The sequence below is a fragment of the Marmota flaviventris genome, chromosome 10, assembly GCF_047511675.1.
Source record: "Marmota flaviventris isolate mMarFla1 chromosome 10, mMarFla1.hap1, whole genome shotgun sequence".
Classification (NCBI taxonomy): domain Eukaryota; kingdom Metazoa; phylum Chordata; class Mammalia; order Rodentia; family Sciuridae; genus Marmota; species Marmota flaviventris.
Window position 1 is genome coordinate 85,365,729 of NC_092507.1, and position 144,179 is coordinate 85,509,907.

At 36.5% G+C, this 144,179-nt stretch overlaps 2 protein-coding genes and 3 pseudogenes across 4 annotated transcripts; 4 read left to right on the forward strand and 1 right to left on the reverse strand.

Moving 5' to 3' along the window:
* Positions 1-12,904: 12,904 nt before the first annotated feature.
* On the forward strand, positions 12,905-80,765 carry Agl (amylo-alpha-1,6-glucosidase and 4-alpha-glucanotransferase). Of its 3 annotated transcripts, XM_071618086.1 has the most exons (34): positions 12,905-13,192; positions 13,767-13,916; positions 24,338-24,548; positions 25,562-25,728; positions 26,599-26,802; positions 29,949-30,130; positions 30,293-30,404; positions 34,068-34,191; positions 34,520-34,622; positions 34,711-34,808; positions 36,172-36,311; positions 37,172-37,359; positions 39,232-39,355; positions 39,960-40,123; positions 40,427-40,528; positions 40,634-40,789; positions 40,904-41,054; positions 42,490-42,614; positions 42,704-42,816; positions 42,930-43,064; positions 46,212-46,342; positions 49,789-49,925; positions 50,184-50,317; positions 51,018-51,193; positions 55,721-55,823; positions 57,432-57,657; positions 59,911-60,022; positions 66,262-66,397; positions 67,368-67,480; positions 68,172-68,383; positions 69,509-69,606; positions 71,274-71,361; positions 71,464-71,597; positions 77,650-80,765. In XM_071618086.1, the coding sequence occupies exons 2-34, from the start codon at positions 13,835-13,837 to the stop codon at positions 77,765-77,767; spliced, it is 4,599 nt and encodes a 1,532-aa protein (XP_071474187.1). In that variant the 5' UTR covers positions 12,905-13,192; positions 13,767-13,834; the 3' UTR covers positions 77,768-80,765. The 3 variants fall into 3 exon arrangements, with proteins under 3 accessions (XP_071474187.1, XP_027790950.3, XP_071474188.1); XM_071618087.1 differs by lacking the exon at positions 12,905-13,192 and having other exon boundaries at positions 13,862-13,916; XM_027935149.3 differs by lacking the exons at positions 67,368-67,480; positions 68,172-68,383; positions 69,509-69,606; ... (1 more) ...; positions 71,464-71,597; positions 77,650-80,765 and having other exon boundaries at positions 66,262-66,401.
* Positions 80,766-90,324: 9,559 nt separating this feature from the next.
* LOC114083612 (calmodulin-regulated spectrin-associated protein 1 pseudogene) lies at positions 90,325-101,700 on the reverse strand (annotated as a pseudogene).
* Positions 101,701-102,140: 440 nt separating this feature from the next.
* Positions 102,141-124,182, forward strand: LOC139707378 (rho GTPase-activating protein 29-like). The gene is given in 12 exon segments (XM_071618616.1): positions 102,141-102,231; positions 103,889-103,953; positions 105,336-105,411; positions 112,931-113,070; positions 113,792-113,980; positions 114,252-114,352; positions 114,354-114,384; positions 117,482-117,714; positions 120,491-120,762; positions 120,765-120,805; positions 120,932-121,040; positions 123,332-124,182. Coding segments are annotated over 12 exon segments (2,199 nt in total).
* A 736-nt stretch (positions 124,183-124,918) lies between these two features.
* LOC139707266 (endoplasmic reticulum chaperone BiP-like) lies at positions 124,919-127,356 on the forward strand (annotated as a pseudogene).
* Positions 127,357-139,022: 11,666 nt separating this feature from the next.
* LOC139707379 (COMM domain-containing protein 2 pseudogene) lies at positions 139,023-139,629 on the forward strand (annotated as a pseudogene).
* The last annotated feature ends 4,550 nt before the right edge of the window (positions 139,630-144,179 follow it).

Below are 144,179 nucleotides of genomic sequence, written 5' to 3' on the forward strand. Positions count from 1 at the left end.
ACACTAAAAATACAAAAAAGCAATTACTACCTTTTAGAAAAATGTAATCAAACAGTAAAATACTAATAAAAGGAAAAGAAATAATAAAATAGGAGGGAAACAGAAATGTGTGTGTGTGTGTGTGTGTGTATGTGTATGTGCATATGTGTATAACAAATCAGCAAATATAACCAGAACCATAGCTTTGTTGACTCAATTTTCTGGTGCTAAACTACTGCTTTAAATCACTCTTGGGGAGCTGCTATTATAATAATGTGGCTTCCTCTCGATCATTTTATTAAATGATTTATTAAATTTTTTATCAAATAATTTATCATTTTATTAAATCATTTATCAGATATAACTAGAACCAGATCTAGTTTTCTTTTCTCAACCTCTTCACTTTCTCCCTGTCTAAGGTCTTCATGTACTACCTTTATTCCACTTTTTCTCCTCTTACTTTTTTGAATGTCCCAACTTTCCTTTTGCCTTTATACCCCAGCTTTTTTTTACTGTTAATGAACTCTATTCTTTCTCATATATATAAAACAAGAAAAAGAAAGATTCTTAACTAAAAATGCTAGGATTTTTTCATTGAGGTGGCAGAAGTTGTGCATATTTTCATCTTATCCCAAACTGTCCTTCTGTCACCTACTTCTTGTGCTAAATGCCCCTTAGAGACAGCAAGGACAGGATGTTATTAAACCCATCCTGCTTTTGTGATTTTCAATACTCTTCATGTTGGAGTGGCATAGAGGTGTAGCTGTCTGAAATTGCTCTCAGCTTCTCTACTCACCAGTACTAGGGGAATGGTACTGAAAGTTTCTTCTGTTGGGGTTTTGTGCAGACATCTTAGATTGCTGCTCTTACTGGTTGGAAGCAGTGGAGAGATCTATTAGGGAAGTTTTGACTGCTCATTTGAGCTCTAAAGGGAACTTTGAACTTTTGTTTGGGGTATCTACTCTGAAGCAATTAAATCTTATACCCTAGGGCTGACTAGATGCCTATCTTGGGGCCATCTGTGTTTCTAGAGTCTTCTCAGAGTTCTACTGATAGGGTGAGGTAACCCACTATTGTGGATGGATGGTGCACAGCAGATTTCCTGTGCCCCCCTGCCACCAAATATGAACTTCCAAGTCTCTGTCCCTGAATATAATCACACCCACCTATTCAATTTCCCTACTCCTTATCATCTAGTCATTTGCACCACAGAGCTCAAAGAGAGAACGGCTTGCATTCTCCTCTGTATCTCTGTCTTGAATCCCTCTGGATTCACTATTCTCTATAACCATTTCGTTACTGTGATTTGCCAGGTGTACTTTAGGTCATTCAGTAAGCACAGGCTGAGAAACTATGGAAGTATTTGCTTAGGACTTTTGGTTTTGAAGGAAGAAGATTCAGCATAAACTCTTAGAGCTAGATCTCCACCTCAGTTCTTCACTTACAAGTTGAGAAACACGGAGCACATTTTGAACGCCAGATTCATGTGCAAGTTCAGAGTAACTTCTACAGGTGGTTATATGCCAAATTTGCCCGCTATGCTTCTCTTTTCCCTTTGTGTTGCCCTCCACCTCCTTGCGGAGACACAGCACCACCGCTGCTCCCCGCTCAGGAGTATTCCTTTCTATTCTCTGTTCACAACACCGGAATGGACTTCTCCAAATCTCTGACACACAAATATTGATATATAATAATTTTATTCAGACATCTTGTTATGAAGCAGTATTTCTGTGATTTCAATTCCAAACATCAAAGCAAGTGGTAAGTGCCTCCTTCCTATACTCCACCATCTTGGAGCCCCAGCCTCAGAGATTTTGAAGATGTAACTATTGTGTTTGAATCTCCACATAAATTCTCTGTAGTAAAACACTTTTAAAAATGAAAACTTATTGATATTTTTCTATGTGACTAAATGAGCAATCATTTGTACAAATAGGACATGTAGGTTATGTTGATGTAATAAACTTTCCAAAGTGCTGGTTAACTTCATCTGGTGCTTTTCTAATTTTCCATTATGTTGCATTCAAGATGTACAAGTCTTTTACCACTGTGTAAGCAGGAAAATGACTCTCACAGTCTCAGTAAATTGAGAAGGAGGCTTTTTTTAAACCTCAGGCAATTAAAATAGATTGGCCTTTGCAGTTATACCATTGACCTTTTCTCTGAGTCTACTCAATTGGCAGTGAAATATTTCTTCCAAGTACTCTGGTTGTGCTGGTCATCAAACTTAAAATATATATAGTAACTATCATTCATAGATTATATATTGTATAATTTTATTTTCACACAATGTACTATATGTTGATATTGTTCTGTATAACTTTGATAGCTTAGTCAAAGTAAATTTATTTTCCAATTCTGGCTGTAGATTGCCGTTTGGCCACCTACCATCTGACAGTCTATTAACTAAACTATTGAGAATTGAATAATACATTAATCTATAATGTTTTGAAAGATAAAGCGATCAGTAATGACATAGTAAAAAAAAAAACAGCACAGTCCTCTCTTAATACAAAATACTAAGTGTTTCAGTTCAATAATCTTAAGTCCGATGCCATAACTGCTTACCTTTGCAGTATTTGCAGAAGTCAAATACTTTCATATTTATACTTTACAGTAAATTAACTCCATGGAAGTTACTGAGTTTGATGTATTCTGTCTTGGGGAAAGAAGCAAGGATAAGGCAAGACATACACTATTGTTATTTGATTCACTCCCAAGATGTTAAGTGATTGCTATATCACAGACCAACTTATGCCTACTGGAGATTCAGGAGAAAAGATGCCTTCTCCTCACAAGGAGCTCACTCTTTGTTAGGGAAGACATGTTGTACTGCTATGGCAGGAAATCTGATGCATTCTTACAAATTCTTCCATTGCAAGAAGCTTGGTCTTGAGAAATTTGCTTGTTTACCATCCTTAATTAGGAAAGGAACCAATAAAAACAGTCTCAAGCAATTTTTTATTCATAGCTGTGAAAATAAAGTTTAAAAACTAACCAACACAGGGCTGGAGCTGGAACTCCGTGGAAAAGTGCTTGCCTAGCATGCTGAGGTACTGGGTTCGATCCTCAGCACCACATAAAAATTAACAAAATAAAGCATTCTGTCCATCTACAACTACAAAAACAAAACAAAACAAACAAACAAAAATACCAAACTAACCAACACAAATGAGAAGAAGGGTGTTCCTTTTGAAAAAACTGGCAAATGCAGCAAAGTGAGCACCATCCTAGACATAAACATACCAGGAGTTTGAAAGAGTGGAAATGAGGAGTTATTTTTAATAAGTATAAAGTTTCAATTAAGATGAAAGAGACTCCTGGGACTGGAAATGTAGTCAGTGATAGGGCATTTTTCTAGCATGTATGAGGCACTGGATTCGATCTCCAGCACCACTAAAGAAAAAGAAAAGTTCTGGAGAGATAGTACAAATAGGTGCACAAAAATATAAATTAAAAATGTGCAACTAATAATGGTTCAGTTGGTAAATTCTATGTTATGTATATTTTTACCATGATTTTTTTTAAATTGGGAAAAAAAGAAATAAGCACAGTGTGTTTGTTCTGGAAGTCTTTTTCCAAGAGATAATAAAAAAACTCTCACTAGAGAGAAAAAAGAAACACGGAAAAATATCCAAAATGTCAAAATAGTTTAAGTAAATTATTCATTAAACTGTAAACAAAAGTATAGATATTCTAGTAAAGTCATTAATAAAACAATTTATAATAGTATGCTATAGAGACCCTGAGATAATGATATGAAGTTTTTTTTCTTTTTCCTTTTTCTTTTGCAGTGCTAGGAATTGAGCATGCAGGCATGTACTCTGCCACTGAGCTACACCCTTAGACCTAAGGTTAATATTTCAACAGCGTTGATGCACCTTTCTTATTTGCCTTTTCAACTTGCCCCATGAAGGCAAGAATTTTTTGTCTTTTTTTATTCATTACTATATCCTTAATGTATAAAACAGTGATCAACACACAGTCGGGACAGTTTATTGGATACATGGAGGTCTTGTGTGTGTGTGTGTGTGTGTGTGCGCTCTTTGTTCTAAATTCTGGGTGTAAAGTGTTATGCTAGGGTGTGTAGGTAGGTCCAAAAAGAGGGGTCTCAGCATAATTAAAAGGGTAAATTAAGGAGGTTAGTTTCAGACAGGATCTGATTTTCATCTCCAGTGCACATTTCATGGATCCACCATAGCAGAGGTGAAGTGATTCCAGCCAAAGTTTATGAAGTGGATGTCTTGGGCCTTGAACCAGGTAAAGAACTGGTCAGATACTCAGAAGGGTCTGCAGTGAAAGTAGGAATTCAAGGAAGTCCAAGAAGCATTGGCAGGGGTGGATTTAGACCCTGATGAAGCCAAGAAGAAATGATTGGGAAATTATCACTATCGGACATGAGTAGCTTAACCAGGAGCAGGATGTACTTCTGGTGGTGCTCACCCCTGAACAATGACCAGTTTATTGGTGTTCAAGTGAGCCGGCTCTGAGTTGCAGGCACCACCTTAGAAGAAGTAAGGAGGGGAAGGGGTATCAAAAGGATAGAACAGTTATTTCAAATGGGGTTAATAAGATTATTTTAACAACATGATCAAAATTAATTTTAAAACAGACTAGACTGAAATTTGTTTTCTATGCCTGCCTAGCAAGTGGGGGAATGATAATGGTGATCAGGGAAGTTTTTAAGAAAAAATATACTTATCTTAGTATATCTAAGCAGTGTAAATAATTTTGTAACTCTGCCATCCAGAGATAGAAAACATAGTTCCTGTCTCAGAGACTCTGCTGGAAAAAGGAGAAAATTAAAAGATAATTCTAATACAATATTATATCACATATCCTACACCAAAGGAGCTTAAAAGAGCACCAAACTCATCAGATAGCAGGCAAGGTAGGCGAAGAGCTCCTGGCAGTGATGTTCTGAGGCATTGAATTTAAGCAGAGCCAGAATGTCCCCAGAAGCAAGGGATATTCACTCTTGACTCAGCCACAAAGAAAGTCAGTGACATTCCAATCCAGTTTACAAGGCCTTTATTGCTACCTGGCCATAGGAATAACATCTGTGCCCCCAGATGTAAAGTTTATGGAACAGAATCACTGAGAATGCAAAGTCACATTCATCCATCCACTTGCTCACTATGTGTCTGTCAACAAGTTACTTGTATCTTGGAACTCAGTTTCCTTCTCTTTAAATTATGGGTAATAATAGTGTTTGTTTGGGGTACTAAGTTCATTCATCTAAAGAGCTTAGAATAGTTCTTTTTTTAAAATTTTTATTGTTGGTTGTTCAAAACATTACATAGTTCTTGACATATCATATTTCACACTTTGATTCAAGTGGGTTATGAACTCCCATTTTTACCCCAAATACAGATGGCAGAATCACATCGGTTACACATCTACTGATTTATATATTGCCATACTAGTGTTTGTTGTATTCTGCTGCCTTTCCTATCCTCTACTATCCCCCCTCCCGTCCCCTCCCCTTCCCTCTTCTCTCTCTACCCCATCTACTGTAATTCACTTCTCCCCCTTGTTTTTTTTCCCTTTCCCCTCACTTCCTCTTGTATGTAATTTTGTATAACCATGAGGGTCTCCTTCCATTTCCATGCAATTTCCCTTCTCTCTCCCTTTCCCTCCCACCTCTCATCCCCGTTTAATGTTAATCTTCTTCTCATGCTCTTTGTCCCTACTCTGTTCTTAGTTACTCTCCTTATATCAAAGAAGACATTTGGCATTTGTTTTTTAGGGATTGGCTAGCTTCACTTAGCATAATCTGCTCTAATGCCATCCATTTCCCTGCAAATTCTATGATTTTGTCATTTTTTAATGCAGAGTAATACTCCATTGTGTATAAATGCCACATTTTTTTTTATCCATTCATCTATTGAAGGGCATCTAGGTTGGTTCCACAGTCTTGCTATTGTGAATTGTGCTGCTATGAACATCGATGCAGCAGTGTCCCTGTAGTATGCTCTTTTTTTTTTTTTATCACAGATTGCTTTTTATTTTTTTTTCCAGTTTATTTTTTATTTTTTATTTTTTTTTAAATTTTTTATTGTTGGCTGTTCAAAACATTACATAGTTCTTGATATATCATATTTCACAATTTGATTCAAGTGGGTTATGAGCTCCCATTTTTACCCCATATACAGATTGCAGAATCACATCAGTTTCACATCCATTGATTTACATATTGCCATACTAGTGTCTGTTGTATTCTGCTGCCTTTCCTATCCTCTACTATCCCCCCTCCCCTCCCCTCCCCTCCCCTCCCCTCCCCTCTTCTCTCTCTGCCCCCTCTACTGACATTCGTTTGTCCCCCTTGTATTATTTTTCCCCTTCCCCTCACTTCCTCTTGTATGTACTTTTGAATAACTCTGAGGGTCTCCTTCCATTTCCATGCATTTTCCCTTCTCTCTCCCTTTCCCTCCCACCTCTCATCCCTGTTTAATGTTAATCTTCTTCTCATGCTCTTCTACCCTACTCTGTTCTTAGTTACTCTCCTTATATCAAAGAAGACATTTGGCATTTGTTTTTTAGGGATTGGCTAGCTTCACTTAGCATAATCTGCTCTAATGCCATCCATTTCCCTGTAAATTCTATGATTTTGTCATTTTTTAATGCAGAGTAATACTCCATTGTGTATAAATGCCACATTTTTTTTTATCCATTCATCCATTGAAGGGCATCTAGGTTGGTTCCACAGTCTAGCTATTGTGAATTGTGCTGCTATGAACATCGATGTCGCAGTGTCCTTGTAGCATGCTCTTTTTAGGTCTTTAGGGAATAGACCGAGAAGGGGAATAGCTGGGTCAAATGGTGGCTCCATTCCCAGCTTTCCAAGAAATCTCCATACTGCTTTCCAAATTGGCTGCACCAATTTGCAGTCCCACCAGCAATGTACAAGTGTACCCTTTTCCCCACATCCTCGCCAGCACTTGTTGTTGTTTGACTTCATAATGGCTGCCAATCTAACTGGAGTGAGATGGTATCTTAGGGTGGTTTTGATTTGCATTTCTCTGACTGCTAGAGATGGTGAGCATTTTTTCATGTACTTGTTGATTGATTGTATGTCCTCCTCTGAGAAGTGTCTGTTCAGGTCCTTGGCCCATTTGTTGATTGGGTTGTTTGTTCTCTTATTGTCTAATTTTTTGAGTTCTTTGTATACTCTGGATATTAGGGCTCTATCTGAAGTGTGAGGAGTAAAGATTTGTTCCCAGGATGTAGGCTCTCTATTTACCTCTCTTATTGTTTCTTTTGCTGAGAAAAAACTTTTTAGTTTGAGTAAGTCCCATTTGTTGATTCTAGTTATTAACTTTTGTGCTATGGGTGTCCTATTGAGGAATTTGGAGCCCGACCCCACAGTATGTAGATCGTAGCCAACTTTTTCTTCTATCAGACGGCGTGTCTCTGATTTGATATCAAGCTCCTTGATCCATTTTGAGTTAACTTTTGTGCATGGCGAGAGAAAGGGATTCAGTTTCATTTTGTTGCATATGGATTTCCAGTTTTCCCAGCACGATTTGTTGAAGATGCTATCCTTCCTCCATTGCATGCTTTTAGCCCCCTTATAAAATATAAGATAGTTGTAATTTTGTGGATTGGTTTCTGTGTCCTCTATTCTGTACCATTGGTCCACCCGCCTGTTTTGGTACCAGTACCATGCTGTTTTTGTTACTATTGCTCTGTAGTATAGTTTGAAGTCTGGTATCGCTATTCTAAGCAGGATTCACACTTCCTGCTTAGAATAGTTCTTGTCACCTCTTCGATGCTCATTCAAAATTAGCTGTTATTCAGTACTTGTAGGGCACATATTGATTTCCAAAACATTTCATACTTTTTTTTCCAATCCTGAGAAGATCAATAATATAGTTTAAGAACTAATGTACAAAAGAAGTTTAAAAGATTTACATGATAACAGAGGAAGATACCTTTCCCTATTTCTTATTTTCTTTGAATGGAGAGATTCCCTAAACCATATCCTGGATTCTCTACTTTTTAACTTCCTCCATTACTGGGGAAGCAGTGTGATTTATCTGGTTGGTAAATTTAGGAAGAAAACTATGTGAGATTGGCTCCCCTCCCTCCTTGTTCTTGGGAGTGAACATTGCAGCAAGCATGATTCCCCCAGTCCTTCTGTGACTGTGAGACAAAGTTGGCCCAGTTCAAGGGTTCAGTTTTAGCAAACACATTTGGCTGACAGATGCAAAGCAGCATTCTACAACAGGACTGTGTGTGTGTGTGTGTGTGTGTGTATTTTGTTTTCTCTGAGTCCAACATTGATTAACCATGAAATTTTCCAACAGAAAACAATATGAGTTGTTTCTAAAACACCTCTGAATGTGGCCACACACATCAAAGAATCAGTTTTCTTTTCTTTTTTTTTCTATTTTTCTTGGAGACATTTCTCACAGAGACTTCCATCCTCCTCCTGCAAATTGTATCACTTTGATGACAATTCAAATTTTAAAATGAAGAAAAATGCATGCAAACTGTGGCAGAGACTATTAGTTGTCTGCCAAAATCCATTTTCTCTTTCCATAACAACAAAACCCAGGCTTCAGCTAGTCTCATTACTGCCTAGATAAAGGCTACACTTGAGTGTACATTGTATGTAAGTTTGGTTAATGAGATACAAGAAGAAATGTTATATAGTATTTCCAGGATTCTCCTTAAAGGAAGGAAGTTCACCCATTTCTCATCCTCCATCCTGCTGCCTGAACATAGCTATGATAGCGGGAGCTCAGGCAGCCATATTATACAATTAAGATGAGGTCCCCACAATGAAAGAGAGAAAAGTATGAGGTATTGCAGGAAGCAATGATTTGAATCACGGTTTCTGACTGTCCCACAGCAGCATATGGACATGCACTGGGAACTTCCTGTGTAAAGGTGCAGATCGAGAATGCCCAGTTGCTATAGTGACTCCCTGCTTAAAAGAGGTTTTGTGAAAGGCACAGGACTATCAGTCTTGACCCTGAGTTCAGACACCAGCTGCCAGGGGTAGAGAATTATTAGCACAAGTAGATAATTATAATTGGCTTTGTCCTTTAGTCTGCCTGCTCTGAAGAAACTTTCTCACAGAAAACCCTTTGATGATAAAACCTATATGATAAATGTAACACAGAGATAAAGTAGCTCTGGACCATTGTTCCTCTATCAGAGGATGATGTCCCACCTGGTCCCAGTTTTCTTTGTGTATGTGTGTCTGTTTGTCTTTTCTAATCCCCCCATCGCCCATTGCTGATTTCTGAGTCAACAGCGGTGCAGGTCACAGCAAGGAAGACCCTACATTCCTGATAGCTTCAAAAGCTGCCTTACCAATTTTGAAACACTTATCTCTGGACTTACATGTGGGATAAAAATAAACATATCTTTTATTTAAGTCATTAACAAATGGTGCTAAGAAAACTGGATATCCATATGTAAAAACCTAAAAAACTGGATATCCATCTGAGAAATGGTTGAACTTCCTTCCTTTAAGGAGAATCCTGGAAATACCATACAACATTTCTTCTTGTACCTCACCTGCACAAAAGTCAACTCATAATGAACCAGAGACCAAGAAATAAGACTAGAAACTTTGCAACTACTAGAAAAGAACATAGGGAAAATGGTCCAATATGTAGGCTTAGGCAGCAACTTCCTCAGTAGGACTCTTATAGTTCAGGAAGTACTACCGAGAATCAAGAAATGGGATGGCATAAAACTAAAAAGCTGTTTTTTTTTTTCCACTGTAAATTTTTGGCATCTTTGTCAAGAATCAGATTACTAGCTGTGTGGGTTTGTTTTAGTGCTTCTCTTTTGTTCCATTATACTATATGTCTATACCAAGTTTTTTTTTTTTAATATTGCTTTGTAGTATAATTTGAATTTGGGTAGTATGATGCCTCCAGCTTTACTATTTTTTGCTCAGAATTGCTTTGGCTATTCTTGGTCTTTTGTTCTTGTATACTTTTTTTTTCTTTTTCTTTCTTTTTTTTTTTTTTTGGTACCAGGGATTGAACCTAGGGGTGCTTAACCACTGAGCAACATCCCCAGTCCTTTTTATTTTTTTAATTTGGAGACAGATTCTGTCTAAGTTGCTTAGAGCCTCACTAAGTTGCTGAGCTGACCTTGAACTTGTGTTCTTCCTGCTCAGCCTCCTGAGTTGCTGGGATTATAGGCATGTACCACCATGCCTGGCTTGGTCTTCCATATACACTTTAGTATTTTTTTTTAGTTCTATGAATAATGTCACTGGTATTTTTAAAATATTGTTTTAGTTGTCAATGAACTTTATTTTGTTTATTTATATTCAGTGCTGAGAATCGAACCCAGTGCCCCACACATGTTAGGCAAGCACCCTACCATGAGCCACAATCCCAGCTCCAATATCACTGGTATTTTGATGGGGATTTTATCATCAAAGGTTTCATTATCAAAGGGTTTTCTGTGAGACAGTTCAGAGCAAAATCTGTATTGCATTGGATCTGTAGTAGGTACTATTTTTATTCCCATTTTACAGTTGAAAAAATCAATTAAAAAGAGATTGAGTACCTTTCAAAGCTTCTCAGTTATTGGCAAAACTGGAAATAAAACCCAGGTACTATTTCACAATAATAAATTACAGTTTTGCACAGCAGGCATTCCAGGGCAGTCACTTTCAAACATTTTTTAACCATGATATCCAGTAGGAATCATAACTCAATACATCAAAATTAAGAAATAGAAAGTGATGTTTTATGAAATAATACTTTTACCAGATGTAATTCATTAATATATTCTTTATTTCATTTTAAAAATTGTTGATTACAGCTAATAAATTGTTTTTACAGGTCTTTAACGAATTTGAAAAACAATAATTTGGAGGCCAGGGATACAAATGTTAAATTGATATCTCTAATAGGATGTTTAATCATGCTCTCAAGTTTACTGTCTACAAACTCCTGATTTCATCAACTACTCCTACCCCTTCCCTTTATTCTTCCTCTCTAAAAAAAATGGCAACTTCTGTACTGTCCGCATGGTAGCAATTAGCCACATGAAGCTATTGAGCCCATGATATGTGGCTGTTGGAACTGAAACATGCTAGAAGTATAAAGTGCAAACACGACTGTGAAGACTTAATATGAAAAAAGAACATAAAACATCTCATCAATAACTTTTTATATTGATTATTTGTTGAAATAATGACTTAGACATAGTGTTAATATATGTTACTAATAGGAAAATTTCACCCATTTTTTAAAGTGACAACTTGAAATTTTTCAATTACACTCAAGATTTCTATTGAACAGTGCTTGTTATGGTTGTTTTCATAGATTAAAAACCTTGGAATCATAGTTGACACCTTTCTCTCGAGTAAATCCTGCCCTCCAAAATAGAAACTAGAATTCAACAACTTCTCATGGCTACACCTTTATCCCAAAACTTGCACATGTGTACACCACTTTCTCTTTCTTGGATAATTGAAATATGTTGTAACTGTTCTCCTTACAGTCCTTCTTTGCTACCCTCTTCAGTTTATTCAGCTGTCCCCCACAAAGTTGCAGAGTGATATTTTTACAAATTGTGTGTGTGCTGCTGGGAGTTGAACCCAGGTCTTGTGCGTGTAATGCAAGCACTCTACCATCTGAGCTATATCCCCAGGCCTCAGAGTGATACTTTTAAAGGGTCACTCCTCTGTTCAAAATCCTTCAGTGTCTCTTTTTCCCAGAGTAAAAGCCTAAGTCCTTAGAATGGCCTGCAAAGCCTTACAAGATTTGATGACCACCCCATCTTCTATGATTTGGTTGAATGTCCACCAAATGCTCATGTGTTGATTGCTGGGCCCCCAGCCTGCAACACTATTAGGTGGGATCTCTAAGAGGCAAGTCTAATTGGAAATCTCCCAGTTATATGGGGGCACATGCTTGAAGGGGATGCACAAGGTCCTGGGTTCAATTCCCATCACCACACACACACACACACACAAAGTTGATTAACAAAAACACCTCAGCATCCTTTTTGGACCTACAAAACTGTAATTTCACAGTAAAATAAGATTCTTATCCATACCTGGTTAACTTAACCCCAACCTTTTGTCCATTTTCTCATGACCATTAGGTGTTCTTGAAAAACTCTGAAAGATGGGTTTTCCTTTTCCCTCAGGCATAAAATCTTCTTAGGCATCTACACAGAGTCCAGAAATTCTGGTGTAAAATATGTGCAGCTTAATCTCAAGATGATCATCTGGTACAACCGGATGTTGTAAATACAAGCAGTATTCATCCTCTCTATTGTAGACTGGCCACACTTCACCCACCTAGTCCAGTGTCTGCATTCAGGAAGATGTTCCCTGCTAGGATATGATTTTTTGTTTGTTGTTTTTGTTGTTGTGGGGTCTTGTTTTGAGCTGGTCTCACTGAGTTGCTGAGGCTGGCCTCAAACTTGCAATTCTCCTGCCTGAGCTTCCTGAATAGATGGGTTACACAGATGCACCACTGAGCCCAGAAAGGATGGAAACCTGTTGGATGGTATGTCAGAGACTGTAGCCAGGTTCCTTATTTCAAACCCAGGGAAATCAAGGCTAGGGGAACTTAGGCAAGTTTTTTTTTGGGGAAAAAACAAGAACCCCCCCCAAACAGGAAACACACAGTGGTAGAAAAGGCACAAGAAGCCACATTGCTTGGCTCTCAGCATTCAGTCCTTCCCACGAAAAGATCCTACTGGGCGGCTCAATCTATTTCGTAGCCTGGAACCACAGAATTTTAAGTTCACAGGCTGTGGCACCCACGCCGCCACACCTCCCCTAAAGCCGGGAGAAATAGCGGTTCCCAGCTTGGGCCCGCTGCAGCCACTTGGGAAGCCGGCTTCCCGCAGCCTGAAACTCCGCAGTGAACACATTCTCGCGAGACTAGCGGTCTGGGCTAGTGGGCCTGGAGGTTCCCGGAAGTGGAAGAGAGGCAGGTCCACTCCCACCTAAGCCAGTGCACGCCTCGCCGGGTCGAATCTGGGCCTCCGGGGGACCCAAGCGAGGCGGAGTCTCGGGGACGCTCCCCGCTGGTCTCCGGGTGCTGGCGCCACCTCCCCTCCCTTTGCCCTTCACCGCGCCCTGCCCTCCCTGGGCTGCGGCGTTTGTCCACGGCTGGGCAGCCGGCCTGTCCCCTTTTGCTTGCCTTCCCGTGCCCTCCCCCGAATAGCGCCAGACCCGGGGTTTCCTAGATGCCGCCTGTATAACTTGCTCACCGTAAGTGCTAGGAATGCTGCTGGCCTCCCGGAGCAATGCATTCTTTCTATCTATAGCTCTCTCTGTCCATCCTATGTCTATTACAGCTATTCCAGGGGCGACAACTGCTTTCCTCTGTTCTCATCTCCCCATTGGTGGCTTCTGACCCGAATTTGGGAATGGGGCGATCTCCCACCTGTTATCTTTGAGCAGACTAATCTCCTGTAAGCAGAAGTGCCATTTGGAGACTTGACAGCCTTTTGGCCTGAGACCGGGGAATTTTTCCCCTTGAACTCCAGGCTTTCTTAAATAGTATCGCTTTTCTCTGAGAATGCTTTAACTTGTTTGGTTTTGTTATATTTTATTTGTAAGAATTGACAATACAGTATATTTGCTTCAGTCTTCCTCATTGTGCTTTAAGGGAAGAGAAAACAATTTGCCATCTCGGATCTTCTTTATAAGATTCCTTCTTTCTCATTGCTCTGCTAGAGTTAAACGACATTTAGAACATGTAAGTGCAGCTAGCTGTCAGCCCTGGAGAGTTTAAGGTAATAGTTATTTTCTTTTTTGTAATTCCTTTTTTTGTGTGTCACAGGGGTAACTCATTTGATTTTGGAGTTCCTTTAATTCTTCTGAAAGATTTCAAAGCCTCCAGAATCCAAAATGGGACATGGTAAACAGATTAGAATTTTACTACTAAACGAAATGGAAAAGCTGGAAAAGACCCTCTTCAGACTTGAACAAGGTAAGTAGCAAGTTGTTTGAATAGCTCCTTTGTGTCTTTTAAATTTTAACTCATTAATGGGCAATTAAAAATTTTATTGGTTCTTCTTAGTTATACAATTTAAAATTTTTAAAACTTTATGTTAGGGACTGGGATGATGTCTAAAGTAGTAGAACTTGAGCTTGACATGAGTAAGGCCTTAGGTTCAATCCCCAGCGCCAAACAATAAAACTTTGAGTTAGATACAGTTTTCTAGGATCTTCATATTCTGCAGATTAAACTAATTATAGTTGATTTTAGTTAAAAGTGTTTTATATCTGTCATGTAAGAACAAGGATAAAATAGGTCAATTTTCCTTCTGTGCAAACTCCCACATTAATGACCACATTATTTCTGATAGCATTTCTTATTAAAACTTAGTGAAAATATTTTATATATAATTTTGCTGAGTATATCTGTAACTTTGGTTTTTTATAGCTCACTCTTTTCCTTTACTGAACCTCTGAATTAGTAGAGTACAGCAAAAATATAATAAACTATTTTTTATATTAATCCAAATGCTCTCAAATGTGGGGAAGATAAAAGCTGAAAATAGTTTCTTGCCAAATAAAAAATAGCCAATGAGATTATGCTGATATAGTTAAGCTGTGATTTAAAAGATCAAATTGTGTTTCTATAAAACAGATTCATAGATGCTGTATTTTCTTAGGTTTTGTAATTTTTCAACATTGAAAAACTTTCCACAGTGATTTTATGTAATATAATTTGTGAAATAGAAATTGAATATATGAAAAATAAATACAGCTCCCCCTTACTGGTGTACCAAATGGACAATGGTAATCATTTTGAAGACATTTTGTTATTTCTATAATATTTGAAGAGTTAAATTTATTTTTCTTTGAATTTCAGCCATCTCATGTGTTACCCCCAATGCCAACCCTCCTCTTCTTCCAACTTGGTGTGGCACTTAAGATCACCAAGTACTTACTCCATTTTTGGCTTTCCTGACTCTGCACTTTTCTGGTTTTGACTATTTTTTCCTCTTTACCCTCTTAATATTCCTGTCAACTTAATTTGTCTCACTGGACTCCCTTCTACATTTTAATTAATTGCAAGTATCTGCTAGGAATCCTTTTTTTTTCTGTTCCCCTAGCCTCAAAGAATTATGTATTCTTACTGCCTCAGCTGTTGTGCCAAGAACTCCTTAAAAGAGGTCCTTGAGCTTTGCTTTCTTCATGGAAGCTTTTGAGTACAGTGTAATGACAAGTGTAAGGAATCAGCATTTTCCTGGCTGTGCTGCTAACAAATTATGTGGCTTTCGTCAAGTTACATTTTTAGCATTAATTTCTCTATTTGTGAAATAAAGATATTCTGCCCTTCCACAGAAGGGCAGTTAATAAATACTTGCTGATCGATCACTACAGCTCTGATTAAATGTACCAAAACTTGGCAAATTCAGCTAACCTGTTTGAAGAGGGAATTGTGAAGGTCTTATGAAATAAGAATGATGTGGTTGACTTTGTAAGTCTAGTTAAGAAACAGTAATTTCGTCCAATTGCTATGAATGGGAATATGTCACTTTTTTTGTAGTGATCATATTATTTTAGAAGATAATTTGTAATGTGAAGGATGAATTAAAGAGAGGGAACACTGGGACAAGAAATCATCCAGAAGGCTCTTTTAAAAAACCTGTCTGGGGGTTGGGGTTGTAGGTCAATGGTAGAGTGCTTGCCTAGCCCATCTGAGGCACTGGGTTTGATACTCAGTACCACATAAAAATAAATGAAAAATAAAGGTATTGTGTCCATCTACAATTAAAAAAAAAAGCTTAAAAATGGTATCTGGTTAAAGATAAGGATTTAACAATATCAGAGTTGCAAAGGGGGACAGAATGAGACATTTTAAAATGCATAGGACTTAGTAACCAATTAGAGTGAAAAAACTGGGAATTTTTAGTTTTTTTCATAGTTAATTGGCAAACAACCAAACCATTCTTCATTTTTCTTTTCTTTTTTCCATAAAAGAATTTATCTTCATTTTCAAGACTGACATCTCTGTAGATTCTTTTAATTCAACAAGTAGAAGACTGAATAATTATTTTCTAGCCAAAGCATGAGTCTTCCCATTTTATTTATCTCACTTAGTAGCAGAATAATGAACATAATAAGTATTCTCCATATTTGGAATTCTTCCATCTTTTATATAGGTTGGTTAAATTTATCATTTTTCCTCTTTAAGAAAATATAAACATTTTATATATAAACATTCTTTGTTTAGGAGTTTCAGTTTCTATAAATCATGTGGAGGGAAAAATTTCCATTTACAATAATACTTTATCACTCATCTTGCTAGCTGTCTCCAGGAGGGATATGTATTGCCTATGTCTGCAAATCTGTAATATGTATTGCAAATCTGAATAAAGTATTCCTAGTTTTAGCATGAGGAATAAGATAGCCACGCTATGTACTGCTATGATCTAAGTCAATTTTAGCATGATGATGATTAATTATGGAATCTGGCATAGGCCAGGTATTCTAGTGTTTCATTTACTGTACATAGAAATTTTAGTTTCTATGACTTGGATTAGAGGTCTAGAGTGTCTTGTATACACTGATCTATGTATTGGGACACAGAAAGACAACATAGACTATTACTTTTTCTTCTTTCTTTCTTGCTTGCGTGCTTGCTTTTCTTTCTGTTTTAATTCTTTAAAAGTAACCCAAGCTGGGTGCCGTGGCACACACCTGTAATCCCAGTGATTTGAGAGGCTGAGGCAGGAGAATTTCAAGTTTGTGGTCAGCATCAGCAACTTAACAAGACCCTCAGCAACTTAGAGAGAACCTGTCTCAAAATAAAAATAAAAATTAAAAGCGCTGGGGATGTGACTTAGTGGTAAAGTACTCCTGGGTCCAATCCCCAGTACCAAAAAAAAAGTGTTTAATTTTGCTAATATATGAACTAATATTAACACTCCCAGTTTCTGTCAGATAAGTTAAAAAACAAACAAACAAACAAAAAACATTATGAGGAAAGAATTGAGGTCATAGGTCTGGGGGCACTTCCAATCAAACCCTTGTTTTTTTTTCAGTATGTTGCCATGGATTACATACATGCTTAAGTCAAGTTAAGTAGATAAACAAGTTATATTATGTTAAATAATAGGGGTTAGAAATGTAATTCAGTGGTAGGGAGCTTGCCTAGCATGTGTGAAGCTCCAGGTTCAATGCCCAACACAACAAACACAAAACAAAACAATCTTTCCAAAACTCTGAAACAAGAGGAAGAATAACCAGAAATGACTCTTTTACTCTACTGAAGTTGGGAAAGATGAGTTACAAACTGTTTAAGTGTTTGAGACTTGCCCTTTGAGATTCTGTGTTTTCAGGAATGACAAGTAGCCTTCTAATATGAAACTTAGAAAATGTCAGAAAAAAATAAAAAGCATTTATCTTTTTCAGATACACAAACGATAAAGTTAATTGCTTTACTGAAGGAAATTGATCCTGTGGAGCAGAGTTTGGCACACTTTTTCCCCATAAACTTTCAGATAGCAAATCTTTTCAGCTTTGTAGGTTACACACCATTGGAGCTAATGAACTATGCCATTGTAACCCAAAAGCAGACATAGGCAATGAATGGGTATCACTGTGTTCAATGAAACTTGATTTATAGAAACAATTTACAGTATGTCCAGTTCAGTATCTAGACATACTTTCCTTTCTGTAGCAAAAGTGTTTGAATATATATTTTAGAAATGCTTCCATCATTGTGTGATTTTTACCCATGTAAACGAACACATGCCCACTTTAAAAAATTGATAACCAATTTTCCTTTGTGTTTAAAATCTTCCACATAAAAGTTTTCAATTGGTTTTCACATCATTAGTTTATTATAGTCATGCTTCAGAATTTTGTGTGATTAGCTTATAAAAACAATTGCTGATGTCAGAAAAAATATAAATTCACTAGCATTTCAGCAAAAGTCTTTATACAGTTGGTGAATGTGATTAAAGATTAATATCATGGGGCCAGGGTTTTGGCTTCTCAGTGCCACATAAATAAATAAAATAATGGTATTGTGTCCATCTACAATTGAGAAAAAAGATTAATATATGGTTTAATGAACACAGTACTAAGATTGTCTTTTATTTGTATTTGGATACCATTGTACAATATTTTTTCCACCTTTGAGGCCATTAAAACCACTTATCAAAATATAGAACTTTGAACTTTGAATCACTTTATAACAGAATATTAAAGACCTTTAAAAATAATGAAATTTATTTAATCAAATTGTTTTCACTGACAGTATCAATATTAATTTTTACTGAGAGTTGAAAGACTTCCACTTACTAATAAATAAAATTAGTTATTAAAAAGTGTTTATTTCATTTATATCTTATTCCTTTAATTTTTCTCTGGTGTTTCACAATTTACATAGTTTATTGAATTTACGTGTACATTATATAAATACTCATTTTGGGAATGCTTGTCTTTTTTTCTGAAGTTAGACTATTTATTCAAATACTGTTTTAAAGATGTTAGATGAGTTTTAACCTTTGTACTGCAAGTTCTCTGAGTCTTTGTGTAATTAGAAAAACAATATTTGTATAAATGTAATGGGTGGCAGTTTGTTTAAATATGTCCAATTGGCTAGTCTCTGATATTTGCACATGCTTAAAATGTCACCATTTTCCCTGATGATAAATGTAAACATTCTTGTAAAGGTATATAGATGATTCTCATAGACACTAAGTATTTTATTTCATGTTTTAATTCTACATGCAACTATTTCTTAATCTATTCTTTTATGTTGTAGCTCTAATGACTTTCACCAATTATAAGAATGTATAAAAAAGACGTTTTGTTTCTGTGCTTTTTGTTTAAAAATATTGAGATCATACTGTTTAAACAATTTTGTAACTGCTTTCCCCCCTACTGCTTATAATGTTATTGAGTGTATATTACCTTCCTTACTACCTTGTTTCAGCCATACTTTTTTCCAGAAAGGATTTCAGATACATAAAATTTAACAAAGTATTAAATGCTGTTTAAATACCTTTTGATACCATGATTTAAAATGGCTTTGTGATATTCCATCTTATAGATATATCATAAATTATTTCATTATTTTCAATTATTAGATATTTAGGTTTTTGTCAGTTTATTTAATCATAGTAAATGAGATTATGATAAATATCCTAATACATGACCTATGTTTGCATCACTATTTCCTCAAAAAGATATATACCTACATTAAATTATTAGGTCAAAACAATAAAAATTCTTGGGGCTGGGGTTGTGGCCTAGCATGGGTGAGGCACTGGGTTCCATCCTCAGCATCACATAAAAATAAAGGCATTGTGTCCACTTACAACTAAAATAAATAAATAATATATATATATATATATATATATATATATATATATATATATATACACACACACACACACATATATTTGTATACACACACATATATAATATATATAAATTCTTAATATATCAGTGCTATATTAATTTGTAGAAAAAATTGTGTATGTAGTTCTGTAGTTCCTTGGGGAAAAAATTCTTGGTTTTATGGTACAATGTGAAAAGTGAGTCTCTGGATGTTTAGTTACTTAATAACACTGTTTGGATAATTTGTTTTTGATTTACTAACACCATTTACTATGAATAAATTTATATCCATATTTTATTTCAATTCAGGAATGTAATTAACAGTTCTTATCACTAACTTTTTTCAGAAATGGTTAGAACTTCTATTTACTCACATTATTCATACTACAGTATGAAAGCAGGCTATATTTCTCTTGGCAGTCATAGAATTTGATTGGATTAGAGTAAATTCGAAGAGTCTGGTATTCTATCGTGTTTTACTGAAATCTTTACAGAAAATATCTTTCCCATTATTTAGTATTGTAGAAAAATTTACCACCCGGTGAACATCAATGTGGGCAATTTACTGCTACAAAAGAATAATTTTAGACTTGAGAGGAACATACCAACATGTTCTTAGTGTCAGGATTTGCCTTGAACCATACTAATTTTCCTTCTTTCCTTCCTTCCTTCCTTTCTTCCTTCCTTTCTTCAGGGCTGGGAATGGAACCCAGGGCTTCCAGCATGGTAGATGAACCGTCTGCCACTGAGCTACATCACCAACCCTATTATTACTATTAACTATTTTTTTTTTCTTTTTTTTTGTGTGTGTGTGTGTGTAGTGCTAGGGATTGAACCCAGGGCTTTGTGCATGCAAGGCAAGCACTTTACCAACTGAGCTATATCCCCAACCCATCAATTTTAAAATTTTGAGACAGGTTTTTACTAGATTGCTTAGGGCCCTACTAGGTTGCTGAGCCTAGCCTCAAACTTGCAATCCTCCTGTCTTAGCCTCCCAAGTTGCTAATCCTCTCATCACACTTGGCCCAAGCTGACTGTAAACAGCAATTTATACTGTTACCTCTGAATCATATCAATATAATATTCACTATAAATTTCCCCCCTTGTTTATTTGTAACAACCCTCTCTGACAGTGAAAAACCTGATTCTCATAATCTTTGTTTTTGAAAGATATTTTTACCAGGTATAGAATTCTAAGCTAACAATAGAGGCATACCTCAGAGATATTGCAGGCTCCATTCCAGACCAAGACAATAAAGCAAGTCATATGGTATTTTTGTTTCCCAGTGTGTATATAAGTTATGTGTACCTTATACTGTAGTCTACTGAGTATAAAATAGCATTCTGTCTTAAAAAACAATATACATACCTTCATTAAGAAATAATTTATTAGGGCTACAGGTATAGCTCAGTGATGCAGTCCTTGCCTCACTTGTGTAGGACCCTGGATTTGATCTCTAGCATTGGGAAAAGAAAGGAAGGGAGGGAAAGGAAAGAAATATTTTATCACTAAAATATGCTTATGATCATCTGAGCCTTAATGACAATTCTCAATGTTGATTCCTACTGACTGATCAGCACAATGGTTGCTGGAGGTTGGAGTGGCTATAGCTATTTCTTAAAATAAGGTCACATTGAATTTTGCCATCTCAATCGACTTTCACAAAAATTTTCTATAGCATGGGACACTCCTAGCATTTTACCTACAATAGACCTTCTTTCAAAACTGAAGTGAGTCTTCTCAAACCCTGCCATTGCTTTATCAACCAAATTTATGAATATTCTAAATCCTTTGTGTCATTTCAACAGTGTACACAGCATCTACCAATAGTTTCCATTTCAAGAAACTACTGTCTTTGCTCATCATACAAAACAACTATTCATTCATTAAAGTTTTAAATAAATTACAGCAATTCTGCCATATCTTCAGCTCCACTTATAATTCTAGTTATCTTGCTGTTTTCATCACATCTACAATCACTTACATCACTGAAGTCTTAAGTCCTCAGAGTCATCCATGAGGATTGAACTACATTTTTTTCAAATGCCTTTTAAACTTGATATTTTGACCTCTTTCCATGAATCGTGAATGTTCTTAGAAGCACCTAGAATGGCAAATCCTTTTGAGAAGTTTTCAGTTTACTTTACCCAGATCCATCACTATTGATGCCAACTTTAGTCTTACAAAATGTATTTCTTAAATAATAAAGACTTACCAGGGCACAATGATACACGTCTTTAATTCCAGAAACTCATCTGGCTGAAGCAAGAGGTAGATCACAAGTTCGAGGCTAGCTTGAGCAACTTAGTGAGATCCTGCCTCAAAACAAAACAGAAATTTAAAAGCAAGGGCTGGGGATATCACTAAGAGAACTTCCCTGGGTTCAATCCCTAGTACCACTCAATACATACATATATTTGTACTTAACAGTCAGAATTATTCCTTGATCCATGGGCTACAGAATGAATACTTTTTTAAACAGGCATGCAGACATTAATCTCATTGTACATCTGCATCAGAACTCTGATATGACCAGGTGCATTGTCAATGAGCAGTAATATTTTGAAAAGAAACTTTTTTTTTTTTTTTTTTCTGAGCAGTAGGTCTCAACAGTGGGTTTAAAAATATTCGGTAAACCATGTTGCAAACAGATGTGCTATCATCCAGGCTTTGCTGTTCTACTTATAGAATACAGTCAAAGTAGATATAGTGTAATTCCTAGGGTCCCTAGGATTCTCAGAATGGTGAGTACTGACTTCGACATAAATTCACCGGTTGCATAAGCTCCAACGAGTGTCAGCCTGCCTCTGAAGCCATGCATTGACTTCTCTGTTGCTATGAAAAACTCCTAGATGGCACTATAAGACTGTTTCATCTACATGTAAAATCTGTTTAATGTAGCCACCTTCATCTTCATCAATAATCTTAGTTAGATCTTCATACTGCAGCTGCCACCGTGGAATCTGCTTTGATTTTTATATTAGGAAGATATCTTCTTTCCTTAAACCTCATGAGCCAACCTGTGCTAACTTCAACCTTTTCTTACATCCCTTAGCTTTCATAGAATTGAAAAGAGTTAGGGTCTTGCTCTGGACTAGGCTTTTGCTGAAGGGAATATTGTGGCTCATTTAATCTTCTATTCAGACCATTAAATCTTTTTCCATATTCAGCATTAAGGCTATTTTCCTCCTTTATTCACATATTCATGGGAGCAACACTAATAATTTCCTTCAAGAACTTTTTCTTTGTGTTCTCATTCTGATAAGAGAAGCCAAAATACTTACAGTGGCCTAGAAGGTCTGTATGATCTAATTACCTGTTTCTTTTCTTTTTCCTTTCCCTTACCTTATTCCAACCCAGCTATACTAAGCTGCTTGTCATTTCTGAAACCAGCACATACTTAAATACTAGTTTTATTGTCCTGTTTTCTTCGCATAGTCAGTGCTTTCCTTAGATGGCCATAATAGAGATGTGACCAATTACCTTACTTCTCTCAAACCCTTTAGCTTCTCAGTTACCATTCTATTTAAAATTTCTGCCACCACATTAACATCTTTCCTCTCCTCCATTGTCCTTAAAATGCTTATTTCCCCTTTTTTTCTCAATATATGTCCCCTCTTTTACTTATTTATTTGTGAAGTTCATTGTTTAATATGCTCTTTCCTCTCTAGAACTCCAGCACTGCAAGGGTGGAATAATTTTCTATTTTGTTCCCTATGGGTGCTCAGTCTTTAATGTTTTATTATTTTATTGGCTATTTAATAAATCAGTCATTATAACTATTAGTATTTCCTATCTTCTCAAAAATATTCCTTAAGTATTAAAAATTATACTTAACTAAATTTCCTGCTGCCTTCAGTTTTTTTGCCTATCATTAATTGAGATACATCATATTTAGAAGCTTTATATTCCTAACAGACTGGAGTGTAGTCAAAACTTTCACATTCTAACAATTGTAACAAAAGTTCAAAGCCTTCCTTAAACCAACCAAAACTCTTCAACAGTAAAGTTTTAACTATAATGGGGTTTTGTTTTTGTTGCCTCTAATGATAAGTACTTGTAATACAAGTCTCAGGTATAGTTTAATAGAAATAGTATGACTTGGGAAAGAATGGGAATATCTTGGGTGTCAGGATTCCAACAAAGATTTTAATAACTAAATCATGATGAGTAGGGATAGCAGTTCATGTGGAGGTTCATGTACTCACTCAGAAGAACCAATGTGTACTTCCCTTCTGATTCCACATTCAATGATGTGGCTTCAATAGCTTTAGATTATCCATGGTGGAATTGTTCTTATCAAGAAGTCAACAAGTGGGGCTGGGGATGTGGCTCAAGTGGTAGCGCGCTCGCCTGGCATGTGTGCGGCCCGGGTTCGATCCTCAGCACCACATACAAACAAAGATGTTGTGTCCGCCGAAAACTAACTAAATAAATAAATAATAAAAAAAAGAAGTCAACAAGTACTACAAGTTAGTGTTTCCCACCACCCCAGCCAGTTGGTACATCTTTGTTAGCATACGACTGTATTTCAGCAGATATCAATATGGGGCTCACATGCCTTCAGAATTGTGAAAAGTTCAAACTCTGCCTCTTTTGAGTTTGACTTTTTTCACTGAAGACTTGTTTTCTTTGTAGAGTAGGATAGTTGTCCCAGTATACCTCCCAAGTTTTATATACAATCCCATACTCTTGACACCATAGAGAAACTCACTTTCTCTGCTGCAGTTTGAAAAATATTGGAGAACATCTTCACTCAGATGCCCACCTCTGCACAAGTCAATTTAGGGGTGAGGGTAGGGTGCTGTGAGGGATTGAGGAGATCAATATAAATAAGGATGTAAGAATTTTCACATCTTAAAGTAACTATGTGAATAGGAATCAGTTTACAGGGAAAGAAACAGGACATTGTGAAGCAGATGGTTCCACAGTGTTTACTATACTTGGTAAAACAAAATGCAGCTAAATCAGAATCTTAGTTTTTATAATTCTTTAAATAAAACAGTATTTTTAACATAATTTTTTAAAATATGGTTTTTATTTAGGGTTCGAACTACAGTTCCGATTAGGCCCAACTTTGCAGGGTAAAGCAGTTACTGTGTATACAAACTACCCATTTCCTGGAGAAACATTTAATAGAGAAAAATTCCGTTCCTTGGATTGGGAAAATCCGACAGAAAGAGAAGATGATTCTGATAAATATTGTAAACTTAATCTTCAACAATCGGGATCATTTCAGTATTACTTCCTTCAAGGGTAAGTGAAGTTAGGTGTTCTGTATATGGGGAAAAAAAGTTAATTCATTGTAAAACTTTTTTTTCTTTTTCTTTTTTTTTTTTAATTAATTTTTTATTGTTGGTTGTTCAAAACATTACAAATTTCTTGATATATCATATTCCACACTTTGATTCAAGTGGGTTATGAACTCCCACCTTCACCCCATACACAGATTGCAGAATCACATCAGTTACACATCCATTGATTTACATATCTGTTGTGCTCCGCTGCCTTTCCCATCCTCCACCCTCCCCCCTGCCCACCTCTCCCCTCCCCTCCCCTCCTCTCTCTCTACACCCTCCACTGTATAACCCTGAGGGTCTCCTTCCATTTCCATGCAATTTCCCTTCTCTTTCCCTTTCCCTCCCACCTCTCATCCCTGTTAAATGTTAATCTTCTTCTCCTGCTCTTAGTCCCTACTCTGATCTTAGTTACTCTCCTTATATCAAAGAAGACATTTGGCATTTGTTTTTTAGGGATTGGCTAGCTTCACTTAGCATAATCTGCTCTAATGCCATCTCATTGTAAAACTTGAAGTTATGTAATTTATAAAAAGTTATCAACCATGGCAGTATAATTTTTACATTGCTTTTTGAGATACAAATAGAATATGGCTCTTCAATTTCTATGAGATTATCTAGTCTTTTCCTACAACCTGATTATAGGATGATATTTATTTAAGTGTGCTGGCTATTTCTGATAAATTCTAGTACATTTGTTTTTCATTAAAACAACATTATTAGATATTATGTATATTGTATGTGGTATAATTATATAGTAATTGTGCAATGTAGTATTAACTGTGTAATAATGCAGAATGGGTAAAAAATTGCTTTCCATTAAGTTTTGTTGCAACTTTGTAAATTATTGTATGTGTTAGAAATAATATAATTTTAAATAGTATAGTTCCTTCCAGTTATTCAGATACTAGAAAAATCTCACTTTTTCCCTCTCATTGAATGGAAAGTTTTAATTTTGCTTTTTTTCCTTAGAAATGAGAAAAGTGGTGGAGGTTACATAGTTGTGGACCCTGTTTTACGTGTTGGCAGTGATGATCACGTGTTACCCTTGGACTGTGTTACTCTCCAGACATTCTTAGCCAAGGGTTTAGGACCTTTGGATGAATGGGAAGACAGACTGAGGGTTGCAAAAGAGTCAGGTGATGTCAGCTTGGTTTCTTTTCCTTTTCTTTTTAAAAATAAATGTAATTATCCTCTGAAATACAGATTTCAGACGTTTTGCTCCTACTTCTAATTTTACCTCTTAATATATTTAGTAATTATATGAACCATATGAAAATAGAACCATACGAAAATTTTTAAAGTTGACCCTTTTTAATCCATAAAAATGTCAAGTTATGTGGTTCAACTTAAGGACATCTATGATAAAATGTGATCATTGTTATTTCTGAGATTTTTGCTTTGACATATAAAACCAGTAGCAAACTATTAAAATGTAGAGGAAATATATTATTATATAATTTTAATTAATAAATATTGACTTTCCACATGGAAGGCATGAGCTGCCAACAATACTTACAATAAGATAAAGCTTATTTTACTCTTATATAAAATAGGAGTAACATTAATTTTCTATTTTCAAGTTAAATGTAGGATTAAGAAAGGAATGAAAAGTTCACTGGCATAACTATGTACTATAAGTACTGTGAAACATTAAAATTAGGAGATGAGTATATACTGATATTTTTGTATATAAATATGTCTATTCAACAAATAGAAATTGAATCCCTAATAATAACTAAGCACTGTTTTGTGATTTTTTTTCTAGTACACTATTTTATTACCCTGGTCTTGTAGATGAGGACACTGATATTCTGAAAGATATAAGTGGACTTGCTTAAAGTCTCTTTTGGTACAGCTAGAATTTGAACCTAAGTCGTTGACTCCTTTTCCAATAGCATGGTAGCCTTTCTATTTTACTTAAGAAAGTTTACATTGATATTTTTCTTAGTTTTAGGTTGGTTTTGTTTGTTTTTTCTTACAGTGGTCTTTGTTGTCTTGCTTTTCAGGTTACAACATGATTCATTTCACCCCACTGCAGACACTTGGACTATCTAGGTCGTGCTACTCCCTTGCTGATCAGTTAGAATTAAATCCTGATTTCTCAAGACCTAATAAAAAGTATACATGGCATGATGTTGGACAGGTCGTGGAAAAACTGAAAAAAGAATGGAATATTCTTTGTATTACAGATGTTGTCTACAATCATACTGGTATGAACTTCATTAATTTTGATGAGAATATTAAATTCTGATTATTTCATTCCTCGATATTTTATATAACAGTTTGTTTCAGTGATGGGAACTGAACTCAGGGCTTCAAAACTGTTAGGCAAGCATTTCACTATCAAGCCACATCCTCATTCCTTATGTAATGTAAATTTTATAGACATACATGATGATAATGTCTTTCAACTTCAAATATCACTGTATATAGTACCACTTTTTTTGTTCCAAGAAAACAGTGCTAGTTGAGGATATAGTCAATACAGAATTTGTATGTGATGTTTATAAAAAGAGTCATGATAGAAAGGACCTAATAATCATATCTCAACATAGAGTATTAATACTTTCCAGACAAACAAACATATTCTGTATAGCAAAACATCTGGTACTATAGCATGTATGAAAAGAACTACATGATTTCTACTACTGGGGAGAAAATTATCAGTAAACTCTCAGAAGTTATATCCTTCACATATTAAAAGAGCTTTAGATCATCTCCAGCACCAAAAAAAAACTATTTTTGTTCCCAAGATACCTTAGCTATATAGAGTTCTATAAAATGTACCAAATTTTCTCAACTGATGATCTTCAAGGAGATAGTTATTCCTCTTACCTGTCATAGCAACTGAGTCTGGACTGATGATGCCTCTGGGCATGTATTCAGTTTAACCCATCATACCTTACAAAATATTGTGTGGGCCACAATGTTGAAGAGTGTGGAAACCACTAATTTGCATATGTATAGAACAGGAATTCTGGGTGGTTCAAAAATTCAAGAAATTTCATGAGGTATTTTCCAAGTAAACATAGGAATTATGAAGATACTTAAAAAATTTATTGATCTATTTCATCAATATAGATGATAATCTCCAACAATAGCAGCAAAATTAGGTTGAAAAAATAGATATATTCTAACATTCGGTGTTTCTTTGTGTGCCTGGAAACCAGGTTTCAAAGTCTACAGTGAAGCCATTGTAATCTAACAACTAAGTATTCATTACTTATAAAATTGACAGTATTGGTAATTACTTAGGCATCTATAATATTATTTATGTCAAATTCATCAAATCATGTGATGGCATTGTATTAGTTACAAATGGTAAAAGTTAGAATATGGCTTAGGTAGCTGTAACAGAGAGACTGAAAAAGTGACTTAACATTGAGATTGTATGTAGATTTTACAAAAGATTAGGTAGGCATTTCAGGACTAGAGTACTAGCTCAATGGTGCAGGGAAAGGAACTTGTTTCTCTTGTAGCTCTGCTGTCTCCATTGCTTTGCTTACAGCTTTTAATCAAACATGGCTGCTCCAATTCCTGTGTCATATCCCACCCAGAGAAGATGGTAAAGGGAAGCTATGCCTTCTAAGTGCATGGTTTAGTATATGTGTTACTATTGATCATATTGCGAGACTGCTGTTCTTACATTAGATAAATGCTCTCCATATGCTAAATGTTCACAGGATAATTTTCAGAGACTTTAGACGATTGTATTTTATAATTCTCACCAATTGTTTTGCTGGGGATAGTACTTGCTGAGTTCTATACTACTGCACTCCAGAAGTCTATAGAGTGGATTTCTCTTTCATGTAAAATTAGAAAAATACTTACACTACCTAATGTTTAGAATTCTTTCACTTACCACTTGATTTTGTATCAAAATATTGAGAAAAGAAATAGAGTTTTAAGATTTTACCCTTAAAAACAATTGGGTAGAGTCAGACATGAAGATGGCCAGCCTGTTAGGAATCTGAGGCAGAAAGATTATTTGAGCCTACTAATTCAAGACCAGTTAGGGCAACATATCAAAAGAAAAACAATCAGATATCCTTGGCATTTATCCTTAACATACATATCTGTGTGTGTGTGTGTGTGTGTGTGTGTGTGTGCGCGCGCGCGCGCGCCCACGCACACGTGCACAGTCCTCAGAATCAAACCCAGGGCCTTGCTCATGAGACTCTACCACTAGGTTACATCACCAGTAAGTGAAAATCCTAATGGGATACAAATATGACTACATTTTGTCTTTTTAACTTGAATTTCAGTGAATGTGATGATAAATCTACGGGGCAGTATCTTGGTACCAATTTGGAGAACTATCAGTTTAACTTTTTTTTTTTTTTGGCAGTACTTGGGCCATGTGCATTCTAAGTAAGTTATTCTGCCACTGAGCTATATCCCCAGCCCTTTTTATTTTATTTTGAGACAGGGTCTCACTAAGTTGCCCATGCTGGCTTATAACCTCAGCCTCGCACATAGCTAAGATTACAGATGTGCACACCAAGCTGGGCTTTAATTTCACTTTTATTATATGATCTCTGCTCCTTATATATCCTGACTTCACCTAAGTGTTTATTTATTGTGGATATAAATAAATAATAACTAAATTGCTTACTAAATAAAAGACAGAAACTAAAAATGATACTGATTCTAAAATTCTGTAAGAGAGCTCACTGAGTAAATAAGACACAAACATGGTCATCTCATCAGCACAGCAAAGTGGTCACAATTGCAGATTCTGAAGAGAGACTTACATTAATTCCTCTGGCCAAATTACTCAACCCTTGAGCCTTAGTTCCTCCTCTATGAGAGGAACATAACAGTATGTTCTGTATTGTGTGAGAGGAAATGAAGAATAACAAAGTTTATTTAACTGTGTAGAACAATTCTGGGTGTGCAGTAGGTATTACTTTCCATTTTTCTAACCACTTGTATTCCTCAGTATGAATTCAGGGGGCATTAGTCCATTGTAAACATAAAACAAATTGGGTCTAACTTTTGTCTATTTAAAAAATTAAATTAGCAATTTCTCAATCTCATAAAAACAACATATTTTACCCTTTTGGATTAGCTGTGCAAAGATGTTACTTGTGAAAGAACTAATTTTTTTTCCTTCGTATTTTCCTAAGCAATATTTAAGTTAAAAAACAAGTGTATGAGAAGATACCAAAACCAAAGTTTTTTTTTTTTTTCATAAAACAGAATTAGTATAAAATATCGATATCTAAATATAGAAGGAAGTGGGTGGTAGATGTTGATATTTCATCTTTAAACCTAACATAGATACCATTTTCAATTTAATTATAAGATATGAGTTTTGTTTTGTTCAAATTTATTTGTTTTTATTTTTTTTAAGCTGCTAATAGTAAATGGATCCAGGAACATCCAGAATCTGCATATAATCTTGTGAATTCTCCACACTTAAAACCTGCCTGGGTCTTAGACAGAGCACTCTGGCATTTTTCCTGTGATGTTGCAGAAGGAAAATACAAAGAAAAAGGAATACCTGCTTTGATTGAAAATGATCAACACATGAATGTAAGTATTTATACAGTAATACCACACTAAATCAAAATAACAAAATTTCTTAAGTACAAATTAAATATATAGCTGAAAATTATTTATAATCAGTGTTTTAATATGTTAAACAATATTTGGTGAAATATTTAAAAATATGTTTTAACTGTTAAAATTTTTCAGTGTATTCGAAAAATAATTTGGGAGGATATTTTTCCAAAGATCCAACTCTGGGAATTTTTCCAAGTAGATGTTCACAAAGCAGTTGAACAATTTAGAAGACTTCTAACACAAGGTAAATAGATGCAGTAGATTGTTCCTATCAATTTTAAGAAATTTAATATTACTTTTAAAAGGATAACTCCTTTTTTTTCCTTAGTTAATATTCATTAAATCTGTTGTTTTGATACAATATTTTTGGTATTTGAAAACTGATTCTGGAAGCTGAAACACCTAAAGGGCATGCTCTAATAATAAAACCAATTTTAATTTTATTGTTGGCAGAATGCTCAGAATATAGTCAAACTCAGCATATATTTGTTAAAAGCATGAATGGGAATTAGGTAGAGCAGGTTTCTTCAGCTGAGAAAGGCTTGAACAAGGCTTTGAAATCGAGAAATGTGAATCTTCTGCTGTCTAAGGTAAGAATCTTAACTATGCAAGAGGGACTTCCAACCGATGGTGCTCACCACAAACATCCTCCTTACAACTAGTGAGACTGAAGTTAGATATTAGCTAATAATAAAAGGTAAAAAAGTAAATATTCAGTTAAGGATGTAACTAATCTAGTTAATCAGTGTCCCCTTAACAAAATAAGAGGAAAAAACATACTCAAAGAGAACTTGAGGTTTTTAGGAGACAAATTAGAAAGGATTATGAAGAAAGTATCTGCAAGTAGTATGGGACAGCCTAGCAGGGAGGATGTTTGGGGACTCGGAGGGGTTCTTTTAAAATAGGAAATTTTCTTCCTTGTCCAGAGACCAAAACTAGAATAGGACCCAAATATACTGCCTTTGAAGTAGAAATGAGTTTGCCTTTACATTTAAGAACTCAGTTGGATTCAGGCATCAACTTTTACAAGTATGTAACACCTTAATACAGGAACTTTTAGTCCTGATTTTGCTTCATATTTTATTCACCAAAAATTTCTCTCTCCTTTAATATTTATAAGTAGTATCATTTATATGTAATATGTGTGCTCATTATAAAGAGAAAAAGCCCCAAATAGTTCAAAATATAATAAAATACAATGTGCAACTTCCCCTCCTACAAAACATACTTTGAGGGAACTACCAAGTAATAGTTTCTGTGTTTCCTTTCAGATTATTTTTGAAAGAAATTCAGATTTTACATGTGGTTTTACATAATTCTCTCTGTAAACTATATATATACTCGTTTTATATTTGTATATATGTTACATACATTAAACTAAAGCATGGACTATTTAATTTGTTCATTAGCTGACAATATGAATTTATTATAGTTATTTCTCTTAACTCCCAAGTAGCAATACACTGTTTTAACGTACTTTAACTGGTTGGGATTGTGGCTCAGTGGTAGAGTGGTTGCCTAGCACGTGTGAGGCACTGGGTTCCATTCTCAGCACCACATAAAAAATAGATAGATAAATAAACAAACAAACAAACAGACAAACAAATGTTTAAAAATAAAAAGAGTACTTTAACTAGCTTTTTTTCCCCCCAATTTTTTTGTAATTCTTTCATTCAATGCATTTTTATTGATCCACCTACTGTGTGCTGGACACTCTGGCATGAGAATTCTGTGGCAAACATAGCAAGAACCTTGCCCTAGTGGAACTTATATTCTTATAAGCAGTACTATCTAAAATATACCCTGTATATGTATGTTTATTTGCTATATAAGTAGATCTACAGGATAAATTGTTATACGTGAAACAAGTAGGTCAAAGGATATGCAAATTTCAAATACAATAGATATCATCAAATTGCTTTTTTAAAATTATACCTACTCACATGTTTTGAAAAACTCTCACCAACATGTGATACCAATAATCTTTAAAATCTTTTTTCAATCAGGCAAATCATCTTGGTATGTATGGTTAAATATCTTGTCTTAGTTGATATTTCTTTTTATGTTAATGAAGTATCTTTTCACATGTTAATTAGCCACTTACATTTCTTGCATTAATTGTCTGTTAGTATTTCTTCCCATTTTTTATTGGACTGTTTGTCCTTTTCAAATTGATTCATTATTATTGATGGTTCCTTATTATATAGGTGTTAAATATATTCTCTTAGTATGCTGTTGATCTTTTAACTATTGCTTATGGTGCTGTTTATTTTCAATGTAGTCAGTCTTTTCTTTTATGGCTTTTCACATCATGTTTAGAAAAGGCTTTTCATAAACATACTGTTTTTTCTAATAATATTATTCATATTTTCCAATAAAATATTTTATGAAGCTACAATTTATGTGTATCACATGAAAAAGGTATTTAGCTTTATTTTTAAAATGTTGTTAAATTGATAATCCATAATTTTACACTGATTTGAAATACAACCATAATACTTCTTAGTGTATAGCCATATCCTAAATATACTTTAGGCTTTTATCTGTGTTTTCCATTTATCTGCCTTCAATTCTACCAATACTAAAAAGTATTTATTGATACTACTGGTATAGATTTGTTTTTTTCTTTCTCAAGCATTTTTTAGCAGTTTTACTCTTCCAGATGAACCTTAGAACTGGGTTTTAAGAATCTGTTTTATTTTATTGCTTATGTTTTTGTAAGCCATTTCAAGGTCTCTTTAGAATAAAACAAGGACAAATTAATTAATTAATGGAAAATTAAGCCTAGTATATAACAAAGGAAAAAGCCCACAAATGCTTTATTTATAAAGAAACAGGCGAAAGGAATTTATTGTGAGGAAGGGTTCTTCAAAGGAAAACAAGAAGCAGGAGGCTGTGGGGAAGTTGGCCTAATTGGTGACTTACCACTTGCCCAGTAATTCTTCCTCCTAGAGGCAGCTGGCACCTCAAGACTAGTTGGGGCACTGGTATCTCTCTCCGTCTCCCGGGAGTTGTGTTTGAATCTGGGGCTGTTTCACCTAATAAATTCCTCAGTATAACAGAATTCTCTCTGAGTCAGACATCCGCAAAAGCAATGGAATGGTCTCAGATCCTTGAAATTGCACCAAGTGTTCTCCAAAGGGCCTACCTCCGTTTAGAGTTGGCTCAGATGTGCCCACATTTCATTCCCGCCTTCCATCACAAGTACTTCTTTCAGAGAAAGCAAAGAAAGTCAAGTTTTTAATAAGATTTACTTTAGAATTGGAAGCAATCTTTGAGGAAACACAACTCCTGAGGTTAGACTATTTGGTAGCACTTGAGAAGAAAATGCTACTACCAAAGTCCAGATGTCATAAAGTTTAATAAGTAGGGCTGAAGGAGTTGAGTATTTCCTGGCACTCATAAAGCCTTGAATTTGATTCCCAGCAGTGTTAAAAAAGAAGAAGCAATAGTAGTAGTGGACATTGACTGAGAGCAAAAACGTAGGGCTTGAGTTGAACTGATAACAATCCCTATGTTTGTTTGTTTTATAATGATATTTTTGTCTCTGTGTATTACCCCCACCCACTGTGTGTATGTGTATGGTATGTGGTATGGAGATGATAAGCAGGAAGATGGAGGGGTAGGAAGATGGTTATGAAATTAATATTTGTTTTATTTTCTATGAAATAATTGTATATTTAAAATTTGAAATCAGGGGCTGGGGTTGTGGCTCAGTGGTAGAGCATTCACCTAGCACATGCGACGCCCTGGGTTTGATCCTCAGCACCACATAAAAATAGATAAAATAAAGGTATTGTGTACAACTACAACTAAAAAATAAATATTTAAAAAAATTTAAAATCAGTGACAGTTATAATCTCCCTGTGAATATTTGCATTTAAACACTCATCTTTTCTTCTTTCAGGAAATAGGAGAGTAACCAAGTCTGATCCGAAGCAGCATCTGAAGATTATTCAGGATCCTGAATACAGACGTCTTGGCTGCACTGTGGATATGAACATTGCACTAGCGACTTTTATACCGCATGAGTATGTTATTTGTTTTCTTTGTGAAATAAATACTACTACTACTTATAAACCATTATGGCTAGTATAATTTTCAAAGAGCTTATTGAAATCCTTCATATGAAATGAAATAGACACCATAATTCTACTTCAGCACATGATGTATTCATGTTTTTTATATGTGCCAGGTCATATTCCTGTGCATGTATATAACAGTCTTTACTGTTGGAAAAGTTTTTCAGTCATAATAAGATTCTGATGATTAAGATTTCTATGACCCTTGTTAGAAAAATTTTATATGTAAGTTTTGTAAAAAACGTTAAATAGGTTTGTATTGCTTTATCTGCTCTAGCGATGGGCCAGCTGCGATTGAAGAATGCTGTAATTGGTTCCGTAATAGAATTGATGAATTGAATTCAGAGAAGCATCAACTCATGAATTACCATCAGGAACAGGTTTTACCTATATTTATTGCTTTTCTTTGAGTCTTTAAACTATTTTTTTATTGTTGATGATGATGCAATATAATTTAATATTTTCCAGGCAGTTAATTGCCTTTTGGGAAATGTGTTTTATGAACGACTGGCTGGCCATGGTCCTAAACTAGGACCTGTCACTAGAAGATATCCTTTAGTTACCAGGTATTCCATTTTCTTTTCTTTTCGTGAACGATTAAAAACTAAAATTTGTTTTTAACTGTGAATTAACCTAAATGTTTCCTTTAAAGCACAACTTCAGTACATTTCTTAAACTACGAGAGTTTTGATTTGGAATTAGGCTTAATTGTGTTAGGCAAATCTTTAGTTAGAAAAATGATCATCCATATGAACAAATTTATAGTTGTTGTTATTTACATTAATGTTTCTGGAGGTGTGCATACTTAGTGTCTTAGTCTGTTTTCTGTTGTGGTAACAAAATACTTGATGTTGGGTAATTCATAAGAAACAAGGTTTAGGGGCTGGGGTTGTGGCTCAGTGGTAGAGTCTAGCACGTGTGAGGCCCTGGATTCAATCCTTAACACCACATAAAAATAAATAAATAAAATAGTTGTAAGGTGTGTCCAACTACAAGTAAAAAATAAATATTAAAAAAAGAAGCAAGATTTAGTTTTGTTCAAGGTTTTGGAGACTTGAGAAGTCTAAGAGTGTGACACCAGCATTTACTCAGCTTCTGGTAAGGGCCTCCAGCTGCCTCAACTCATGATAGGAAGGGGAAGGGCAAGTGAACACATATGAAAGAGACAAAGCAGGAGGGGCAGACTTACTTTCTAACAACCCACTCTCTTGATAACTAATCCAGTCCCTTGTGTGAGTTCCTCCCACAAGAAAGGCATTAATTCATTCATGAGGGCTCCACTCATATGACCAAGTACTAAAAATAATGCCCATCTTCTAACACTCTCACATTAAGAAATTAAGATTCCAGCACATGAACTTTTGGGAGACACACTCAAACCATAGCAGTTAGTGATAAATATAGTGTTAATCAAATTGAGCAAGCATTTAGATCCTTATTTTCTCCTCCTCCTCTTTTTTTTTTTTTTTTTTTTTTAACTTTTGACAATGCTGGGGATTGGGCCCAGGGGCTCCACAAGCCATCTACCATTGAGCTATACCCCAACTCCATAGTTCTTTACTTTATAGATAAAATGTAACATAAATTGGGCAACTAGAAGATAGTAAAAGCCTTTGAGAAGTAGCATCAATATCTCAATTGTTTTCTTGTGATTTTAAGAGAGGTTTTAAAAATTCCTTAAAATGTTAGCATTATATATGCTGCAATGTTAACTCCATTTGTCAGATCCTATAAGATTTACTGCCATTTGGGGAGGTAAATAATGTTTATTGATTTTTCACCTATATTGAAGTTTTTTTCCTGTAAATGGTGTCACACTAATTTTATTTATTATACTCATGAGGAAAGTTTAATTTTTAATGTTGCTAATTCAGATTCTCTCCAAGCAGTTTCTCTGTGTGGATTTAATATTTAATTTTATCTCTATAGGTATTTTACTTTCCCATTTGAAGAAATGGCCTTATCTGCAGAAGAATCTATGATTCACCTTCCAAATAAAGCTTGTTTTTTCATGGCACATAATGGATGGGTGATGGGAGATGATCCTCTTCGAAACTTTGCTGAACCAGGTACATCACTTTTGACTTCTCAATGGATAGGGAAAAAAATTCATAGAAAGTTCAATATGATCTGTTTTTTTGATTTGTTTCCCCACTAGGCTAGAGGTTTTTAAACTGTTTCACCAGTTTGAGAGAGAAGAAAAGGAGGTAGAACTTTGAAACTAATGCTGTTATAATTACATCTACATAAGAGAGATTTTCAACCACTGGCCAGAGAGGTATTAAGGTATTTGAAAGGCAGTTATACCAGAAACTTAATTTTTTTTTTTAGGTTCCCCTCACTTACTCTAGCATCTTGTTTTCAACAACCATGTTATTGCCAGGAAGCATTTTATAGGAAACATTTTGATATGTATTTTTTTCAACAGTTTAGAATTAGTAGTTTATTATTGTGACCTTAGAATTGATTCAGAAATCTTATATGTTGTTATTTAAGAATATGACCTTGGGCTTAAGTATTTCTGCCCTTTCTTTTCTAACCATTCTAAACGAAAAAAAGAAATTCTTCTATATGCCATGAATTTAATATAAATTCTTGCCAAAATTGAGTAGCAAGTTGGAGACAGAGCCTTAAAATGTTTTGGTAGAACTATAGTTATAAGAGTCTATGATAATACTATCACTATTTTTCCTCAGGAAATAACTTGGAATTTTGAAATTGAGCTCAATCTTTTAGAAGAGACTATAAGGTGTAATTTTTGCCACATATATATAAGATAGAAAACTTTGTCCTATATCATTTTAGATATGATTTTAGCCAATATATCATTATGGTAGAAATAATGCAGTTTTAAAATGGTATAGTTCCTTGAAGTAAATGTTTTTATTCTATTTCTTAAGCCATTGAAATCAAACTTCTTTTTTAACAGGTTCAGATGTTTATTTAAGAAGAGAACTCATTTGTTGGGGAGACAGTGTTAAATTACGCTATGGAAATAAACCAGAGGACTGCCCTTATCTCTGGGCACATATGAAAAAATATACCGAAATAACTGCAACTTATTTCCAGGGAGTGCGTCTTGATAACTGCCACTCAACACCTCTTCATGTAGCTGAGGTATAGAAAAACAATTCATCCACATTAAGCAAAGATATTCAAGATTTCTTCCCAGCTTTCCTCAAGTAGACTATACAGATAGCCGTTTCACTCGGCTAATTGAACACGAGCATTGATTTGGCATTGAATTATATTTTTGTATAATTTGAATAATTCTAACAATCTTTAAATGCAATTGTTAAGGAATCCTGGGTTATAAAATGTTTAGCAAGTTAATTTTTAAATTTTAATTCAGGAAGAATTCAGGAAGAGCGATCATATTTGTCAGTAATTCCATTTTTATCAATTATTTATGAAAACAAAAGTGTAAATATAACTATTGTCTGTTCCTCTTTTGGGTTTTTTAAAGCAACTTTTGAATAATGCCAATATTTATAGTATTATCTTCTACCTAGTACAACTTTGTAAATAAATACTTATAATTTTAATCTTGCTAGTAAGATCCTTGATAGCTTCTTAGCAACAATTTTTTGAAAATACGTGCTTATCTGAAAAATACCTATTTCAATAATTTTCTATAATATATATGTCTCAAGTCCTATGATGAAAAATTGATTTGATTTTTGAGGGATTTAGTAAACATTAATTAAGTAAACATGAAATAAGAACATTGGCTGATAGAACATTATTTACCTCCCCAAATGGCAGCTCTTTGTCTTCATATTGTGCTTTAACAATAGCAAAAAAATATATACATATATGTATACACACACACATATATATACTTATAACATTATGGCACAACTAAATGTTAAAGCTAACTTAATTCACTTAATTTTAAGTTATAAAATCCTCTAGGATTGTGCTTGTTAGGATTCCAGGTATTTTGTTATCTTTTATGTAAGGATATGTTAAAACATTTTTGGAACCAGTCTAATTTTTTTATTATAAGCTAATATTTTCTGATTCTGTGTAGCATCAATGTAGATCATAAATCTCAGAGGTAGAAATTGTAATGAGTTTAATCTATTTTGTCCTATAATCCCAGATATGGAATGCATATAAAAACTTAAATAGAGTATACAACATAGAATACATATTATATAATATGATTAATTATATAATAATATAAATTTGATTAATATATGTAATCATAATCTATATTATGATTTTTTTTTACCTGTTTTAATGTACCTATGTCAATTTCATTGGAATATTTACAGAATTGAAAATGGGACTCAGTGGCTTAAGAGTTTGTTATCTGCAGGCTTCAATTTGGTCAGTCAGACCTAAATTTTACAATAGCTAAATAATTCACCAGGAAGGAATTTATCATTAATTACTTAGGAAACCACCTGGAAATTAACAGTCTGACTAGATATTAAAACAAACAAACAAGGGCTGGGGTTGTGACTCAGCCTTAGAGTACTCACCTAGCAGGTGCAAGGCCCTGGGTTCGATCCTCAGCACCACATAAAAGTAAATAAAATAAAGGTATTGTGTCCAACTACAAACTAAAAATATATATATATATATATATATATATATATATATATATATATATATATATATATATATATATATAACAAGAAGCAGGGAGAAATACTGGCAGAATTGCAGTGATACAGGTTACATTTTTTAAAAGCACTAACATTTTTCTTCTTCTTTTCTCCCTTGTGTCCCTATCTCTGCAAAATTTAAACTTCTTTTTAACTGCTTTACTCTACATATTCTCATATTTCCTATGTTTGTTGGTTCTGTTTGTTGTTTTGTCACATTTGTGCATCAAACTTCATTTGGAATTCTTTCTGAATTTTCATTTTGTCTTACCATATGTATCTTCTTGTATTAAACCCATGCCTAGTCTTGTCTCCTCCCTTCCTACCTGTCTCACTTTTCTCTCTTTTACATGTGTGACTGTGCTTTTTTCAGTACATGTTGGATGCTGCTAGGAAATTACAACCCAATTTATATGTAGTAGCTGAACTGTTCACGGGAAACGAAGAACTGGACAATATCTTTGTTACTAGACTGGGCATTAGTTCCTTAATAAGAGGTAGGCTTGTTGAAGTGTCTTTCCCATTTAAAACTTCAGCTTTTGTTTAAGTGTACTAAAAGACATTTAGTAGTTTTTTAATGTAATTCTTAATAATTTTCAATACAATTAATATTCTTTTGGATAGTCTATGGAGAGTTTCCAATCTAACTCAATCTATTTTTATCAGTAAATATTTCTACTTTGGGGTAAAAGATTTCATTCCAAATCACAAGGTTGGCAGGATGATCTAATGGCTCACAATCAAAACCATTTTTTGTTGTTAAAAATATACAAATCTGTTCTTCATTTTCTACCTAGGTATATGATATAATTTTTAGATTTTTTTCCTATAGATTTTTGTATAGCTAACATCTCAATAAACACCTGAGGTTTCCTTTTTTCTATCTGAGCCATCTCTCCCCCTAAGTTATAAAAGACTTCTTTGGTCATTTAAACTAGTAGACATTTAGTAATTATCATTAATTACTTAGGAAATTGCTTAAAGAAGTTTTATTTTTGATTATACTGATGTGTTCTTTATTTTAAAAATCAATTGTGAAATTTAACCTTTTCTTGGACATAAGTAATAGAGATTGTTAAAATGTTCTGTAATGCTCCGCAGAGGCAATGAGTGCATATAATAGTCATGAAGAGGGCAGGTTAGTTTACCGATATGGAGGCGAACCTGTCGGATCTTTTGTTCAGCCCTGCTTGAGACCCTTAATGCCGGCTATTGCACATGCTCTGTTTATGGATATTACCCATGATAACGAGTGTCCTATTGTGGTAAGCATCATTCCATTTCTTGTATTTACTTATTTTGCTACATATTTTGATATTTGCTTATCTGATATTTTGTGGCATAAATATCCACATACTTCAAAATAGTATCTTAGATTTAAAAGCAATTATAGCTTATGGTTTTAAAGATGTTCTTTTGTTGTAGAAGAAATTAATGTATCTTATAGAATGTATTTGTGTAATTATTTTTTATTTCATTATGATACAGAATTTTACTTATTTATTTTATTATGATACAGTGCTTTTCCTTTGAAAGAAAGTATATTTTGCTTTTTAATTGTTTCCTAGCATAGATCAGCCTATGATGCTCTCCCAAGTACCACAATTGTTTCTATGGCATGTTGTGCTAGTGGAAGTACACGAGGCTATGATGAACTAGTACCTCATCAGGTTTGTTTATGTGTTGTTTTTTAAAATTCATATGATTAGCATTTTTATCAAAAAACTCTCATTGTAATTAAAATGTATACATGGCCAAGTTTTACCGTTCTCCAGATATCAGTGGTTTCTGAAGAACGGTTTTATACTAAGTGGAATCCTGGAGCATCCCCATCAAATACCGGTGATGTCAATTTCCAAAGTGGAATTATTGCAGCCAGGTGTGCTATCAATAAACTTCATCAAGAGCTTGGAGCCAAGGGCTTTATTCAGGCAAGAGACCAAGTTTCCTAAATGTCTTTCTGAAAGTTTACAGGGGAAGACTTATCAGTTTGAGCACTCACTTACAATTTGAGTGCTAATTAAGTGCCTTTTTTCACTTCTCAGGTGTATGTGGATCAGGTTGATGAAGATATAGTGGCCGTAACCAGACATTCACCCAGTATTCATCAGTCTGTTGTGGCTGTATCTAGAACTGCTTTCAGGAATCCCAAAACTTCATTTTACAGCAAGGAAGTGCCTCAAATGTGTATCCCCGGTAATGTAATCTAAAAATTGTTATTGTAATTATATCATTATATTAAATTATACTATAATGCCATATACGTCATCATTATATGTTCTATATAACAAATGCAAGTGTGAATGTAGTTAAAAAGAGGAATTACAAATTTTGGATAACTTACATTTTTATTGCATGGAACAAAATCTGGACAGAAATACACTCAAATATTAACCTTTTTTTGAATTTTAAAATGTTTTGTTTACATCTTAATACATTCTGTTTTCCCTTAATATGTATATAATGAACATGTATTTGTCTTATACTCTGACATAGATAAATATTTCTTTTTATATGTGTGACATACATTTATATGTGTGTATAAGTATGTATTGCATTTGCGCACATACACATATATAAACAAAAATGGAAAATAGTCTAACGTGATACTTAAGATTCCTTGCAATCCATCCTCATCTACTATCCTAGCCCTGCATTACTCTACTGTTTCAGCCAAATAGATGTTTTCACTGTTTCCCAAGAAGTCTTATTTCTATCTGTATATGATTTATCTCCTTCAAGGACTAAAGTTCCACCTCTTTGAAAAACCTATACATACTCAGTGATTTTTCTTTCTAAACATATAATAATCATATTCTATGTCTCTCTTTTGATAATTATAAACTATATCCCTGAGATATGTTATTATTTCTAGACTTTTTTCTAGATAAGTATATTTTATTTTCTTGTTATTACAGATAGTATATTATAGCATAGCTTGATTCTGTGTAAGCAGCAACAGTACGACTTTGGAGAGTCTCATAAAAATAATCACATTCTATAGGTGTTCATTGCTGGTTGCTAAATATGTATAATTCCAATCTTTAAATATTATCAACCTGAATAGTTTTAGTGTTAAATATTCCTTACTTTCCTTAACTGTTAAATTTATATTCAGTAATCTCATTGAATCTTTACTAATATTCATAGATTTTTGTGTTTATTTTCTATTTTTTTTTTAGTTGTCAATGGATATGATGATTTTATTTTATTTATTTATTTTTATGTGGTGCTGAGGATTGAACCCAGTGCCTCACATGTGCTAGGTGAGCACTCTACCTTTGAGCCACAACCTCAGCCCTATTTTCTATTTTTGATGCTGGGGATTGAACCCAGGGCCTCCTGTATGCTTAGCACATGCTCTACTACTGACCTGTGCTCCCAGCCCCATCCCTTCATAGTTACTTTTACAGAACTCCATCACTGTACAGTATTATCTCAGGTTTTGTTTTGATCAGTAATGATTCTTAAAACATTTCCATCTGTTAAGTCTACAAATTGTGATTTTAAGTGTATTTCGTATTTTGTCATTCAGTTTTTAATAAAATTTACTATGGTTGGTAATATTCTTATTTAAATTTTGAATGTACATTAGGAACAATTTTTTGTTAACTTTTTAATATATTTGTAGGCAAAATTGAAGAAGTAGTTCTTGAAGCTAGAACTATTGAGAGAAATACAAAACCTTATAAGAAGGATGAGAATTCAATCAATGGGTTACCAAATATCACAGTAGAAATTAGAGAACATATTCAGGTATTTGGGATTCACCTCTTTCTATTATGTTGAATATTTTAAGGTCATGTGAATTATTTGTTGAATGGATTTTCATAATTTTTTTCAAGCTTAATGAAAGTAAAATTGTTAAACAAGCTGGAGTTGCCACAAAAGGGCCCAATGAATATATTCAAGAAATAGAATTTGAAAACTTGTCTCCAGGAAGTGTTATAATATTCAGGTATGTTAATTAGAGTTCAAATTATTGACTTTACTTATATTTAAAACAGTTTAACTGTAAACTTTGAATAAATCACTCCTAAAAATCAACCATTTTTTATTAACATCATTCAGAGTTAGTCTTGATCCACATGCACAAGTTGCTGTTGGAATTCTTCGAAATCATCTGACACAGTTCAGTCCTCACTTTAAATCTGGGAGCCTTGTTGTTGACAACGCAGATCCTATATTAAAAATCCCCTTTGCTTCGTAAGTATGTCTTATTTTATAGAGATTTAACATTTTAATAACTGGTGAGTTGTTGCTGTCTTGATTTAAACACGTTAAGGGTCCTCTCTGTCCATACTACTCAAAGTGTGGTGCAGGGACCAGCAGTGTCAGCATCAGCTATTGTTATCCTGTTATATTATCATTCATGTGTGTATTCACAGGGGTGCTTTCTCATTCTTGTGCAGTCTTTCTTCAGATATAGATACATACATGTCTACATAAACAGAGACACACACACAATTTTATTGAACTGAGATTAGGTTCTATACATCACACTCCTTACTACATCATTTTTAAATATTTTAACATATTATTCTATTATATGGCTATACCATGATTTATTCAATCATTTTCCATTTTGGACATCTAGAATGCTTCTAATTATTCCCTATTATTTATGTCTTTGTACATTCGTCTTGGAATAAATCTTTAATTATTCACTTTCTATGTGTTCCACTAATACTGAATAATATGGGTTTTGAAGCTTAGATGTAGGTTCAATTATAATTTCATCACCATCAATATGATTTTAGACAAGTTATTAATAACTTTCTTCAGCTCAATCCTCATCTGGGAAAAAGGGCTTATAATAAATAGTATCTACCTCTTAGGTTTTGTAAGGATTAAATAGGGCAAATACAAACCACTTATAATAGAATGACTAGCACATAGAGGGCTTGATGTGTTTGTTCTCATTCTTATTAGGATAAGTTTCCATAAATTAAATTTGGGGTTAGATTGTATTAGAAGATTGTGTCTTTCAGTCTATACTGCCAAGTCTTCTCCAGGAAGATTGTACTAATGAGAATATTCAGCTCAGTGTTAGAGTGTCCATCCTTACCAATACTGAATATATATTATTGTAATGCAGTAGGTTAAAGCTGAGTGTAGACCCAGACTAGGTAAGAATTATTATTTTTTTGATTCTTATTAGCTATAAGAAATAAGAATGAGTGCCTGTTAATGGAGAGTTGTGAGAATTATTCATATAAAACACATCGTGTTTAACACACAGTAAATGATCATAAATGTTAGTTATTACTAATTAAATTGGTAAATATGAAGTATAAAATACTTTAAAATAACATCTCAACATATTAATTAATTTTTTTGTCCATTTGTATTTATCTGGTGAAATGTCATTTTATATATTAGCCCATTTTTCTTTGATGTTAAATTTTTTGTTGTTTTATGAGCACATTTATTATTGAAGAAATTAAGAAATTAAGAATTAAGAAATTAAGAATTAAAGAATTAAGAAATTCAAACCGTTCTTAGCAAAGTAGCTGCTAAAAAAACAATCTGCAATAGATGTATGTTTCTGTAGAATGCTTATAAAAGCACATTCCCCCTTGAACCTACTCTGATTATTTCAGGGCAAGGGCAAGAAATCTGCCTTCTAAACAGCTTTCAAGGTTATTCTTGTGGAAGGAGTCCACTGGCTACATGTTGGAAAGTAATGCCCTAAAGTGAAGTTGGTATTAAGTCTGCAAATGGTCAGTCTTGATTCATGAAATATAGCTGTGAGGAGAGAGGCTGAGATAGAGACAAAGCACAGCTCTAAGCCAAGACAGAACAAAAAGACCAAGAAGGATGTATGTTCAAGAGGACATATGTTCACATAAAATTGCAATTATGTAAAATGAAGTCACCTGAGCAACCAGAAATACAGGAAAATACAACTCAGGTATATTCATCTGCAGTCAGTTTTACAGTCTCAGTGCTAATTGAATGAAGGGAAATTAAGGCCACGACACTTAGACTTTCCTCTGACCATTATCAAGAAGCATCTTTTTTTTCTGAGAAGATGCTGGTTTCTTGAATGATGGAACTGAGGGGCAGTGCAACCTGATACGAAAGATGGTGCCAGGAGAGAAATACAAAGGCAGAGACTGTTGTTTCTTAGGTGGTTAACTTTGACTTTTGATTATCCCTTTATTGATCCTTTGATAGGTATTCCAAGTTTTTAAGATAAACAGCATAAAAAGTTCTTTATGTCGCACTTATCAGGGAAAAAACTAAGTCTAACTGAAAGAACTAAAAAATAGACTTATAAAGTATATAAAAAACCAAAAGATCTTTGTATTCTCCCCACCCCACCCCCAGTACTAGAGATTGAATCCAGGGATGCTTTACCACTGAATCACATCCCCAGGCCTGTTTATTTTTTTATTTGAGACAGGGTCTCACTAAGTTGCTTAGGGCCTTGCTAAATTTCTGAGTCTGTCCTTGAATTTGAGATCCTCTCGTATTGGCTTCCTCAGCCACTGGGATTGTAGGTGTGCGCCACCACAGCTGGCTCCATCATGCCTTTTTTTTTTTTTTTAATTAATTTATTTATTTATTTTACAGAAGAATATACATTTTGACGTATAGTACACAAATGGAGCACAGCGTCTCATTCCTCTGGCTGTACATGGTTCAGAGTCACTCCACTAGTGTAATCATACATATATATAGGATAATAATGTCTGTCTCTTTCTACTGTCCTTCCCTTCCCCACAACCACACCTTTCCCCTGACTCCTTTGACCTCCCTGTACACAAACCAGTGTTCCTTCATTTTTCCCTATCCCCCACCCCACTATGGATCAGCATTCACTTATCAGAAAAAAACATTCAGCTTTTGGTGTTTTGGGATTGGCTTATTTCACTTAGCATGATATTCTCTAGTTCCATCCATTTACCTGCCTATGTCATAATTTCAGTTTTCTTTAAGGCTGAGTAATATTCCATTGTGTGTATGTATCACATTTTCTTCATCCTTTCCTCTGTTGAAGGGCTTCTAGGTTTGTTTCATAGTTTAGCTATTGTGAATTGAGCTGCTATAAACATTGATGTGGTTGCGTCACTGTAGTATGCTGATTTTAAGTCCTCCATCATGCTTTAATCAATAAAATTTGGTACTTTAATCATGTACTTGGTTTTGGAGTAATATTAGTTGTAATTTAATTTCTAGCATCTTAATTACTATTTATAACATATATATGATGTTTATTTTAAAACTGAGTTCCTAAAATGTACGTTACAAAGATACTTTATAATGCAGGTTTTATTCTTTTGCTTTTATTAAAAGCAAGTAAAAGTCAGTATATTTAACCATTTATCTTTGTTTTTCAATTCTTAGTATTGCCTCTAAATTAACTTTGACTGAGCTAAATCAGATACTTTACCGATGTGAATCAGAAGAACAGGAAGATGGTGGAGGTTGCTATGACATACCAAACTGGTCTTCCCTTAAATATGCAGGTCTTCAAGGTAAGCAAGTATAAGAATAGACAAACTTTTCATTTTTCTTTTACAGACATTCAATGTCTTCTTTAAATAAATAGAAGTATGGGCTGAGAGTGCAACTGCCTGGGTTCAAACTGTGACTCTGCTCCATACTCATTGACCTTTGGCAAGTAACATAATCTCTCTGTACCCCAGTTCCTGCCTCAGTAAGATGTGAATAAATTGACTAATTCAGAAGGCTTCATGAGGAGTAAATAAAATCATTCAAGTAAAACACTATAACCAGGGTGTAGCACAAGGCATTCACTCAGTAAATGCTACCTAGAATTACTGGTCCTGTGTCATTCGTTCAAATCATTTAGAATTCTTAAATATACTTTAACCTTAATAAATGTTTTTTGACTTGGTTTATTATGTTCAAAAAGCAGAATATGTTTGTTTAGTCTCCAAAAGAAACTGAGTTATAAATATAACACATTCTTCTTCCTTCTTCATCTAATTGGACTAATTGGATTTTTGTTCTTATTGCATATTTGTTTCCTCCTATAAAGGAACTTACAGGGCTAGGGACATGGCTCAGTGGTAGAGTTCTTGTCTAGCATGCTGAAGGCCCTGGGTTTGATTCCCAGCATCTAAGAGAGGGAGTGGGGAACAAACTTATGTAGTTAGAGTATTTATAAGATGGGTTATAGAAACCAAATATTTAACTATGAGTTTAATATTAATCTGTCTGGTTGGTAATATTTTCCCAGATTTTTGTATAAGAAATTTGGTTTATCAAACCCATATTTCTGGTTCATATATTTTCCCATTTGTCATGCCTCTTTTTTGACCTTTATTTCTTTGTCACTTAACCCTTCTTTAAGGACCAGTTTCATTTTTACACCTTCCATAAAGCCTTTCCTTTTATTTTTATTTTTTTAACGTTTTGTTTTCATTGCAGTACCAGGGATTAAACCCAGGGATGCTCTTCCACTGAGCTGCATCCCCTGCCTTTTTTTATTGTTTAATCTTGAGACAGAGTTGCACTAAGTTGCCCAGGCTGGCCTTGAACTTGCAATCCTCCAAACTCAGCCTCCCAAATTGCTGGGATTATAGGTGTGTACCGTCATGCCCAGCTGAACTTTTACAAACTATCACTTTCTTCAGTAATTTCTTTGTTCTACAGACAGACACCCATTACGTTTATTTACTATACTTTCTGGAATATATTACCTTATTTTGGTACTTATAATTTTTTATGAATTTTTATCATTGTATTTAAGAAGTGGGTCTCTAAAACTAGACCTAGGTTCCACTGAGTAGCTGCATAACCTTAGAGTAGTTAAACTCTCTATGGTTCAGTTTTCTCATTGAAAAATATCGCTAATAATAGTATCTATCACAAGGGATTGTTGATAGAATGAAGGGAGTTAATGCATTTAAGACACTTAGACAATACTGAGTTCATAATAAGCACTTAGGAAGTGTTTACTCTAAAATTCTACTAAGATTATAACTTGAGAAAGAAGAATGTAGCTTTTAATCTTTTTTGTGGTTCTTGTCCTCAGCTTTTATACCTCCTACTAAAGCAAGCACATAAGTTCTAGTACATTTTTCTGAGACCTGCTGTATTTATTGGCAAAACAAAGTATTTTGTTCTATGAGTAGTAAGTAAATGTATCTGTTAGTTGTTTTAAGCAGTTACCCTACTCCATTTTCACTCTAGCTGTTGTTCCTTCCTCCACACTTAATTCCATCCCTTTGGTCACTGTCAGATCTGTTTCCTGAAACATTGTTCCCATCAAATTTCATTGTTCATCAGTGGTACTGATATTTACTGAGCAACATTCACCTTTCACAAAAGTTTTAGGACATATGTAGAATGTTATTTTATACTGTCTTGCTTTCCTGATTTTTTTGTATTTAAGCTTTATTTCCCAAATTTTCCTTCCCTTGAAGGAAAAACTTTATCTTAAATTTATTTATTTCTCAGAATATACCATATACACAGTTCATGGATTCATTAAATTCTAACTAAATTTAGTTGATATCACTGAAACCAAAATAACATTTTTAATAAGGTGGGAATGATTAATTTTTAATTTTAATTTTTATTGGTTCTTTTTAGTTATACATGACAGTAGAGTGTATTTTGATATAACTATATAAGCAGGGAATGTATTTTATTCTAATTAGGACATCATTCTTATGGATGTACACCTGGGTGGGATTCACAGTGGGGTATTCATACATGTACATAACAAAATTATGTAAGATTAATTCCATTACCTTTTCTTTTTCTATTCCCCCTCCCTTCCCTCCGTTCCCCTTTGTCTAATCTGAACTTCTGTTTTCTCACCACCCCGCCTTATTGTGGGTTAGCTTCCACATATCAGTGAAAACTTTTGGTTTTTGAGGATTGGCTTATTTCCCTTAGCATGATAGTCTCCAGGTCCATCATTTACTAGCAAATGTCATAAAGGCTGAGTAATACTCCATTGTGTATATATACCACATTTTTTTTATCCATTCATCTTTTGATGCGCACTGAGATTTCATTTCACTCCAGTGAGAATGGCAATTATCAAGAATCCAAGTAACAATAATAAATGTTGGGAAGGATATGGGGAAAAAGGTACACTTATACATTGTTGGTGGGACTACAAATTGGTGCAGTCACTCTGGAATACAGTATGGAGGGAGATTCCTTAGAAAACTAGGAATGGAACCACCATTTGACCCACTCCTTAGCATATATCCAAACAATTTAAAATCACATACTACAGTCATGCAGGCATTATAGCAGCATAATTCACAGTAGCTAAGCTATGATTATCATGTTGAATAATAAAAGAAATGCAATTGTTCTTTCATTGAATAGCAGACTCTGCTATGTACACATAGACATTCTAATGCATCTATTTAAGAATTTTGCCTAATAATAATTTTGCCTAAATGAGAATTTTCCTAATATCTCACTTTGATAATTTGCTTACTTTGAAGTGCCTCCTCAGAGTCCCTCAAAAGCAAGCTTTATTCTTCTTATCACCATAGGTATTCTTGCTTTCTCCGAGACCAGTTCTGTGATTTTCTTAAATCTTGCCTGAATTATAATGAATTTACCACTTTATAACATGGAAAGATACAGGATTATCAATTTTTTCTCCTTTATGTCTTAAGGCAAAAATAAAAATGCCAATTGACTTTGAATATTATAACATTAAAAAAAAAGTAGACCAGTGCCACAAGTTATAACTTTTTGGAAGCTTTGTATGAATTGTGGCAGTAGTGTCCATCAACACGCCTTTGCATCCTGGTTCCAGTCCATACCGCCACACTTTCCTCATACTATGCTGAGTGCCATTGTGGACTAAGTGGCCATTTTGTCTGCTTCTCTGTTCACGTCAAATCATCAGGACTAGCCATAACTCAACTATGGGACATTTTGACTCTATCAGTAATGCAGCATGGTATATCTGAATTTTCAGGGCTAATGTCCGTATTGGCAGAAATAAGACCAAAGAATGACTTGGGGCATCCTTTCTGTGAAAATTTGAGATCTGGAGATTGGATGATCGATTATGTCAGTGGCCGGCTTATTTCACGTTCAGGAAATATTGCTGAAGTAAGTATTAAATAAGTAAGCTGTGTCCTACTCTAAAATAAGCAAAGGCACAATAAGAATTATTATATATAGATATATACATTATATATATATATATATATACCTTTTTTCCTCCCTTCTTTGTGTTTCTAGTTTTAATACATGGAAATTTGATTCATGAATTATTGGATAGCACAGTTTCATGTTATGATTTATCTCTTAAAATATGCGTAGCCTGTGAACACACCAAATTAACTTTTTAAATTATTTTTACAACAGGTTGGTAAATGGTTGCAGGCTATGTTCTTCTACTTGAAGCAGATCCCACGATACCTTATCCCATGTTACTTTGATGCTATATTAATTGGTGCATACACCACTCTTCTGGATGCAGCATGGAAGCAGATGTCAAGGTATATCCAACAAAGCTTATGTAAATAGGTGTGTTTGCATAGAAACTATACACAGAGTCACTTTACACATGCTCTTAAAAGACCAAAGCATGAAATTTGGAGACTCAGAGCTGGAAAAGTTTTTAAGTGGAGAGTAAATTTATTAACATCCTTTAGTCTGAAACATACAAAAACAAACCCATGTAAAATCTGTTCTATATAAAATATGTTTGGGAAAAATTAACTTGTTTTATGTTATTTGTTTCTATTTATTTATTCATTGATTTGTTAAATTTAATTGATATAATGTTTAGAATATGTACATAGAGTTCTTTCTCTAATTTTCATCAATTAAAAGAAAAAAATATTCTGGTATTAGTATGAATGAAATCTGCCTTTTACAATGAAATTTTCTAAAATGAAACTACAAATGGAAATGAATTATGAGAGCCAGCAAGTTGATTTGGGCATGTTTTCAGATTTTTCAGAAAGAAAAAGCACTTCAATTCTGCCATTTGTGTTACAACAAGGCCTGGACTAAAGCCGGCTAAAATAATGGATGCCATGAAAGCAGTTTTGAAATCTAATCAAATTGAACATTTTTTTCCTACTATATTACTATCTTTATACATTTGTGTGGAGAAATCATTTGAAGGGGAAAAACAGAATAAAACTGCTAAAAAGTTTTGTATTTTTACAGATCATATCACTTTCATTACAGCTTTGTTCAGAATGGTTCAACCTTTGTGAAACACCTTTCACTGGGTTCAGTCCAAATGTGTGGAGTAGGAAAATTCCCTTCTCTGCCACTTCTTTCACCTTCCCTTCTGGATGTACCATATAGGTTGAATGAGATCACAAAGGAAAAGCAGCAGTGTTGTGCTTCTTTAGCTGCAGGTAAGGAATTTTGTAGAAGGTTAAAATGTATAAGTCAATAGTATTCAAAAGGAAAACTTACAAGAAAAAGACTTTTTAAAAAAATTAATGAAGTTATCCAAGACTGTATATTATTGCTTAGTAAAATTTCATAGATACTCCTAAAATACTAACCATGTTATTATTTAGTTATAACTGTGTATGAGGCATTTATGTGTGTTTTTATTGTGTCCGGTTAATCCTTTTCTTCCAACTCATGGTATTATTTTAAATAATATTTAAAATATATGTTTTAAATCATTATTTTATTACCCATTTTCCTATATCTCTTCCCAGTTTTTAAAATAAACTTATCTAAAGATCATTTAAAGGTGTCCTATAAGTTACAAAACACAAAACTGATTTTAAATAATTATTATATGGGGATTGGTGTTGTGGTTCAGTGGTGGAATGCTTGCCTAGCATCTGTGAGGCACTGGATTCAATTATCAGCACTGCATATAAATAAATGAATAAATTTAAAGTCTATCAACATCTAATAAATTTTTTTTGTTTTTTTTTTTTTAAATATTTTTTCAGTTGTTGATAGACCTTTATTTTATTTATTTATATGTGGTGCTGAGAATCTAACCCAATGCCTCACACATGTCAGGCAAGTACACTAACCCTGAGCCATAGCCCCAGCCACAAGTAATAAAAGTTTTAAGAAATTAATATTATTATGCATCCAGATGCTGTCAATTGGACATAAAATACTTCCAGCCATGCTTATTGGCATCTGTTCCTGAAAGTAGATTAAAAAATTCAGTCAAATAACAAATATGAGTAAGCAAAATAGGATAAAGAACAGGCTTTCTTTTTAAATAAATTTCCATCATATTTCTGGAAAATATTTAATTCTGGAGGTCACTGAAATTGAGAATTCTCAAAACTAACCTGAAATATGTGAAATTGTAGAAAGTATTATATATTCATGCCTCCCTCTGTTAAATTTAAATTTCATTAAATTTGTATCTGCTCAGATCAAATGAAAAGGCTTCATGGTACCCAACAACTACAATAAAAATTACCTTTTCATTTAGAATGATCATAAAAAAGTCATAAAACTCTTTTTTGGGAGTGGAGATGTAGCTCAGGGGTAGAGTACTTGCCAAGTATGTGTGAGGCCCTAGGATCAATCCCTGTCACCACAAAAATAAAAAAATAAAACAATTTTATTAAAGAATGAAATTAAAACTCTGGTTTAGTTCTATAATTGTTTCATATTTTCACTTGACTGTTTGATCTTCTACTACCTGTCATTTCCCAATGAATCCATGCAAATACTCATGAAACTGAACTGAGCCAATGTGGGGAAAAAACATGCTGATATGAAGAATTTTAGGTTTTAGCCTATTTCATAGAAGCCTATTACATCAAATAGTAATCTCAGTCTTTTGATTGTATGCTGTTGCTGTTAAATACCCCTAATACATGCATTTATTTATAAATTGTATACCAATATATGTTAATGGTACCTGATACACTTACATCCAAGTATAGTATAGTAAGTAAATAGAAATTCTGGTATTTTCTTCTAGCATGGAATGTTTTGCGTAGTGTTTACTGGCAAAAATAGAATAAACTCAGATTTGCAGGTAGGTTTTTTGGAGGTTCATTTTAAAATGGCTGGGAATTCATTTCTTTGGTGATAGTATTGCAAAACATGTTATAATTATAAACTTTTATAATAATTGACGAAGCAGAAATTATTCCAAAGATATATGATCTATAAGTTGTATACTCTCAGAGATGAAAAGGTTAATATGGGTGTGTGGGGAGGGAAGAATAGATGTTTGCTTGTTGGATTAGTCAAAGGGGAGTGAACAGAAGCAGAGATGGTAATAGGAAGCCCGTAGAATGAATTGAGAAGTAACTTTCCTGTGTACATTATGAACACATGACCAGTGTAACTCCACATCATGTACAACCACAAAAATGGGAATTATATTCCCTGTATATATAATATGTCCAAATATACTCTACTCTCATGTATATCTAAAAAGAACAAATTTAAAAAGTTAATATAAATATTTCCACATATCAGTGATACAGATTTTATAGCCTTTCCTTTTTAACAAAGACAGACTGTATATATTTTAGGATATACAAATTTAAAGTCACCTTTGAATCTCTCTATCTAGGTTTCATACAAAATGTTGAATGGGTTAAACTATAGGAATGCTGTCTGACACAGACTGCTACCTATATGTTAGCTGCTGTCATTGTCATCATCATCAAAGTTTGTAGCCATCAATCATGTATATCAACCATTATTTAAAAATACACGGTGTGGGCTGGGATTGTGCCTAGTAAGAGTGAGGAACTGGGTTCAATTCTCAGTTCTGCATATAAATAAAGTCCACTGACAACTAAAAAACATATTAAAAAAACACAGTGTGTTTAGGGAAACTCTGTACTATCATTTTGGAGATAGCATAGAAAAAAATGTCTAATGTTACCCTTTGTTCCAATATTTCTCTTTTTCTTCTTCCTCTTTTTCTTTCTCTCTCTTTTTTTTTTGGGGGGGGGTCCCCTTTGGCTCTGGGGATTGAACCTAGGGTGCTTAACCACTGAGCTACATCTCCACCCTTTTTAAATTTTTACTTTGAGACAGGGTCTCACTAAATTGCTTAGGGCCTCACTAAGTTGCTGAGGCTGGCTTTGAACTTGTGATCCTTCTGCCTCTATCTCCTGAATTTCTGGGATTATAGGCCTGTGCCACTGTACCTGGCTGCTTCACCATTTTTTGACTATTTTTTTTAGTACAAATAACAGCTAACAATCATATTTCTTCAAATGTTTTATAAAAAACCAACTGGACTGGGAATGTAAATCAGTGGTAGAGCACTTGCCTAACATGTACAAGGACCTTTCTTCAATCCCCTGAATCACAGGGAAAAAAAAATAAAGAAACTCAAATCAGTTTAAAAGTAAAATTTTAGAATTTTTCCTATTACATATCCTATTTTTATCTTACACATAAAAGTTGTAATTACCAGGAATGTTCATTGTTTAGCATACAAAATCCCGTTTTCATCTGCAAAAAATTTTTATGAAAGTATAACACTTTTTAAAAATTCATTTATTTTTACTTTTCCTTTTTTGAGGGGGCAGGTACTGAAGGTTGAAACTAGGGGTGCTTTATAACTGAGCTTCATCCTAGCCCTTTTTTATTTTATTTTTTTTTATTTTGAGCCAGGATCTCATTAAGTTGCTTAGGGCTTTGCTAAATTGTTGAGACTGGCCTCAAACTCGTGAACTTCATGCTTCAGCATTCCAGATTGTTGGGATTACAGGCTTGTGCCACCACACCCAGCCAAAATATATTTATTTTTAGTTGACAAACATTATATTTATTTATTGTATACAAAGTGTAACAGTATTAATTTATTTTAAATTAATAGGAAATTTGGTAATATGTTTGACTCCAGAATAATAGAGTAATATACGTATTTAGTTGGTTATCATTCAGGTAATCATTTCATATTTAGATTTATTTATTATCCTTAAAGACATGGTAGAATCTTTAAAGCATGTACTTAGTATCATATTATATTACTTTATATGTTAAATATTTGATTTCTTGCTTTTAATTTATTAAAATAAAGGTTTTTGTCTTTTTAAAGATATCTTGAAATCAGTTGTCTAGCAATCTTAAAATCAATTGTCTAGCACTGGTTCTTGGGGCAGAGGATGTAACTCAGTGGTAAAGTGCTGGCATAGCATACAGGAGTCCCTGGGTACTAGTCCCAGAACCTCAACAAAAAAAATCTAACACTGTTTACTATTCTCCTTTGGGTCTTCTAAAAATCTGGTAAATCAGATGTGGTGGTACACACTATATTCCCAGCATCAGAAGCTGAAACTGGAGAATGCCTGCGCAACATAGAAAGAGCCTATCTCCAACAAGCAAGCGAAAAATAACCTGATAAGAATATAGAATTGGGGCTGGGGTTGTGGCTCAGCACTAGAGCACTTGCCTGGCATGTGTGGGGCCCTGGGTTTGATCCTCAGCAACGCATATAAATCAATAAAATAAAAGTATGTGTCCAACTACAACTAAAAACCAAATATTTTTTTTAAAAAAGAAGAATTGCTCTGGGGGGGGTGGCACATGCCTATGATCCTATTGACTCAGGAGGTGGAGGCAGGAGGATCATGAGTTTAAAGCTAGCCTCAGGAATTAAGGCATGCTGACCCTAAGGAATGAAGGAATGTAGCGAGACCCTGTCTCAAAATTAATAAAAGAGCCTGGAAATTTGCCTCAGTGGTTTTATATATATATATATATATATATATATATATATATATATATATATATATATATATATATATATAAAATTTCATTCCATAAAAGTTGACATAACAGACATACATTTTGCAGATAATTTTAGAGAGTTTGCAGACACATTGTAACTTACTCTTCTACCCCATGTTTAGAGTAACTATTGTGTGATAATACAGTTTATTATATTTATATTTACATATATTTATCTTTTCTGTTAGGCTTACCTCATTTTTCTTCTGGTCTTTTCCGCTGCTGGGGAAGGGATACTTTTATTGCTCTTAAAGGTTTACTGCTGGTTACTGGACGATATTTAGAAGCCAGGTAAGAGATCATCTAAAAAGTTGCAATGTAAGTTTATGTCTTAATGTTTTCTATATGTTCTTCAAACCTTTCTTCTGATCCATCTAATCTCAACATTTGAGAGGTATGTTTTCCATAAATTTTTCAATGGTATTTTTATAAATGTTCATTGAAAAATATAAGAAAAATTTAAAGGAGGGAAAACTCTTTGAATTTACCAAGTTCTACTCATCCATATTATAGGTTAGGTTATGTTCAGAATTTGTAAGTTTATTTTTATAAGATAAAATTTTTGATCATTTTATGTCTTTTATAATGAAGTTACTGCTGGCTTGTTGAGTCTTACAGAAAAAAAAAAAAAAAAAAAGATAGCAGCTTTCCTTCTGTTTGTTGCAAGCTTGTGAGCTCCAGTTTCCAGATTCAAAATGATCTTTTTTTTATGTCACACAATAATATAAATGAATTTATTGGAGGTTGAAAAGAAAGTTCTGCAGCAGTGTGATTCAGAATGTTCCACAAAACAGTACTAACACCATCATCTGAGAACTTGTTAGAAATGCCTATTCTTTGTGCCTATGGCAGACCCCCTGAATCTTAACCTGGGGATGGAGAGGGCATGATAGGAGAAACTGTATTCACATCATCTAGGTAGCAATCACCAACTGGAAGTCTGGTTAGGAAATGCGAAATGGAACAACTATTTTGACTACCTATACCACAGGGGTGGTTTTCCTTCCTCCCTTTGTAGAGGTGTTCATGGATCAGAAATCTTTTTATTCAGTTTTCATGTATATGACATTTTTCTGGAGGGTCAAGATTGCTAGAACTCTCTCACCTTTTATTAATTGGGAATGTCATGTGCATACGGACCCTTTTGTATTTTAGAAAACAAAACTTTGCTATTGTACTATTACTGGATAAACATTAAACTGAAACATAGAATTAATAAAATTTCTGAATGTTTTAGTTAAAAAGCATTAAAGTCTAGATGTTTTTAAATGACTTTTTCCAAGATCATACAGGTTGGCAAAGCTAGGATTTAGACCTCAGCCATATTATTTCTTAATTTTATGATCTTTCCAGAACACAACTCCATCTTACAAATGAGATACACCAAATCTTACATCTCATTTGGTGTATGATAGTAGAATACTATTTTTAAATTTTAAATACCAATTTTTAAAATTGAGTGGTTTTTTTTAAAGTCAGCTTCTAGCCATCGGTTTTCTTATATATTTGCTTTGCTTTTGGTATGTTATAAAATAAAAGTTTATGCCTAATAATTACTTGGATTTTGAAATACTATGGATTTCAAAAGTAGAATCTAGAGCTATAAGGAACTTTAAAATCACCCAGCCCAATACCTGACTACACAGATGAAAAAACTGTTCCAAAGAGGGAAAGTCACAAATTGTTAGAGAAAAAGCCAGGGCTGCAACCAAAATCTCTTACTTTCAATTCATTGCTTGTTTATCATATTATGACCGCTTTCTAAAAATATATACAAAAAGAAATAAGGACAAGTGAGAAAATACTTCCATGACACAGTCACCAAAAGTGAACATGTTTGTCTTCAGTTTTTAATAGTATGTTTTCATTTCAAATGATCCCTTCAATTCTGTTGTTTAGGAATATTATTTTAGCATTTGCTGGTACCCTGAGGCATGGTCTCATTCCTAATCTTCTCGGTGAAGGAACTTATGCCAGATACAATTGCCGGGATGCTGTGTGGTGGTGGCTCCAGTGTATTCAGGATTACTGTAAAATGGTTCCAAATGGTGTAGACATTCTCAAGTGCCCAGTTTCCAGAATGTATCCAACAGATGATTCTGCTCCTTTGCCTGCTGGCACACTGGTAAAGAGAATTTATTAAAACATTTTTTCTTGAAATATGACTTATTTCCTAATATACAGTAAACATAAAACTGCTCCTTGCCTAAAGAGCTTGTAACATGGTAGAAGAGATGATGTGTCCACATAAACATGGTCATTGCAAAGATGGACAAGTAGTACTATGTAGTCTCATAAAAGGGAGAGAGGAGTAGTAGGTGGGACTCAGGGAAGAGGACTTATAAAGTAACTAAAATTTCACCTAAATGCACTCTGAAAATGTGAGTAGGATTTTAGGAGAGTTTGTGGGAGAGTATGGGAAGACTTGAAAGATGAAAGGAACAGTGAAGCATATTGAGTTGAAGCACAGTTTAGGACATACTGCTCTGCCTAGTTTCAATTTCTGTGTAAAACACCTGAGGGTAGTGAGAGAATATGGAAAGGGTGAATCAGGTGTAGAGGGCTTTGTCAACCAATCCAGGTAGTTCAGAGTCTATCTTATGAATGATGTTGAACTGATAAACATTTTTGAGTGTTTTTCCCCAATAGGGAATGTACAATAATACTACGTTTTTTGTCACTTCTGATCTGCTTTTGTTATCATGTATTCAATATAAGACTTCAGGGGTGGTGAAAACTGCTTCAGGGCTAGCATATTTGTGTCCCCATGATGTTTATATTTATCATGAAGTATTCAAAAGACATTTGTCAAAAAATAATTCTTTATCTCGTTCCATTGTCCTACATGGGTTAATGTTATCAAGTAGGTATTTATTTTAGATCTATTTATTTTCTCAAAATTTGGTAAAAGTTGCACAGTATTTTTATGTGCTTCATACATTTTATAACTATATCAAGAATTTTTATATGATAGATTCAGATTTATTTACAGGTTTTTTTTTAAAAAATAAAGTATAAAGTATAATCAAATATATGAGGACTCTAAATTTCATTTTTTGTTTATATGCTTCACCTTATTTTTAAAAAATACAATTCTATATCTCCCTATATGTCATCCTAAGTATTACTTTATTATTAATGTGGGCAAAGAAAATTATCTGTGGACTCTTTACATTCACTGGGATATTTTCTGAAGTCATCACAGATTCCCATGTTTGAGAGTACCACTTTTGCACATAATTTAATCACTATTACCTATATGTGCAGAGGAGTGAGAATATTTAGGTGCTAAATGACAAGCTAAACTCATTATTGTTTATTGTTCTGATAGAAACTATTCAAGCTCGTCATTTCACCTATCTGCAAAATTACAAATTATTTTGTCACAGACCTGAATAGTTAAAACTACTAATGTTAAATATTCGCTATTCCCCTTCTCGGTCTATTCCCTAAAGACCTAAAAAGAGCATGCTACAGGGACACTGCTACATCGATGTTCATAGCAGCACAATTCACAATAGCAAGACTGTGGAACCAACCTAGATGCCCTTCAATAGATGAATGGATAAAAAAAATGTGGCATTTATACACAATGGAGTATTACTCTGCATTAAAAAATGACAAAATCATAGAATTTACAGGGAAATGGATGGCACTAGAGCAGATTATGCTAAGTGAAGCTAGCCAATCCCTAAAAAACAAATGCCAAATGTCTTCTTTGATATAAGGAGAGTAACTAAGAACAGAGTAGGATCGAAGAGCATGAGAAGAAGATTAACATTAAACAGGGATGGGAGGGAAAGGGAGAGAGAAGGGAAATTGCATGGAAATGGAAGGTCCCTCAGAGTTACACAAAAGTACATACAAGAGGAAGTGAGGGGAAAGGGAAAAATAATACAAGGGGGACAAATGAATGTCAGTAGAGGGGGCAGAGAGAGAAGAGGGGAGGGGAGGGGAGGGGAGGGGGGATAGTAGAGAATAGGAAAGGCAGCAGAACACAACAGACACTAGTATGGCAATATGTAAATCAATGGATGTGTAACTGATGTAATTCTGCAATCTGTATATGGGGTAAAAATGGGAGCTCATAACCCACTTGAATCAAAGTGTGAAATATGATATATCAAGAACTATGTAATGTTTTGAACAGCCAACAATAAAAAAAATAAATAAATAAATAAAAAATAAAATAAATATTCATATGACAGATTGAATTATTTTGTGTAGTGGGAGCTGCTGCTTTTCCCTGGGCCTACTCCAATCCTTATTTCTCCCTCCAAAGAAAAGTATGTGTTTTCATATTACTTAAGTTGTGGGATTTAGGAGAAGATAAGTATGTAGTTTCTAATAGAGGTCACATCCATTCTGTCTCAAACAGGATCAGCCATTGTTTGAAGTAATTCAGGAAGCCATGCAAAGACACATGCAAGGCATACAGTTCCGAGAAAGGAATGCTGGACCACAGATAGATCGAAACATGAAGGACGAAGGTATGGAATTTTAACTCCATAGTGAATATTCACTGATGCAGAGAAATTAAACCTTGTAATCATTCTCTCACTTTGCAGTAATGGGTGAAAAACCTTAGGATGTAACAATGAGAAAGATAACACTGTTTTTGATCTCACTTAGTTTTTAGTTTCTAGAGGAAATATGAAATTTCATATCATTCGAGTCAGCCAATATTAACAGTAATATTGATGGTTCCAATTTATAATGATAACATCAATATTTTTTTAAAGAGAGAGAGAATTTTTTAATATTTATTTTTTAGTTTTTGGTGGACATAACATTTTTATTTTTATTTTTATGTGGGCTGAGGATCGAACCCAGTGCCCCGTGCATGCCAGGTGAGTGCGCCTCCGCTTGAGCCACATCCTCAGCCCCAATAATATCAATATTAATTGCCACGAATTGAGTCATTATGTGGTAGGCATTGTGCTGACTACTTAACCTATGTTGTTCCAATTTAATACTCCCAAGAACATTTGGAACAAGTTATTTTGTTTTCATTTTTACTAAATGAGAAAACTGAAGAGTAGCCTGCCCAGAACCACAGAGCTACTAAGTGGCAAACTACGATTTTTTCCCTGGTCTCTCTCTTTGGCTTAGGCTCCTATAAAACAGTTTTTACAAAAAGGATATATGTATATCAAGTTAAAATTGATAAACTTTTAACTTCTTCTTCCTTATTTTATGGTACACAATCATTACTAGCCAATGCAAGGCTGATTGTTTCATTTTTCCCCTATTTCTCTTAGAGAATCATTCTAATGCATTTATTGTATATTTATTTTTATAAAACATGTATTATTTTATTTATATGTCATTTTAATATTTTGTTAGTGCATTATAGTTATATATAATTTTGGGTTCATTTTGAGATAGTCACACAACCATTTGTTCCACTTCAGTCACTAGTACTTCTTCTTTTCTTCCCGTATTCCCTCCACCCATGTTCACGCCGCCATATTCCCTTTCCTCTACTCTACTGGTTATTTATTTATTTATATAGTTTTAATTGGTGATTTATAGATGTACATAACGGTTAAAATCATAATTTGGTCAATTGCATTCTACTGTTCCTCTCCCATCCTGTCTCCCTCCCCCTCTGCTCCACTGATCTCCCTTCAATTTTCATGGGATCTGTACCCTTTTCTTTTTTCCTTGTTTCTGGCTTCTGCATATGAAAGAAAACAGTATACCCTTGACTTTCTGGATCTGTCTTATTTCACTTAGATGCTGTTCTCCAGTTCTATCCATCTAATAGCAAATGCCATGTGTATCAATTTTTTAACTTTATAGTTTAGAGAGAATTTGAGATTCATAAAAGTTTGCAAAAAAGTGATACATGGATAACCATGAACCATTCTCCCAGTTTCCCTCAGCTTTTCCCAATGGGAATGTCTTATATAACTGAAGTATCTTTAGGAAATTGACATTAGTATGATACTGTTAACTAGCCTATTAACTGTTAACTAAACCTGATTTGGTTTCTAGTTTTTACATTTTCTCATCTGTGTGTCTGCGTGTTTGTGCATATATGCTCACACTTGCATATATGTGTGCATGTAACTCTGTGAAATGTGACTCCATGTATAACTTCATGTAACCACTACCACAATCAAGAAATAGAACTAATCCATTACCACAAAGGTCTTTGTGTCTGTTTGCCTTTATAGTTAACACCTACCCACTCTACTACCACACTTGAATTCTAACAACTGCTAATCAGTTCTCTCTATATATGATTTTATTATGTTGGGAATGTTATGTAAATTGAATCATACTGCATATAACCTTTTGAGTGGTTTTATTCATTAATCATAATGCCCCCGAGATCCATCCAAGCGGATGCATGCATTGTAGTTTATTCCTTTTTGTTGCTGAATAGTATTCCCTCTTAGGGATGTCAGAATTTATTTAACCATTCATCCACTGAAGGACATTTAGGTACTTCCATTTTTTTACTAATACAACTAATATGAATATTTCATATGTAGATTTTTACATGACACATATGTTTCATTTCTCAGGGAATGCCCAAGGATATGAATCAGTCATATAATGAGTGCCTGTTTTATTTTATAAGAAATTGCCAAACAATGTTCCAGAATGGTTGTACCATTCTGGTTGATTTTCATCTATACTGAATCACCATTTGTTGTTATGGAGTTTTGTTTTGTTTTCAAAGAAGTGCTAATGGTTGTGTAGACTGCTATACAATATTTGCATTTCTCTAATGTTAAACATCTTTTCATGTACTTATTTGCCATTCATCTTCCCTAATTGTGTCTTTCGCTTATTTTCTAATTGGATTGCTGGTTTTTTGACTGTTAAGCATTTTAAAAATATTGTTTCAAAATTTTTATTATAGAATGTCCCAGTTTAGCCATTTGTAAGTGTGCAGTTCAGTGGCTTTAACTACATTCACATTGTTGTGTAGCCATCATTACTATCCATCTCCAGAACTTTTTTGTCATCCCAAACAGAAACTACCCAGTAAACAATAAGTACTCATTCCCCAGCTCCTAAAAATTGCTATTCTACTTTCTGTGTCTATGTATTTAACTATTTGAATGTATTTGTCCAGTTTCTGTTGCTATAACAAAATACCTGAGGCAGGCCACTTTATAAAGAAAAAGATTTGTTTAGCTCAAAGGTTTGGAGGCCGAAAGTATAAGCTGAAACATCCCTGTTGAGTTTGGCGTCTGGTGAGGACCCTCTTGGTTATATCACATCATGACAGATAACCTCATAGTGGGAGAGATTATGTGTGGGGGAGATCTCATGACAAGAAAGAAAGGCAGAGATTTAGGGGTCACAATCATTCTTATTCTTTGGAACCTAACCCACTCTGAAAGGCCGTCATTGATCTTTTCCAATGGTAATGTCTCCAGTGACTCAACCACCTTCATCAGGCCACACCTCTTAAAGCTTCCAGCACATCTAAATCATAGTCTGTGTACCTCATATAATTGAAATAATAATATATTTGCCCTTTGTTTCTGGCTTATTTCATTGAGCATAATTTTTTTACAGTTCAACCATGTTGTATGTGTATCAGAATTCCAAAATTTCTAAAATGAAATTTTCCATCTAACATTTTTCAAAACTAGAAATTACAACCAAAATAAGCTGGAAGAAAAAAAAAACCCTCTTAAAACTTACAGAGATTCTCTTCCAGACTGTTTCCATGATTTTCATTAGAGAATCTCAATGGGATAGAGGGTCTTTATATGCCAAACAGAAATAAAGGACTTACCCTGGCTGTTCCCCTTGTTGGTAAGTGTTCTCTCCACATCCTAAGTATTCTCTCCACATCCGTGGCTTCTTAATGAAGCAGGCCTACATTCTCAAACCTGAAAGGATGCCAGTCGTTCTGTAGGCATCTGTCTTCTGGCACCACACCGCTATGTGCCAAGTCTACAGCTGAGTTCCAAGAAGGCCATACATTTTTGAATTGCAAATCTGTGCTAAGTATATAAGACAATGACTGACAGGAAAAAAATGTTTTTTAATTACAAACTCAATCCATGTGGTTTATTTATCAGTGGAAGAAGTTAGAAATTAATTCCCCTCTCCCCCCCCCAAAAAAAAAAACCCCAGCAAGTAGCAAACAAATTTCCTTGGAAATCAGTCACATGTAGAGTGCACCCTAGAAAAGAGAAGGGGCAAAACAGTTGCCACCCACTTTCATGAGTTTCATCAAATACTGGATCTATTCAAAGGTGAAGAGAAAAGGCAACTTTCAAAAAGGCTGTGAGGGAAAATCTGTTCCAAGCCTCTGTCTTTATTTAGTATGGGATCTTCATGTTCACATGGCATTCTTCCTATAGTTCACATCATCTTCCCTTTGGGTGTATCTGTGCCCAAATTTCCTCTTATAAAAATACCAGTCAGATTGGATTAGGGTCCACCCTAATGACCATTGTAACTTGATTACCTTTGTGAAGTTCAGTTTCTAAATAAAGTCACATTCAGATACACTGGAGGCCAGGATTACAATTTTTAAATTTGTGGGGAGGGATCCATTCAAACAAAAACAAAAATGTTTAGTTTTGAGAAGTATTTATATACTACTGATGGCATTCCTTTTTTATTTTTTATTATTTGTATGTCACAGTGGAATGCATTACAATTCTTATTAAACATATAGAGCACAATTTTTCATATCTCTGGTTGTATACTAAGTATATTCACACCAATTTGTGATGGCATTCCTTTTTTAAAATAATTTACAGTCAGGCATGGTGACACATACCTGTAATCCCATGGCTTGAGAGACTAAAGCAGGAGGATTGCCAGTTGAAAGCCAGCCTCAGCAAATTAGTAAGGCCCTAAGTAACTTAGTGAGACCCTTTCTCCAAAAAAGAAAAAAAAAGAAAGAAAATTTACAAATGTATTTATCGAGATATAAAATATTCCTCCCATGCTCCCGCTCCCTATCCCACTCTAGATAGGGCAGAGGGTTGGAAGGGAAAGGAGGGGGCATAGGTTATTAATGATGGTGGAATGTGATGATCATTATTATACAAAGTACATGTATGAAGATATTAATTGGTGTGAATATACTGTGTATACAACCAGAGATATGAAAAATTGTGCTGTATATATGTAATAAGAATTGTAATGCATTCCGCTGTCATATATAAATAAAAGAGATATAAAATATTTATGTTTTTATTAATTTAATCTGCTCCTAGGTATCTAGCCTATGAAATAATTTAAAACACACAAAAAAGTCATATTATATGATGATATTGATCATACCATCATTTATAATTATATAAAAGGAAGAAATAGCCTTTACAATTAACATAAAATATTTACAATGACCAGAATGAAAAAATTACAAAATTATACCTCTGACACACAAATGTGAAATCTAGTAAATAAAAAATATTTGGATATAAGCCATTTATAAAAATATTACTGTATAAAAATATTAGAAGGAAGTATATGTCTTTTGATTTTAAAATATGATTATGGTTTTATAATTTATGATTTTAAAATATAATATTACACTTAAAATATATTAATATGTTAATATTAATAAAATGGCACCATTTTTAACATAACGTAATGAACCTTTGAGTTTCTAGGTAACTCACTAAACTCATTGGCAAATATTGTATGTTCAAAATTACATTTTATATATTAATTTAAAATCATTAATTTATTATTTCTAGCAGTAACATTCAAATACTAACCCTGCTAACCCAAGTTAGCTGCTAACAATCACTTATAGTTCTTTTATCCTTCAGTAAATCAATAGAAATAGATTTTATATTTAAAGAACATATTTTGTGATATCTTTGAATTAATTTCATTTTTTATTTCAACTTACAGATAGTGGTATAAATTTTACCTCAAACTTAGTACTCAAATTAAGCAGAAATTAACATTTGGGTATATTTTCTTCAGATCTTTCTGTTTTTGTTTGAAAAGAAATAAACCATATCAGGTATATCCAAAGCTTCGTTTCTCCTTTTCTTCCTTTCCTCTCTAGAATTAATGACTATCTTATAATCAGGGTTCACTATTTCCATGTATATTTTTAATGCTTTAGGCTTTTGTGTGTATTCAAGTATATGCAAATTACATGTGATCTATGTTGTGTTGTATATATTCAGTGTACTATAACATATACACTGTATAAATATTAGATGTATTTTAAAATTATACACAAATATGTGTATAATTTCATGAGTTTCTTATAGACCAGATAGACATGAATAGTTGTATACATTAGTATTATCTGTTTTAAGCTTTTACAGAAAAAGTTTTTATTATACATCTCCTTTTATGACTTGTTTACCCAATCATTTTGTCTTGGGTATTTTTGTTCACATAAATCTACTTCTTTAATTTTATATGATAGAGAGTGTTTCTCCATATATAAACAGCATTTAATCATTCCTCTACTGAGTGGCTTATTTTTTTGCTGATAAAAGCAATGTAATGATGAATATTCTTATAAGCATCTCCATGTACACAGAAGTAAGGATTTCCCTAGAGTATATTTAGAAAGAAATGTAACTACTGTTCAATTTTACGTCTCTAATTTTTAAGATATTACCAAGTTGATCTTCAGAATAGTTGTCCTGGTTTATTATATTCCTATAAATTGTATAAATATTTTAACTAAAACATTAATTTTCATTTGCTATATATAATATGTACCGGTTATAGAACATTTGTTTTATACATGTTTTGGGTTTTTTAGGTTTTAATATGACTGCAGGGGTTGATGACAAAACAGGATTTATTTATGGAGGAAATCGCTTAAATTGTGGCACATGGATGGATAAAATGGGAGAAAGTGACAGAGCTAGAAACCGAGGAATCCCAGCCACTCCAAGGTAGTGTTTATTTTAAAGTGCCTTTGTAATTATGCCCTTTTTTTAAAAAAAATATTTTTTAAATATATATATTTTAGTTGTAGGTGGATACAATACCTTTTTTTTTAATTTTTATGTCATGCAGAGTATCGACCCCAGTGCCTCAGGCATGCTAGGTGAGCGCTCTATCACTTGAGCTACAACCCCAGCCCCTAATTATGCCCTTTTAATTTACCATTTCAGTTTTTAAAAACACATACTTGTAGAATCTTTTACTCTATTAATGATGTATTCTTCATAGTAAATCAATAAAAATCTGCCTCTCTTCCTCTCTTCTATTTTCTGACTCATCCTTTCTTTCTCCTTGTCATGCAGATATGTTCCTTTTGATATATGTTATATAACAAAGCTCTCTGTTCTTTTTTTTAGAAATTATCAAAGTTTTAGCCTCTGCAAGTACTTCAAAATCAAGTCTTATGATCTATTATCCCAATGGTTAATATTTCATTGTGCATATCTTTTGTAAATATGAGCAACCATCAGTTGTTCTGTCTTTTATAAAGTCTTTTCACTTCATCAAAAGGGAATCTTTTTTCTTCGTAATTCTTTAAACTTTTGTGCCAGAATTTGTCATTTTTCTTTTTTTATTTCAGAAGCTATCAACAAATAGCTTCTTGTACTATATTAAGCTGAGAAGCTCTTTTCTTCAAATTTTATCTTCAGTCAGAATTATCTAAAAAATAATTTTTAAATAGTTGCTACTGGACTGAGGGGTGTAGCTTCCTGGTAGAACACTTCTCTAATTTGGGTGAGGCCGGGTTTCAGTCCCCAGCAAAATTATATATTCCTTATAAAGTTAGGATTTCTTAGTAGATAGTTGCTTTTATAATGAAATGGTTGTACTATTTATCAGAATTGTTTATCAAATTCCTTCTTAAAATAGTGCCTAAACAAATCCTACTTAGAGAATAAAATTTATTTTTAATTTTAGAGATGGGTCTGCTGTGGAAATTGTGGGCTTGTGTAAATCTGCCGTTCGTTGGTTGCTGGAATTATCCAAAAAAAATATTTTTCCTTATCATGAAGTTAGAGTAAAAAGACATGGTAAGCTGTTCCTTTTATTTACAAAGAAACTTCTAATACTGTCTGTATTTTTAACTATGTACTCATCATTTGATGCAGTTAGCTAATATTAGAAAACCATAAATTTCAAGAAGAAAGAAAAATCATTAATCTACTCTATGGAAATTGTAGCAAATCTAGTTACTAACCATATTTTTGATAGCAGTTTAAACTGAGGTAAGAAAAACAACATAGTTACTGCCTTATTGTGCTTTTCTTTTATCTTAGTGTGACTGTGAACAGGTTCTATTTTCATGAACAATTTTGAAATCTTTACATCTTTTTTGAGAAAATTCTGTCCCATTGAAATATTATTTGAGCCAGATAAATAATTTAAAATTTTCTAATTCATTTGTTAAAAGTAAAAAGAAATGGATGAAATTAATTATGTTTCATTTAAGATAATGTGTGTGAAATATTATTCAGTATGTAGTCAATATAAAATTATTCCTGAGCTATTTTATATTTTGGGAAGTACTAAGTTTTTGAAATCCAGTAAATGTTTTATATCACATCTCAATTTAGGCTAGCTACATTTTCAAAAAGTGGACAATTTATTTCTCCTTAGTAGATAAAAAGTAATAAGTGTACTAAGTACGACTTTTTGGCTCTTATTAGAGGTTTGAATTGCTTTAAATGTCTGAAACTGCCATGTCTTTTCATCATTTTCCAGGGAAAGTTGTAACAGTCTCATATGAAGAATGGAACAGAAAAATACAAGACAACTTTGAAAAACTGTTTCATGTTTCAGAAGATCCTTCTGATTCTAATGAGAAGCATCCAAATCTAGTTCACAAACGTGGCATATACAAAGACAGTTATGGAGCTTCAAGTCCTTGGTGTGACTACCAGCTAAGGCCTAATTTTACCATAGCAATGGTGGTGGTAAGTGAAGTGTTTGTTACTGTCCAAATTGTAATAGAATTTACTTAATTTATTTTTTATTTTTTACTGTTTTCATTGAACTGCAGAAAAGAATATTGCTTACTAGTTTTATATAGTCTTTTATAATTAAAAAGGTCTGCTTATCACCTTTAACATTTACCAATCAGTATCAAAAAATAGAAAACAATGGAAGATGATCAATGAAGTGTTTTCTTGATGTATTTTTCACATCCTGAATACATTTATAAAATGATATTTGTGCAAGACAGTGTGCTTGGATTTTGCTGTTTATGCCAAATCCAGCTGCTTCAATGAGCCCCTGACCCACCCAGTTGTCCTGAAAGCTAAAGATGTCTGTATTTCCAGTCATCTGAGCCACAACCAGTGCCTCAGCATGCTAGATGGGAAGTTCTGGAGCAGTGAATTACCAGGAGTAGCTTAATTAATAAATTATGTATAGCCAAGGATTCTAGAGTCTCTCCTTTTTAAATTCTGCCTAAACTATGAGGGCAATAAAATAGTGGTTTGTGTTTGTCCATGCCTGCCTAGCTGTTTCCATTTTGTCAAAAACATAACTAAGCATGGTATTATAAATTACAGTAGAATGAAAAACACACAGGCACACAGGACAGCTTTGGTTCAATGTGCATTTGATTTTATTAATCATTAACATTAACTGTAGGTCAACCACCAAAATTAATGCAGATCCTCCTCTCCTTCTTCTCTGTATCACAAGTAACTTTACACTGTCTACATTTTATTATGATCCTAGAAGCAGAAAGTGGGTTCAGATATACCTTACAGGAAACTCTTGTAAATATTATAAAGAATCAATTACATGAGTTGAAGTGAGTTCTATATTCCTAATAACTATGGCAACTTCCTATTGATCTAGTACATTTTTGAAGAATACCCACACATTTTCCTAACTTCTAAGGCCTAGAACAAGGCTTCCAAGTTAGCATCATGGAAATAAATCTGGTTAGGCATCTACTCTTAAATTCTGCCCACACTGTATTTTTAAATATATTCATTCTTTTTCAAGATGATGATTTGTATATGTAGGTGGAAAGTAATTCTTCTGTGATGTGAAAAAGTTGTATGTTTGTTTTTGGCATTCATTAGGCCCCTGAGCTGTTTACTACAGAAAAAGCATGGAGAGCATTGGAGATCGCAGAAAAAAAATTACTTGGTCCCCTTGGCATGAAAACTTTAGATCCAGAGTAAGTTGGAATCTAATATTAAGAATGTTGTTAGTATTATATTTAATCCAAATATATTAACACCAGCTATTAATTTTTCTTATCGATAACATCTCCAAAATTTCATTCAGACTGAGTTTTTAAAAGCGTCATCTGTACTTTCATTAAGCATCAATACTCAGAATGCCTCTGTCTTATTCTGTATTCAATAATCAATTAGAGTTTTAGTTTTTAAACTAATGCCATGAATATTGTCTGATGTACATTTTTCTTATCATAAAGGTGGTAAATGATTATTATAAACATTAGAAGTCACAGATATATAAAGAAAAACATGAAATTACTTTAAACCCCTTTATCTAGAAGTAAGCATCATTATCATCTGATCTATCTGTGCATTTTTGTACAATTTGGACCATATGGGCATATACCTAAGAGAATTTATGCAAAACATTACATGGGGTCAATCCCCAGCACCACAAAAAGAAAAAAAAAATCATTCCCTTGCTTCCTTTCTTCACCTCAATTCTACTCCTGAAAGGTGGTCATTATTTTTTATATTGTTTCTACTAATAGCTATTTCTACATTTCTAAAAAAAAGTATATGCTGCTGTTTTATGATATTTTAAGTATTAGCTATTATTCACATATAGTGATGACAGGTGAGGATTTAATTCTGTTCTCAATATTAGTTTATCTCCATCCTTTCTTTGTAATTATACTACTCTTTTTACTTATATCCATAAATGATTTCATTTTTATTTTACAGTTGTGGGTTTTTGCCATCATGTATTTCTTGTCCTTTCCAACATTTTTTTCTTCAGTTTCTAATAACCCTTCTGTTTTTCCTTTATGATTTTTCTATAAAACTTGATAGTTGTTATCAACTTGCTTTGTGTATGAATTGATGACAGAACCTCACCTTTGTAGAATTTTCCTACTTTACTATGTACTCATTTCCATCACGAGATGCAAAATTTTATATGTTTTTTCTTAACTACATTCTGAGACTCTCATATTTTCAGAGTAGTTAAGAAGCACTGATCAAAACTAAAACACAAAGTTTATTTTTGTGGCCACATCTATCTTACTTTAAAAAAAACTTTGTATTTAAATTAAATCGAGTATACATAGTCCTTGTATTATCTGTTGCAATAATTTTGTAATATTGTTTGCTGCATAAATATGTTCTACATACTATCAGAATGTATGTTGAATTGCTATTTGTAGTCTGATGATATGCCAAATATGATTTTAAAATAACTTCATGGAGAAGTTTCAAAAACAACCTTTATAATCTATAACCAGTAAAACCTTATCTATAATACTTAGTAATTCAATTTATTATATGGCCATTTCAATTATTATTCATATATTAGAGACCTTTTGAAATACTTGACTTTAAACCAGTGGTTAGTGTCAAGCTAACTCCTGGAAGGCAAGATACCTGAATATTTAATATTTTTTATATTAGTCGGTATTTGTTAATCATTTCTGAACACATCGCTAAAGTCCTCTGGACTCATTATATTCTTATTTAAGGTTAAATTATGTTTTAATGCTGAGCTTATTCTATGAATTGGAAGATAACATGATTATTTCTCTTAACATTGCTATTGAAATGTTTTTAATACTTTCTGTGATATCTGAGCTTCTTTTATTTAACTTAAGTTCCAATCATTTTGCAGTGATATGGTTTACTGTGGAATATATGACAATGCCTTAGACAATGACAACTACAATGTTGCTAGAGGTTTCAATTATCACCAAGGACCTGTAAGAATTTAATTTTTCTCTGAGTTTTCAGTTATTTTTCAAATAGTTGTAGATATTCACAGTTCTTTTTCTTTCCTTTACTTTTAAATTATCTTTTTTCAGGAATGGCTATGGCCTGTTGGATATTTTCTTCGTGCAAAGTTATATTTTTCCAAATTGATGGGTCCGGAGTGTAGTGCAAAGACAATGTTTTTGGTTAAAAACGTTCTTTCTCGACATTATGTTCATCTTGAGAGGTAAGTTGTCATGGGCATGTAATGTCTATAACTGGTGTGTCCTCAGTTCATTAGATATTAGGTAAACTAGGTTTCCTTAGGATTCATTTCTCTGTGCTCTAGGTATCCCAATTAAGCTTGAAACCTTTCTTCTTTAACATGGCATCGTGGAAATTTTACCTTCCCTTCATTACTTTAGGTAGTAAGTTACTTAAAGCTAACGATTTGATATTGTATGATTTGAACATATGGAATAGTCTTTGATTTTCAAAATTTAGCTCGTATTTTTAGAATGTGGTTAGCAAAGAATAAATACAAAAAACAAAAATATTTGAATCAGGCCTTTTGAACTAGTTGATATATATATATATATATATATATATATATATATATATATATATATATACATATACATACATACATACATATATATAACAATTTTCAAAAATGTTCCAATTATAGTTAAAATATTGGAATTTGCCTTTTGACTGTTATTTCAAAAACAGTTTCTCACCTCCTCTGTCCTAATTATTAGCAGATTAACAGTGTCAGAGTTACATATTTTTCTAAAATGGTACAAATTTCATCAAGTCTATCTTAATTTCTCAAATTCTAGATTATGCCTTCATTTTATTGCTCAGACTAATTATGCATAATTGGCATAAATTGTATCACCTCTCTTTCAAGAACATAAGGGACTTCAAACTATCATGGCAAATATTGCATGACAATTGGTTTTCATTAGCTTAAATATACTCACAGAAAGCCCAACTCTGTCATTGCCCTGTACTGTTTCTGGGGGTTTTGCATTTATTTTCTCTTTGTTCCCTTTTATCTGTTAAAAGTAAGACTATCTGGCATGCATGGGGTCATTCTACTTTTACCTGTCATCTCATCACTTCAGACCTGTTATGAGACCTTGTTCCAGTAATTAATTATCTTCTCTTGGTATTCCACTGTATCTTTCCTACTGAAGCTACAGAGATATCTGTCAGCCCATTCTAAAACAAAATCCCTTCATATAGTTATTAACTCAAACCTGGTCCTGTCTCTCTTACCAGCCCATGTCCCCTTCAGGAGTAACCTCTTTTTTCTTTCTCCATTTTGACCACCCACTTAGTCTATTACCACCTTCATCTGGCTTTCGCCCTCACCACTCTGGAAAAGCCACTCAACAAGATCTCTCCTAGTTTCCAGACCCCATGACTTCCCTTCAGTTCTCTACTTTGAGCTGGCTATTGCTTTCCTTTTTTCATGAAAAACCTTATGGTACTATTAGTATTAGGTTTCCCTTGTTAACATGGTAGAACTAATGGTAATAACAACAAATGATATTCATTGATCACTTAACCATGTTGTAGGCATTATTCTAAATGTATGTATGTAAAATGACTCATTTAATGCAAACAACTATGTAAAATTGCTACTATTACCATCATCATCATCTCCACCACCACCACATATTACTGTTATCCACTTGTCCACTTACTCACTGTGTGACCATGAAGAAGTTGTTTAACTTCTCTAAAGCTTGGTTTTCTCATCTGTATAGAGTGAGATGGGATCTTTGGAGGTTGGATTGTTTCAAGGACTGGTATATTAACATATGTTACATAGACAAGATAATAAGACAGATATGAGCTATCATTAATTATCTTCATTTTATAAGTTAAGAAGGTGAAGTAACTTGGACAAAGTCAAACAGCAAGTAATCTACTTTAGCTTTTACTAAGATCCAGGCAGTCAGATCCTCCAGGCTGTGCTCTTAACTACACTATTAACTCTGTTTACTCTTTCTCTGGCTTTTATTTCCAGCACCTAAATATGCTCATTCTCTAAAAATCCAAGGGATTTTGTTTCTTTGCTTATTTCTTGTTAGTGTTTTTGCTTTGCAATACTGATTTCTGAACTCAGGGCCACACACATGTCTGGCAAGCACTCTACCTGTAAACTACATCCCCTGCCCAGGCAGGCTTTGAACTTGTGATTTTCCTACCATAGCATCCTAAGTAGCTTGGGATACAGATGTGTACCCTGGTTGCCTCTTGTCCTTTCTAATACAGGTGTTTAGTGATATGCATTTCCCCTTAAGTATCAGTTTATCATATTCCACAAATTCTGATATGTTGTATACTTATTTTCATTTATTGAAGTACTTCCTTTTCTTAAATTTTTTTATTTGTTCTTTTTAGTTTTACTTAACAGTAGAATGTATTTTGACATATTATACATACATGGATTATAACTTCCCATTCTTGTAGTTGTGTATGATGTGGAGTTACACTGGTTGTGTATTCATATATGAACATAGAAAAGGAATGTCTTCTGTCTTTCCACCCTCCTTGCCTTGCCTTCATTCCCCTTTGTCTAATCCAATGACTTTCTATTCCCCCACTCCTTATTGTGTGTTAGCTTATCAGAGAGAACATTTGACCTTTGATTTTTTGGGATTCATTTATTTCACTTAGCATGATAAGTCTCTAGCTCAATCCATTTAACAGACAAATGCCATAATTTCATTCTTCTTTATGGTGAGTAATATTCCATGTGTATATATACCTCATTTTCTTTATCTGTTCATCTGTTGAAGGGCACCTGGGTTAGTTCCATAGCTTCACTATTGTGAATTGAGCTGCTGTAAACATTGAGGTGGCTATATCACTGTAGTATGCTGTTTTTCAGATCCTTTGGGTATATACAGAGGAGTGGGATAACTGGGTCCAATCGTGGTTTTATTCTAAGTTTGGTTGAAGTACTTTCTGTTTTCTCCTTTGATTTCATCTTTCACTCATGGGTTATTTAGAAATTCATTATTTAGTTTTCAAATGTTTATGAATTTTCCAGAGCTATTTCTATTATTGTTTTTAAAATTGCGTCTATTGTAGTCAAGGAATATACTCTGTGTGACTCAAATCCTTATAAACTTATTAGTAGTTATGATTCAGAATTTTCTGTCTAGGTAATTCATCTGTTTTCAGTTGCAAAGAATATATATTCTGGGGTTGGGGATGTGGCTCAAGGGGTAGCACGCTCACCTGGCATGCGTGCGGCCCGGGTTCGATCCTCAGCACCACATACAAACAAAGATGTTGTGTCTGCTGAAAACTAAAAAATAAATATTAAAAAAAATTCTCTCTCTCTCTCTTGAAAAAAAAAAAGAATATATATTCTGCGATACTTAGGTGGCGTGTTCTAGAAATGTCAGTTGGTTCAAGTTGGTTGATGTTCAAATTCCTTAAGGGATTTTCATCTCCTTGTTCTATGAATTGCTGACAAAGGAATATTGCAATCTCCTGCTGTACTTGTTTCTGTGTGCTGTTGTATATGTTTTTGCTCCAGGTGTTTTGAAACACTATTATTAAGTATATAAACATTTATGAAATCACCTTCCTTATCACTGATACTTCTCTGCTCCAAGGTCTACTTTCTTTAATATTAATATAGCACTCCAGATTTCTTTTATTTGTTACCAACATATATTTTTCCATCCTTATATTTTCAAACTATCTGTGCCTTCTCTGGCTCTGACATCCCCTGAACAGATGTCCTGAGACATAAATGCCCTTCCCATATTGTCTTACACTCCACACTAGGCAACCTCTACATGAAAGTGCCTTCCTTACATCACTTGAATTCAGATTACTCTCAACCACCCCCACACCTGTTGTGACTCCACCTCCTTCCTTATACCTCTTGAGCGCTGACATCTTGCTTTGAAGTACTTGTAATCTGTCTTAGTCAGCTTTCTCACTGCTGTGACCAAAAAGACCTGACAAGAACAGCAGAGAGGAGGAAAAGTTTATTTGCAGGCTCACTGTTTCAGAGGTCTTAGTCCACAGAGAGCTGGCTCTATTCCTTGGGGCTCAGCTCCATTCCTTAGGGCTTGAGGTGAGGCTGAATATCAGGGCAAAAGGGTGTGGTGGAGAAAAACAGTTCAAGACATCACAGCAGGAAGCAGAGAAAGAGCTCTACTCCTCAAGGACAAAATATATATCCCAAAGTCACATTCCCAGTGACCAACCTCCTCCAGGTACACCCTTCCTGCCTACAGTTACCAGTTAGTCCCTGTCAGGAGATTAATTCACTGTTTGGGTTAAGGCTGTCATAACCCAACCATTTCACCTCTGAATCTTACATTTTCTCACATGAGCTTTTGGAGAACACCTAATCTAAACCATAACACTATCCTTTCCTTCTTTTCTCCTCCTCTCTCTTATTGTAGATCCCCCCTTTGTTCTGCCTGCCTAATGAATTTAGGGATGATTTTTTCAGGAAAGGAGACTTCTTTATACTAGTGTGGGTATTTTCCATGTACTAGTGTCCACATTTAATTGTGAGCAGCATAGTTTTATAATCTTATAATTTTAGTAATTTTATAACCTTGTTTTGTTTCATAATATCAGTAGGACTTTGTTATGGCCACGGCTGCCATAACAAAGCGCCACAAACTGAGTGACTTCACAGAAGCTGTTAAACAACAAGATATTGTGTCAATTTCTGCAGCCAATAATCTGAAATCAAGGCATGGGCAGGGCCATTCTCTCTCTGAAGTCATTAGGTCTGTGACAGCAAACCTTCAGTCTTCACTGGACATTCCTTTTGTGTGCATGTTGGTGTCCAAATTTCTCCTGTATAAGGATGCCAGTCATATTGGATTAGGGTCCACCTTACCCCAGTATAACCTCATCTTAACTAATCATATCTGCTGAAAACTAATCATGAATGTGGGCGATATAGTTCAACCACTTACAGATTACCCAACTATCCAACTTCAGAGATTTGGCATTTCGCTCTGAAGTAACTTTAATACTTGGAGACATTTAAATAATTTTTCTATATTTTACATTTCTATTTGATAGATTTTTTTAAGGAATATAATACCAGGCTAGGGTCGTAGCTCAGTGGTAGAGTGCTTGTCTAGCACATGTGAGGCACTGGGTTCATTCCTAAGCACTACATAAAAATAAATAAAGGTATATGTTCATGTACATATACCTTTATTAAAAAATGAATATAATACCTAGCTTCTTTGATAATACCTATCAAAAATAACTCATATTCATCTTATGGAATATTTTCCTATTTAATTATGAAATATTTCCTATATACAGAAGAATATTTGTAACACAGCTGAGTTCCAATGAAAAATAAGGAAATTAATATATTCTCACAACCCCACTTAAGAAAGAAACATTATGGGCTGGGGTTGTGGATTAGCTGTAAAGTGCTGACTTAGCATGGCGAGGCCCTGGGTTCAAAGCACCACATAAAAAAACAAATAGATGTTGTCTATCTACAACTAAAAAAAAATTAAAAAAACAAATATTACAAATTTCTGTATTTTTATTTTTTTGAAATTTGCTTCATATTTAAGGATGTATTTTGAAACTAAGAATAAATTAGATACAATAATAGTTCTGTGTTCTAGAACACATTTTTTAAGCTTTATTAATGCCTCTTAATTCTGTATTAGTAAGGAGTAATTCTAGCTCGTGTATCATAGGGTTACGGTGAGCATTAAATGAGGTAATGTATATAAATTACTAAAAATTGTAACATAAGTGTATACTATATAAATTTGTTATTTAGTAAAATGAAAATGGTCAGTTTTTCTCAGTGACAATTCCTAGTGTTTATTATTTTATTTAGTTTTACAGTTATATCAAGATCACACATGGGGATGTACCTCAAAAGTAGAGTGCTTGCCTAGCATGTATGAGGCCATGGAGTCAATTCCCAGCACCACACACACAAAAATCACACATACTATCTACATAATTACAACTTGAGTCTTATAATTTATTCTACAATAATGAAATTAAGCCTCAAAGAATATTCCTATATTGCCTGGAATGGTGAGGGTTTACTATATTTCTAATAGATAAAAGGATCCTTTGTATTTGAAAGTTATAAATCCTAAGGATGGAATAGGAAAAGGACATCTTTAGGATATTCTGGTTTATTTTGTTACAAGTGATTGTTTCTGTACTAAAAGGCAAAAAACACGAAGTATTAACTATATTGTTAAAATGTGTTAGATTATGTCTGATAAAAAATCCTTTCTATTTTTCAGATCCCCTTGGAAAGGACTTCCAGAACTGACCAATGAGAATGGCCAGTATTGTCCTTTCAGCTGTGAGACACAAGCCTGGTCAATTGCTGTTATTCTTGAAACACTTTATGATTTATAGTTGGTTCAGATATATTTAATAAATATACAACTTCATTATGCAATGCAAGATCATAATGCAAATGCCTATGTATACAAATTCAAGTTTTTAAAAAAATCTTTCATATAATATTGATGCCCAATTAGGTAAGATTATAAAAGCATTGATTTATCTTTTTCTTTTTAATGTATGAAGATAGCTTTCAGTTTGAATAAGAGAAAAATATGATTACCAACAGAATTTTCTTTTGAGTTCATTAAGTATTCCTTGAAATCCAGAGTTAGGAAAAGAAAACTTATATAATCTTAATTTTCTACAAAAGTGAAAATGGAAAAGTATCTTTAAATTGTGGTATATATTCAGGAACAATACATACTGAACAGGCTGTGGATAATTAACATTCTCACCATGTACTATGACTTTTCTTTTTTTTTTTTTGGTACTGGGGATTGAACTAAAGGGGCACTCAACGACTGAGCCAGCCCTATGTTTTGTATTTTATTTAGAGACAGGGTTTCCTGGAGTTGCTTAGCACCTCTCTTTTGCTGAAGCTGGCTTTGAACTTGCAATCCTCCTGCCTCAGCATCCCGAGCTGCTGGGATTACAGGCATGCACAACTGCACTCGGCCTATGACTGCCTTCTTAATACCTTATTCAATATATATTTCAGAAGTGCTTCATAAATGTAGAATTATCAACATTTCTACCATATATGTTCATAAATGAAGCACAGATGTTCAAACTGTGATATTATTTTTTCACTGATGTATCAATATGTTTTCAAATGTTATGAATGTCAATAGTTTATTAAAGACAACTGACTTGTGCTAATGATGCATAGACTGGGAAAAAAGCAGAACATTAAGAAATTGATTTCATTAAAAACAGTTTTGTAAAATTAGCCTCAAGTTCCAGTTTCCTGTTATATGAGATGACTTACATTTTCAAAATAGAAATTGTTGGACATATTTATGAGAACTTTCAAGAAGAAAAGAATGTTATATTAATTTTTAAAACTTGATAGCTCTCTCTAGTTTCTGTGCAAAAGTCTTTTGACAGAGCATAATAAATACTGGTTTCTGTTAATGAAAGCCTACATTGACAAGTTCAGTATTCAGAACAATCTTTTTTTTTTTTTTTTTTTTTTTGGTACTGGGGAATCAAACCCAGGACCTCATACATACTAGGCAAGCACTCTACCACTGAGCCACATTCCCAGGCTGACAACAATCTTAATATAATAAAAGTATAGATACAAATTCAATAGTTGTCTTGAATCCAATAAAATAATTTGAAACATATTTTGTTTTAAGATACCTTAAACTTGAAAATGACATAAAAGTGAAAAGGTTTTTAACATTTATAAGAATTTACATTTTTGAATAGTACTTATTTCCTAGATGGAATTTTTTTGTACTATTTTTTTCTCAAGAGTAAATTAATTATATCATTATGCTTTTGTTTGGGAGAAAGTAGTTGTAAAAATCCTTTCATTACTATTTAATATTATTCAGGGATATGTATGTTTATATATAAAATAATGATACAGTAGAACTTTTCTCAAGAGATCATATACCTAACAACCTAAGAAATGAAAATAAAGATAGGCATTCAAGGCACAACTTCTAGTACCAAAATCTATAAATGCATCAAATGTCAAATGCCCATGTTGAAAGGCTCATGCAGTTTACTGCAGGATTACCTACCCACCCTTCTGCAAAGCTGACCCTGCTTTAGAAATAGTTTTCACTAGCTTAGTTTTCTGGTACCTAACCTAGAGCAGATTAAGTCCTACAAATTCAAGGAAGCTTGTGATAGTAATCTGACCACTATTTATAAACAAGAATTTCCAGATTTTCCTTTTTTCTTCATTCCCTCCCTTACTCAGTATATAACCTCCTCTAAACTTTGGAGGTAAATGGAATGACCTTAGCCAGGCCTAGAAACCCATACCGGTTATCCCAGCAACTCAGGAGTCTGAGGCAGGAGGATCACAAGTTCAAGTCCAGCCTAGACAACTTAGTGAGACCCTGTCTCAAAATAAAAAATGAAAAGGACTAGAGATGTAGCTTAGTGATAGAGCACCACTGGGTTCAATCCCCAGTACTGGGGGTGGGGGAGAATGACCTTCCTTGAGGGAACTATTAGTTCATCCAAGGTTTATGTAGCTATGTGCTCTACCCTAACAATACAGGAAATAAGAAAGGTAACAGAAAACCTGCATATGTAACTAAAGCAAGAACTGACAGCTGGCAGTAAAATGTGACTAAATAAATAACAAGTTGATGGTTTTTAAAAAATAGATATGCTAGTTTATCTACTGTAGGGGAAATACCCATCTTGGTAAATCTTTTGGATATTGCATTCTTAATTAGGAGTATTAATGAAAGAACATTGTCATATTATGCATGGTCTGCTTTATAGTTTAAAAAGGCATGTTGTGAGCTAGGGATGTAGCTCACTAGTAGAGTGCTTGCTTAGAATTTGCAAGGCCCCTTGGTTAGATCCCCTGCATATCTCTCTCTCTCTCTCTCTCTCTGTCACACACACACACACACACACACACACACACACACACACACATTGGGGAAAAGACAAAGAAGAAGAAGGCATGTTCTGCATTATTCCATCCATGGTAGTTAAAGTAACACTTTTAGACTTTAGAAGGATAAATGCCATTTGACTGAAGAACATTTATGTAGAATGCTTCATTCCTGTGCAACACTGGAGAAGCTGTTATTATATTACATTTTGACAATGGTCTGTGCCTTGGTTTTTTGTTAATCCAAATCAATCTGAACCCTTCAAAATGAGAATGAAACTTGCCACTTTTACCAGTGTGCTGTGATATTTTAGTAACTTTTCAAAGGTAATTAAGGAAACATGAAACTTATCATATGTATCAATATTGTAATATGAATTGTAATCCATTCTGATATCAGTCTTATGCTGCTGTATCTACTGGGCAACTATCATTTATATCTCTGTGTGCCAAGAAAATAAAATGTTTTCTAAAGGACTGTGTTTTGATTTCCTTACATCATTTTCCAATTAACTTGACATTTATTAAGTACTTACTTATTTGGGTGCTTACCTTTTTGATAGGATGTGTGGGGACAGAGAAAGAAGAATTTTAAGACATTTGATAATTTAATTAGTCATGTCAAAATTTGGAGCAAATTAAACTCTTGATGTATAAATAGATCTATTAGCATCTATGCACTCCTCTTGTATGTCTTCAATACCATGAACTTTTTATTTTCCTTTCAACTTATTAAATGCAAATACTACATGCCAAATAGACATACATACATAGTTTCTACTGAAGTAACCAATAAAGATTTTGTCACTTTTATATTATTTTACTGAATAATATATATGTGTGTATATGTATAACCTAAATTGATATATTTAACTTTTGCCTTAAGTAGTATTGCTTCATTTTTTTAATGTAGATGTATACCTTTATCTTCAGATAAAAGGTCTTTTTTTTTTTTTTTTTTTTTTTAATTTTTTATTGTTGGCTGTTCAAAACATTACATAGTTCTTGATATATCATATTTCACAATTTGATTCAAGTGGGTTATGAGCTCCCATTTTTACCCCATATACAGATTGCAGAATCACATCAGTTACACATCCATTGATTTACATATTGCCATACTAGTGTCTGTTGTATTCTGCTGTCTTTCCTATCCTCTACTATCCCCCCTCCCCTCCCCTCCCCTCCCCTCCCCTCCCCTCTTCTCTCTCTGCCCCCTTTACTGACATTCGTTTGTCCCCCTTGTATTATTAACCTAAAAATCTAAACCTGTAACTGTCAAATGGTTTTGGTTAACTTATCAAACTTGCTAACTTTACTTATTTAAATCCTCAATGTGTTGATATAAAGAACTCAAGGAATTTGCTTAGTGGTTTATTGTTTTTGTTTTTTCTATTTGTATGGGCCTTGAATTATAAAATTATAAAGCAGTATTGAAATCTTGTCATTTCGGCTGCAACTTTTTTTTTTTTTTTTTTTTTTTTTTTTTTAGAGAGAGAGAGAGAGGGAATTTCAGTATTTATTTTTTATTTTTCGGCGGACACAACATCTTTGTTTGTATGTGGTGCTGAGGATCGAACTCAGGCCACACGCATGCTAGTTGAGCGCACTACTGCTTAAGTCACATCCCCACCAGCCCCAACTTTTTTCCTAATATTTGTTTTCTTAATATATTTGGTTTTGTTATTTTGGCTAGGAGAATTTTTTGTTTAACTCACAAAGGCTTTTAAGTTTTCTTTAATCAAATCTTTAATTTTTACTTATCTCTTCTCTCCATTCAAATTTTAATCAGACACATAATTTAATAAACATTCCTATTTTCCTTTGGGCTTATGGGTTTTTAACAGTTATATCTGATGAGGTAAAAATCACTTAGGTTTTTTAAAAATTGTTGCACTCTAAATTCAAGTTGAATATGTTTATGGTAATGCCTTTTTTCAGTCATTGAATTTTTTTTAATAGTAGGACCTACATTTAGGGATTATTGTTGAAGTTATCTGCCTACACATTCACTTAACTACTGTAGTTTTTGTTTTAATATTTATTAGTTTTTTTCTTATCTCCTTACTTTCTAACCAATTCCCTACTCTTCATTTTTCAGAATTTTCTTATATATTCCCAACTTGGCATTCTTATGTATTTTTCAAATCCAAAAACTATTAGTCTTTTTCACTAAGTACATTTAATAAGAACTAACATAATTACAATATTTAATTTTATGTAAGAACATAGAATGTTTGGGATTTTTTTGTTTGGTCTAGTCTTTTGTTTGTTTGCTTTTGCTTGCTGCAATTCTTCCTAATTTTTATGTTTCGGTTGTTCAAAGCTATTTTAGCTCAACTGATAGCCTATTAGTCAAAATAAGAAATTCAAATACAAGGCTGAAAAGGTACATGTGAAAGTATGTATGAGAATACGTGTATAGACACACACACACATACACACACATATAAATACATATATATGTGTGTGTGTGTGTGTATATATATATATATATATATATATATATATATATGTTTTGAACTAGGGAAAGTTTTAATGTGAGTCATATGAATACACTTATTAAATTTGGTGATTAATGTATATATAGGAATATATAATAATATATATGCAAATATACCATTGATAATTGTTATGACAAAATACACATAATATTTATATTATAATATACGCTTTTATGTAAAATGAAGTTTAGGTTTAGGATAAATTGTATCTAGGAATATATAATGATGTATATACCTTTGGTATATACATTGGTAATTGAACATAGAACTCAAATATACTGAATATTCATATGATTATATATGCTGACGTGTATAATTAGGTTTAGGTATAGTGGTAAGATTTAGTACTAAAGTTTGGGTTGAGTTAAGGTAGAGGGTTGGGGAATGAATCTGTATATTGAGAAACATCAATATTCATAAGAATGTATGCTTGAAAATATGTATCAAATCTTATATAAACATGTTTTGAAATAGGAAATTGTTTTATGTGATGCTTATGAATACACTGCAAAAATCCACTGTATGGGAGTCTTCTCATACTCTCTGAGATGTTGTATTCCGTCTAGGTAAGACCTTGTGGAGAAACTGCCTCCATCTAGGTAAGACCTTATGGAGAAGCTGCCTGTCTGCTTTCTTGGTTTCATGCTACAGAGCAGCCAGAAACAGGACCACCTCTATTCTGCCATCTTGGATCTGCCCAAATAATTTTATTAGGGAGAACTGAGAAGACCCTTCTAAACAGATGGTGATAATAGAAGGATTATGCACCTGTTAAATCTCTAAGGACCTATACATTGAGAATGTGTAGCACATCTGACCCCTTTAGTTACAATAATAGATAGCCCCTACAATCTTGCTTAGAAGAAGATAACACCCTCCAGATGTCAATAGAGTATATATGTAGGTATGGGTGCCCCATGGACAACAGGGAATTCACAGACTTTCAAAATCATGTAAAGTTCCCCTAACATAGAATGTGTTATGCAGTTACTTAACTCCCCATCTCATGGTATCCCCAAACCTGGAGGTTCTATTTATTGATCCCTGTGAATAGACACCAATAACTTTTTTGTTCTTTCCATGTCTGGAGCCTCTAGAGCATGTTATCTCTAGGGATGTCAACTACACTTAACAATATAGAGCTAATATTAATAGTTTGCCTCTTTGACGCCCCACCCCCCCAACCCCTGTACTCAAGAGGATGGCTTCAGGAAACATTTTTGTCTCAGCACTTGCCATCTAAGCATCCTAGACATACACAGGAAAGTTGACATCTCCTTCAGATAGCTGATGTCTGTCTGTGTGCCTGGTCACTAGATGGTTTCACTGACAGGTGGGGATATCAAAATGGATGTTCTCAAAGTGCTTAGAAGAGGGAGAACTGGGATCAGTACTGGATTCTCTTTCTCTTTCAGTTACCCACCCAGGAAGCCTGTCCCCATGGACTCTTGAATGGAGAGGTGAGCCCCAACATGCCAGAGGTGCAAGCCTCACATGCACACATGGAGTCAAGAGCCCAAAGGAAAATTTGTCTTGGAATACAACTGGATCTACACTTTGATGGTGACAGCAAAGTCAGCCTGAGCCTTTCCTGCACCAACTAGAGCTTTATGATCAATACTTGCCCTTCTGCAAAATAATGGATGCTCTTCCAAGGTAGGGAAAGAAAGGGGAAGAGGAAGCCCGAATCCAAGTGTTGGTTGTCAGGGTGTTGAGGCCTCTCCATGTTCTCTTAGGGTCAGACTGAAATCCGAGATTCTCCAATATGATGAGGTGAGCAGGATTGGGATTAGTATCAGAACTGCCCTCAGGTCCTGGACTGTCCTTGGCCATGTGGATTTTGTAAGTATTTACATCTCAATTCCCTTATTTCAGAGACCTGATGAATAATATCTACATTTATACATGTGTGGTATCATTAATTAAATAATTTTTTAGTGATAATTCAGTAAACAAATTGTCCAATTAAAGCATTCACTATGTAATATCAAGTCGTTAGGTCTTTCTGACAATATAAAACAAAATGATGTCTAGGAATTTTTTTCATCTGATACAGAACATTTTTTCAGTAACAGTGTATAAATCCTAGGTCCACAACTCTGTGTCATGACATATCCAGCTCCTTTTTCTCCTTTCCCACTCTCTTTGAAATAAAGTACAACCTTAAAAAGAAAGTGCACAGATTGGTCTCCCTGATGATTCCACACTCAGTCCATCCTCTCCATCTGTCTCCATGGCCATGTCCTCAGTGTCCTTCTCAACCAAGGTCCACTTTGCTCAGGTGTGAAGACTGAGCTTTCAGCCATGAAAGCCCACTTCGTCTGGGTCAGGATCATCTTACTCTCTGGTGTTCACTTCAGGTGGCACCCTCATCTGAGATATGAGACCCTCAGTGCAGGAGGAGGCAAGGGTCATGCCAGATAAGGAGCACCTGCCTTGCACAAGGACAGCTGTCTTGAAAGAGCTCAGTAAGCATCAGGGGTGCATTGTTCTTCACACACATATGATAACATATACTGGTGAACACCTTTTTCTTCCCACTGGCCTTCTATTTCTCCATGAGTTCCCACAATCTCTGTCAAGACTCATCCCATGTCTCAGTTTTTGGTTCACTGCACAACTCCCACAGATACCAGAGCATGAAACCAGCTCCAGTCAAGATTTTGTAAGGATAGTTTGAAATGTCTGTTTAGTCCCACATACCTTCACACTAATTTCTTGTTGTTATCTAATAGGGCATCTGCTTTTCATGACATCTCTCTCTCATTCTTCTCATATTTCTAAAGATTTTCTATTTTCACATGACTGTAATAATAATTATATATAATCTCTCCTGTATTCCTATATAACATCTTTGTTCAGACAAATATCAATACCTACATGATACCTATATGAGGGTTATTATATATAATGGGTATGTATGAAGCATATCATTCTTATGCAAGTTTTGTGAAATTCATAGGATTTCTCTTCTTTTCATTAATAGTGGTCTCCTCCTACTTTGATTTTGCTTGATTATTTATTTTCTCCTTCCTGCCCGTAGTGCAAACTATACCAAGTATGATTTCCTTGTCTTTGCCTTATAAACCTGGGAGATATTGGTTTTTAACAATCCTATTTTACTTGAATATTTTTTTATAAAATGGGAGAAACTTTACCTCCCAGAAAGCTTATCATCACCAGATATGTCACTTAACCCACAAATATTTTAGGATCCACTTAAACAAAATATTGGATGGTGAATCTTACACTAGAAACTTAAAACTCCGTATTTACCAGAAACTGTACAAGAATTGCTAACTCATGCCTCCTTTGAACTCATGTTGTAAATTTCTAGCTCATTTATAACAAAATAACTCTCAACTTTTAAAGAATAGAAATAAATAATCTGTTGATTTTAGGAGCCAAATAAAAGTAAAAAAAAAAAAAAAAGCTAAATAAAAGTAACACATTTAAGGGTTGGGGCTGGGGCTCACCTGTAGAGTGCTTACCTTGCACATGTGAGGCACTGAGGCACTGGGTTCAATCCTCAGCACCACATTTAAAAAAATTAATAAAGGTATTGTGTCCATGTACAACTAAATATATATACTTAAATATATATTTAATAACATAAATTAATAAATATGAATTTAAATATATTAAATAATTATTAAATTATTAATTCATTAATTAATTCTCCCACTTGATATATCTTTTAAGGATTTTTTTTTAATTTTAGAGATTTGTTGTTCTACTTGTTTTCTTGCAACCTAATTTGTTGAAGAAATTGTGTTGTTTGTCCAATAGAATGGCCCACAGTCCAAGTTTTGTTGTATGTATCGTGTGGCATAATTTAATATTTTTCTCTGTCCTAAAGCTTACAAAGCGGTAGTTGGATCTAGAACCTTTTGGCACTATTAACCATTTGGGGCTGATAATTCCTTGTTGAGGATGGGGGCTTCCTGTGCATGTAGGCTGTTTGGTAGCATCCTTGGCCTCTACCCACTAGATGTCAGTAGAGCCCCCTTAGCTATCACAGTCCTCCATCCCCACCATCCCCCCCAAAAAACACAAACAAAAACCCAGGTCTCAAGATCTTGTCAAATGTTTTCATAGCAGACCTATGTTCTGCTGTGAAAAGTAGGTTACTTGTACTACAAAATTAACAATATGGTTGATGTCACCACTGCAGATTAAAAGATCATTCAGTCTGGAACCACAGATACTTTGAAGAGAACACCTGAACACAATTTTAGGAATATTTAATTTAAGCCTGCACATAATGGCTGACTCAAAAGCAACATATAGAGAATGTGAATTTCCTTTTCAGAAGGAAAAATATTAGAGACAATAATAAAATAAAATAGTAAAAACGCAAGTAATTTCTTTTCCATGATGGAAAATTCTTTTCCATTATTGGAAACTTCTTTTTCCAGAAGTGTTTTTCTAAGACTTGTTGAACAACTTAAGATGTTGGACTTACACAATAGATATAATGATGGTTTTTCTTTTGGAGAGGCACTTTATACTTTTATTATAAACCAAGCATTTTGGTCTTGCAGAAAAGTATTATTTTAGTAATGCAGTTTTCATGCTCCAAATTGATTTGTGTGCTATAAAATTACTTTAAACACAACACAAGTCAGGGGAGATTAATAAAATAAAGCTTTTAATTTAAAGAGCTGGAAGCTGTGCTGCACACCTGTAATCCCAAACGAGTGGGGAGGAGCCTAAGTTCAAGGCAAGCCTCAGCAACTCAGTGAGGCCCTGACCAACTTAGTGAGACCCTGTCTCAAAATAGAAAACCAAAAGGTCTGAGGATGGCTCAGTGGTACATCATCTCTGGGTCCAATTCCTAGTACCAAAAATAAATAAATAAATAAAATAAAAAAGTAATTTAAAAATGAACTACCATTTTTGTTTGTCTTTGCAAGTGACCTCATTATCTGGATGCAGGATGACAGATAATATATTCAAAGGATTTAGGAGGAGGTTTCAGATTGAAAGACAACCCTACTTATAATTTAACCAGTGAATATTAATTCTTCAAAAAACTTCTTTGTATCAGATTTGACATGTAATACTTGGCTGTTTGAGGATGCTTTAAAGGCACATCTGTTGTGGAGGGTGTTGAGAATAACCTGGAGCAGACATGGGTGGCAAACTTTGCTTCCTTGAACTCTTGAGAGTTGCCCTCTACCTGGTGATTGACTTTCAGAATCCTTATCCCTTCTGTTGGTATCCTTCAGTTTTGAGTCATCAGTGGTTTCATGAGTTGTACATGGTGCATCATTTCTCTAGAGTTTTTGAAGGAATGTTTGTTTGGGGTGTCTTCGGTACTATTAGTGCTATTGATTTGGGAACAGGTATGTTTAAGCCTTATGGGTAAATTTTTAAAAATCAAATCTGAAAAACAATTGTGGATCCAGATTCTATTTATCATTTCCAGGTAATTTAAGGATGAATTGGCCTCATTTCCACCAGAACTTTTTGCATATGAGAAGTGTTTCTCCTTCTTTTCTATCAGTGAATGGTGTCTCTCTTTCTTTATCACCTGTTGTCTATCTTCCTTATCTCTATCTTCATCTTATTTCTCTTTCCCTGACTCTACTTTTCCCTATATCTTCCCCTGTCTCATTTGGTCTACTTTATTCTTTTCTCTTTCTTCTCCTTTCATAATTTCCTCTCCTTTCCATACCTCTGTCTCTATTTTCTTTTCTCTCCCAAACACCATTGCTTCCCATTCCACCCACCATTTCTCTTCATCAGGAACTTGTTCATGATATTGTAAATTACATAGCCAGTTCCATTTTAATCAGGAACACCATCATCTTTATTAAAGGGAATGGTGGATAAATGCATAAGTAATTAATGCATTTTAAAATAGACTTCAGAGGGTGTTTGGGGTTAAGGAACTTCTCCACATTTCCTTCCAAAAACCTTATTTATGATTTAACTGTGGCTGCTCCACTCCAGCCTCTGATTATTCCTTTCTTCTTATTAGTTTGCTTCAATTCAAGCATCATGAGTTTCCATATAGAGAGTGTTTGTTGACTTTATTTTCCAGTAGTTAAAAGGATGTTTGGTTTGGAGGTTTCCTGAGTTTCTGTGGCTCAACCTTGGTATTATTCTGTTTGGGGTGTGAAGGGATAAGTTGTGAATCTGAAAAATTCAGCACGGAACTCACATAGTAACCAAAGAGCCTCATTTCTATCTTTTCTAAGTAGTACTCAAGGGACCAAATTTGTTTTATTTTCTCAACACTGTTTTTCCTGTAATGTTTCTATTATTTAAGAAGTATCCTGTTCTCTGTCAGTGAGTGTTTTTTTTTTTCTATCTCACCACCCCAACTTATTGGTTTATCATGCTGGCCTCCTTTTTCTAAGTGGGGAGTCTCTTCCTCCTTTTGTTTCTTTTTTGCCTTCACCTGTTACTTTCTTCCATCATTTCATCTCTCTCCCTATGTACACCCCCATTTTCTGTCCACTTCTCACACTCCCCTGGGCCTTTTCAGTTTCTCCCTATAAGGTCATTTTTCTGTGCCTCAGCTTGTTGATCCTAGACATACCACCTGTGTTTCTGTTTTTTTTTTTTTCCCTGACAGTTTCTCTCCTGAGATAAATGGCATTACTTGTTCCAGTGAGTAGTGCAGCCCAGGAGCTCTTGGGGGTGGGATTAGTTTATATACCCATTCCATAGTCATTTCCTCTCATTCTGAGATGAATTTTGAGATTGCAGATGGAGAGAGTAAGATAGACCTGCGTGGAAAATGCTGCCCTCTACTGTGGGCAGAGTAGTGGGCTGGTTTCAATTTAAATTTTTGTTTGTTTGTTTTTACCAAAATCTGCCTTTATTAAGTGAACAGACCACCAGCCCCTACCCAGCTTCACCTGCACAGCCACTGCTGGCCCAGCTGCCACCTCACAGCAGGCCATCACCAGCCAGTAGTACCCCTGCCATCCTCATGGCCACCTGTTGAAGTCACCATCTCCATGCCTGTAAAGGGATGCCGCAGAGACCGACTGCTGCTTTCAGTGCCTTTAGTGGACTGGAAATCTCAGTAAACTTCTCTGAGCAGCAAGGAACAAGGACTTGTTCAGACATCCCAGAACTGAATGTAGAGGTTAGCAGTAGAAACAATCAATAAATAGACAACTTCTCAAATAAAAAGACTCCACATGAGCTCCTCTCAGGAAGACATTCACACACCTGACTGCAGAGCACACCTGCCTCTGGCCAACGGGAGGGCGGCAGGCAGCCATTGGAGGGGCAAGCAAGGGAGACACGCACTGGAGACCTCGCTGCACAACATCCAGATCTGAGGGCCGGGGTGGTCAGCAGGCACCACCGCAGCTATTTAAAACAGGGCACATGCGCCCCCCTCTGGCCCTCCTGGCATGCCCTGTGCATGCAAGGAGGTGAGAGAGGGCTTGTGTTGTGGTCTAAATGCCTCTGAAAAAGGTCAGTGTCTCTGCACGCTTCGTACCCCAGTAGACGAAACAGTAACTATGGATCCCGATGGCGTCCTCAGACCTCAGGCTGCACTGGGGTCACTTAGGAGTCTGGTTCTTCTTTGGCACTGCGGCCCGCTTGGGCTGTCGCAGTGGTTATGGATGGAGAGGGCGTCCATGCTGATAGACATGGTCTTGGCTGGATCAGGTTGAACTGTTTCGGCCTGAGCTGTATTTGTACAGCTTGCCGATCATCTTCTTGGTGATTCTCCTGGGCCCCATGATAGTGAGCTTGGAGGTCTCCTCAGTGTCGGGGTAGTAGCAGTACAGCGCCCTGAACTGGCAGCCAGGCATCATGGAACAGGATGAAGTAGTGGTTGGTGTCACACTTCTCCAGCTCCTCCAATATGGAGCTCTTGTGAGGCTCTTTCACCTTTCCAGCCAGACAGCAGTGGGAGATGGCGTTGTGGTTGATGGGCTTGTTGGACTTTCTACTGGGCTCCTTGAAGAGCTTGGGACCTGTGTACTCCACCACTGAGGCCAGGGAGGAAGCTGTTGACGCCATTTCCCAGTCCCTGTCTATGGTCCTGCTTGGGTTGCTGCTCCATATGGGCAAGGCTTCCAAGGATTCCACTCGCTGAGAAGGTGTGCTCCCCGAAAGAATGCTCTCGGGCTCCATGGTCGCTGCATAGGCCAAGGACAGGCTGGAGCCAAATGAATCTGACTCAGGTGATCGTGGTGGAGGAGCACTTGCTCCCAGAGTCACTGCCAGACTCTTCCCAGTGCATGGACTTTGGGGGCAGCTCTTTCGGCTTCCACCTGGGTTTGCCGAGCCCTTGCTCCTCTAGGATCTGTTGCTGCTTCCTCCGCAAGTACTCCTGCTTAATGAGCTCTCGCCCTGCGTTCTCCTCCTCCTGGATGTGGTCCTCCTCGGCTTTAGATGGGGCTTCATCCCGTTGGAGCTCCACTTCTGCTTCCAGCTGCTGCTTCCATACTCGAGCCTCTTCAGCCTTGCGCTGCTGTTTTAAGAGGAAGGCCACCCAATTCTTGGCAAGTTCATCTTCTGCTTTCTGTTCATCCTTAAAGAAGAAGCCAAGTCCAGGCTTCTGGTCACTGTCGCCGAGGAGGTCCACAGAGCCCGTATGGCCAGCCCGCAGTCCCCTCTTCGTCCTCATTGGGGGCCTGTAGGTGGGACAGGTCCACCTCGATGAGGCTGGCCTTGCTCCTCAGTGGCTCTTCCCCAGGAATGTGGTTGCTCCCTGCGGGGTCGGAGGAGCACAGCCCTTCCTCTTTCCTGCTCCTGTCCATGGCTTCTGTGAAGTTCACCTTTTGTCACAGAATATTTGCCTCTTTACAGGAGTGTCGCGACCCCTTGCCCGCAAGGAAGACGCAACACTCAGGAATCTTCTCTCAGCAGTTTATTCAGGTCCCTTGATATTTCTTCTTCTTTCTTCTTCTCCTCTTCTTCTCTTTCCCGGATGCCCTCCCAGCCTTAATAAAGCATCCCAAGCCCCAATGCAAAGCCGCCGCGTGGAGCTTTCTCACAGGGTGGTGAAAAATCATGTGTCAACTCTCTCAGATAAGGAGTTGTTTGTCACATACCACAGCGGAGCCAGCGCCATCTCGTAATGGCGACCATAGTCTGCAGAAACGGCAGAAGCGGCTCACCACAGTTCCCCCTTTTCTGTTTTATTAAAACAATACAGGCGAGAGTAGAGATCCTATCCCACTGTGCAGAAGTGGCTGCATAGTATGGCTCAGTCCTAAGGAGGGCCCTTCCCCAGATCCGAGGCCATATCAGCCGACGCCTTTTTTCGTGGGGCGGGGCGTGAACGCGTCTAACCCGCATGCAATAGGACATGCTCTCCTTGAGGTCCACGTCAAGGATCACTCAAGTGCAGTGCCTTGCCTCGCATCCTGTATCGTGACGATGGTGGACGAAGGGGGATAGCTGAGGCTGAACTGTGGCTGTTTATAATGACAAACAAGTTGACAGCACCCTGAAAGAAAGGCACGGACTTTAAAGCGATAGTAAAGCACTAGTGTGGAAACCCATCTGCGTGCAATGGCAGTAAGACCAGCAGAGTGCAAGGGCTTTCCAACACTAAGAGAATAACAAGGAAAGTCATGTCGATCCCAGTGCAATGTTATAATAACTTGGGGTGCAACGACCATGACAAAGGTTTACTGTTTAAGATGCGCAAGCCAGACTTGAGGTGAGTTGCCATTTTCTAAAGCTGCAAGAGCTTGTATGATCATAGCCTTTTCTTGTGCATGGCGAGTTTTAAGGCGACAGAGAAACCACAAACAAAGTATAACACTGAAGCAACACATTGCACCAAAAATGCCTACTCCCACCCACTTTTTGAAGAAGGAAAAAGCAGAAGATATCCAATCGGTGAATTGACCCAAAGTCACTGGTTCAACACGGGTACTATTCAAAACAGCAATCTGAGTTAGTTGAGACTGGATCAAGTTTTCTGCTGCCAAGGACCAGGTTCCGGATAGATATTCCCCGATGATGCGGGAGGCATTCCTGGAATCATTAAATCTGACAGAGGTTATACATAAATGTGCACGTTGGTCAACACAACCCAAAAGCACCAAGTCAGCCAATTCTTCTACCTGAGCTTGGAGTAAATCTATCCTTTGGTTGGCAGCTAAAATCCCTGACAAAATATGTTGATTAATTGAATTTTGGGATTCAAGTATAGTGGAAGTTTGTTGAACAACTTGATTAATGGTGGCAGCAGTTTGTACTTGACTGGCCATGGCTACTCCAGCTGTAACTGCTGCAGCAGCAGACACTGCCACAGCTGTCACTATAGCTGCCGTAATTCCAAAATCTCTGCGGACTCTAAGTAGCTCAACAATGGGGAATTTATCTGGGTCCGCAGTGACTGGGATTGGGACAAAGGTTGGAATTTTCATAACCACTGCTACAGTCCAAGAACCATTCCAACACTCAGATAAGAGACAGGTAACACTAGAACAATCCAGCATCCCCGACGAGGTGTTATTAGCCAAAAGGAGCAAGAACGGGGATTGGACGCAGACCATTGCAGGAGGCAATGTGGCATTATATAGCAAAGAGTTGAGCGAAACAGATGTGAGCCTATTACCTCGTTCACTTTTCCTAACAGTGCCAGAAACATTAGCCAGCCAGCTTTTGGCTCCCAGCAATTGAGCCAATGCAGAAATATCAGCTGAAGCCCCCTTCTCATTAGAAATCAGCCATTGAAACCAGGACCAACCTACTCCTGTAGAGGAGTTGGCACTATGGTTAAAATTATAAACATACCTTTTAAGAGAGGGGGAAAAGGAGAAACCCTTAGCAACTTGAAGTTTCTCCCAAGAATGATCCTGACAAGGCGTAAATGTTGGGGGGAAACCAAGATTAGGGGTACAGTAAGGAGAGGCCTTGAAATGAGTGGCATTGTAAGTACTATTAGAAGAAGGAGGCACTGGGATTAGTACCTTGGAGATCATAGCCAAGGTAGTTATATTAAAAGCAGAGCTATTTACAGGGGTCCCTGAACCTGATTGCTTCCCCGAAACTACTTGGCTCAGTACAGCATTAATAATACTCCCTGAGACCTGATTGGACCGCAATGGGTCCTCCCAGTTAGTCAAATTTTTGGTCTTAAGGCTAATGCAATTAGCGTTTCCAAGGCTGAAACAAAAAACTCCTGTGAGATTAACCTGAGATCGATTAAAAATGCTCTCCACGTCCCCTCTAGGAGAGGCACAGGGAGCAGACATCTCACATGAGGTAGAGAAAAGAGTGGGGAGGACACTAGAACTACCATGAACCGGCATCGGCATTGGCCAAGCCCGTGCCACTGCCCACCACTGCATTGGTGTCGTCTGTGCCATCGGCACCAGCGCCAGAACCAGAGCACATAGCAGAGTGAAGATCCTCATCACAGGGTTGCTGTGGTATCTCTTGTTGCTGGTCGGTTGATGTCAAGACTCTTCTTGTCAGGCGTTCAGGGACCCACAACGGCTCCGTGCGATCCTGGGGAAAAACACATACAGATCCTCGTGCCCATGTCAGCACGGGGTCGGGGCCGTTCCATTGGCCTGTAAGAACATCCTTCCACTTAACATAACCAATCACAGAGGGCTGAGGGGACACATGTCTATCAGCCACAGAGCGACCATGAATATCCAAATTTAAAAAATTAATGGTAAAGAGAGCTAAGGACAGGCGTTCTTTAGGAGTGTGTTCAGCTCCTATTCCCCCTTTTTGTTTTTGTAAAGTTTCCTTTAAGGTGCGATGAGCACGCTCAACAATGCCTTGTCCTTGAGGATTGTAAGGCAGACCATGAGTAAGTTGTACTCCCATGGTAGAACAAAAGGATGTAAATTGTCTGCCAGTATAAGCAGGTCCATTATCAGTCTTAAGGGATGCAGGAGCACCCCATGCTGCCCATGCTTCTAGGCAATGAGTGATAACATTACGTGCCTTCTCTCCCGATAAAGCAGAGGCATGAATAACTCCAGAGCACGTATCAACAGAAACATGTACATACTTGAGGTTACCAAAGTCAGGTATATGCGTCACATCCATTTGCCAGACAACCAATGGTTTTAATCCCCGTGGGTTCACTCCATAAGTAGGGGGATGAAGAAATGTGACACAATGGGGACATTGTAATACTATCTGACGAGCATCCGCTCTTGAAATGGAAAAACGCCTGCGCAGCGTTAAAGCATTAACATGGAAATTTTGGTGAAATAATTTAGCCCCCTCTAAGGAGGAAGCCAAGCATATCAACTGGCCTCTAGTGGCTGAGTCCGCACAGGCATTACCCTGTGATAACGGACCAGGAAGAGAAGTGTGAGCCCGTATGTGCATTGGGTAAAAAGGAGCAGTGCGGCTACAGATAAGTTGTTGAAGCTGATTAAAGTAAGCACATACATTATGGGCATTACTAATAGCTCCCACGGCCTCCAGGACTTTGAGTGCTTGTACCACATAAATGGAGTCCGAGATAAGATTAAAAGGAAAAGAACACTGTTTAAAAACCTCAATAACAATTTGTAGCTCAACCCATTGTGGATTACCAGGAGCAAATTGATGTTGAACAGGGGGAGAATCATTAATTACATAAGCTCCCATTCCAGACTTGGAACCATCAGTAAAAATATTAACAGCCCCCGGAATTGGATTGGGTGAAGTTACCTTAGGGAAAATGATGGGATGTTCTTTAACAAAATGGAGTAATGGATGGGAAGGGTAATGATTATCAATATCCCCTTGAAACGAGCAACATAGAATAGCCCAGTTGTCTAGAGTAGCACACAAAATATTAAGTTGAGCCTTAGTATAGGGTATAATAAGAGAAGAAGGTGATTGTCCGAAAAATTGAATGCTTTGGTGAATCCCTTTAAGTGCTAACGCTGCAACAGCATCAGGATAGTATTCTAAAGATTTTCCTGGGGATATATGTGGGTGGATCCATAGTAAAGGCCCATCTTGCCACAGTACTCCAGTAGGCTGCCGCATAGTGGCAAGCACACATAACTGGAAAGATTTATCACTTTGGAGCCTGCATAGAGTAGCATGTTGTATAGCTTCTTCTACTGTTATAAGGGCCGCCCTAGCCTCTTTGGTGAGGCCACGAGGAGAAGCAAGATCTGGATCACCCTTAAGGGTAGCATACAAAGGCTGGAGCACACCATTAGGAATATGTAAATATCCCCTTATCCAATTAATATCTCCCAGTAGTTTTTGAAAATCATTCAGAGTTTGGAGATCTTGAGTTCTTATGGTGATTTTTTGTGGTTTCAGTTTATCATACCCAATTATTGCTCCCAAATACTCAATAGAATTCCCCGTTTGAACCTTTTCAGGTGCAATATGTAGCCCATATTGAGCTAACAGCTTTACTAAGTCTTTATAGGCCTCATTAACTATCTGCTCTAACTTAGCGGCCAATAACACATCATCCATATAATGAATAATCTTGATGGAGGAATACTTATGTCTGAGAGGTGCGAGTGCCTTCCCCACATACATCTGGCACATCGTGGGACTATTAGCCATTCCCTGTGGCAACACTACCCACTCAAACCTAAGATCTGGCTCCTCGTGGTTACACGAGGGAAGGGTGAAAGCAAAACGTTGTGAGTCTTTAGGATGCAAAGGAATAGAAAAGAAACAGTCTTTAATGTCAATAGCAATAATATGCCAGCCCTGAGGAATAGAGGAGAGCAGAGGTAGCCCTCTTTGAATGGGCCCCATAAGTTGCATTTGAGCATTAACTGCTCGTAAATCATATAGTAGGCGCCACTTTCCTGATTTTTTCCTAATAACAAATATGGGAGTATTCCATGGAGAAGTAGAAGGTTGGATGTGACCCAAGTTTAGTTGTTCTTTGATTAAATTATGGGCCGCTGCCAGTTTAACCGAGGGAAGAGGCCACTGAGGCACCCAAACAGGCTCCTCGGTGAGCCATGTTATGGGTATTTGAGCCCCAGTGGCCCCTAGGAAAAACCCAGACCAAATCTGTTAAGCTTTTGATGACCTTGCACAGGATGTCTACACCCCTGTAGGTGTTTTCCTAGTCCTAGACCTGGCCTATACCCCATATTTTGCATAATCTGTTGAGACACCGGAGAATAGTCATTACTAAGAGTGAACCCCATGTCTTTCATCAGATCACGACCCCATAAAGAGATAGGTAAATCAAGTACATAAGGCTGAAAGGTGCCATTGTGTCCTTCTGGGTCCTTCCAAGATAGATGTCTACAGCTGATTTGAGGGGCTTGAGCATATCCCAAACCTCTTAGTGATTGATCTGAGAGCTGCACCGGCCACCCCTTTGACCAGTCCTTTTGTGCTATTATACTACGATCTGCTCCAGTATCTAGCAACCCCAAAATTGATTTGCCTTCTATGATTAAGTTTAAAGTAGGACGGTCATTCATATCTAAGGACAAATAAACAGAATTCCCTCCAGTGACTCCAATCTCATCACTTGTCCTTGAAAAGGAATCAGCAGGAAAGTGGGTATGCAGACTGGGTAGAATCAGCAATTGGGCAATCCGGTCTCCTGGGGAAATAGACACAATACCCCTTGGAGCTTCCACCATAACCTTTACTGATCCTACAGTATCAGGACTAATGACTCCAGGAAAGACATGAAGACCTTGTAATATAGAGGATGCACATCCAATTAGCAAACCTACAGTGCCAGGTGGTAAAGGCCCTTTGAATTCAGTTTCCACCAATTGGACTCCCATCTTAGGTGTTAGTACGAGTCTGGAGGTGGAACAGAGGTCCAATCCCGCGGCACCTGTAGTGGCTCTCCGCGTCTCATGGGATGGCGTAGAGATGGCCATGTCTCGGGTTTGGGTGTGACATTCTCCATTGCCCCATATATTTGTGGGCCCTGGGGTCGGGGGCCCCTTCGGCCGTTTTTTGGCCCAGCTGAAACAGGCTGTCCATAGATGTCCCTCACTGATCTACACTCTTTTGCCCAATGCTTTCCCTTTTTACATTTTGGACATAGCCCCGGTTGACGAAGGCCATTGGAAGGGCCACCGCGATGGGGTCCAGTAAAATTATCTTTTTTAGGACATTCACGTCTGAAATGACCAGGTTGACCACAATGGAAGCATGTTCCGGCACCAGGACTGCCCCCTTTTGCCATCCGAAGGACAGCAGCTGCAAGACCTGCATTAGTTAAAGGTCCTCCAATCTCTCTACACACTTTCATCCATGCTTCTATGCCCTTATTTTTATAAGGAGTGATTGCTGCTTTACATTCCTTGGTGCACTGCTCAAAGACCAATTGCTTGATAAGGGGCATGGCTCTATCAGGATCCCCAAAAATCTTTCCAGCGGCATCCACCATCCTTGCTACAAAATCTGAAAAGGGTTCTGTAGGGCCTTGTAGAATCTTGGTCAAATTACCAGACACCTCTCCTCTATTTGGAAGCGACTTCCATGCCCGAATGCAAATGTTGTTAATTTGATCATATGCCTCAAGAGGAAATCCTGTCTGTTGATTTGCAAATCTACCCTGCCCCAAGAGCATATCTTTGTCCCAATGGGGATGTCCCGCCGCATGGTTTTGGGCGGCCTGCTCTATTGCGCCCTCTAGCACGAATGCTCTCCAGTCCAGATATTTACCCGGGGAAACGCAAGCCCGAACAAGGCTAGCCCAATCAGAGGGAGTCATACAGTATCTAGATAAATTCTCCACCTGAGTCAGTGTGAAGGCGGCATCCACCCCATAAGTGCGTACAGACTCCGCCAGGGTCTTTACAATTTTAAAATCTAAGGGTTCATGGACTCTTCCCCTGTTGTCATCCTGAAAAACTGGATAAGCAAGACCCATCTCAGCGTGAACAGCCCTCCATGTTTGGGCATGGAAAGCTCTCCCCGTAGTGCCCCCACCATACGGCGGTGGATCCGGGGGATCGTTCTTACTGAGCCCTTGTTTCTTTTTGTTCCCTTCTCCTATAGCTAAACTCCCTAGCTGACAAGACAGCCTCCCGAGCTCTTCCTCCTCATCCTCCTCCTCCTCTGACCCACTTTCGCATGGGGGTGTACGCAGCGTACTGAGATCTGGATACAACCGTCTCCTCCCCCGTGTCATGCTCCACACACTCCCATCCCCCCGAGTCACTTCGCTTTCTGCCGTCTCCGACTTTTCCTCATGTAATCGCTCTAAAACCTCCTGTCCTTTAGCAAGTGCTTCCTGGCATCTGCCATCTGTAAGGCAACCACGGACCATTTTCCAAAGGGGTATCACCCCGCCCTCTAATATGCCCTGCTCAGATGCAAAGTCAAGATCTTTGCCTAGTTTATCCCAACTAGGTACAGTAAGGCTGCCCGAAAATGCAAACCACGGTGCAGCGATATCTACCTTTTGTAAAAATCTCTGTAAAGTACTATGCTTCACTTCCAGTCCCTTGGAACGTAACAGGCCATCTAGGGCCAGAAGAAGCAGACTTGAAGATGTGGCACCCATGACACAACGACAAAAAAAGTACAGACAGCAGAAGCACACTGACACAGCGGAAAAAACACAGAAAGCGAAAGCGAAAGTACACGGTGCAGCTGCAATAAAATGCAAGGCTTCCTCTTTCATTACAGAGGAACTGCCCCGCTTTAGTCGCGGATCCCACTTACTAGGGACTAACCCCGCTTTGATCGCGGATCCCACTTACCTGGGACTAACCGGTGCACCACCCCTGACTACTGAGAGTTCTGGTTCCCGGTCTCGGCACCACTTGTCGCGACCCCTTGCCCGCAAGGAAGACGCAACACTCAGGAATCTTCTCTCAGCAGTTTATTCAGGTCCCTTGATATTTCTTCTTCTTTCTTCTTCTCCTCTTCTTCTCTTTCCCGGATGCCCTCCCAGCCTTAATAAAGCATCCCAAGCCCCAATGCAAAGCCGCCGCGTGGAGCTTTCTCACAGGGTGGTGAAAAATCATGTGTCAACTCTCTCAGATAAGGAGTTGTTTGTCACATACCACAGCGGAGCCAGCGCCATCTCGTAATGGCGACCATAGTCTGCAGAAACGGCAGAAGCGGCTCACCACACAGGAGGATAGAGACAATGTCGCTGGTTGCTATCATCATGAAGCCTGTAACTGTTCAACAGACACTTCTCAGGAGGGTTGCTGCCAAGGACTGCAGCACTGTCCACACCTGGGCTGGGAGGTGTTCGTGGGTGATCTCCAGAGGGAAAAGGTTGCAAATGCGGGAGGGTCTCCAGGCAGGGTGTTGGGGTCTTGCTTTGAGAAGAGCCCTACTGCCTATCCTTTGGAACCTTCAGCTTAGCTGGTCTTCCTGAATGAGAGCTTAGGCCCTGCCCCAGACAGGGTGGGGATGGGAGAGTGGTGGTGGTGGTGGTGGTTTGCAGTGACCAGACACCCCAGTGGGAGAAAGCGCTCAGTGAAGTGGATTGAGGTCTTTACTTTTTTGTCCTGAGAGTTATTTTTAGGGCCTGGCATTGGTCCCCTGGGGGACTTCATGAGGAGCTGCTCCTGCTGTGGGAGATCTTCAGTATGGCCTGCTGCAGTGTGCTGATGGTCTCGTTCAGCTTCTTGATGGAAAGGTCGCATTTGCTCAGGTCTCCCACTTTGCCAATGCCGTCCTCCAGGAGAGCAGCGGAAAGCGCTCTGCCCTTCTCCCCGTCGTGCACAGCAGTCAGCTCTTTGGGGCTATGAAGCTGGACAAAAAGCTCGGCTTTCTCTGTCCATGACCTGAAACTCACTGACATCTTCCCTCTGCTCTTCCTTGGCGAGAAAGGCTTCTAACTTAGAAATGCCACTGTCAATGTCTGTGCCATTGTGCTGAGCATACTCCTTTGCAAAATTCTTGGGCCTCAGTGGGTGTGGGGCACCATCAGCCTACCCCTTCTTCACGTGCAGGAAGGTGGCTTTGCCCAGCTTCAGGTGCTGCCATGCAGACAGGGCCTCCATCCTCTTCTTCTGGGTCTCTATGGCCCTGGGCTTCTCCTGCAGGGGCATGTGCAGCTGCACCAGCTCAGATGCCAGGAGGCTGGCAGGATCCCGGCTGTGCCTGCCTGGGCTCTGCTCTCTCTTCTGCTTCCATGTCGTCATAGGGGCTAGGCAGCTTTCCGATGCATCTGGTGTGGTCTTCTGGGAGCTGCTGGTACTGGACTTGGTTTCACAGCCGTTGAGTCTCTGGAGCTTCCTCTCAGCAAACCTGGTCATCTTCACGCTTCCGCTGGCCATGGACATGCTGCTGAGCTGAGAGGCAGTGCTCAGATGCGGGCTCGAGCGGCCACTAGCATCACCTTTGTCCTCATGCTCCTTCACCTTCATGTCCTCCTGCAACTTGGCTGACTCCTCTTCACCAGTGTACCTGGCAATTATGATGCCAAGGTCCTCACCAATGAAATCCTGTTCCACTTCTTCTATGTCTCCCATGTCAGAGTCAGAATCTGGCCTCAGGACAGCCCAGGGCTCCTAATGGGGGGTACCAGAGCTTCTTGGGCCAACACATAACCTCCCCTCTGTGTCTCCATCAGCCCTGACTAGGTGAAGGAAAAAGCCATCAGCACACTGTCACTGAGACAAGGGATCCAATCCGCCAATGCCCAGAGGCCCCGCCCCCCCCCCCCCCCCATGCACTTCTGTAGCTTCTGCAGACTGCAGTCCCAACTCTGCAAGGTCAGTGCTGGCAGCAAACTCTGAGGATGGAATTCGGTGAAAGTGCTATTCAAGTCACTTGGCCGGTAGTCTTCTTCCGGGCAGCAGGTTGAGTGCCCTCCCTGGGCCTCCTGGGAACAATGCTCCAAGGTCTCCTTTCCCGTCGCTCATCCTCCTTGGTAATGGTCTGCTTCTTTTTGCTGGCCTCAGCACTGCTGGCAGCAGGGGCTCCAAGAAATATCTGTCAGGCTTATTCTCGAGGGCATCCACCTGCCTCTGGGGGACTGGATCAGTGGCTTCACAGCTGATAGCCTGTGATCCACAGGCCACCCTCATCTGCTGCTGGCCCTGGTTCCACCCCCACGAGCAAGCACTGGCCAGTGGCTGGTCTCTGGGGGACTTGGCAGTGCATGGCGGGGAGGGGCTTATGTGGCCAGGGTGGTCTTGGAGGTGGCTTGATAGGGCATCCAAGGGCCATGCGTGGGGATGGAGGCAGCGAGCTCCAGCCCTCTCTCGCCATGCATTAGGCTGGAGTCTGAGTCCTGGACGCTGGAGGAAGCTCGTGGATGAGTATGGGATGGAGGTGATCACTCTGGTGCTGCATTGGGCTGGGGACTGCAGAGATGGCTGCTGACCAATTGCAATCCAGGGTCAGGGCGCCACAGGGTCACGCGGTGGTCCCGGAGGGGAGGCGGCTGCGGGCGGGGCGGGGTCTTCCGGGAGGATGGAACCTTGGGATGGGCGCCCAGGAGCGGTAGACGTCAGGAGCGGGCACCATGGAAACCGGAACACTGTGGTCCTTGGTGATCAGTGAGCAGTTGGAGCAGGACGACGAGGCTGCGGCAGCTGCGGACCAGAGCGATACTCGTGATACTCAGGATACTCACGGGTTAACTTGACTTTTCCTTCTTGGTTTTCGGGTCTTCACAATCATCTTTCCCACTGGGATCTTTTTGTAAGTGTCCTGACATTTCCTGAAATTTCATTCTGATGAGTACCTAGGTAAAGAAACTAACAAGTGCTGTTCCCTTTTCACTTTTTCTTTACCCACTTCACCTCATCTAGGCCTTGGTTGATGACTACTTTGGGGAGGGGAGGGGGGCCTAAAGGTGCAGGGACACTCTCCTTGTCTTTCTTTCTGCGTGCCCCCTCTGTTGCATCTCTATCCTACCTCTTCTCTGTCCTTCCCTTATTACTATCCCTTCTGTTTCCATTCACCTTTTTTCAACCATGACCTTAGCACAGAAAATTAGGGTCTAAATTGGAATTGATAAGCCGGGAGATCCCAACTGCTACAAGGAGAGTATGTCCCTGTGAGTATGTGGCCAGGATGCCCCAAGACCCTGTCGGTGATAAAAATCTGGTGTTCCAGAAGTCGCCCCCCTTCTGTGGAAACCAAGTGGACCAGGACTGTCCTTTCCTTTGAGTCAGACAGGTGCTGGTTTATTTCACTTTTTCACTACTGTCCCTGCCTTAGAGACCAAGGATAGGGTTCCACACTGAGTCATTTGGATCTTTGACATCCACTGAGTTCTTTGGATTTTTTGGGGGAAGGGAGGAGTGTTAGGTGTTTTGTGAATATTCCAAGACCATTTCTAAACAGCAGGCAGCTTTTTGTTCTATATCAGTTTTGTTCTTTTCCTCTTTTGGTTCACTTCACCTCCTTATTGAGTTTGGGTGTAGGGGTCTCCCTCTTCATGAAAAAGAATTCAAAATTATATTTGAAGGTGAGTATTTAGGATGAGTAAATAAATCACAGCACATTATACATATATACATGTGTGTCTTTGAAATTTAGATCCTTTTCCCTGCAGTGAGTTCTTTATGCAGTTTGCCAGAAATGCCTACTTAGAAATGCTACCTTATTGTAAGAACTGTGCAAGTGAGGAACAGTGACACTTAAGTCTCCTTAGGTTGACAATACCTATAGCTCTGGTCTCATGATTTTGATAAAACCTTTCAGACTGAATTGGAAGAAATCCCAATGGGCCCAGGTAGAAAAGTTTCACCCCCCAAGTTGGCAGGATATTGAAGTTTGGCTGAGTTGAAGAATCACTATTCAGTGAATGTAGGGTAACACTAGCCCACTCCACCTCCCGAAAATAGAACAACCTCTCAATTATCATTGCCTTCACCTCCCACCTGTAAAAGCCCTTGACCTAGGAATGTGGGTGATTACAACTGCTCTTTGTCCCAGGGGGTTAGTACTACCATTGAACAAAGATGATTCTCAGAAGGGATTCTGGAAGGATTTTGATTCCTATCTATTATAATTTATTCAGCATTCACTCTGAAAATTTAGCAGGATCTCACTTCATGCTAGACAGAGTCCCTGTAGAACATTTCCATTTAATGAGTGGCAGAATACAATAACCAAAAACTAGAGCCAAAGGAATGATTATTTTCAATGGAGGGAATGAAGTGATATTTTTGTGTGAGCTTGAAAGTAAAGGGTAACTTTAATAAGCACAGAAGTGGGGAGGCTTTCTGCACAGAATTTCTGGTTATCTCTAATGTCTACCAGGATCTCACTGCTTTGACAGTGCAGCCATGTGCTCAGAGCCACTGAGGAATCTGAAAGAGAGCTGTGTAGGTGGCCAGAATGTGCAGGTGTCTCAAATCAAGCCAGAACCACTTGATTTGAGACAACAAGTCACAGACAATAGCTCTGCTTTGAAGCTTTGAAGAGTAGTTGGTTTCCTGTTTCTTTTTAATTTCCCATTCACTTTCATCATGGTGATGAGCCACACACATAAAGATAATTCATGGGTGTAAAGAATCCAGGGGATTGATAAAGGTTGGGAGCACATTCTGGTCTTTTCTGTGGAAAGTGGTATGTGTTTTTTTAATTGTCTTTATTATTACGTGATAAGGAAATGAGCCACCTTGTTCATAGAGCAGATATTCGGCAATAATGCCTCCCTTGATAAGAGTTTTATTTTTCTTGAAGAAAGTTTCAGGGTGTATTGCTGAGAAAGTTTTCAAATGTCACAGTCTTCCTTTTTATTTTATTTGTTGTGGTGTTACATATTGAACCAGGGCTTCAGGCATGCTAGGCAAGCACTCTACCACTGAACTACAGTCTAGCCCCATAGTCTTCCTTTGAAAGGAAGAGGTAGGAGCTAATTAACATGTTTATAGAAGTGTTAGGGAAGAGTAAGTTCAGTTTCAACTTCAGGGTGTATGCAGACAGAACCTTCCATAATTTTACTTATAATATATTTCTCTAATATTCATTGAGTACCACCATGATGTCACATTTGTGCTTAGCATGTTAGAATGAATGGCTGGCTTCTACAGGACATTCAGGGGACTCTAGGCTTGGTTGAGCCTTGCTGGAGAGAAATGGGAAGGAGAGTGATGGAGCTTATGGGGATGGTCTTGAGATAGCCCAGAGTAGATCGGAAGGTAGACTAAAAAAACAAAAACAAGTTTTTCTTATGGGAAATTTCAAACAGGCATCAAAGTAGGCCAAACAGTATTTGAACTCTGTGTATACCACCTCAGTTTCAAAAATTATCAACACCTGAACAGTCTTTTATCTCTACTACCATTATAATTAATAATCCTTAAAAACAATTATACACAATACATCAACATGGCTGTGTTCCTAAAACATCCTTTATTTATAAAAATAGGCAGCTGCCCTTCATAACCCTGAATTCAAAGAAGGATAGTGTTAGGTTGTATGTTTAGTTGTGTGGTTCCTGTTCATTTTAGAGTTGACTGAAATAAGGTTTGAGGTTCAACCCTCACATTATGGATATCTGTTATTTCAGCACCATTTATTGAAAGACCACGGAATTACTTTGGCATCTCTGTCAGAAACCAGTTGACTGGGATCCAAGGGGCAGAGTAGAGGAGATCCTGCTTCAAGCTGCTCTGTGCCTGAATCAGAGAAAGCTATCAGGTGGCTTCTCCTGCTCAGGGTCTTGCCTTGAGGGAACACAACATCTCAGCGCATGTGACAGGACACCATCCAGCGGATTTTCACAGAATCCACCAGAGCTGTGAACACCAAGCAGAACTCAGAGCCTCTCTGTTCAGGTGAGACTCCAGGCTTCCGTCCCAAAGCCTACAGCTTGAGCACAGGCGCGACTCTCAAGTGGGGGAACAGAGACACCAACTCAGCACCTCAGCAGAGTGGCTGTGCTCCCACGCAGGTCCCCAGACCGCATTCTAGGCACAGCACGAGGACATCCCAGCTCCCCCCACCTCACCAGACACCCCGACTGGGAAAAGGACTGACTCGACCTTTCTCACCATCTTTGGTGGGTGTGGTTACCAGCCGGATCTGTGACTGAACAGGTACCTGGGTTCCAAATCCCCTCCCCCAGCTGTGATAACTCTGTATAGACACTATCAGCACAAAATCAGCTCTCAGTTGAAAAAGAGCGCAGTGCCACCAGGACACTGCCCACCTGGTGCTATCCTAAGGTGGAGGGCATGAGGTCCCCCAGCTGAGACCTGATAAGCAAGAGAGGGGAGGGGCCTAAAACCCAGGAAAAACTGAGAGAGACCAAGATTAGGGAACCCAGATAAGAGAGGCAGAGCTTTAGTCTTCTCACACTGGTTACCTACACCACCCTGAGGGCAGAGAACCAAGCTTGGAATAGACAACTCCACCTACTGAAAGAGAACTGAAGAAAAGGGAACTCTGAGAGTATTTTGTTGTTTGTTTGTTTTGTTTTTTTGTTTTCTTCTCTTCCATTTTATCCTCTTTCTTTCTCCTCTACCCCTCCTCCTCTGGTCCTCACAACCCCAACATATGTGAAACCAAGAACTCTGCATGAAATAGAACTGAGTGACCAGAATAATATAATAAAAAGGAATTGCATAAGCCACCACTCTTTTTTTATTTCTCTCTCTCTTTTTTCTCTTTTTTGCTTCCTTTTTATTTTTCTTCCTCCCTCTCTTTCTCTTTCAACCTCCTAATTTTTACTATTTTTACTTCTTGTAATTTTCTAAACACATATATGTGTTTGTTTTTATGCATTCTACTGTCCTCCCACATACTTGTCTCCACTAAATTACCTCCTGTCTATTCCCCTGCTACTAACCCTCTTGATTAGAGTTCTCCTCCAAGTTTCCTAAGTTTTATTAATCCATTGCCCTCACATCTTTCACCCTTAACATAAGGTCAGATACCTGACCTCCAGTTCTCTGTCCACCACCAGAAGAAAGTGTACATCTTCTATGAAACTACTGATTATATTTTAAATTATAATTGAATCCAACAATACTAGAGATTGAGACTAACTATAAATGTCTTAATAGCAGTAACTTACACATAGGTGATGTATTGTTGATATTGGGAACTGTCAACAGTATCCTTCCCCACAAAGAAGGGATCTTGGAATATACAAGAGCACTACAAATCTATAGGGTAAAAAGAATAACACTCCAGTCCCACAGAGCAGGAAAGAAATACCAGCAACAAGTAAAGACAAGGGAAGAAAATACCACAAACAATTGAAGACAATGCATCATTAGAAGAATTATCAGAAACAGCAGAAAAAATGACAGAGAAAGATTTTGGGATTTACATTATTCAGATGTTTTGGAATCTCACAGAAGACATTAGACAACAAATACAGACAGTGAAAGATCACTTTGACAATGAGCTACATAAACAAATCCAAGAAGCAAAAGATGACCTCTACAGGGAGATTGAGGATTGAGGATATATATATATATATATATATATATATATATATATATATATATATATATATATATAAAATATATATTATATATTTTAAAATTAAAATATATTAAAACACAAATGAGAGCATCACCAGCAGAGTATACAACTTAGAAGATAGGACATCAGACCACAAAGACAAAGTATATCATCTTGAAAAGAATGTAGACAGCACAGCAAAAATGATAAGAAACCATGAGAAGAAAATCCCAGAAATATGGCATAGCATAAAAAGACCAAATTTAAGAGTCATTGGGATACAGGAAGGCACAGAGTTCCAAACCAAAGGAATGAGCCATCTATTCAATGAAATAATATCAGAAATACTTCCAGACATGAAGTATGAAATGGAAATCCAAATCCAAGAAGCCTACAGGACACCAAATGTGCAAACATAACAGATCCACACCAAGAGACATTATAATGAAAATGCTCAATATACAGAAATAGGAGAGAATTTTAAAAGCCACAAGAGAATGGAATCAGATTACTTATAGGGGTAAACCAATTAGCATAACAACAGATTTTTCAACACATTCCCTGAGAGCTAGAAGATCCTGGAACAACATATTTCAAGTCGGAAAGATAATGGGTTCCAACCAAGAATCTTGTATCCAGCCAAACTAAGCTTCAGATTTGAAGATGAAATAAAACTTTCCATGATAAACAAAAGTTAAAAGAATTTATAGCTAGAAAACCGACACTAAAACACATCCTTGGCAAAATATTTCACGAAGAGGAAATGAAAAACAACAATGATAACCAGCAGAAGGAGGTAGTACACTAAAAGAAAAAAAACTAATCAAAGAGGAAAACAAGTCACATTAAGTAACAAAAATCAACAAATATGACTGGAAATACAAACCATATCTCAATAGTCACCCTAAATGTTAATGGCTGAAACTCACCAATCAAAAGACATAGGCTAGCAGATTGGATTTTAAAAAAAGATCCAAGAATATGATGCCTACAGGGTACTCATTTGATAGGAAAAGACATACACAGACTGAAGGTAAAAGGTTGGGATAATCATACCACTCACATAGAGTGAGGAAGCAAGCAGGGGTCTCCATACTCATATCAAATTAAGTAGACTTCAGCCAAAGCTAATCAAAAGGGATAAAGTTTGACATTACATACTGTTCAAGGGAACCATACACCAACAAGACATAACAATCATAAATATATATGCCACAAACAATGGTGCAGCTATGTTCATCCAACAAACTCTTCTCAAATTCAAGAGTCAAATTGACCTCCCAGCACAATAATCTTGGGTGACTTTAACCCACCTCTTTCACCACTAGACAGATCTTCCAAACTAAAGTTAAATAAAGAAACTATAGAGTTCAATAACACAATATCTTAGACTTAACTGACATAAATAGAATACATCAACCAGCATCAAGCAGATAAGCTTTCTTCTCAGCAGCCCATGGATTTTTTTAAAAAAATAGACCATATACTGTGCCACAGGGCAACGCTTAGCAAATACAAAGGAGTAGAGGTATTTCCATGCATTTTATCAGATCATAATGGAATGAAATTGGCAATAAACAACAAACTAAAGATTAAAAAATTCTGCATTACATGGACACTGAACAATATGTTGCTGAATGAACAATGGATTTGCATAATACATCAAGGTGGAGACTAAAAAATCCTTAGAGGTAAATGAGAACACAGACACAACATATCAAAATCTCTGGGACACTATGAAAACAGTACTAAGAGGAAAATTCATTGCATGGAGTTCATTTCTTAAAAGAAGAAAAAGTCAACAAGTAAATGACCTCACACTACACCTCAAAGCCCTTGAAAAAGAACAAATCAGCAGCAAAAGCAGTTGAAGGCAACAAATAATTAAAATCAGAGCTGAAATCAATGAAATCAAAACCAAAGAGACAATTGAAACAATTGACAAAACTAAATGTTGGTTCTTTGAAAAAATAAATAAAATTGACACGCCATGCTAAGGAAGAGAAGGAGAGAGAGAGAACTCAAATTACTAGCATATGTGATGAAAAAGGCAATAACACAACAGACCCTACAGAAATAAAGAAGATAATTAGACATTATTTTGAAACCTTATCCTCTAATAAAATAGAAGACAGTGAAGGCATTGAAAAATTCCTTCAGTCATATGATCTGCCCAGATTGACTCAGGAAGATATACACAACTTAAACAGACCAATATCCAGTGAGGAAATAGAAGAAACCATCGAAACAATACTAATCAAGAAAATCCCAAGACTGGATGGCTACACAGCTGAATTCTACAAGATCTTTAAAGAAGAACTAATACCAACCCTCTTCAATGTATTTCAGGAAATAGAAAAAAGAGAGAGTACTTCCAAACTCATTCTATGGGGCCAATATCACCCTGATTCCAAAACTGGACAAAAACATTTCAAAGAAAGAAACCTTCAGATCAATATCTCTAATGAACATAGATGCAAAAATCTTCAATAAAATTCTGGCAAATCCAATATAAAAACATATCCTAAAGATTGTGCACCATGATCAAGTGGGATTGATCCCAGGGATGTAAGGTTGTTTCATCAAACAGAAATCAATAAATGTAATTCATCACATCAATCGACTTACAGATAAGAATCATATGATCATCTTGATAGCTACAGAAAAGCATTTGACAAAAGATACCACCCCTTTATAATGTTGAGAAAAAAACCAGGGATAACAGGAACATATCTCAACATTATAAAGGCTGTCTATGCTAAGCCTCAGGCCAATATCTTTCTAAAGGGAGAACAATTGAAAGCATTCCCTCTAAAATCTGAAACAAGTCAGGGATGCCCTCTCTGACCACTTCTGTTCAACATAGTTCTTGAAACACTGGCCAGATCAATTAGACAGATGAAAGAAATTACAGGAATAAATATAGGAAAAGAAGAACTTAAACTAGCACTATTTGTTGATGATATGATTCTATAATTGGAAGACCCCCCAAAAAAAATCCACCAGAAAACTTCAAGAAATAGTATATGAATTCAACAAAGTAGCAGAATATAAAGTGAACACCCATAAATCAAAAGCAATTCTGTATATCAGTGACAAATCCTCTTAGCAGGAAATGAGGAAAACTCCCCATTCACAATATCCTGAAAAAAAATAAGATACTTGAGAATCAACAAAAGAAGTGAAATAACTATACAATGAAATCAACAGAACCCTAAAAAGAGAAATGAAAAAAAAAAAAAAAAAAAAAAAAAAACCTTAGACGATGGAAAGATCTACCTTGCTTATGCATAGGCAGACTTAATATTATCAAATGACCATATTACTAAAAGCACAATACAGGTTTAACACAATTCCCATCAAAATCCCAATGGCATTCCTCATTGAAATAGAAAAAAGCAATCATGAAATTCATCTGGAAAAATAAAGGATCCAGAATAGCTAAAGGAATTCTAAGCAGGAAGAACGAAGCAGGTGGTATCACTATACGAGACCTTAAACTATACTACAGAGCAATAGTAACAAAAACAGCATGGTATTGGCACCAAAACAGACTGGTAGAGCAATGGTACAGAATAGAGGACACAGAGACTAACCCACAAAATTTCAATTACCTTACTGTAGACAAAGGAGCCAAAAGTATTCACTGGAGACAAGAGAGCATATTCAACAAATGGTGCTGGGAAAACTGGAAATACATATGCAAAAAATAAAATTGAACCCCTATCTCTCACCATGCACAAAATTTAACTCAAAATAGATCAAGGACCTAGGAATTAAACAAGAGACTCTGAATCTAATAGATGAAAAAAAGGCCCTAATCTTCATTATGTGGGATTAGGCCCCAACTTCCTTAATAAGACTCCTATAGCACAAGAATTAAAAACAAGAATCAATAAATGAGGTGGATTCAAATGAAAAGTTTGTTCTCAGCAAAAGAAACAATCTGTGAGGTGAACAGAGAGCCTACACCCTGGGAGCAAATTTTTACCCTTCACACATTAGATAGAGCACAGATCTCTAGGGTATATAAACAACTCAAGAACCTAAGCACCAAAAAAACAAATAATCAGTAAATGGGCCAAGGACCTGACCTGACACTTCTCAGAAGAGAATATAAAATCAATCAACAAATATATGAAAACATGCTCATCACCTCTAGCAAGCAGAGAAATGCAAATCAAAACTACTCTAAGATATCATCTTACTCCAGTCAGAATGGCAGCTATTATGAAGACAAACAAAAACAAGTGTTGGCGAGGATGTGGAGAAAAGGTACACTCATACATTGCTGGTTGGACTGCAAATTGGTGGAGCCAGTTGGGAAAGCAGTATGGAGATTCCTTGGAAATCTGGGAATGGAACCACCATTTGATCCAGCTATTCCTTTTCTCTCACTTTACCCAAAGGACTTAAAAACAGCATACTACAGGGACACAGCCACATCAATGTTTATAGCAGCACAATTCACAATAGCTAAACTGTGGAGCCAACCTAGATGTCCTTCAGTGGATGAATGAATAAAAAAAAATGTGGCATTTATACACAATGGAATACTACTCAGCATGAAAAAAGAACAAAATCATGGCATTTGCAGGTAAATGGATGGTGTTGGAGAAGATAATGCTAAATGAAGTCATCCAATCCCTAAAAAACAATGCCAAATGTTTTCTCTCATATAAGTGTGGTGACTCATAGTTGGGTTAGGAGGAACAGCATGGCAGGATGAGATTAATTCTAGGAAAGAATGGGAGAGAAAGGGAGGGGGAAGGGGATTAGCAAGGATGATGGAATGTGATGGACATCATTATACAAAGTACATATATGAAGACTTGAAATGGGTGTCAACATACCTTATATACAAACAGAGATATGAAAAATTGGTATATATGTGTATTAAGAATTGTAATGCAAAAAATATAGTACATATATAATGGCATAAACTGACGTGAACATACTTTATACCCAGAGATACAAAAAATTGTGCTCTATATGTGTAACAAGAATTGAAATGCATTCCAGTGTTGTCATGTATTTTTTTTAAAAATTAAATCAATTAAAAAAAAAGAAATAGCTTCACTAAATACAAGAGAGTCTACTTTAAATTCTGTTTTATTCTGTTGATTTGCATGTCTCTTCCTAGGCCAATATCACACTGTCTTGAATCCTGTAGCTCTACAGTGAATTGTAAAGTCAAGCAGTCTAGATTCTCTAAAATTTCTTTGGCTCTCCTATATCTTTAACATTTTCATATAAACTTTAGAATCAACTTGTTAATTTCTGCATAAAAACGTGCAGGGTTCTTCCAAAATCCTATATACTCAGCAATAAAAGAGAATAAAATTATGGCATTTTCAGATAAATGGATGGTGTTGGAGAAGATAATGCTCAGTGAAGCTAGGCAAGCCCAAAGAAACAAATGCCAAATGTTCTCTCTGATATAAGGAGGCTGATTCATAATGGGGTAGGGAGGGGGAACAAAGGAGGACTCTGGAGCAGAGGGGTGGGAGGGGAAGGGAGAGAACATGGGGTTAGAAATGATGGTGGAATGAGAAGGTCATCATTATGCCAAATACATGTATGAAGACACGAATTGGTATGAATATACTTTGTATATGACCAGAGATGTGAACTATTGTGCTCTATACGTGTAATATGAATTGTAATGCATTCCACTGTCATAAGTAAATTAAAAAAAGAAAAAAACGTGTGTTTTATAAGAGATCAATAAATGAGATGCTTTTTTATGTTAGAAATTCAAAATAATAGTTTTTTGTAATATGTAAGTAATCTCAAAGTCTAAAAATTATTCCAAGTACAATATCATGTGATATATGATTTTGTCATTTTACGCTTCTTACATACTAACATTTCTGTTGTTAGGACCCTGCTCCCTTGGAACATTTCAGCAATCACTAATGGCAAAAGCAGCTGCCACCCATAAGTTCAGAAAATGGAGATTTCCAGCAAGATGTAGATACTGTGAACGCATTGTCATATTTGGAGGTCTTAAATGCGAAGAGGTAAGACCTTTTTGGAATCACAATTTTTTCTTTTGCTATATACTTTTTTGTTATGATTTTACTTATTTAGAGATGTGTGTGTCCACGCACAAACACACATTTAAATATATATATAAATTTGTTGTTTGTACTCCTGGGAACTAAATTCAGGGTCTTGCACATGCCATATTTTTAGAGAGAGAGAAGAGAAAGAGAGAGGAAGGGGAGAGAGAGAGAGAGGGAGAGAGAGAGAGAGAGAGAGACAGAGAGACAGAGAGAGACAGAGAGATTTTTTAAATATTTATTTTTCAGTTTTCGGTGGACACAATATCTTTTTTTAAATTTAATTTTTATGTAGTGCTGAGGATCGAACCCAGCGCCCTGCACACACCAGGCGAGCGCATTACAGCTTGAGCCACATCCCCAGCCCATCTACCCTTTCTTAAAATTGTGTTTTGAAATGGGTTCTTGCTAGATTGGTCTGGCCTTCAACTTGTGAAATTCCTGTGTCAACCCCTCAAGTAGCTGGAATCATGGGCATATGCCATCACACCTGGCTTGCCAGTACATGTTTATTAAAGTCCCACAGTTTATTTCTATACTTGTCTTGTTAAATGTAATTCACAAACCACAAATAGTACTTTTTAACTTATTTTTGTCATTATTAGTCAGCCTGTATTTTGCTTAGTTGTGAATAATTTTAAGGTGAGTCAATCAGTTTTCAAATATCATTTTCTTATAGTGTCTTCTTGTCTGCCATAAAAACTGCATGGCAAACTTAACCATCGTTTGCCGACATCGGAAACTTCGGGGGAAAATACACTTATTTGGAGCAGAATTGTCCTGTGTTGCCAAAAAGGAGCCAGATGGCATTCCTTTCATAATCAAAATGTGTACTTTAGAAATTGAAAAGACTGTCTTGTGTTTACAAGTATGTTGTTTACTCTTAAAACTCTAAAAACATAAATGCCTTTGTGATTTGTTTTAATGAAAAAGAGATTTTAAGAAAATCAGCACTCTCCATTTGTAATAACTAAATTTATTCACATTTATTTGGAAAATGTTAATTTATTTGACTTCAACTTGTATTTTTTAAATACTAATAAAAATTGAAGTAGATACATCAATTCTGTCTAGATGTCTGCATTTAGCTTTTTGTACTAAAGTAAAATATTGCATTCTGTTTTTCTTTTCTCTTCAAGGGAATTTATCGAGTCAGTGGCAACAAGGCAAAAATCGCAATACTGTGTCAAGCTCTGGAAAACGGAAGGCATTTAGTAGATCTGTCCGAATTTTCTTCACATCTGTGAAGTGTTAAAATTTTACCTTCACCAGGTAAAAGTTTTATTCTAAACCTACCATCAAATGCAAAGAGCAAAAATATTTTATATTTCATATTTTTCATTGGTATAGACTATGTCATCACCCCCCTCATTATTCTAAGATATTATAATGATGTACTTTGATGTGGATATATTTCCATCCAGTATTCTGGCCACTCCATGAGCTCCGTCAGTTGTGAGCACATTAGTTCTTGGAACTTTTCCTGATTTTTATTGCCATTCTCCCACCCTTGTACTTGAAGCTCTTGTTTGGAGATGTGTGTGTGTACACATACACAAACACACATATAAATATTTATAAATTTGTTATTTGTACTCGTGGGGATTAAAAATTCAGGGTCTTGCACTTGCTTGGCAAGCATACTTGTTCTCCAGTTTCCTTACCTTTTCTTTATTGTTCTTTTTTTCTTCAAAAACTTTCTAAGACAGTTCCTTGTCTTTTTCTTCTTGAATAAGTAAATTACTCCATTTGTGAGATCATGTTTTAATATTCAAGAAGTCTGATTTTCTATTCTTTTGGTAACATTTTTTAAATGATTATATGATGCTCTTTTATTGTGGATATTCATAGATTTTTCTCATTAAGGGTTTTTTTTTTTCTCTATTTGGCCTCTAACCTCTGTAGAAATACAATGTGACCCTCATATATAACATTAAATTTTCTATAGCAACATAAAAATTAAAAATAAAGTGGAGTGAATTTTAATATATCATTAAACATTTTGAATATCTAGTTTTTCAAATTATGAGGTATTTTGTTTATTTATTTATTTGTATTGCAGCTCTTCTTCTTTGAAATCTGGTATCTATTTTTCATTTATAGCACATCTCAATTTAGATCAGCTGCATTTCCAGTGCTCTTTCACCATATCTGACTAGTTGACAGCATATTGATAGCATCATTTTACATTTTCAATTTGTTCTTTTTCTACCCATTTTGATTTTTGTCTTTCATGGTGCCTAGATATATTAGAGTTTGGACTTGAAATCACTTTGGAAGCACTTGAACACATCAAGGCTTTTTAAAAACTTTGAACTTTACTATAAAGTGGTCTAGATGGACTGTTTGGTATATGCCTAACTACATGTCTCTAGTTTCCTGTTCTAGCACTGGTGTGATCTTCTTGGGAAGGCATTTTTTTTTTTTAAATTGTAGATGCACACAATACTTTTAATTGATTTATTTATTTTTATGTCGGTGCTGTGGATCAAACCTAGTGCCTCACACATGCCAGATGATTGCACTACCATGAGCCACAACCCCAGTCCCCTAGGAAAGGGTTTTTTCCTTGCCTAGAGATACAGTACCAATACTGTGGGAGCCAGGGTTACTAAGACTGTAGGATCTGTGCTTTCAGTGTGTATATAGCCAACATATCCCCATTTGAAGACAGTTACCTCTCTGTTCCTTATGTTTGGCAATGCTTCAATTCAGAGAGCCTCTGTATCCCATTGCCCAGAGAAAAATTTTCCAGAGTTTTAGGAAGAAGATTGCTCTAGTACATGGAGTGGAGACAGGATTCTATAGAGAGCTAAGCTTTCTCAGCTGGCCCACCTGTAACCTATCCCAAGATCAAAGAACCTGGTAATGATCATCCATGTCCCTTTAGGATTCTGAAAATCATGTTGAGTGACAAAGGGTCAGTTCTCTTGGAAATGCTGCTTCAGGACTTATTCATCTGCTCTTCTACTTGTGAATTGTTGCTTTTTGTTTTCTCTATTTTCCTAGTCCTTATGAGCCTACTGTATTTTAGTGGAATTGCAGGAGGGAAAGAAATTAAGTATAAATTGCTGGATCTATAAGGTTAGCCCAGGAAAGCATTGATAACCCTTTAATCACATTCTACAGACCCCTCAACTGAGAAATGGAGGTTGATACCTTTGAATGACTGGAAGTCTCATAATGTGTCATCCTTAATCTTGTTTAGTCAGTTAGGGAGAGGAGATGAATTGGGTCCAATACAATAAACTTGCATTCTGTTGAGGAATTTTGTATGTCTAAGACTTTCATTTGGGATAGTGTGCTCAATTCTTGCAATATTGTTAGAGAGTAGCCTTTATCTGACTCATTGACCTAAAGCTCCAAGAGGTGAAGTGTCTTGCTTCAGATCCAAGAGTGGTGAAGATAGAAACTGATCACAGGGCAACACCCTAACTACCCACGGATATTATAGGACATCAGGTAGCTAACGGTTCACTGAATTTTCTATTGTAGATCAGTAGAAACATTGAAATTCATTATGGCAGTGGATATTTGTTGTAAGAACTTGTTCTTTTGATCTATTCATGGCAAATCAGCCTGTTTTAAAGTTTCATGAGATGTTGACAGTATGTTTTTGTAGGTCATATTATCTTGTGCTGATCTTCATTCTTGCCCAAGTAAAATCTGTGCTCTTTAGAACTTTGATATTTTTACCCCTTACTCATAAAATCCATGGGTTTCTGATTAATTTTTATAGGTTTTGTTCATTATTCTATGTTTGTTCCAGTAAAACAGCTGAAGATTATGCTATTTGGGGGGCAGATGTGAATATAATGTGTTTAGGATAGAGATGAAGAGTTTTAAAATCCCATAATGAAGCTTAAAGCTTAAACTTCATTTAAAGTTTAGAATTTCACTCATTATCTATTAATTTGTTATTAACATAAATATAATTTATAGTCAAGATTTTGATTTGCTTTCTAAGTCACTTCTCTACCAAACATATATATTTTATTTTATGGGCAGGGATGAAGCTCAGTACTAGAGTGCTTACATAGCATGCGTGAGGTCCTAGGTTCAATCTCCAGTACTGAAAATGATGTCAATAAATACAGATTGACTTTAGATTTTGTTAATCTAAAGGGGCATGCTAAATTAATTGAGTAACTCTCACTTATAGTTGACTTTAACAAAGAAAACAGGCAGAAGATTTTTTCAAAATATTTATTTTTTGGTTGTAGCGGGATGCAATACCTTTATTTTATTTATTCATTTTTATGTGGTGCTGAGGATCAAACCCAGGTCCCCGCATGTGCTAGGCAAACACTCTACCTCTGAGCCACAACCTCACCCCAAAGGTATTTTTAATATAATTTTGTTTCTTTAGCTACCAGAACCATTGGTTTTATTCCAATGGTACCAGGAATTTATGGAGCTTGCAAATGTCATCCAACATATTAACCAAGAACAGGACACCAAAAGGGACAACTCTGAAGACAACACATCTCCAAATATGTGTATGGAAATCAACCAAATTCTTCTCAAAACCAAGGACCTTCTAAGACACTTGCCACCGTCCAATTTTAACACTCTACATTACCTTATCATCCATCTTAAAAGGTAAGAATTTTTATACCATCTTAGCCATTTTTAATTGAACAGGGCAATAGTATTCAGTACATTTATATTGTTGTGTTACGATGTTCAAAATGATTTTTAGGATGTTCTTATTATGTGTTGGGAGAGGGATACATTGAATATATGTTCATGCAGCAAACATGGTTCCCTCAGATGCTTTCTGAGTGCCAGGCTCTGGCTGGTGAAACTAGGATGGAAACATAGGTTTTCTGCTCTTTGTGGCCTTATCCTCTTGGGGTACAGATCTGTACATAACCGCAGTTCACCATCATCCTTTTTTCTAGTAGCTGTGTACAGCTTGTAGGCATGCAGAGGAAGTTTTGGGGGTAGGGATAGAGCAGAAGAGGCAAAAGGCCTTGTGTCTGATTTTAAGAACTGAGTGCTGATTTGGTAGAGAATGTGCAGAATAGCATATGAGGCAGAGAGAAACCGACATGGAGACACAAGAAAGCATTTTGCATTTAGAAAATATGATTTCATTAGGCTACAATATAGCAAGCAGTAGCAGGAACTGTGCTACCCTTCCTAGAGACTTGATAAAAAATCTTACCTCCCTGGCAGATGAGTTGACCATGTTGTTTCTATACCCACTGAAGAACTTGGAATCAGGAATTTCACATATTCAGATTTGCCTGGTAGACCTTTCTGACAGCAATTAAGATCTCCTTTTTAAATTTTTTTTAAAAATTTATTTGTTGTGGCTGGAATTGTGCCTCAGCAGTACAGCATGTGCAAGGCCCTGGGTTCGAACATCAGCCCCACATAGAAATAAATAAATAAAATAATTTTTTAAAAAAATTATTAGTTCAAATCAGTTATACATGACAGCAGAGTGCTTCTCAATCCATTGTACACAAATGGAGCACAAATTTTCATTTCTCTGTACATGATGTAGAGTCATAACACATGTGCTGTCATACATGTACTTAGGGTAATGATGTTTGTCTTTCTCATTCCACCATCTTTCTTACCCCATACCCCTCCTCTTCCTTCCCTATCCTGAGCCCAATCAATGTTCTTCCATCCCCAGAGACCCAATTATGTATCAACATTTATTTATCAGAGAGAATTTTGGCCTTTGAATTTGGGGGATTGGCTTACTTCATGATATTCACCAACTCCATCCATTTACCTGTAAATGCCATTATTTTATTCTCTTGTTATGCTGAGTAATAGTCCATTGTGTATATATACCACAGTTTTTTACCTATTCATATCTTGAAGGGCTTCAAATTATTCCATGAAATAGAAAAGGAGGAATCCCTTCCAAACACATTCTGTGAAGCTAGTATCACCCTGATACCCAAACCAGCCAGAGACACATCAAGGAAAGAAAATTTGAGACCCATATCCCCGATGAACATAGATGCAAAAATTCTCAATAAAATTCTGGCAAATCACATACAAAAACATATGAAAAAAAAATCCAGCATGATCAAGTTGGGTACTCCAGAGATGCAAGGTTGGTTCAACATACAGAAATCAATAAATGTAATTCATCACATCAATAAACTTAAAGAGAAGAATCCTATGATTACATCAATTGATGCAGAGAAAGCATTTGACAAAATACAGTACCTTTTCATATTCAAAACATTAGAAAAACTAGGGGTAGTAGGAATATACCTCAACATAGTAAAAGCTCTCTATGCTAAACCTAAGGCTAACATCATTCTAAATGAAGAAAAATTGGAAGCATTCCATCTAAAAATTGTTCAACATAATCCTTGCCACTCTAGCCAGAGCAATTAGGTGAAAGAAATTCAAGGGAATACAAATAGGAAAAGAAGAACTTAAATTACCATTCTTTGCCAACGACATAATTTTATACTTGGAGGATCCAAAAAAACTCCACCAGAAAACTTCTAGAATAATAAATGAATTTGGCAAAGTAGCAGGATATAAAATTAATGCCCATAAATCAAATGCATTTCTATACATCAGTGATGAATCCTCTGAAAGACAAATAGCAAAACTACCCTATTCACTATATATATATATATATATATATATATATATATATATATATATATATATATATATATATCACAGTTTTTTTACCCATAGATGAATCTAGTATCATCCTGATAGCTAAACCAGGCAGAGAAAGATTTCTTTGGATAGTCATAGAAATAACAAGCTGAGAGTGTTTGAAGTAAAACCAGAACATTGATAGTGGCAATAGAACAGAGACATGTTCAGGAGAGAGAATCATCTAGGCTAGAAAACTAGCTGTGGGCAGCTGGGAGTGTGGCTAGTGATAGAACACTTGCCTAGCACATGGGAGACACTGGGTTTGATACTCAGCACTGCATAAAAATAAATAAATAAAATAAAGGTATTGTGTCCATCTCTAGGTAAAAATTATTTTTTTAAAAAAGAAAACTAACTGGGCAGTGAGAGAGAAATTGACAGTGCTGTTTCAGTTTCCAGTATAAGAAACAGGGAGTATATCCCACATACAATGATGGAGCAATATTTAGAGGTGTTTTTCTTCCTTCTGCTACTGAGTTCAGTAGTTCCTTCTACTTACATGCATTTTATCCTAATATAGTACTCTGAAACTCAGTTTGGTGTGTGGTAAGTATCATAATGAAACAAAGGATTCTTTCCCTAGACCCACCAAACTTGACCCTTGACAAACGTTTTGTAGTCTTCTATAGCCCGAGTTTTCTCCACCCTTCTCAAGTCATAGTAAACTACCATTAAGGACATCTATTAGGCAAATCTCATACACTTTATGTGTTCTTCTTTTCAGGGTTGTAGACCATTCTGAAGAAAACCTGATGAACTCAAAAAATTTGGGGGTGGTATTTGGACCCTGTCTGATGAGGCCCAGGCCTACAACCACTCCTGGTACCATCTCCTCCTCTCTTGTTGCATATGCCAATCAGGCCCTGTTGGTAGAATTCCTCATTACCAATGCACAGATGATCTTCAATGGGTCCCTAGAGCCACAAAATGTTTCATCTAGTACTGATGTTGTTGCACCTTGGGTGGATAAAAGCCCTCCTTCCAAACCCGTGATATCAAAGAACATTCCACAAAGTCACAGTATTTTTCTACAAAGCAAGTGAGTTTTGACCATTACAGAATTGGAATAAATTTGTGATGTTTATGTTAACAAGTTAATAGTCTTTGAAGTGTTTGTTTTGAGATGTGTTTTGCTTTTAGTTTAAAACTTTTCTTGTATCAATAGGACATCCACACTGCAGATATTTAAATTAAAAATTATGAATTGCCTACATCATTTGAGGAATCAGAATGCAAGCAAAATGCATTGGAAAAAAGGGATGCATGTCTCATTGGTGAGTGGTTATGTAACATATATCTTTGCATATTTCAAACCTTGCCAAGAAGTCGTGATTAAAAACCAAGGTGAGGGCTGGGCTTGTAGCTCAGTGGTAAAACACTTGCCTCGGCATGTGTGAGGCCATGAGTTGGATCCTCAGTACCATATAAAACAAATAAATAAAGATAAAAATATTGTGTCCATCTACAATACTCATCCTTTAAAAAAAACAAGGTGTATTAAGTTGAGGTAAGTTCAAACTTCAAGCTTTTATTAGTTAACTTTTCTAGCCATTGAGAAAGTTTAATGAATGTCATTTAAATGAATATCATGCTTTGTTTCTTTCTTGTAAAAAGATATCTTGAAATTCATAAATTATTTTTGTTCTCTTTCTGAGATTTGTTTTCACCTTTACTTCTTTGTCATCAATTAAAGTCAAAACAGAAAAAGACTGGACTCCTGAAACTCAAAAAAATAAACTCCTAAAGTTTTTTGTGTCCCTTTACCTGTGGCCTAACTTTAGCACATTAATCACACATGTCTTCCATTTTCCTGGCTCCAGTCTTTTTGTTCAGTTTTTTGATCGTTTAATTTCAGTGAATGGTTTCTGGTAAGGGGGTTGAAAACCTTTCATTCGTTACTGATTTAGTAGAGCTAAATCCGAATTTTTCAATATATAAATGTTAAATTTGATATATAAAATTAATGAAATATCAATTAGTGTAGCCTGAGAAAGTATGAAAACAAAGACAGTCCATTACCTCTCTGCAAAGAAAAGCACTGGACTCACTGATTCCATTTATCTGATTTCATCTTCTTAGCACTTCTGTGCTATGAACCTTGGCCTCCTTTAAGCCATAGCTAACAGTCTGAGGAAGGTAAATAATGCCAAGGGTCATGTCCCTAAATTATTGTTGATTCAGGATTTGAACCTCATCCTGTGTCATTCCTAAATGTAACCTTGTTTCACTGTCCAATGAAATTGGATTCCCAGGTAGGTATAGTAATAACAATAAATAATTTTAAAATATTTGAAATTTTCATTACATATCAGGTAATTCTGAGCCTTTTTTTAGAAGATCATTAATACCAGATGCCAACATATCTCCACATAGGAGTTTGTCTTGACAGAAGATGGCAAGTAGGGCTAGTGCACTAGCCCTACTTGCAGAACTGGAGCAGGAGCTGAGCCAGCACCCAGGCAGCTAGAAGTGGTGCTAGAAGTTCTGCAGGACTGTAAATATGTTCTGGTGGTTGCCATCCAACCACAATGGCTCAGCTCACTTCCATCAATGTGGTGAAGGGTCTAGGAGAGCAAATTACATGAGCACTGCCTGGGAACCAGGGAAGAGAGGCCAGCAGCCTGAGGTGAATAAGGAGGTCAGATGAGATGATGACCTGCGATCATCATCAAGTGATGCTGCAGTGCACCTGTCTGCAAACCACTGCCCAAGGATATGGGAGAAGGACCAGGTGGCAGGGATGAGGACTGTGGGCTATGAACAGGGCTGTTGGAAAGCCATCAGACCAGTGGCAAAGCACACAGTTGTCTGATGTTTCTCAGCAGGGAGATGAGGATCATGGCCAGATGGCTGCACCTTTCTAGCAACAGGAGCTTCCGGGGTACATGCAGCAAAGACAGAGTGGGAGATGCTAGGGTTCTAGGTGAGAAAACAGGGACCTTGGGACCAGACTAGAGGAGAAAGAGAAGGAGGTAAATCTGGAGTCTCCAGGACCAGTAGCACAATGGCAATTTTGACAGCTCTTCAACCTTCCTTTGTCCAGAGGATGTTGTCATGTATTAGTGGATCAGCTGGGAGAGCATCCAAGTCCTCTTTGGTGTTTTGCCCTCAGTATGGACAGAATGTAGCTGAAAAGCAGATTAAGTGACAGGCAAAGTCCTTGGGATTCAGGACATGGCGTTTTTTGGTGTACAGAATAGTGTTACTGTTCTAGAGTTACCATTGTCTGCCTGTTGAAATCAGGAATGTCTTAACAAAGAAAATATTCATTCATGGGTAGTATATTAAAACAAGTTACTACAGGAAGTGTTTTTTTTTTTTTTAAATTTTATGTGCTTTGTGACTATTTGTTCTATTTAGATAAATTTTAAAAAGTAATGCTTTAATTAAAAATGTGCCTTTAATATTGTATGGATTTTTAATTCCCCTGCATAGATGACTGAGAAAATAATGTTGGAAAAAATATGTAAGACTCTGTTGTTTGAGAGAATGCCCATTCATAAATAACCACACTTCCTTATTAACCAAACTTCATGAAGTTAAAAAAAAATCTCTTCTTTTTCAGATCACAGAGAACTTGAATCATCATCACAAAAGATGGACAATATGTGTAAAACCACAAAACCACTTAGTCTGAAATCTGATGTGACAACAAATGATATACAGAGGCCTATGCCAAGCCCCAAGTTCAGATGTTTCTGTTTGCCTGCAGATAGGTTCCATCTTGCAAGCTCTCCTAATGAGAAAAACAGCAGAAATGTGGGAAATGTCAATTCAGACAAGTTTTGCCAGAATCTTACCTTTGAAGGACTTAATAGAAAAGATACCCCTACTAGTTTTGGCTCCCAAATTAATGGTTTTGATCAGCAGATTCCACAAAAAACTCAGGGACAACAATGTGAACCAAAGAACTTAACTGGCATGAGTGCAGTGATTGTGCCAAGTATACTCCAGGAAAAAGTGACAATGAGCATCAAGGTTAATGGTGACCATTCCAATGGTGCCACACAGCCCAACACACCAGCCAGTTCAGCAAGAGAGGCACCAGTGAAACTGTCCTCTCATTCTCACTGTCTTGCTCCTGCAAGAGCACCCAGAATACTGCAGCCCCATCTCGGGACAACATTTTACAAACCACCTACCCCGACCAGCAAAGTCAGGGGGACTGAGGAGAGACCAGCTTCACCTTCAGCAGCAGTGCCTCCTAGCACAGCTCTTACTCCCCTGAGTCATGTGGAGAAATCTGTTCCAGAGGCAGACAGCACATCAGCTTATGCTTTGAAGCCAGCTGCTGAACCTCAAGAGAACTGTGAGGAGGTTGGCCTGCCTGACATGAATCCAATGTGCCAGGGACTCAGGCTAAAACAAATGGAAGAGTTACAAGACCTTGAATTTGAAATGCCACAGTTTGTGTAGGTTGTCAAAATTCGGTTTTTCTTGTTTAGTTTTTATGTATTGTGTTTATTTTATGAAAGAATGTTGATACAGAACCCCTTTTGTATAGGATTGCCAAAGTATATATTTTGCCTTTTGGCCTTGTATTGTGTTTGCTAGTCATATAGAATGATAGTGTTTTAGTCATACAGAATGATAGTGCTCACTGGTATTGTCTTTAAATTCTGTGTTTTTTAAGTTATGCATAAAATAAGTATTATAATTTTAAATTTAAAATAATTTTCTCTATAAAATGATTCATGTAAATGCATCTTTAATGTATAATATTGTTCTCAACAAATAGGGGTAGTAGGGGAAAATGAGCTTTATTTTGGAGCAAACCTGGTGCTGATTCATAAAATGCTTCTGAATGCAAGTGCCTGAAAAATCTTGATTGGGTATGAATATATTTTTTTCCCACATAATGTTCTAGTGCATCTTTGACCACTTGTGTTGTTATAGCATGTATGGAAGCATTGGCAATTCACTTAACTTTTTAAATATTTACATAGTGGCCTAAAAGCTTGTGAATCTGTGTTTACTAGCATTCTACTTGTCAATTTTTACATATGGTAATTAATACAATTGTAGAAAGAAAATTCACTTCAATACTAAAAAGTTTGAGACATTGGCAGAGACAACACAGACGGACAGAGTTGAGGCATCTCGAGTGTAAGAGACCTGTAACCACTCTGCTCTCAGCTGCAGCCTGTTGCTGGATTGCCTGCGACTTCTGGCTTTCTGCTGAGGAGAGCAAGTGGCCAACAGCAAGGGCAAGATGAAGCTCTTTCTGGTGGCCACGGTTCTGCTGCTGCTCTGTGCAGCACGGCTGAGGAGGATGACAAGAAAAGGACATGGGTACCATGGTCGGCATCGACCTGGGGACCACTTACTCCTGCGTCGGGCTGTTCAAGAATGGCCACTGGAGATCATCTCCAACAATCAGGGCAAATGCATCAGGCAGTATTATGTGGCCTTCACCCCTGAAGAAGAATATCTGATCCGCGATACAGTCAAGAATCAGCTCACCTCCAATCCTGAGAACACGGACTTTGATGCCCAGCGGCTCATTGGCAGCACTGGGAATGACCCTTCTATGCAGCAAGACGTCAAGTTCTTGCCTTTCAAAGTCTTTGAAGAGAAACATAAACACAAACCATACATTCAGGTTGATATTGGAGGTGGGCAAACTAAGACATTTGCTCCAGAAGAAATATCTGCTATGATTCTCACTAAAATGAAAGAGACTGCTGAGGCTTATTTGGGAAAGAAGGTTACCCATGCAGTTGTTACTGTACCAGCCTATTTTAATGATGCCACTGGCAAGCAACCAAAGATGCTGGAACTATTGCTGGCCTGAATGTTATGAGGATCATTAATGAGCCTACAGTAGCTCTATTGCTTATGGCCTGGATAAGAGGGAGGGAGAGAAGAACATCCTGGTGTTTGATTTGGGTGGTGGAACCTTCTATGTGTCTCTTCTCCCCATTGACAATTTGATGTCTTTGAAGTCATGGCCACCAATAGAGATACTCATCCGGGTGGAGAAGACTTTGACCAGCGTGTTATGGAATATTTCATCAGGCTGTACAAAAAGAAGACTGGCAAAGATGTTAGGAAAGAAAACAGAGCTGTGCAGAATCTCTGGCATGAAGTAGAAAAGGCCAAGTGGGCCCTGTCTGCTCAACATTAAGCAAGAATTAAAATTGAGTCCTTCTATTAAGGAGAAGACTTTTCTGAAACCCTGACTCAGGCAAAATTTGAAGAGAAAACATGGACCTGTTCTGGTCTACCATGAAGCCTGTTCAGATAGTACTGGAGGATTCTGACTTGAAGAAGTCTGATATTGATGAGACTTGTTGGTGGCTCTTCTCAAATTCCAAAGATTCAACAACTTGTTAAAGAGTTCTTCAATGGCAAGGATCCATCCTGTGGCATAAACCCAGATGAGGCTGTTGCATATGGTGACACTGTTCAGGCTGGTGTACTCTCTGATTATCAAGATACAGGTGACCTAGTACTGCTTGATGTATGTCCCCTGACACTTGGTATTGAAACTGTGGCAGGTGTCATGACCAAACTGATTCCAAGGAACACTGTGGTACCCACCAAGAAGTCTCAGATCTTTTCTACAGCTTCTGATAATCAACCTACTGTTCCAATCAAGGTGTATGAAGGTAAAGGACCCCTGAAAAAAGACAACCACCTTCTGGGTACATAGGATCTCACTGGAATTCCTCCTGTGGAGTCCCCCAGATTGAAGTCACTTTTGAGATAGATGTGAATGTTATTCTCTGGGCGACAACTGAAGACAAAGGTAAAGAGAACAAAAATAAGATTACAATTACCAATGACCAAAATTGCCTGACACCTGAAGAAATTGAAAAGATGGTTAATGATGTTGAGAAGTTTGCTGAGGAAGACAAAAGACTCAAGGAGTGCATTGATACTAGGAATGAGTTGGAAATCTATGCCTACTCTCTAAAGTATCAGATTGGAGATAAAGAAAAGTTGGGAGGCAAACTTTCCTCTGAAGATAAGGAGACCATGGAAAAAGCTGTAGAGGAAAAGATTGAATGGCTGGAAAGCCACCAAGAAGCTGACATTGAAGACTTCAAAACTAAAAAGAAGGAACTAGAAGAAATTGTTCAGCCAATTATCAGCATATTCTATGGAAGTGTAGGCCCTCCCCCAACTGGTGAAGAGGATACAGCAGAAAGAGACGAGTTGAAGACACTGATCTGCTAGTGCTGTAATATTTTAAATACTGGACTCAGAACTTTCCTTAGGAGAAAACTGAGAGAACTTAAGTCTCGAATGTAATTGGAATCTTCACCTCAAAGTGGAGTTGAAAATGCTATAGCCCAAGTGGCTGTTTACTGCTTTCCATCAGCATTTTCTCACATGTTTTGGGGAAGAGAGAGAGAGGAGGAATTGGCTATCTTAAAAAACTGGATATAAAAATGTGGGTCGGGATGTGTGTTCACCTCAGAAATGTTCTATTTAAGGATTGGGTCATGCACATCTGGTGTAGGAACTTTTTTCTACCATAAGTGACACCAATAAATGTTTGCTATTTAAAAAAAAATACTAAAAGTTTGGAACTGTCATAAAATAAAAATTTGTACAGATAAAGCTAAGGGATAAAACACTATCAGAAGCATTAAAACCATCTAAAGCCAAATAAGTAAACTATATAATTTAAATTATAATATATTTATATATTATATATTAAGTATTATATATTATATACTACATATCATAGATTTACATATATCTATATGATAAGTTGTTTATATATAATTATAATACAATCCATATGTTTTATATATTATATTAATATTAATTATACTAATATAATAATTGTATTATTATCTTATTAATAATAGAAATTATATTTTATAATTACATGACAATGATATGCAATATAATATAAATTAATATAAATCTAAATATATTATATGATATATAATAAATATGTTATATATAATAAAATAATATTTATATACTTAATTTATATATTATTTTATTATATGTGTATATTATATATGTATTCCATATATTATATACAATTTATATTAAATACATATGAATCATAAACATTTTGATATGTAATATATATAATTTATATAATATATATTCTTATATATTTATATATTAATATATACAATTTATACATAAATATATAAGTATGTTATGTAAATATAATATATAAATTATATATAATATATTTTGAATATATAATATGAATATATAATATATTTATATATTAATATATATTATATTTATATATATAATGTATATCTATTTTTATTATATGTATATATGTAAAATAAATGTATTATATTCAATATAATATAAATTAGAATGTTATATAAATATATTGTATTTAATTTATATTATATGTGTATTATATAATATGCAATATATTTATATAATATTATAATTTAAATTATATAGATAAATTATGTCTTATTTGACTTTAGATGATTTTAATACATTTGATAGTTTTTAACCCCTTAACTTTATCTGTATAAATTTTTATTTTATGACATTTTTAACCTTTTTTCTATTTTTTATAATGGTCTTAAAAAATGTGTGCTTCAGATATTTTTAATTTCAATGCATTTTCTCTTGACATTATAAGGGTTTGGTTAAAACCATTCCTTTGGATGTATGCCTGTAATCCCAGTAGCTTGGGAGGCTGAGACAGGTGGATCTCAAGTAGAAAGCCAGCCTTAGCAATGACAAAACTCTTAGCAACCCTGTCTTTAAATAAAATTCAGAATAAGACTGGGGATGTGGCTCAATGGTTGAGTGTCCCTTAGTTCAATTTCCAGTACTCCCCCAAAAATCCTTTTGTATGAAATGTTTTGACTTATAAATCACTTTACATACTTTTTCTACCTGGACTATCAACCAGTGAAAACGTATATGTCATTAGAATTGAGCAATAATTTATTTAAGTTCATTTTGAGAGTATAGTAAGTCACATTGTTTGCAATTTGAGAGATGTATATGACTGAATGTGTTTCACTTATAAAATACCCAGTTTTTATAAACTAGTCCATTCCTGTTATTTTCTGGGTTTCATCATCTTGCCTAAAATATGATGTAAAAGAGATAAAAATAAAACAGCCTTCTTTGGTATGTGTGAACTATATTGTGAGTCAATGTTTTTGTATGATCATATTATACTTGATAAAAATTATATGTACAGGTTTATACACACATTATTATATGTAAATTATTTCAAGTACAATAAGTTATTGTGGCTTCTCTGAAATTGTTGCCTCTTGGAGTATGATACTTCAAGATTATTAACTATTGACTCAGTGGTCAACACATGGGCTCATCACTTGACTATGATATGAAATGGGTTTTAGGGCATGTTGTTTTATAGTTCTCCATAACATTAAGGACTAAGGAGAAATGAACAAATGGCCTTTTTAATGCTAAAGCCATTTTTGAGCCTTCCTTATACAAAGTACAAGAATCATATTGGTTTGAAAACTTAAAAATAAAATCAGAGCTAACATTTATTGAGCTTTCTTTGTGTGTTTACACTTTACCAAGTTGAAATTTCACAGCAACCTCTAATGGGTAAGTAAGCATTTTATAATTCCTGTGTTACATGTGAGAAAACTGAGGCTTAGCTAACTGACATGCTTTTAGTTTTCAGAGATGCAGCAAGCAGAATTGAATTTCAAATACAGGGTTGTGAAATTTTGATTAGTGCTTCTTTTTTTGGGTACCAGAGAGCCACATCCACAACCCTATTTTGTTTTTTATTTAGAGTAGGATCTCACTGAATTTCTTAGCACCTTGCTTTTGCTTTTGCTGAGGCTGGATTTGAACTTGCAATTCTCCTGCCTCAGCCTCCCAGTGGGATAACAGGCATGAGCCACTGTGCCTGGCTGGTTAGTGCTCTTAATGAATATGATTACTAAATAATAGCAGGGAACACTGAATAATAGAAAATGTATCTTTCGATGTTTTTATTGTAAAATACACTTACAACTTGCCATTTAGACCATTTTGAAGTGTACAGTTAAGTAACACTATGTATATTCACATTGTCCAAGGTGGCGTGTATTGCTGCATCATCAGTTGACAGAAAGCAGAAGGGGGAAAAAGGATGTGAATGATGTGTGAAGCCTCTTATATAAGGGCATTCATTCTGTTAAAAAATATAGAGCTCCATGACCTAATCACACGTTTTGACTTATAAATCACATTACATACTTTTTCTACCTGTACTATCAACAAGTGAAAACGTATATGTCATTAGAATTGAGAAATAATTTATTTAAGTTGATTTTGAGAGTATAGTAAGTCTCATTGTCCCTTTTGCTGCTGTCACAATGGTGATTATCACAACATATACATTTGGGAAGAACATAGTCAGACCATAGCAGCCATGTTTAATACACTGTAAAGAGAAATACTTCTGGGGAAAGAATGTTGGTTTAAATCATGTGGAAAGTCCTTTCTAACTCTGAACCTAAGACTGTAGGGTAAATAGACCTTGATTCAAGTGGGCTGTTTCCAAACATGTGTCCATACACATGGCAGTGCCCTGTGCTGATGCAGCTTGCATCCTGAGGTTTCAGTTACCAGCCAGGGATCACTGCACTGTGGCCCTGGTTCCCATCTCCATCTTGCTACTAACATAAACTGATGTCACTATTGGATTGTAGGATTTAAGGACTGTTGTGTAGTTGAAAGCTTTAGGTTGTTGATATTTAATTACAATAATTAAACAAACATTTAATGACAATTTACTATATACCATCACTATGCTAGATCACAGAGACAAGACAATCTTTAAAAACACTTTCTGGGCTGGAATAAAGCTCACAGTTAAGTGCTTGTCTAACATGTGCAAGGCTCTGTGTTCAATTTCCAGTACTAAAAACAAACAAAAAACCTTTCTGTATTTGTGGAACTTACAACTAAATACTATCAGGAATTGGCAGCTAACTATCAGTGGATTCTATTTTCACATTTGAAAAAGTCAGATTTGTTTAAGTACCATGTTTTCAAGAAAAAAATAGCAGAATGTCCTGTAAATAAAGTCTGAGAATAGGAGTAAACTTTTAAGTTGAAGCTAAAATTATGTAACTTGTATTATTTCAAAAATGTTATTTCCCATTTGTAAAATTCTTATCTTCCCCTTGGAACTGCAGAGTGAACCCTGGGGAGCTTAACTACTGAGTCACATTCAGAGATCTTATTTTTTCAGACAGGATCTCACTAATTTATTGAGACTGGCTTTGAGCTTATGATCCTCCTGCCTCACACTCCCAAGCCACTGGGATTAAATACATGAACCTCCCATTCTAAAATTGTAAATATCATATTTGTGCACCCAGCTTTCTTTCAGGAGACTTTAATTGAAAACTCTCCCGAAGGCTGGGATGTGTTTCAGTGGTAGAGCACTTTCTTTGCATGCTGAGGCCCTGGGATTGAGCTCCAGTGCTAGAGAGAAGGAAGGAAGGAAGGAAGGAAGGAAGGAAGGAAGGAAGGAAGGAAGGAAGGAAGGAGGGAAGGAAGGAAGGAAGGAAGGGGGAAGGAGAGAAAGGGAGAAAGAGAAAGGGAAAAGTGAGGGAGAGAGGGAGGAAAAAGGAATGGAAGGAAGGATGAAACAAAGAAAGGAAGGCAGGCAAGGAAAAGATCAGGAAAAGAAAATTATAATGAACACCAATTAAAATGTCTTCTGCTAACCTACATATTAGTCATTCAGTACAGGAACCAAAGCCCTTGTATGACTATTTAAATTAATTAAAATTCTACAAAATCAAATTTCAGTATCTCAGTCCCACCACTTATTTCAAGAACTCAGTAACCACATGGGCTCATGGGCTGGTGGCTATCATACCTGACAGTGCAGTGCAGATACTGTACGTTTCTGTCATGGCAGAAAGGTCTATTGTACAACAGTGATAAAGAGGAAGCATCACATGGCAGAAAGGCCTATTGTACAACACGGATAAAGAGGAAGCATCACATTTCCTGAACCAGGAAAACTAGTTCATCTCATGCATAATGGCACAGCACTAAAATAACAGACTGGAAATTCTATCATGAAACAAAGCCAAGTGAGGGGTGTGTTAACACAGTGAAAGTTCTATCTTGACTAACTGCTCAACAGGGGTCAAACTAGACTTTTGAAACTCATAAGGAATTTTCTAACTTTTTTTGACTGTGGTCTGCCTTTAGTGAGTATACATATGTGAATATACTTTTTAAACTATATTTCACTCAATTTTTTCTAATATATTTTTGTTGTAAGAATTCTTAAACACCGATTTAAAAAACTACTTCTTGCTACTGCAGTTCTAGATACTAGCAGAGCTAAATTCCAATTGATATATGAAAATAGGGCCCTATATGATATCTTTGATCTTAAATCTGGTATCAGTAATCATAAAGTCTAAAAACCACTGCACTGAAGTTTAGTAATTCCTATTTATTACATGCTGGGCATTATACAAAGTGCTTAATTCCATTTATATTATTTACTTCGGTAACAACTGTATGTTATGAATTAGGTAGTATAAATCCTATAGCCTAATAGGCTGATCTTAGTTTAATTGTGTGCTCCAAATTGTGCTCCCAATGAGTCATTCAGTCAGAATTTGAACCCAGCTAGCTTCCATTAATTTTACTATCCCAAGATCTAGAGCTCCTAATGAGGAATATTAAGATAAGTTAAAATTTTTAATTTTGACTGCTTATTACATACCAGGTAATTCTAAGTCTGTTCCTTAGTAGATCATTAAGACCACATGCCAACATGTCTCCACATAGGAGTCAGTCTTGACAGAGGAAGGCAGGTAGGGCTAGTGCAATGGACTTGCCCAGGGCAGAACTGGAGCAGGAGCTGAGCCAGCACCCAGGCAGCTGGCTGCAGAGCCTGTACTCTTCATGGTGCTAGAAGTTCTGCAGGACTGTAAATATGTTCTGGTGTTTACCATCCAACCACAATGGCTCAGCTCCCTTCTATCAATGTGGAGAAGGGCCCAGGACAGCAAATCACATGAGCAGTGCCTGGGAACCAGGGAAGAGAGGCCAGCAGCCTCAGGTGAAGAAGGAGGTCAGATGAGATGATGACCTGCAAATGACGCTGGTGGGCACCTGTCTGCAAACCACTGCCCAAGGATGTGGGAGAAGGAGCAGGTGGCAGGGATGAGGACCATGGGCTATGAACAGGGCCATTGGAAAGCCATCAGACCACTGACAAGGCACACAGTTCCACTATCTCAGGATATATAGTACACAATAAGAAATATTGATCTTAACCAGGTGATGGTGAACTGTACTGAGAATTTATTAGGTGAGTTACTGTTCTCAGCACTTTTCATCTCAACAAACTCAAAGGAACTCCTAGTTGATCTACATAAGAGTCGGCCCTTTCTCATTCTGTGATTGCAAGAAGATTTTGTGGTGCTGTTTAGTTCAGGGCCAGTGCAAATGGTGTGAACAGTTTGGTCACCTGGGAAAATCCACAGGGAATTTAAATTAAAGACAGAGACACCACTTTATCTTTAAACCAGCTCTGGGATGGCTCCTTGAACCCTCAGCCTCAAGCTCCCCAGGGGGGCAGTTAGGTTTTACTGAAGAGGAGAGAGAGAGAGAGAGAGAGAGAGAGAGAGAGAGAGAGAGAGAGAGAGAGAACATGCTAGGGAGAGGGCTTTATTGGGGAACAAAAAATTCTGGGGAAAATTTCATCCATTGAAGGTCAAGGGGGGGCAATGTGGCAAGGTCAGGAGTGATGATTGGATCTTTGGGGCAGTGGTGAGACACACAGAAAAGCTCTCAAACCCAAGAAGGGTGGGGAGAGCTCTGCCACATTAAAAGTGTCTGAGCACCTCACACCTAGCCAGGGAGTAAACTCAGTCACATTCAAGGATGGACTCCCACAGTGCTGCACTTCAAAGGGAAAGGAAACAAATATACATAATGACTCCTCTCTAGGGAGTGGAATGGCTCAGCAGCTCAGCAGCTTGGGGGTCGCCCAGTTCCAGGAATGGGGGGGGGGGGTCCAGAAAACTCACCCAGTTCCAGAACTGCAGGGTTCTGGTAGATCACTCCATTGTATGGTCTAGGATTCTTATCTAGTTCCAGGACTGCATAATCTTGGGAGGCCTGCCGCCCCCCGCAGTGCAGGCAGCCAAACCAAAGGCTGCTCAAGTGAATTTCCTAGGATACCAAATAAAACACCCAGGACAGCACCTCTGCCTCAAGCTCCCCAAATGGGAGATCAAGGAATGTCATGAGGGGCTAGTGAGAGTGAGCATGTCTAAGAGTGGACTTTTACTGGGGAGACCCTCATTCTTTAGAAAATTCCATCCAAAAAGGGCCAAGAGGGGCAGGGTTACAAGGACAGGTAAGGTAATTCGACCCATCGGGTTATAGGAAGGCACACCTAAGCATGAAGACACATTCTGCTACTTCCAGGATCAGGGCAGCCATCTAGGGCCTCTTTGAATGTGGCCAAATCACTGGAATTGACTGACAGAGCCGCAACCAATCAGGGAAGGAAAATGCAACAGCTCCCCACAGAGGCCTATCCAGTTCTAGGACTGGAAAGTCTAGGAAGCTCACACAGTTCCAGCATTGCAGGGTCCTGGGTCTTACCCAGGGTTGTAGGGTTTTCTGACCTGTAGGGTGAGGACACAGCTCAGCCAATGCTCTGTTTTCTGAACCCATGGCACTACATTCATCTCAGCCCTTGCAAGTCTGGCTGCTCAGCTAGGTCCCAAGAAGTGATGTGAAACTTCAGTCAGACGTGGGTTATGACTGCTGTGGGCACTCAGATGCCTCTTTCAGGAGGCAGCCTACAGTCCCAGCCCAGGCCCTGAGGGCAGGGTGCACCAGAGACTGGGAGCACTGATGTGTGGCTTCACTGCAGCCTGGCCCCATGGGGTAGGCTGTGACAGGGGCTGAGCTCAGGAGTGGCAGGCCACCAAGTGTGGGTGGTTTAGCAGTGCCTAAGTCTCAGGGAAGGTGGGGTGCCATGGCTGTTTGTCACCTGAGCAAGACACAATGCAGCAGTATTTCCAGTCCCCAAGTGCCATGGTCTAATAGCTGTGCTGGCCACAGGAGTGGGGTACACTGTCACCTCCTTCTCTTCTGGAGCTCAGATGTGTGGACTCCAGGCAGTCCCCTCAGGGGAGCTGAGTGGTGTGAGAATACAAGAGTCCTAGTAGTGAATATGGAAGGTGTCCAAGGTTTGGGTGGGAGCTGCTGGGGTCCTCTTGCTTGATTAGTCCACACAGGGAGGAGGCTCCCTTGTTCTGAGCTGCTCCTGGCTGCTGATGGTGTGTCAGACACTAAGTGTGTCCTATACTCTGTGTGAACATCCCAGGTTCACATGCTCTATCTGGCTTCTGCTGATCCTTAGATGTGCTCTGAGACTCTCTTCACTTACCCTCACCAAAATGCATTGCTTATTTTGGGAGTTGTCTTTGTGGGAGGAAGGATGGTAGGGCTTCTAGTCAGACTTCTTGCTAGCATCTCTCCTCCCTAGAAATGTTTACTTTAAAATCAGAATAATCATACCCGGTATCACCATGTTTAATCAAATTTGTATTGGAGATCCTCATGAGTAAAATATAATGAGAATAAAAGAAAGTAGAAGAATGGAATACTAAAATATAGAAAGCTTAAACTTGCATTATTTTCAAATGATGACTAGTTTTTAAATATCTTTTTTTAATTTTAGATGGACCCAATATCTTTATTTTATTTTTTTAATGTGGTGCTGAGGATCGAACCCAGTGCCTCCTGCATGCCAGGCGAGTGCACTACCACTTGAGCCACATCCCCAGCCCAAACTATTTATATTTTGAAAAAAAAAAATGTAATCTCTAGAAAGATTATTGGAAATACCTATAGAAATTGTCAAGGTTCCTGAATAAAAGCTTGAGGTATTAAAGTTTTATATTCCAGTGGCAAATGATTAGGAATTGGGATTGAACAGGATATACTGTTTACAATAGTATCAGAGACTGAAATTGCCTGAATAATCAAATAATAGACTTAACACTTCTGTAGACAAATTATAAAATTTTATTAGGAGATGTTCAAAAGAACATAAATACATAAAGGCATATTACTACATTTGTCAATATAAGACTTAGTCTATGTTATTTTTAAAAGTATTTTTAAGGTAGCCAGGTGCGGTGGCGCACACATGTAATGCCAACAGCTCAGGAGGAAGAGACAGGAGGAACATGAGTTCAGTGCTAGCCTCAGCAAAAAGAGGCACTACACAATTCAGTGATACCATGTCTCTGAAATAAAATACAAAATAGGGCTGGGGATGTGGCTCCATGGTAGAGTGCCCCTAAATTCAATCCCCAGTACATCCTCCCCCAAAAAAATAAAAAGTATTTTGAAGGCTAAAACACCATGAAATCTAGAGAGGAACCTGGAGTGGGTCTGGCTTATCAATTAACTATTAAGCTATTATTATTATAAATTAAGCTATTGTCATTATAAAGTTGTTCTGAATAAAATAGTATAATGCTGGTGCAGATGTAGAAATTACATTAAGTACAAAACTACTTTGATGTAACAGCAACCTCCTATCAATTAGACATTCCATTTTGCATGAAAACACAGAGGCTCACAAAACAACTCAGCATTCTAGAATCACAGAGTTTTTGAAGAATTTAAAAATGTTCAGTAAAATGCAAGAGGAAATGCATTGCAAAATTACACACTAGGGTAGTGTGCAAGAAGAATGCAGAATGGAAGCAATATACAATCTTAATGTCTGAATGTTCTATTCCTCATGACATACCCACTCCCATGCACACATTAGGCTTTCTCGGTAACAGTGTAAGAGGTTAGTTGTGAGGACCAGACTGAAGGTAAGCAAAGCTTCTCAGCAGAGGGAGTTTTCCAAGAGCCATGCACTCTTGCTCTTTTGGGAGATGCAGGGGCAACACTATTGGTCAAAGCCACAATTCTCTCTTTTTTAAATTTTTAATTTGTTTTAATTAGTTATACATGACAGTAGAATGCACTTATATACTTTGATATATCATACGTAGATGGGATATAATTTCTCTTTTTCTGAGTGTACATATTGTAGAATCACATTGGTTATACAGTCACATATATATAAAGTATTATGTCTGTTTCATTCTACTATGTTTCTTATCCCCATATCCCCTGCCTTCCCCTCCTTTCACTTCCCTCTACCTAAGGTAACACTATTTTTTTTGCATTACAATTCTTAATACACATATATACCACAATTTTTGTAGTTCTGTTTGTATATAAAGTATGTTGACACCCAATTCAAGTCTTCATACATCACATTTCACCATCCTTGCTAATCCCCTGCCCCCTCCCTTTCTCTCCCACCCCTCTACCCTATTTCTCCCATGCTCTCCCTCCCAACCCCACCATGAGTCAACCTTCTTATATCAGAGAAAACATTCAGTATTTGTTTTTTGGGGATTGACTAACTTCACTTAGCATTATCTTCTCCAGTGCCATCCATTTACATGCAAATGCCATGGTTTTATTCTCTTTTAATGCTAAGTAAAATTCCATTGTGTACATATGCCACATTTTTTTTATCCATTCATCCACTGAAGGACATCTAGGTTGGCTCACATCTATTTCATTCTACTATCTTTCTTATCCCCACATCCCTGCCTTCTCCTCCTTTAGCTATTGTGAATTGTGCTGCTATAAACATCAATGTGGCTGTGTCCCTGTAGTTTGCTGTTTTTAAGTCTTTTGGATATAGTCCGAGGAGAGGAATAGCTGGGTCAAGTTGTGCTTCCATACCTCCATACCGTTTTCTATATTGGCTGCACCAATTTGCAGTCCCACCAGCAATGTATGAGTGTACCTTTTTCCCCACATCCTCACCAACACTTATTGTTGTTTGTCTTCATAATAGCTGCCATTCTGACTGGAGTGAGATGATATCTTAAAGTGGTTTTGATTTGCATTTCTCTGATTGCTAGAGATGATGAGCATTTTTTCTTATATTTATTGATTGATTGTATATCCTCTTCTGAGAAGTGTCTGTTCAGGTCCTTAGCCCGTTTGTTGATTGGGTTATTTGTTTTTTCAGTGTTTAGCTTTTTGAGTTATTTATGAACCCTAGAGATTAGTGCACTATCTGATATGTGAGGTGTAAAGATTTGCTCCCAGGATGTAGGCTCTCTGTTCACCTCACAGATTGTTTCTTTTGCTGAAAATAAACTTTATAGTTTGATTCTTGGTTTTAATTCTTGTACAGTAAGAGTCTTATTAAGGAAGTTGGGGCATAATCCCACATGATGAAGATTAAGGCCTATTTTTTCTTCTATTAGATGCCTATTTTTTCTTCTATTAGACAACTCTCTTTACAATACTGAGTAAGTGGCAATTGTTTTACTTGGGTAGACTTTTCATAGGGTCAGAATAGATGTCATGAAAGAAAGAGAGCTGTCCATCGGTAGGGGACAGGTCTCTGCTTCATGGCTACTTAGTGTTGAGTGGGTTCTATAAGCAGTGTACTGATACTCCCAAATTAAAAAAAAAATTATGTCCAACATATATTCTTCCCAAGGAAAGCTCTATCACACAGGTTACTATTATTACCCTTCTATATATGTGGATGTCTTATGATCATATTTTTTCTTTTTACTCTGTAGTGGAAGGAAACATTCTCAACCGATGTAGCAAGAATCATTTATCAATAGAATAAAAACACAAGTTTATCAACACATTCTTAAGAATCCCAGAAACAGAACTGTCCACATAAAAAACTTGGATTCATGATGGAGATGGCATCATAGAGAAGTAGGAAAAGAGAGAATTACTTAACAAATGGGACTGGGGAATTGACATTCCACAAATAAAATACACACTTGCATTCCTACGTCATTCCATATGCATTGTCAACTCTAGATATATTAACCATGTTAATATTTTAAAAGGAAATTTTAAAATGATTAGTGGAAAATATTGTGGATAGCTTTAAAACTTGATCTTACAAAATATTTCCTAAGAATGCACGCATGAAAACACATGATCACATGAGAAAAGATTAGTAATTTGAGAACATAAAATTAAAAACATCTGGGGCTGGGGCTGGAGCTCAGTGGTGGAGTGCTTGCCTACCATTTGCAAGGTGCTGGGTTTGATTCTCAGCACCACATAAAAATAAATAAATAAAATAAAATATTGTGTCCAACTATAACTAAAAAATATTTTTTAAAAACATTAAAGACATCTGTATGTCCAAAGATGTCTTAAACAGGAAGACCCAGGTGCTGCTGGGTGAAAAATGGTGCCCAGCGAAGATGCTGCTGGACTTGTCAGAAGAGTATAAGGAGCACCTGGCCTTCATGCCGAAGTGGTGGTGGAGTTTGGGTGGATCGGGGTGGAGTTCCTGAGGCGAGGGACCATCCCCAAGGTCTATGAGGGCACACCAGGAAGCTCAACGTGAGCAGCAACATTGTCCAGCATGGTGTGGAAGGGTTGACCTACCTGCTCACCGAGAGCTCCAAGCTCATGATTGCTGAAGTGGATTTCCAAGACTCTGTTTTTGTTCTGGGATTCTCTGAAGAACTGAACAAATTATTGCTTCAGCTTTACCTGGACAACAGAAAAGAGATCAGGACTATTCTGGGTGAATTGGCACCCAGCCTTCCCAGTTACCACAGCCTTGAGTGGCGACTAGATGTACAGCTGGCAAACAGAAGTCTCAGGCAACAGATTAAGCCAGCAGTGACTATAAAACTACACCCAAATCAGAATGGAGACCGCAACACCAAAGTTCTGCAGACAGACTCAGCCACCCTACTTCATTTAGTTCAGCAACTGTAACAATCCTTGGAGGAGATGAAAACAAACCACTGTAGGAGAGTAGTTCACAACTTCAAGTATTACCAAGTGTTAAGGTCCTAAAGCCTTTGATCATTTGTGAATGGATGACATTCAGGAATTACTTTTCAGAATTAATTTTTATTAATTGGTGTTGATAAATGCATCTAGATTCCATGAAATTCGTTTTCCTATCCGAGGATATTGAGGTCATGATCAGAAGCTAAAGTCAAGTTCCTTTTCTGGTGCGAAATGTGGTCAGCTTCTTGACAGATTGAAATGTAATTTTGTATTTTAAATGTGTAAATAGGATTGAGTCAACTAGAAATGAATCTATACTGTTCATATCTTCTGTATATATGAGCAATACCCTGTTTTTCGTACATTTTTGTCTGCTTAACTAGTATTTTCGTCCTTATTGATCAATTTTGAGAATAAAATTTACAGCTAATTCCTTTCCTATTCAGAGTATTTCTAAATAGTACAATATTTCTGACTTTTAAAAGCATCTCATGATGTTACTTTCTACAGAATAATGTAAAGTGAGTATGAGTTTTTTAAATTATATGCCCATATTGTTATAGGAAGTTCATACATTTTTCTTTAGAATGTAAAGATAAGTAGTTTTTACCATTTTGCTGAAATTTGACTTATGGTTCATTGACTTAAGTAGTACTCAATTTTGTGTGATTGTTAATAATATTTTCACAAGGATTAATTTTTCCCATATACCCAAAGCAACTAAGAGACACACTGTCATTTACATTTATAAATAATGGATACAAGAATAATGTAATCAATGCTTGATTATCTGGGGTGGGAAAGATGTCTTAAACTAAAAATGTTTAGAAATTTAAGAATATATTTTCAACATAACTGATAGAGTTTCAACATAACTAACACACTTGAAAATTAAAAATATGTAAAGATAACCTACAAATTGGTAAGAAAAATATAGTTAATCTAGTTAAAAATGACCAAAATATATGACCAGAAATTTTACAAAGGAATACAAATGACTATCAAACTCAGAAAAGGAATGTAACATTATCAATGACAATAAGTACAGACCTCATAATGAAATAGCTTCTGAAGGTTTTATTGACAACAGCTAAGAGACTGTGAGAAAGTGCCTGGACACCTCCAAGGAGACTAGACCAAGGGCATCTCACATGTGATCGGCACTTGTGAGAACTGATGCTGTTTCTAGGAAGAGAGCTGGGTGTGATCCCTGGACTGACCTCTCATATGCCCTGTGACCAGCAGCCACATTCCCAGCACATATACCAGGGACAGTCCCACACAAGGGAGGCCTGTGCCTAAAGCTCATAGCAATGAGGTTCAGAGCAGCAAAAACCTGGAGACCTCTCAAAACTGCATAAGCAGGAGAGTGAGCAAGGCAACCAGGTACATCCACAGGCTGACTCCAGTCAAAACCAGTGAGCACAGTGGGTGAGTTTGAGGACCACCACTCTTTGATGGCTATTTTTATGTGTCCAGCTGGCAAGGTTATAGTCCCCAGTTGTTTGGTTAAGCATCAGTCTAGATGTGGAAAAATACTTCTTAGCTGTGATTAACATTGACTTTGAGTAACATAGGCCACCCTTTATAGTGTAGGTGGGCCTCAACTAATCAGTTGACAGCCTTAAGAGCAAGAACTGAGGTTCCTAAAGCAGAAAGGATTCTTATCAAGGCTGCAACATAGAAGACTCATCTGAGTTTCCAACCTGCTAACTTATGGAATTGACTCGAGATTGCCAGCATCTACTTTTTCCTAAATTTCCAACCTGCTGACAAGTGCCATGGATTTCAGATGGTCTGCTCCCATAATATGAAACAACACATCAAAACTAATCTCTCTCCCATTCTATCTCTCCTTATCTCTTCCCAGACTACACAGAATGCAGATACATTCAACAGAATAATTTTGTTAAATTAAAGGATCACTAAAATGTTAGATATTTATATGCATTTGTACATACACACACAAACACATACACATACACATATAATGTTAGGAATACTAGCAGCTTCAATAAAACTTCAAAGAAAGTGAGAGAATAAGGACTCCTAAAGGTGGAAGGAGGCAGGGGAAAGCGTATACTTCCATGAAAGTTGTTACACTTGAATTTTCAAGGTAGGTTTATGAGAAATAACTAAAAACTTAATAAAAGCAGGCCAGTATGGACAATGTAAGTGTGTTATCAATGTGAGTTATGGGCAATTGAATCTTTGGCATCTGATATCTTTTGAAACATAAGAAAATTAGTAATCAATGTTTCAATGATGTGCATGGATTTCTGGTGGCAGTGGATGGAGGTGGAAGAGGAAAACAAAGGCCACATGCTGAAGAGAGGCACTTTCCCACACCTGTGCTCATTTTTCAGTCGTCTGACCAGCGAACAGAACTGTGGAATCTTGGCTGTCCCTGGAGTCACTTGGGAAGTTCTTAGTGCCTGGATCTCACCCCCAGACATCCACATTTATTGGCCTTAGAATGAGTTTAGGAAAGGACATATCTGAGGCTCACCAAGGGGTTCTCAGTGCAGGTCTGGGACTCCCTGCGGGACAGGATGCTCTCAGGCTGCAGGTGTCTGAGCTCTGATTTAATGTTAGTTTCAAGCAAGTGAAGAGCACAACCAGATCTGCTTTGTACAAAGAGTACAGGGCAGAGGGTAGAGGACAGATGAGCAAGAGGACTGGCTGGCAGTCGCAAGGCAGTTGGACGCCCTTCTTGGTGGCTTTGGAGAAAGGTGAGGCATTTGAAAGCAAATGTGCTGACTGTGGGGTGTGGAGACCAAGAGGGGAAGATGCTCAGGGGTGTCTGGTGGGACCGAGGATTTCAAACTGGTGATTAGGTAGGTTGTGATAAGTAGTGATGGTGAGCAGATTGGAACCCCTGGCCCTTTGATGTGCCAGCTTTGCAGCGACTGGGAACTCTTTGCTGCAGAAAAATATTTGTTAATCATTGGATGGCTTGAGAGAAGGTTAAAAGCAATGAGTGATTATGGGTGTGGTGACATATTCCTGTAATCCCATAGGCTCAGGAGGCAGAAGGGTCCTGAGTTCAAAGCCAGCCTCAGCACAAGTGAGATGCTAAGCAACTCAGTGAGACTCTGTCTCTAAGTAAAATACAAAAAAAAAGGCTGGGATGTGGCTCAGTGGTTGAGTGATCCTGAGTTCAATCCCTGGTACTCTTACTCCAAAAAAAATTTTTTTTTTAAATAAAAGCAATGGGTGATCTGTGCATTTCCTCCCAGAGGGCTGTTCAGGAAACTTTGCTTCTCATTCTCTGGTTCCTTGTGCCATGTCTGTTGGTGGCACAGCTTTTCTAGAGAGCAGGATTGATGGTTACTATGAAACCTACAGACTTCTGATGAGTTGTTCCACGGGGCCAGTTGCACTCACCTCTGTCTTCAGGTTTCCAAAATGCTGGTGTAGTCCAATGAACATCTTCTTGGTTTTATTTTATCTATTTTTAAACAAAAAGTGAGGATCTATTGAATTGTCACCTAAAATAATTAGCAAATAACATTTTCCCCTTAGTTCACAGTGTCACAGCAAACCATCTAAAAGGTATTCATGAGCAGAGTAATTTTAATATTAATAAACCTAATGATGATTTAAAAGCAAATTAAAAATTTAATCTTTCGTTAATTCATGACATAGTTATAGAAAGCCTAGTTTTTGTGACTTCAATAAAAGGTCTTTTGGAGATTATCACATTTTATTTGGAAAGAGACTGAAGAGCAAAAGTTTCTAAATCTAACTTGCAGTTCAAATCTTCCAATTCCTCCTCCTTTTCTGGAGGCAGGATGAGACTTAAAGACTTCCTTTCACTCTTTTCTGCTTTCTTATTATGGACTTCCCATCTCCTCCTGGCTGATGATTTATTTGAGTTTCTTAGGATGGAGGAGGAATGATCGAGGGGGTGGGAAACAACCTTCAAGAGCTGCAGCTTGACTAGACAGCACACGGACAGGTACCCGGGTGAAGGGCTGCAAGTGCTGGGTCCGGGGCCCCTCGCAGCCCCAGGCACAAATGTTTGCCAAATTAAGCTCAGAAATACGTCAGGATTTTTTAAGGGAGTTGGGAGTAGAGGAAAAGCATCTCTGGTTTGTGAGATCACATGAGGAGAAGATGGTTGCCTGGGCCGCTGCTCTGTCAGGTCACTAGCTCTGGAATAGAGCTCAGAACAGAAAAGGTCAGAGCCCAGCCAGAGGTTGCCCTGCCTCTCACCTCCCTGTAACTGTGCTTTGGCAGCCTGCACCTTCTGATGGATCAGCACCAGTATCTGCAGCTGCTCAGTCTGCCAGAAGAGCTGTGTGAAGACAGGCATGTCAGGAGGTGTCAGGAGTAGTAGGGATGAGAGCCTGGGCCTGGCTCCAGCACAGGAGCGAGTCTGAGCCACACCAGGTTGTAGAGACGGCTGCATGGCAGCCTGGCAAAACTCAACTGTCCTGACCTCTGAAGTTAAGGAGGAGCCCACATTGCTTTTGGGACCATGCTACATACCACTTTTAAATATGTTTGTAAGGAACTGGCTTCAGAGTTATCACCAGGCACTGCTCACGGAGTTTGGTGAGAGGCCAGCACACGTTTCCAGAAGGTAAGACAGAGATACCCAATGAGAT

Coding starts and splice junctions, on each gene's coding strand:
- Agl (XM_071618086.1), top strand. CDS start 13,835: ATGGGACATGGTAAACAGATTAGAATTTTACTACTAAACGAAATGGAA. Junction 36,312..37,171: donor TCGAAACTTTGCTGAACCAG/GTACATCACTTT, acceptor CTTTTTTAACAG/GTTCAGATGTTTATTTAAGA. Junction 55,824..57,431: donor GGACGATATTTAGAAGCCAG/GTAAGAGATCAT, acceptor TCTGTTGTTTAG/GAATATTATTTTAGCATTTG.